This window comes from Tetrao urogallus (genome assembly GCF_951394365.1).
Source record: "Tetrao urogallus genome assembly, chromosome: 1".
Taxonomy (NCBI): Eukaryota; Metazoa; Chordata; class Aves; order Galliformes; family Phasianidae; genus Tetrao; species Tetrao urogallus.
The window spans coordinates 27,451,812-27,579,263 of NC_136813.1; the positions used below are offsets into that span (position 1 = coordinate 27,451,812).

Sequence of the window (127,452 nt, forward strand, 5' to 3'; positions counted from 1 at the left end):
ATCACTCATTTAGATGTCTGTCCAAGACAGCTGAATTCAGTGGCAGAGCAGATCAAGGACACTGCAGCTCCATGCCCCAGGGTTCAGCCAGTAGCAAGGCTGAGCATGTGTTCCCAAGGCACGTGCACAGTACACTCACTGCCAGCCAGGCAGATTAACAAAGAGAGAAGTGCCTTACCAGTTCCATCCCTCATACATACGGCACAAAGGTCTGAAGACTGCCAGTGGTATGCAGACATACATACACATGCACCCAGGTGTCCTTGGACACTACATTCATTTATAACTGATTCCAGATCTCCTGTTTTCCTCAGCTGCTGGCACACAGGCCTAAAAGTCCCAAAGTTTCACAGTCCTACTGCACTGCTGGTACTTGGATCTCTTCTCATTATACACACAGACACAATCAATCTCAACAGTAACTGGTCTGGACCTGTGGTTTACCCAGTAGACCTGTGGTAGCCAACCTGTAGATCCCCTGTCAATCCACTATTTACCCCCAGACCCACAGTCCCTGTGACAGCTAGCTTCCAGATCTTCGATCCTACTTGCAGGCTACATGGGCTTGAAACGCTCTACCAAAGTAAACAGACGTATGCACAAAGAGGATTGAAGTTCCCTAGAGAAATGTAACACAGTCCCACTGCTGGCCTGCAGGCCTATGACATATGAGATATAGGGTTTATATGATAAATACGATTTCAATTTCCACAAGTTTGCATAACTTTGCTTGTAAGGATCTCCTTGCCTTTAACTCTTGTTAAATACCTGCTTTTTGGAAACTTCACCCCTCTTTAACTTGCTATCTCTTCAGGTCTAACAACCTTCCATAAAACCAGTTGTTAAATCTTTTAAACATCTTCTCATCTTCCATCTAGTACCAGAACTTAACAAACTATGGTTGCCTTCCACTCACATTATTTCACTTTCTCATAGGCTGAAGCAGGCCTCCAGTAGTTTCCCCTGGTGCACACAACATCCCCACAAACCACAGCACAGGTATTGGGAGCCCTGCTATTGAGGTGGGAAGCTGGTTTTATTTTGACCTGAAAAGACTTGTAGCTTTCTCATTTCCTGCAGACACACTGTCTAAGAAGAAACACAGCAAAAGGTTTACTGAACTACCTTATTTAGCAACTGAGTGCAGCAAAACGGGTCTCTTCCATTGCTAATCAGAAAAGAAAATCAGGTCCATCAAATATTATTCTGAAGACCAAAGGAAAATGCAGGAATTTGAGTGGAAAAATACCTTAAGAAAGAAATGCAAAGCTTAAACTGCAGAGGAGAATACTGCTATTGGAGAAAAGTAAAACACAATCCTGGTATATACTAACAAGTGTGTTCGCAAGACGAGACAGACATGTATTTCTTTCTACTCGGTGTTGTTGAGTTCTTAATCTGGTACTACACTTAGCAAAGAAGAAAATCAAACTGGAAACAGCCCAGATGAAAGGTAGAAAAGGAGACAGGTATAGAACAACTGTCATGTATGGAAATGCAGAAGTAACTTGATCAGACTTTCATAGGAAGACATCAATAAAAGGAGATAACTTCTACTGTCAGAAATTCATCCTTAATGTCTGCCTTGGATTCCTGTGACTTGGATTTGTCCTCATTGATTCTCAGTCTTTTTCCACTAAATTAAAATGCCACTGAATGCCTATTGTTTTCTCTTTCAAATGAAACTATAAACTATAAAAACCCTTAAACTGTTTTTTAGTAAACTACACAAAACAGAGTAAATAACTCTATAAACTACCTCTTGCAGTATCTCTTATTTCCAAACCACTGACCATCTTCAAGCATGCCATCCCATTTTCAGCTTCTCTATTAAAAAGTATAATAGCATTACATGCAGTGTCCCAGTAGTTATTTTATTAAACTGTTTACTGAAGGCAAATTGCCTTTTAACTTCCATTCACAACTCTCTTTATCCATTTAAAAATGACATTAGCCTTTCTTATGTCCACACTTTCACCAACCTCAATCTTTCACCAATTGATTCAGTTTCTTTGATGTATATCTGCATCCACTGCTTCTAGATTTAAGGACTATAGTGCACTACACCAAAGTTTGTTTCAGTGGGCCAAGATGGTGATCTTTTCCACTGATTCTAAGTGTAACCTTCAGCCTAATAGTGCTTCCTGCAGTTAAATAAAGCATAACTTTTAGAAAAATATCCAATATTCTTCGAAAACATTCACTGAAGAATCAATAAACAGCTCACAGCCTAAGACGAAATTTGACTTAGGGGACAATTACTCTTACCAAAAATACCTGTCTTGCTGTTAATCTGAAAACGAATAACTTGCTACCGCTGCCTGTGAGACCGACGTTATCAGGTATATTACTATATTTACACACAACTGAAATCCAGCAACATTCCCCCCCCCGAAAAGGGTTCAAGAAAACAGATACCAGAGAAATGAACATGGTAACATACAATAAATTGTTTTGTGTTTTACAGCAGTCTGTTTATTGTATATAAAGAGAGAACAAAATTACACAGAATGACGTTATCTTCCTTATTGAAGACAACATCCCCAAGTCTGCTGTCCTCCATCGCACATTCTACACGAATCATTATGCAAAATCACAGAATGGCTTGGGTTGGAAGGGGCCTTAGAGCTCATCCAGTTCCAACCCCCTGCCATGGGCAGGCTTCCACCACCAGCTCAGGCTGCTCAGGGCCCCATCCAACTTGGCCTTGAACAGCTCCAGAGATGGGGCATCCACATCCTCCCTGAACAGCATTTTCCAGTGCCTCACCACCTTCTAAGTAAAAAATCTCTTCTTAACATCTAACCTAAATCTCCCCTCATTTAGCCTAAAGCCATTTCCCCTTATCCTATCACTATCAAGCCATCTCTCTCTCTCCCCCTTATTATCACATATCAGAGTCCCTTAGGTACTTTAACTTAGGTATTTAAACTAGTATCACACATAAACCACAAGCAAGTACTATAGTTACTACACTAAGGAGCTTTGGTTGTTCATGTCTGCTCTCCTGTAGCTGAGACTGGTGCTTGCAGTGACACAAATGAAACCAGTATTTGTCTACGCTATTGTTTCTTGTTCATCATCAGATAGGAGACAGAAAGTCTCAAACTCTTCCAGATTCTGAAATCAAATAATTCAAAACTGTCTGGACTAAGATATGACATCCAACTTCCGAAATCTACCACAAGCAGGAAATAAAGAAGGAAATTCTTAGAAAACTCCATTTCAATAATGGTTTGTTTTTTTTTTCTTTCCATCTGGAAGTGCAATTTCAGTCTATATAAAAAAACAGCATTCCATAATGAGGGGGAATGGCTGTTTCATGAGGGTGCATAGTGACTGGACAATGGGGAATTATTTCAAATTGAGATAGGGAAGGTTTAGGTTAGATTTTAGGAGGAAGTTTTTCACACAGAGGGTAGTGATGCACTGGAACAGGTTGCCCAAGGAGGCTGTGGATGCCCCATCCCTGGAGGCATTCAAGGCCAGGCTGGATGTGGCTCTGGGCAGCCTGGTCTGCTGGTTGGGTGACCCTGCACATGGCAGGGGGTTGAAATGAGATAATCACTGTGGTCCTTTTCAAACCAGACCATTCTATGATTCTATGATAATATAACCCTTCTTATGGTGCTTCCAAACCAGGTTTGTTGACTAAAGAGACTTGGGTACTTACAGTACAATCCTGTAATTTATGAGGAAAACCCTTATACTAAACAGCAGGCATTACCTCTGAAGCAAGATACGACATTCTTTTATAGACTGCTGTTAAGCCACAGAGCAAGCTTTCTCCTCCTGAATACGGCTCCCACGCCCTGCTATCACTGAATACAGCGGCAAAGGTCTCAGAACACACACCACAGCAAGAAGTCAGCAGGTTAAGAGACGTGACCAGCAGGCTATAGATGCTGCGCCTAGGAAGACGCTCGGTGATTGCGATTCGCACTACCCCCCTCAGCGCCGTGCCCGCTCGGTACACCCCATCCTCCTCAAGGCGGCCGCTCCGCCAAAACAGCCGTGCCTTCGCAAGGAAGACGGCTCTCCCGCCGCAGGAGGTGGATCCCTGGGAGGCGCTTGCCCCCTTCCCTCCCTCCTTCCCTCCCCCCTCCGCGGCTGAGGAGGCGCCTGAGCGCGGCGGCATCCTCCCTTGTCTCATCGCGGGGAGGAGGAGCCGCCGCCTGCGGAGAAGGTAAGCGACGGAACGAGGGGCCCGCCACCGCCTCCCCCTCCCCCGGGCGGCGAGTAGAGCAGATCCGCTGGGGAGAGCGGAGGCGCGGCGCTGCGGCCGAGAGGCGTTCGGGAGCGCTACCGGGACTCTAGCGAACGGTGCCGGCCGCCCCGCGGCGGGGGAGGGGACGGAAAGGGAGGGCGCTGCGCGCCTGCGCTTCCCGCCCTGCGCCCGCTGCTGTTGGCTGCGGCCCTGCGGCGGGGCGGGGCGGCGGGCGGCTTGGCGGGAGCTGCGCTGTGGGGGGCGGTCGTGGGGTCCTGCCAGCAGCCCGCTGTTGGAAGATGGGCGGGTCTTGTCAGGCGGGTGTTGTGTCGCACAGTCCGTCGCTTTGTGTTTTCAGTCTATATAAATATATAAATACTCTCAGACAGGAGTGTGCGTGTGGTGCTGGGGAGTTGTGTCCTCAGCGTGAAGTATAAATCACAGAATCCGTTGAGTTGGGAAGGAGCCATAAGGGCTAGCTGGTCCAATTCCTCTGCAACAAACTGGGACACCTCCAGGTCGATCCGGTGCTCAGAGCCCGGTCCAGCCTGACTTTGGGTGTCTGCAAGGATGGGGCATCCACCACCTCTCTGGGCAACCCGTCCACTGCCTCACCACCCTTGCAAAAAACTTCTTCCTTATATCCAGTCTAAATCTCCCTTCTTTTACTTTGAAACCATTTCCCCTTGTCCTGTTACAGCAGGCCCTGTCCGTCTCCTTCCCTCTTCCAGTCCCCCTTTAGATACAGGAAGGCAGCTCAGATCATCTCAGAGCCTTCTCCGTGCTGAACAGCCCCAGCTCCCTCAGCCTGTCCTCATAGGAGAGGTGTTCCATTCCTCGGATCACTTCTGTGGCCCTCCTCTGGACACGCTCCAGCAGGTCCATGTCTCTCCTGTGCTGAGGACTCCACATCTGGAAGCAGTACTCCAGGTGAGGTCTCACAGTGCAGGGCAGAGGGGCAGGATCACTCCCTTGCCCTGCTGGCCACACTGCTTTTGGATGCAGTCCAGGATATGATTGGCTTTCTGGGCTGTGAGGGCACCTTGCTGGCTCATGAAGCAGTATGAAGTTTGCAATATGTTAGGCAAGCTTAGCTCAGTGTTTGATCACAGTCAGTGCAGAAAAAGACAAACGGAAATTAAGACTTTATAGATTAGGGAATCACACTGTGTTTCCTTCTGGAAATGAAAGTTCTAATATTGATAGATAATAAAAAGGGTAAAATTAGCAGAGGGATTTTACTCCTTATTACAGACTGAGTAAGGTCCATAGACAGTTGGTTTTGTGTAGCACTGTGAAACATTTGGGCTGGACTGGTGGTGAAGGATGACATGGTACATAGAGAAACATGGAGAAAATAACAGTCTTGATGCATGTGAGTTAGGAGAGCTAATGCTGTCCAGACATGAGAAATAGATGTGACATTGTGACATGGACACATGTCCTTACAATGAAATGTATGGTACAGGAGGAAGCTGTGTGGATAAGCAAGAATCAAGCTTATCTAGCTTTGATTAAAAAAAATTATAAGAGCTTTTGATGGTTTCTTCTATAGTCTAGAAGAGCTGGATTTGGGTAAGGATAGTGCTTACTGTGTGATACCATCAGGAATTATGTCACAGGTGGAGTTCTTTTTTCAATACAGATGACATATAAGCCCAGTTGTTCTCGCATACATCTGCTGCAAGCTTACTGAGCAGGTACTGCATTGCCTTAGAGTCTCTCTCATTAGGTGTAAAAAATTCTGAGAAGAGCTTTTGGCCTGATGCCACATTTTTAGTTTGATTATAGAAATACAATACAGGGATAAACAAAGATATATTGAAATTCACGATGTTGGAAGGGGCAATCTGAACATTCAAAGGGATTAGTTAGTGAGATATCAGTTGTACAGGAGTCCTGAGGGCCCTGGAAGTAAAGAAAGTATGAAATTGTTTTATGCCAAAGGTAGAATTTATTTGGAAGTAGTATTAAAAAAAAAAAAAAAAAAAGTCTGCTTGATTTTTATATATTTTGAAAAGAATTTTGGGTATAAAGAATAGAAAAGGGATGGATAAACAAAGAAAGCTGCAGGAGATAAAGTGTACTGATGAAGTGAAAATTGCCAGAATTAAGTCTGAGTTAGTTAGAGGCAAGAGTTTTAAAAGCTTCTCTAATCATGTAAGGAAAAACAAGAGTTGAAATAAGACCACTGAGTGAAAAAATTGAGGTAAAACATCCTGAAGATTCTGATGTTGTATGGAGGAAGGTTTGGGGTATACACCCCCCTCCTATCCTACCTGATCTTTTATGCTTGATTCGTGGGAAACTCTCCTGGAGGTGCCTAGAGCTAGAGGGAGAAGAGGGAAGTGTATCTACAGGCATTGATTCATGCTGTGGTAGTGTTAGACATGATCTGGGAAAAAAAAGCCTTTATCTTGGTGACCTTCTTCTGACCTATCTTGTGCTGAAAAACTGTGTTAAATCTAAACAAGCCAGGAATAGAGAAAATGGAGTGGTTGAGTGCAGTGCTTATGGGCTTGTTTAGTTAGTTAGTTTTTGTTTGATTTTGTACCTTGTAGAAGGTACATTTTGTAAATTGAAGTTTAGCTTAAATGGAGCTAGGCAGATCGTTCTTGGACATCCAAGGAAGTGGTCAAAGATTACAACTATGGAAACTGCATTCTTCTTTAACAGCTCAAGGGGAATATGAAGTCCAAAGATCCTCACGAGCTAGACTGATCCATGGATCAGAATTTGGCTGGGTCAGGTAACTGCTGTCTAATAGCAATTCAGGTAGGTTAGATTCCCATAGAGGAGGCATAGTAATGTAAGTGCATTTGTTTGTTGTTTTTCTATAAATGCAAGATGGAAGTTGTGGTTACATAATAAGAGAAAGACCCTTTCCTGACATGCTGTTCCTATGCTTTTCGATCTGTGTTTAGTCAGGTTCCCCCTTGCAGCTGCAATACTACTTAAATCTCAGGCTTGTACACAGTTTATCCTTAGACTTGGTGAGCTGTTAGCATTTCTTACGTTCTTAAACCTTAAACATTTTCTGTACTATGATTTCTTAAGTTTATAAAGATATAATAACCATCTATTCCTTTCACACTTATTGCATTATTTTGAATTAATGCTACTTAATTAATATCTTTAATAAAGATCTTCTAAAACCAACTAATCTGAATACTCTTTTTCCCCTAAAGCTGGTTCTTTGAATTCTCATGTTGGAGAGTCAAAATGAAGAATCAGTGTGTGTCAGTTATACCAAATCAACTGCATAGTAAATTTAATTTTATGTAGTGTTTTAAATGGACAGGAGCTAATCACTGCATCAGTTGTTAATATTTTGTTATGTTTGTATCTACACGGATTACAGGAACTGAAGCGTGTTTGGATTTTGGCTAACAGTTTAGCAAAGAGAAACTGCTTTTTGCATCTGGGATCAGGCATTAAAAAAAGAAATTCTTCAACATCTCAGCTTAGAAACAGATACAGGAATAATATCCTTTTACCCAGAAACTGTCTAAGAAAATGTTTAATTATTTTAATGTCTTCAAGATCTGGAGATAATACTCTTTTTTACTGCAGAAGTATGCATGTGGAAGTGACCCTGGCATTCTTACAGCAGTGTTGAGCACTGAGGGCAGTTTGTGCATTCACTTTGCGAAATCTGAAACACTTGATTGCCTTCAGAAGGTGTTTTTGCACTTGCAGAAATAAGTGAAAACATTTTAAATTAAAAATATGTTTGATTGACAGTTTTAATTAGACTTTTTTAGCTGCTGACCTTGATATATTTTTTTTCTCCTTGTTTTCTAAACCAGCAGATGGATAGCCAAAGCTTTCAGATTTTTATCAGGGTAGCTGGAGGGTTTGTAGAACGAGAAAAAGGAGTTGGAGAATTGTTTCTTCTGCTTTAAACGTTTTTTCTGTGGTAGATAATGATGCATTTCTCCAGTCAGTTCCACTCTTGTTGCTCACTGGTAAACAATACGCCATTCTATATCTGACAGCAGTTCTAAGGGGAAAAAGAGTAATTAGAATAGAGATAGGGGAAATAAATAATGTTAGTAATGGACATCTCTATTATTATTATTATTATTAATTATTATTATTAATCATCTCTATTATTTAAGACTTAGAAAAGTCTTACTGAATTTTATAAAACTCAGATTTTCTTGCAAGTCCAAATCTCCCAGGATTTTTTTTTTTGCAAGTAAGGGGGAGGTGTCCCAGGAATCTGCATAGGATTTTCAAAGCAGTGTTGTCACTTAGAGCAGGAACTTCACATTACACCCATACACTTCTTTTTAATCCATTGGAGAGTTGAAAGCTCATATTTTCTTTCCTACTTCTCATGTGCTTCAAAATGTTTTTCCTTGAAGTATTTAGGCTTTATCAAAGTGGTATTGAACCTGTATTAAAGGACGGTGCTGGATGTGTCAGTATTCTCCCTATGGTCCTTGCTTTTGGCATGTCCATTTTTCCTTTTTATTTATTTCCAGCTTCTTCACTGCTTTCATTTTTGGCAATTAATTTCTTTCTGGTCATGATGATATTACTGAAAAGAAAAAAAAAAGGCCTCTGCAAATAGATTTCAAGTATCCAGCTCCAAAAAACACATTCTGCATGTAGATGGACCTCTGATAAATTCAGTGAGGTATTTTCTGGAGGTTTTTCCCAGCCAACAGGTACAACTGGTTATCGTGCTAAAAAAGAAACGGCGTCTGACAAGGTGTTTTTGGCTAAAGTTTTGTCTCTGTGGAGTGAGACAGTAACACTGTCTTAGGTCATTTTAATTCAAAACTTCTGTAGCAGTTGCCTTGCAAGATCAAGGATGACAATCTGGAAGACTGTCAATATTTCAGTCTTCGAAAGGTTCATGGATTTAGCTTTTAAATTATGTGTACCTTTGCTTTTGAAATTAGTATGCACCCAGAGGAGCTTGCATCAGGAGCTGAGAAGTCACTGTCTGGTGTCAGGAAGCAAGAAGGGAATGAGAGAAGACCATTCTTTAGTTGGAGATAGCAGCTCTTCAACCAACCACTGACTGTTTTTCAGGGTCTGCAGTTTCTTGGTAATGGACAGCGTTGCATCAGTGGAGAGATAAATGAAAAGCTGAGTTCTGTCAGTTTATGCTCAGCGCTGGACAAAGTATTGACATTTCACTGTACATGAAGAAAGATGTTAATTTTGAATGTAGACTCACATCTTTGTGGGAAGGAAATGTAATCTCTTCAGCAGGAGTAGCTGTTGATAATATGACCTCTGTGGAGAAGGACCTGTGGGTCCTGGTGGATGACAGGTTGGCCATGAGCCACCAGTGTGCCCTTGTGGTCAGGAAGGCCAGTGGGATCCTGGGGTGCATTAAAAGGAGTGTGGCCAGCGGGTCAAGGGAAGAGATCCTCCCCGTCTGCACTGGTGCGGCCGCGTCTGGAATACTGTGTGCTCCTCAGTTCAAGGAAGACAGGGGTCTTCTAGACAGAGTGCAACAGAGGGCTACAAAGGTGATTAAGGGCCTGGAGCATCTCCCTTATGAGAAAAGGCTGAGAAACCTGGGACTATTCAACCTAGACGAAGAAGACGGGATCTTATCAGTGCTTATGAATATCTTAAGGACAGGAGTCAAGTGGATGGGGCCCGGTTATTTGTAGTGGTGCCCAGCTGAAAAGGGGGTAATGACCAGTAACTGGAACATAGGAATTTCCATGGAGACACAAGGGAAAAATTCTTCACTTTAAGGGTGATAGGTGAAAGGTGTTCACTGCAACAAGCTTGCCAGAGAGGCTGTGGAGTCACCTTCTGTGCAGATATTCAGAACCCACCTGGATGCTTCCCTGTGCAACCTGCCGTAGGGAACCTGCTTTGGCAGGTGATTGCACTAGATGATCTCCAGAGGTCCCCTCCCCAATTTCTGCTCTGTGATTCTGTGATTATCATTCTGTCCTCTCCTGTGAGATCACTTGGACAGGTTAGCGTAATTTCATGACTGCTCTTGTGTGTGGCTGCTGAGAAATCAAGATCAGAGAAGTTTAGGTCCCTTTCCTAAGGGTGTCAGCAAGTCCTTTTTTGCCTGTGACTTTTCCCTCCTGCTTTTTCCAAAGCCTGTGATTAGAGTTACTGGGGCAAGATACTCCAGACAGACCTTTGGTTCAGCAGATGAGTTTCATAAATGCTCAAATTAAGTGGGAGGAAATGCTAAGTGGAGTTCTGGAAAGAAAAAAAAAAAAAAAAAAAAAAAACCAACCTGTTGGCTTGCCAAGTTCCTAGAGAGAAAATCTGCAGGAATGTTTACATTTGAATGCGTCAGTGAACCTGTATAAACATTTAGTATTAAGTGATCTGGTTAGACTCTTAATGGAACCTGGCTAATAGAAGCAGCATTTATGTTCCTTAACTCAATCTTATCTATACCACAAAGGCATACATAGCTTGTGCCAAGACCATAGTTGGAGCAGATCCAGAGACAGAAAAAGTCTTGACACAGACTGCCAGATTACGCTGTCCAGATTCTTAGATTGTACTTGGATTCCAGATAAGAGATTTGTGAAGTTTAATATAAATATTTTTGTACTGAAACTTTGTGTACTTCCACAAAAAAAATGATGTTTTTTCTTTTAGATCGGCACGTTAGATTTTTGGGGGAAAAGCAGCTAGTGAATATAAAGTTTTAATACATGAGAAGTATATGTTGCTTACCTATTTATTTTCAAAAGTAAGTATTGCTTTTTTTTTTTTTTTTAAGTAATGGGTGATTATTTTAAAGCAAGAATTCTCAGAGATTAAATGAGTATTTTAAAACTTTATAGATAAACAGTCTGAATAACTTGTCTGTAATAGATTGGACTTTGTTTTTCTTCTGTATCTGGAGTCCTCAAATGTGCACAGGTTCTATTCTTTAATCATTGATGAAAGTACTGCTTTTCTTTTGCTTCACTGTTATTTTTTCTGGAGGAAGAATTCCTAAAAGAGTAAGAAAATGTGAATAATCAGTAGGTCCACAAATAAGAATGTTTCTTAGGTAGGCTTAATGATTTAATATTTGTTTTCTTCTTCGCTTTCAGGATCCAGTGGTCTCTGTATAATCTTAAATCACTTACAGGCTTTTACAAAGAACACTTTTGCAGAGGTAGAAATGTGTATGAGAACAAATGAATTTGAATAACTGCATAAACAGACGTTGTCTGGGGTGTCCCATGCACTCCTGTAGGACTGATGGGAAATAAGATGTCTGCGTTTGCAGAATACCTTGAAGAATGGAATTGCAGAGTAGTTTTCTCAGTTACATTTAAAATAAAGCAGCTTTTGCATTTTGAGGCCATGTAGGCGATCTGTGTTGCAAAGTTAACTCAAAATTCTCAGTATGTTTCTGGAACACTGAAAAAGTAGGGGGCTGGAGAACCTTTCATTCAGTAACTGCAGTGTTCCATCCTAAAGCAACCGAATTGAAATATCAGAACTTGAAGAATAATGACCATCAGTTGTGCATCAAATGGCTTGCAGATGAAATGCAGAGATACAGAGCTGTGCTTTCACTTAAATTAGAAAACTAGAAGTTTTATCAAACCTCTTTGAAGTGTGGCAGTCCTATGAAGAGTAGCTGAGTAAAATGATAGCTGCTTGTCCCTTGGATGTCATTCAGCCTGCTGTCAGATGTTTGGTTTTCTGTGGGAGGTAAAGATATTTTTAGAATTGGCTGAATCAGTGTATCTCCAGGAAAATGATGGGTACTGCTTTCTCATTTGTCAAGTGAGAGAAGCTTGCATGGCTTAAGAGCTGTGTGCTCTTTTGTACATTTCTACTGAAAATGGATTTGCACAGCTTTGTGTTGGGAAATGGAGGGCAGTAGGGTTGGCCATCCTCATCAGGGAGGAGACAGCTGATCTGAAGATTTGTTTCCCTTGGTGATGCACATCATAGAAGCCATGCAGGTCACTTACAGAGCTGCCAGTTGCTTCAGAAACAGAATGAATATTCTAGCAATTCTCAGTAAATCTGAAAATGTCCGAATGTTTTTGTGGTGTTGTTTGTTTTTTTTTTTCCCCATACACTGCCTTTCAGAATGAAGATGGAATAAAAATATTTAAAGGGTTATGCCAGAAATGGGAAGTTGTATCCGTGTGCTTTTCCTTTGCTGAAAAAAATGTCTTGGAAAATTACATCAGCAAGGTTTTAAATTCATTTTTACTCCAGTAAAAACACGTTGGAGTATTGTGTCTATTAAAACTTTTTCAATTATGCTACTTGTTTAAAAAAGTTGTCTCCAAGATTTTGGCAAGAACAGAAAAGACAGAAAATTGAGTCACTGACCATCATACAGTTGAAAGTAAAAACAAAACTGTCTGAGCTTCATGATTTTTGTTTTCTCAAAGAAACAAACAAAGAGTTTGGTCTTCATAAGAAATGTGTGTAGATTGCAGCAAAATGATACGGCGATTTTAACTACAATTCTCTCTCTGCAGAGGGACACCAGCACAAATCCATATGGAAGATGAACCTCCTCCTGCTCAAGGAGTCAGTGTCAAGGTCAGAGTGTGAGAATTCGTGCTGAGAATTCCATGCATCTCAACTCAAGAGAAAGAAGCACAGTTTTATTACTAGCTTAGTACATGCCAGTAACTTTCAAGATAAACAGAAAACCAAAACTGTAGGTAGAAAAAGGATACTTGCAGAAGAAATGTTACTTATGTGATCCATAAAATATTAAAATAGATTCATTTAAATCAGTCAATAGATTCACTTTAATCAGTTGGAATTCTTTGGCTTACCAGATTGGTTTAATTTAGTATTAAGTTTCAAAGTTGCGTTCTTCAGCTTAGTGTTTCAGCGACACAGACTTGTAATAATTAATTTTTAGAGCATAATGTGGGAAAACTGCAAATTGAATTGTTGTCTCTTTCTTTGTACACTCTGCCTGTAGAACTTAGGGAAACACGTCATTTAGATTCTGAGCTTCATGATGATGTGTTGATAAGGTGATCTGTATGACAAAACTGAATAACCAGCTTCTAGACTGGTTATTAAATGAAATTATTTGCTATGAGGACATGGGAAAATAAACTGCGATCAAAACTACAGCTTTTCCTTATAGAACGTGGCCAGTCCTCCTTCTCCTTCCTTAGAAGTGTATTTGTTGAAAGATTGACATTCACAGTTAATTTTGAAGATTACTTTAGTTTGAAATGTTTCTATCTATGCTTCTGCATACATTTTCTCATAAGTGACGTTAGTCACAAAAGTGATATCCTTACAACTAACATGGGTGACTCTAAACTAGAATTTATTCACAGCTTTGTTTCAGTCACAGATTTTTTATATATAAATATAGATAAAGATGTGTATTTCCTGTGACAGAGTGTTTTGAAAGTCTGATACTTCCTAGAGGTAAGCAAGTGATGCAGTCCTTACTGTTACATGGTGAGCTGTGTATTGCAGTGATAGGAAAAATCTATTCTTACTCCTTGTCAGAGCTACCAATTACTGCTACTTTTCTTTCACATCCAGAACTTCTTTAATTTTAGTAAAAGAAAATTCGATGAGTGCTCCATGCAAAATTTGCTACTAAAAGTTAATACTGGAACATTTTTCTGATTCATGCTGTGCTAAAGCAGTAGAAATGTTGAGTGAAATTCAGACATTAACTAGTTTCACTGTCTGGAGAGAATTATTTTTCTTCTCCTTTGCTAGCAAGTTGTTGTTTCTCCTTGAATGAAGTGGAGAATGTTCTATTATCTTTTTTTTTTTTTTCATATTATATATCTACCTACAGACACAAATATTGTTAGAAAGTAACTTTTGAAACACGACGGTTCCAGAAGTAAAGGATAAAGGAAAAGGTTTCTTGAGTTTTCTCAACTTTCCATTTTTAATGCATGAAAACAAATGTGTGTCTTTTTCAAAGAGAAGTACATGCTTGGGCAGATCTTTCATGTTTTTGTTTTTGTTTTTTTTTCAACAACAATTTTAGCACACTGTTTTCAGATTTTGGATGTGTACTTTACATCTTAGTATTAGAATCCTGTATTTTGAATCCTCTAATGTAGTAGTCACATTCTATGGATATAGCAAAAATGTGACCACAGCATTTAATGTCTTACATTGTAGTTGTCTTCATGCACACAGATCCTTTCTTTCTAGATCATGATACAGTTTATTTGTTTATTATAATGGTTTTGCTGAGGGTGTTGTTCTGGAATTAAAATACTGTTCTGTGGTTGAGAATGCAGGTAGTGGTGTTTGTCTCAATTTATCCTTTTTGTCATGCAAAAGTATATTTCTCTCTATGTAGCTATTTGATATAATTTGTCTGTAACATCAGGTCTTGGAGGCAACATTATTATCAGCCCTGAAGATGCTGGATGTTGGGAAATGGCCGATTTTTTCCCTTTGTTCACAAGAGGAGCTCAAGTTAATTCGTCAAGCCTGTGTATTTGGCAGTGCTGGTAACGAGGTGCTGTATGTAACTGAAAATGATGAGGTAATTGTCCAAGAGTGTGAAATTTCTGATTTATGTGTCAAGATTTTGTGAAAGCTGGTACTGTTGCATACTGAGAAAAAGTTGCATATTGAATACCTGAACCTTTTCATTAAAACTAAGACGTTTGCAATTAAAGCTGGCCTCTTACCACTTTCAGGGAATAAAGAAAAGATGAAGGTAAAGATTTCTTGGAGGTGCATGAACACAAGTTGGAACATGGGAAATTCCAATGAAATACTAGAATATTTTTATTACCATGTCAGTGGTTACATCTTGGAGAGCTTAATGACCCTGGTGGTGGCCAAGACTCGAAAGGTCATGGCCTTGAGTGAACTGATATATGTAGACCTTTGTTGAGTAAGGGACTAGATGGACTAATTGGCCTCTGGCGGTCTGTTCTCCCCTAAGTTATGATTGTGTGATTCTTTTATAACAGGTTTTTGTGCTTGGCATGAACTGCAGTGGGTGTTTGGGAACCGGAGACGTGCAGAGCACAATTGAGCCAAAGAGATTAGATTCTCTGTGTGGCAAAAAGATTGCCTGTCTGAGTTATGGAAGTGGTCCTCATGTTGTTCTTGCTACAGAAGGTAAAGTATGATGCAAATACTACTTTTTTCAGACTGGTTCACTTCAATTAGTCCACAGTTTCTATTTGAACCTGTTTCATGTATGTTCTGAAATTCATAGTCTCATGTTATTTGCTTTTGCCAGAGTAAAGTCAGTAGATAAAACCTGGAGGGAAATACTGGTTTAGTATAGCACATTTTGCTTTGGTAATTTTGAGGGAACCCTTGGTGAAAATATCAAATAGAGAATCTAGAGATCTGAAGGAGGTCTGTGTCAAATCTAACTCTCCTAGAATAACAGCATAATTGATGTTTAGAAAATGATGATGATAGACAAGATGAATGTAGAACTATTATTCACTGTATCTGGGCTACTGCAATTAGAGAACAACTGATGTAAAACAGATAAGAAAAGTAAATACAATAGCTTCGTGGGTAATAAGACCAGTACACATATATTTAAGTGAATCAGGAGAATTATAATATCTTTAATCCAGAGGTTGTAAGTACTGAGGAAGTACCCAGGGAATGAGCTGCAAAAAGTGACCAGGCTCAGGTTCAAGTTACCTTTAAGCATCACTTTTTTTTTAATTACCAGGCAGACACACAGTTCTGCAGCAGACTGTTGGTCTAACCCAGTCAGACAGAGAATCATAGAACAGCCTGGGTTGAAAAGGACCACAGTGTTTCGTTTCAACCCCTGCTATGTTGAGGGTCGCCAGCCACCAGACCAGGCTGCCCAGAGCCACATCCAGCCTGGCCTTGAATGCCTCCAGGGATGGGGCATCCACATTTCTTGCATTCTTAGTTTTACTACCATATTTCTCAAAATACAGGACGCAAATGATATGTTGATGTAATAAGCAGCAGCATTACATAATTGTTTTTCTTACAAGCATCTTTACTTATATTGCAATAGGATGAAAATTGACTGAGCTTTTAAAAATGGGAAACACAGGGCCAGGGCTTATACAGAAATTTTGATTCATTCTCAGTAACAAAAACATGAACTGAAACAGGCTGTCATTTCATCTTTTGCTCTTCTGTTTTGCTCTATCGATCTCCTTTCTCTTGGCTTTCTGATTTCTTTTATGAAGACTGTGTGGATATTATGGATACTATCATTGTGGATTTGTCTTAAATGCTGTGAGAAGAGCAGTAGTATATCCCTGGGATTAAGAGCCAAAAAGGACATATATATACTTAACTACGTACAGTGTGTTGCTGAATTTCACTTACCAGTTTGTAATTTCATGTTCTGTAGTCTTTGGAAAAGCAGATTTCCTAGGAGCTTCTTATGTTTTTTATTACAGAAGGAGAAGTGTACACATGGGGTCATAATGCTTACAGTCAGTTGGGCAATGGTACAACCAATCATGGTTTGGTTCCCTGTCAAGTCTCTACCAACTTGGTGAACAAGAAAGTCATTGAAGTTGCTTGTGGCTCTCATCACTCTATGGTGTTAACATCTGATGGGGAGGTGAGAAAAGCTAGAGAGTGAATCTTTTTTTTCTCCTAGTGAAATTTGGGTATGGGAGGAACAGGAAAACACACTGCACCTGATGTATTAGTCTTCCTTCTTTCTGTTCACAGAGTGATGTTGCAACAAAAATGTTAAAGAAAAATGGAAAATCTTGGAGTTTTGAATCAGCTTTGAAGTGTATGCAGGACATTGGTTTTTGTGTCACTTCTGTTTATAAAAAGAAATTACCATTTCTTCTATGCTGTATCCTACTGTAGATACTTAATATCACTAAAGCTGATGTCAGTTTAAATCATGACATCAGAAGTAAGAAGTTCTACCCGCTGGAGGAAGAAGTATTTCTGTCGTTTACTTTCAGATGTTATTTGAATCCAGTTAGCCATTGTGTTTTGGGTTCTGGTAAACTAACAGTGAAATCTCTCAGTATGAGTGCAGTTCTTGTGCTACCTCTTATCTTTGGTAGGAGAAACATTAAGGAATGGGATATAAAAAATACTGTGAGTTGCATATTTTTGATGGAAACACTTAAATTATAAACCTGTGTAGCTTCCCGGATCTGTAGAAGAGCACATGAATACAACCTAAATATGTGTTTCTTACACATCTAACAAATCTTTCTCTCTTGAATGTGTACTTAGAGATGTCTGTTATACACCTTTCACTTACGAGAATTCATTTACAACAGGTGTACACGTGGGGTTATAATAACTCAGGCCAGGTTGGATCTGGTTCAACTGCTAATCAGCCAATTCCTCGAAGAGTTACCAGCTGCCTACAAAATAAAGTCGTAGTTAACATAGCCTGTGGTCAGATGTGCTCTATGGCTGTGGTGGAAAATGGAGAGGTAAGAAATATTAAGTGAATTTTCAGACTAAACTTTATTGTATGTACGACAGCAGTGAGGTCATTTAAAACCTCTCTGTAATTTGCTGCCAAGGAGAAAGGAAGTATTTATTTCCAGAGTCCATCTGACTTGCCTGCTTACACTGTTTGTGAAAGTCTTTGTCATGAATCGGCTTGCATATCCTCACAGTGTGCTTAAGCACATCTTCCTATCCATAATGCTTTTCCCATCTTCTTTAGAAAGAAGTTACACAGAGAAATTTTGCCTTATGAGATTGCTCAAAACTGATCAGCTATTACTTAGTATCAGCTACTGAAGTTGGCTTTGACCTGAAGGAATTCAGGGATCAAATTTGAAAATACAGTTCTCAATGGAAAAAAAAAAACAGTGTTTTAAAGGTCAGGAGATTTTTATAAATTTGGGGATCAAATCATAAAAGCTATATATGTGTACTTAATATTTCATGCTAGCTTCATTTTCTCATACATGAAAAGGTAACTTTTTATTACTGATTTATTGATTTTTCCAGTTGGTATTACGTTCTTGCAGAAATGAAGGTGCTGACTGATGTTGTGTCACTGCTGTCTTTAGCAGTTACAGCAAAATTAATTATCTGCTCTGTGCTAGAATCTTATCAGTCAAGAATGTGAGAATAATCAGTGAATGCTATCTTAATATTTAGTCTTTGTATAGACACAGCTAATATGAAGACAAAAATCCAAACCAACAGAAAATGAATTTGATAGCAAATGTTCGTTCCACTGCATCAAGCCCCTCTCATGCCTTTTATCTCCATCTCTGTGAGGATATGAAAGGGATATCGTTTTCCTATTGCTTTAGTTCACTTAAGCTGAAGATTTTGGGCAGCCTAAATGCTCTCCGGATTCATCGCTCTAAGCATTTCAGTTTAGACCTAGGAAGCTATTGGCTGTTTGCATTAGGAATATGCTCAGCCTTTGCTATTTTCCTTTTACAGCATAAAACTGTGAGCAGTCTATTCAAACTGTTGTGTATAGCTTCCAGTTGATACTTGGTTTAATATGTCTTCTCTTGTGTTAGAGGATTTTTGAATGAGAAACTAACTCTTTGAAAAAGGGAAGTATTCCTGCTGAATTTGCTCTGTGCTGGGGAAAAGCCCTGTGAATCACTTGCTTTTCACTGCTATGACTTCTAAAGAGCAGGGTGAAGAGGAAGGATTAGACTTTTGGTGCCCGTACACATAAAAGTATCTACCTAAAAAGTGCATATCCTAAGTTCCCAGGTGTGGGAAGCTGAAATATTGAAGGAAACTGTTGTTGGAAGGGTGAAGTGGTTACATTGTTTTCGAAGGAATGGCAAACAGCTAAAATCCCTGTCTTTGTCTTGTAGGTCTATGTCTGGGGTTACAATGGTAACGGCCAGCTGGGGCTGGGCAGCAGCGGCAATCAGCCAACGCCGTGCCGAATAGCAGCCTTGCAAGGCGTTCGTGTGCAGCGGGTATGTGTGCAGTGCCCTTCTCAAACCCTTTGGGAACAATAAAATAAGCTCAGGGATATTCATAGAATCAGCATAGAATCATACAATGGCTTGTGTTGGAAGACACCCCAAGGATCATCAAGTTCCAGCCTCCCTGCCACAGGGAGGGCCACCAACCTCCAGATTTGGTACCAGGCCGTATTTTTTATGTGAAGGAAGTTCTTTATCTCTTTGTTTAAAATACCATTTATCAGAATAAGAGCATGTGTCTTAGAACGGACCTCTGACAAACTGTGACCCTGGAGAGTTCAGTTGGAATTTTGCCATTAATTTCAGTGAGGTAAGGATTTCACTCAGAGAGGAGTGGGCAATTAGGAACGTTTGGTCATTTCTTTTTTTCTTCCAAAAATCCAATTTTTAATAACTGTTTATTTTAATAACTCTTCTTGTGCTACTCCATTCTTCATTACAGCCCATCTTTTTTTTCTTTCCCCCCTAGGAAAATGGCCACAGTTTAGCTTTTTGTCCTTCTGTTAGACTTAATGTCACTTTTAGAATTGCACTTCAACCACAGTGACTAGTGGGTGTTTGAACTCAGAACAAATCATCCGTGGGTGCTTTTGGTATGTTGGTATGTTTCCATAGCAGGTCTTGAACTTGGGTGGTTCTTACACTCTACCAAAGGACTGAGTTGCCATCAGTGTGACCAGCAATTCTTTTTACCAGTTAGAAATATTTAAAGTGAATGCAGAATGGATACCAAAAGTGTTAAAATGATTTATCCAAAGCAGAGGACTGTCAGGAGAGCAACACATTCTGCTTGACTGGTCTTTTTTTGTAATCCAGTGAGATTTTACAAAACTTTAGTGAATTCTTCATTCTAATAATCACATTTAATCAGATAAGTTATGAAGTTGTTTTTTTACAGTCTATTGAAATGAACATACTTCTGCATTCGTGTCCTGGGATACAGTCTGTAGCTTTGCTGGTAACATTTGCTACTGGAGGATAATATAATAAAGTGAATAACATTTTCTCCTGTATGTGTTCTGCTGCTTTGAGAGTATTGAGTGGTCTGGTATGTTTGCCATAATTCCTATTTTCATCCACTTCATGTGTTTGGTACCCATCAGTACTAAACTGTGGGCTTCCGATCAGCAAATAGCTTTAGCATTAATATCATTTAGATCATATCTCATTATTCATGGATGTCAGTGGACTGCGTGTTCTTACAGTACATCTGCTTTGCAGGCTGTATTATTGTTCATGAGCCAGTTTTGAACAAGGCAAATTGGTTTTAGATGGAGTTTCATCTCTTCTCTCTCCTTCCTGGATGGCTGTTTATTTTATGTGAGCGCTGGTGGTCCTCAGGCCCACATGCAGAGAGTTTCCTTCCAGTGATGTAAATTATCTCCACAGAGGGTCCAATTAGCACCAGAGCTGGCACAGGGAGCTGCTTTTGTGTAGTCAGCAGCCAGAGAGACCTCACATATTTTTACAGTGGTAAGCTGTTCAGGTTGGAGCAATTGCCCATAGGGCAGGGTCAGGGCAAGAGTTGGCCTGTCTTTCTTCAGCATACTGTCTGTTTGCCCTGTAGCTTTCCTTCTTTCCCAGTTCTTGGCTGTTCTTTTTTGTACTCTTGAGATCATATGATTTATTTTTCCTCAGTCACTTTTCTCCTTTGCTTTCCATTTTCATAATCTTACCTCTATTTGTCATTTTTATCGACCGTCTTTATAATGGCTTAGAATCAGTGATATTAATGTATAACATAACATACATCTGTCTGTATTAAATTCCTATCACATAAAAAAGATTTTTCTGTTTATTATTCCTTATAGGTTGCCTGTGGCTGTGCACATACGTTAGTGCTAACAGATGAAGGTCAGATTTATGCCTGGGGAGCCAATTCATATGGCCAGTTAGGTACTGGGAATAAAAGCAACCAGTCTTACCCTACTACAGTTACTGTGGATAAGGACAGGTAATACTTACTTATATTCAAACAGACATTGGTTGGCACACTTTCAAAAGAGCAGCACTAAACTATGGCATTTTTAATCTATTTTTTGCAAGAAATAGCCTATCATTTTTTACACACAGTTCTGTTGCTAAATGCAAACGGATTGAAAGTCTGTCTGACATACAAAATCAGTTCATCAAAATTTGACTTTCACTGGGAGTGCTTGAATCCATCCTATAACCACCCCTAAGAAACAGAATGTTCTGGGCTTTAATGTGCTATTTTTCTGCTGCAGCTCACTCTGTACTTCATAGGTCTTAATTGCAGTTTCTTTTCGGTGGTTTCATTGTTTGAAGTCAAGAATAAAAGCTTTATTGCCTCTGAACAGAAATTGTACTTTAATATGCTACGTTTGACAAAGAATGCACACAAGGAGTGGACATCTGCAATTTGTGTTATATCTGCTGTTAAACCCATTACATAACTCAGGAGAGAGAAAGGGAAGTGTTTCTTCTTGCTCTCTCTGCTTGAAAATTAAGCTTTGATTTTTACAAATGAAATAGTCATTGATGGGTAGTGGGGTAATTCTTTTATTGCTGATTCAAAGCCATGTATTTGTATGGGCTGATGTTTCAGTCTGTTCTGTGCTGCTGAGGTGTTGATTTTGGCCTTCTGTTGTGGATAGTAAGAAAAGTGTGATGACCCTTTAAAGACATCTGTGACTCTTAGTGCAGTGACAAGAGAGAGAACTCCTCTGTGGCAATGAGATGAGACATGGCCTGGTTTTGAACATTGCTATTTGGTTGTGTTTGTGCTTTTGCTTAAAATTAAACTGATTTTTTTTTTTTCTCCAGACACTTTGGCTGCAGTTGAAATGTTACCATATTTTAGTATGGATTTTAATACTGTGTATTGCCTTCCCCTTCTATTTGCCAGAATATATATTCCTGGTGTGAGCGAGGATATTAGCTCGCTAAAGCCTGCAGGATTTGTACATGCAGCCTTAAACAAGTTGTTTCCCAGCTGCTTTCCCCAAGCAGCTGGAAAAACAAGCAAACAGGTGATACAGTTCAGACTGCAAAACAGAGGATTGTGCAATGCTGTACACAGAGGCATTTATGAAATCCTAAATCAACTGTAGGATTACTGAGATAGCCTGCCGTAACTAGAATGCATTTAGAAGCAGCTTTCAGTGCTCTGTTTGGTTTTATCTTTTTCATATTCAAAATGAAAGTCTGTTAAATGTAAGCAGTAAGAATCGCATGAGTAACGACACTTCAGTATTTTAATTAAAAGAAAGCTGTTTAGGTCGTTGGTTTATTGCCATTTCTCAAATACTCCTTCACCACAGCTTAATGCAGCAGCTCACCTCGCTGTGCAGGACCACCAAAGGTGAGCGGAGACTTGGAACTCACCGTGGCTTTGTCTGAGGGAGCCAAGGGGTCAGCAGAGCGTGTGCTGCAGCCTAGTGCTCTGCTGCAGCACTGCTTGTCTTGTCCTACTTGCCTGACTCCCCAAATGCTTTTTCACCAAGGAACTTTCTGAGTGCACGCTGTTTAAAGAAACACCGATGACGGTTTCAATTTTGTTACTTCGCATAGGAAAACGTTCTCGCCATCTGAAGTGCATGTGTGCTTGTCGATGTGTTTTGCACCAGGGAAATGCAGGAAGTATGAGCTTTTTCACTGCGTTTTATTCTTGTGACAGTGACTTGCTTTTGTTCTTTTTCTGCTTGTAAATTTAGAGTTATAGAGATTGCAGCCTGCCACTCTGCTCACACTTCGGCTGCCAAGACGCAGAGCGGCCAGGTGTACATGTGGGGCCAGTGCCGCGGCCAGTCTGTGGTCCTTCCCCACCTCACTCACTTTGCCTGCACTGACGATGTGTTTGCTTGCTTTGCTACCCCTGCTGTTATGTGGCGTCTTCTCTCAGTAGGTGAGCTGAAATATTTTTGGTTTAACGTTAATAAAGTTAATAAAATCAAGTGCATAAAACAGATGTGCCTGCGTTTGAAGCTTAAACTTGTTTTATTGCAAAAACGTTCCAGGAATTCTAAATTGTGAATTTATAAATGTATGGAGTTATAAAAATTGGTAAACCCTAATGGCACTGCAAAATGACTGTCTGTTTTCTTGGTGCAGTTTGCTTCTGTGAGGAGTGCCTTGGTTCTTTATGTATTTTAGGTGCATTTTTTTGTTGGAACGATGGTCTCAGTAGCAAGTTCATACTTCAGCTTTTGTGCAACCACTGAATGTTACTGTGCAATGGCCATGGAGAAGATGCATTTGAATTTAGGAAGACATGCAGAGGCATTAGGAACAGTGAACCTTTCTTCAGTGCCTACGTATGTCTTTTAAATAGATTGCAAAGAATGACAGAGCCAAATTCCCACGTTCAGAGTTGGCCACAAACACTTAGTGTCTCCTAACAAGTGATCATTACCTGACCTTCTAAAAAGGCAAGTTACTGAATCTCAGATACCTGATTATTATTAAGATCACAGAACAATGGAATGGTTTGTGTTGGAAGGAACCTTAAAGCCCATCCAGTTCCTTCCCCCTGCCATGGGCAGTGCCACCCAACAGCTCAGGCTGCCCAGGGCCCCATCCTGCATGGCCTTGAGTGCCTGCAGGGATGGGGAACCCACAGCATCTCTGTACAGCTGTGTCAGGGCCTCACTGCCCTCTGAAGAATGTCTTCCTGATATCTAATAATGTACATACTCTTTCAGTTTAAAACCATTACCCTTTGTCTTTTCACTATACTCTGATAAAGGATCTCTTCCCATTTTCTTATAGGCCCTCTCTAAGTCCTGGGAATGAATGTTCTTTCCTGTGTCTCATATTCCAGCTTGTTCTCAGTGCAGTTCTCCTAGATTTCCTCCCACATTTCCACATTGCGCTTCAGTTTAGTGCAGAGTACTGAGGATAAGAAGTAAAAACTGCCTCTTCCATGTTTCATTCATCCCAGAAAGACAGCTACAAACAAAAGCACCTATTTTCTCTCTGAGAATTTCATAACTTCACCCCATCTTATTTATCTTACCTTGGACTGCAGAACTCATCTGGAGTTGCATATGGATGGACATCTCAGTTGTTATTTGACTTTGAAGATTCATAACTAAATCCTGCAGAATCTTTTGAACTATTACAGTGGAACTTCAGCTTTGTATTGGTCTTTAAAGTCATTGCACTTGCTCAGATAGCAGAGGTCTGGACCCACCTTGTACAGAATAAGACTAACAAAGTGGTTTTACAGTATTGGTATTTTAGAAGGATTTTTTATTATTATTTCATTGTTTTTTTTCCCTCATCCTTTCATCTGTAGTCCAAAGTACTCGTGTCATTATTATGCTAATAACTAGTTATTGGTACATTTTCTTGAACATATTCCTGAGCAATTTCGTTTGTATAGTAGTATCAAAGTGTGTGTGTTGTTTTTTTTAATGCTTGTGATGGAGGTGTTTCCCTTTTCTCAAATGAATGCTGTTTTTATTTAAAGCCTTGCAGGCCTAGCATTGCCAATCCACAAAATCTATATAAGTCAATAATAAGTGTTCTGATCCTAAGAAGGAAATGTTCTCTAGACTAAGAGTGATGTTTGAGGCCTTTAATTTGTTAATGTAATTAAAGAAAATAGTTATTTCAGGCTACCTGATAACAGAGAATCAGTTCAGGATCAGAACTGGAGCCAGTTCAGGAGATGTGGAAGTAGACAATAGGTGGCTTTTCAAAGCTGTTAACTTCACAATGCAAGTGTTGCAGTGTCACAGTGGGATGTAAGTACATTTGTGGCACACAGAAATATACTGATCCAAGAAATGCTGCTAAGACCAAAACTCGAGGGACAGCGCTTTCTGAGTGTCTGCAGCTCTCGTACTGTTGATATTTGCTCTTAGCTGTATTGCAGTGGTCAGTTTTATATGTAGTGGCTTATTTCTGCTTTGAGATAATGTCTCCTCGTTGGAATATTTTAGAAAATCATACTCTGAGTTTTATTGACTTTTTGTGTATCTTATAATAAGCAAGGCCTTATATTTAGAATGATTTATCCACTGACAACTGACAGCATTTCCCATCAGATGCAGTATTACAATTCTGAGACTAGTCATTAATTTTATTATGGTCTTCTACAGATGAGGTAAAGGAGTGAGACTTACTGTTTGTTTCTGAGGCCTTGTTGTTTGGAGCAGGAATCAACTGAGGAAAGCTTCCCTGTATTTGCTTTCCTGGAGGTTCATACTGGATGTGTTTTTATGTTTGGTTGGTTTTTGCTATTATTAATGATAAATTACATTTATTAAGAATGCTAGTAGCTGACAAAACGTCATCATGAGTGTTACCACTCACTATCAATTTCCCTTTTTATCCTAGAGCCCGATGACCATCTAACAGTAGCCCAGTCACTGAAGAAGGAATTTGACAACCCTGAAACTGCAGACCTGAAGTTCCTAGTGGATGGAAAATACATCCATGTTCATAAAGTTCTTCTCAAAATTAGGTGAGGCACAGACTGTATAGTTGAATATACAGTCAGTTGTATAGTGCAGTCCCTTATGCTGAGTCACTGCTGTTTAAAATCTTTACTTTGCACAAACCCTCTTTTCCCTCAGGCTTGAGTTTCGCCAGCTCTCCTTCACTGTTACACAATTTTCTTCACTTCCTTGCTGCTCAGACATTCCAAACACACTGCTTACTGCCAGCCTTTTCCACACTTTTCTGCATCTGACATCTACCCTCCTTTGTACTACCTAAGCAGCCTTGACCCTGATTACTAGTTACCTTTTCCAGATTAAAAAGGCTCAACTTCTTTCTGTTGCCTTCCTAGATATTAATCAGTTTCTCCTGCTGTTTTTGCTTGGCTTCCTCCATTTGGATGCTCTGAGACTTCTGTGTTTATTCTTGCCTTTCTTGCCTTCCACAGGACCCTTCAGCGGTGTCAGCATCTTCCACAGATGCTCTTCAGATTATCTTTTTTCTTCCTTATCTGTCACATTCCTTATCCTACTTGTTTTGTATCTTCTTATCAGAGCATTTGAATTTTAAGCTGGCTTCCCTTTTTGTTTTTAGTGCTTTCTGCAAGTTAACACCACTTTAAAGTGAGATTTGGTGTGCAGATCTACAGAGTAATCACATTGTTAATAACATGCAGAAATTAGTTTTTAGTTGTTGGCACAACTTCTACTAAAATATTCTAGATGCACTGCTTTAGATCTCTCTTGCCAGCTGTTTTTTCCCATCTTTATTGCAATTATTTTTCTCTTTTTGCAATTTTCTTTCACAAAATGCTTTATTATCTCATCCTGTGTGTCGCTGCTTTTGTTCTCCTATCTCTGATCCTGATTCATGCTTGTAATTTCATGTATATTACTGCATTAATTAAATGTCTGTGTTAATTCTTTATATATGTGTATATATATGTGTTTGTTTGTTTTTTTTTTTCTTTTCTGCACCCCTCTTAGTCTTCCAATTACTGACATCACTATTTTCTTCTGTACTAGTTTCATCACGTTGCACCCACACTGCTTATTGCCTACCATCTCTGTTTGGAATGCCTTATTTCCTCTTTGCCAGAGGCACTCCTGGGCTGAGTCACTCCAGGGTACTTTGTGAACTGAAGGATGAGGAGCAGTTGGGTTTGATTTATTTATTTTTAAGGGAGCAGTGTGCACCACCTTTCTCTTCTGACATTTTACTATTATGTGGTACCACTGGGACAGCTGCCCATCCCAAGGTCTGTTCCACAGTGGGATGAAAGCATGCTTGTTACTGCTTAAGAATTTTAGAATAGAAAGCACTAACAGCAGAAGGAAAATACAATTCTGAATTGCATAAAAAGCACTGAAGAAATTAATGTGTTTATACCAAGAAATCACACAGCTAGCGTTTATGGTTGTGTATTTGGTCTATTGGCACTGATTATTTCATCAACATCTTACTGCAGCTCATCTTCCAAGCTTACTGTAACTTGTAACTCTTACTGTAACTGTTCTTCTTTTGTAGGTGTGAACATTTTCGTTCCATACTGAATAATGATGATGAAATTATAGAAATGAGTGAATTTTCTTATCCTGTTTACCGAGCCTTTCTGGAGTACCTGTATACAGACAGCATTAGGCTCCCCCCTGAAGATGCCATAGGTATTTGCCATAAATGGAAACAACTCTGGGTTTCTGTTTCTGAAAAGTTGAATTTGTGCGGTCTGACCGGATGAGGAAAGTAGTGCTGCTAATTTGAGTTCTGTTAGCACTTAAATCTTCAGTTTGGCAGCTGTCAGGAGGAGGGGGTGCTGGAGAGTGACTAATAGGGATACAGTAAGATCAAAAGTTTACATCCAGAAAGGACTCTATTGCTTCTCATCTGAGGAACTGCTTTTTCCTTACGAAGGCACTGATGCCATCGTAATACTTTCCTGTCTCAGTGACTGCAGCATTTTTACCATGAACAAAAAAGGAGTTGCCCTGCACATTAATGTGAGTCCCTGATCGATATCCTGAATGAGGTGTAGTACAGTGAAGAAGGTGACAGAAGGCTTTCATTCTAGTAAAGTGTCCCTTTCTGATGTATCATCCGAGGACCTTGAAAAAAGGATGTTTTATGTGGAGGAAGAAGAGAAAAAGTCTGGTTAATTCAGTTCAGCCTAAAATAATGGGGCAGTTGATTTGTTTGAGTACAAATGAGTACAATTGAGTACAAAAAAAGTGTACATTTTTTGCACCAGGATGGGTAAAGTGTATGAATTTTTGCAGGACTGCTAGATTTGGCAACACTGTATAGAGAGAACAGATTGAAAAAGCTTTGCCAGCAAACAATCAAACAAGGCATTTGTGAAGAGAACGCGATCGCTCTTCTTTCTGCTGCTGTCAAATATGAAGCTCAGGTAGGAAGAATTTCGCTTCAGGCAAACAATTTTTGTCTGAAAAAGTATTTAATATAAACATAACTGCATTTAACTTATAAGTCGTGATTACTTGCAATTGCCCCTGCTGGCTCCCCAGGTATTTGTTTTCCCTCACTTAAGCCATAAAAGCTGCAGCTACTAGTGTTATCTTCCTGCCCATTGGCTTGCAACTGTGAGTCAGGATTCTTAATCTCCTTCCTGTCTCATAATGTAGCACAGGATGGCATGCACATGTCTCACTGCTATTTAATTCTCCACCTTCAGATTTTGCCTGTTCACTTCCTGAAGATCTCCACCCTCTCCTTTTGTCTGCTGCTGCCTTTTACAGGCAGTGGGAAAATTTACCTGGAAAGCCCTTCCCTGTTTGACCTCGTGCTTATATCAGAAATCCATTTTCACCGTGTTGCTTAACTAATTACCTAATTGTTGTTATCCTCTTCTCCATATCCTGTCCTCTGGCCTGCCCTTGGCCCTGGAGTGTTTCTCTAGCACTCGAAATCATGGTATCACAGAATGGCTGTGGGTTGGAAAGGACCTCAAGGATCATGAATCTCCAACCCCCTGCCACAGGCAGGGCCACCAACCTCCCCATTTAGCACTGGACCAGGCTGCCCAGGGCCCCATCCAACCTGGCCTTGAACACCTCCAGGGACGGGGCATCCACAGCCTCTCTGGGCAGCCTGTTCCAGCACCTCACCAGTGGTACCACCAGCACTTTATTTGTAAACAAATGCTTAATGCTCTTAATGCTGTGCTGTGGATATAACAATGTGGTGGGTTTGGTTATGCAAGAAATCCACGTTCTTGTTTTAGACTTGGTATATCAGAGCAGCCTAGTTAGCTCAGGAGTACTGATCTTTCTGAAGAGGCAAAAGGTGAGATAGAAATCCTGGACCTGCTGTTTGTTAGCAGAGGAGGTCTTGTGGAGGATGTAGAAGTTGGAGGCTGGCTGGGGCGAAGTGACTGAGAAACGATAGATTTTTTGATCCTCGTTGAAGCACAGAGGGGAGTCAGCAGAACTGCCACTTTGGACTTCCAGAGGGCAGACTTTGGTCTCTTTTGGACCATGGTTAAGAGAGTCCCTTGGGAGGTTGTTCTGGAGGACATGGGAGCCCAGTAGGGCTGGGAATACTTCGAAAGTAATTTTAAAAGTGCAGGAGCTGACCATCCCCATGTCACAGAAGATGAGCCAACGGGGAATGAGACAGCTTTGGCTGAACAGGGACCTTAGGAACAAAAGGAAAATTTATGGTCTTTGGAAGAGGGGGCAAGCTACTTGTGAGGATTGCAAGTACGTAGGGAGTGTGTGCAGGGAGAAAACTAGAAAGGCCAAAGAGCTGGAACTGAACTTGGCCACTAATGTGAAAGACAACAGTAAATATTTCTGTAAATACATCAGCAGTAAGAGGAAGGCTAGAGAGAATATCTCGTGTTGGATGCAGAGGGAACATAGTGACCAAGGATCGGGATAAGGCTGAGGTACGTAATGCCTTCTGTGCCTCAGTCTTTAATGGTAAGACTGATTGCTCCCTGGGCACACAGCCCCTAGCTCTAGTAGATAGGGATGGGGAACAGAATAGGCCCTGCATAATCCATGAGGAGCTGGTTTTGGACCTGCTCCAAAAGCTGGGTGCTCACAGGTCCATGGAGCTGGATGGATTGTACCCTGGTGTGCTGAAGGAGTTGGTGGATGTGATTGCCAAGCTCTCTCTATCATTTTTTGGCAATCCTGGCTAACTGGGGATGTCCTGGAGAACCGGAGACTGGCAAACGTGATGCCCATCAGACGTGATGCCCATCTTCAGATGATCCTGCTAGCTGCAGAGCTGTCAGTCTCACCTCAGTGCCAGGAAGGTTATGGAATGGATAATCTCAGGAGCCATCATAGATCAATTGAAGGTCAACCGGGTCAGCATGGGTTTGCGAATGATGGATCCTGTTTGATAAACCTGATTTCATTGTGTGACAAGGTGACCTGCTTAGTGGATGAAGGCTAGGTGTGGCCTAGCTGGACATTTGTAAAGCCTTTGACACTGTCCTCACAGCATCCTCACAGAGAAGCTGGCTGCCCACAGTTTGGATGGCCGTATGCTCTGCTGGGTGAAACACTGACTGGAAGGCCGGGCCCAAAGAGTTGTGGTCAGTGGAGTTAAATCCAGTGGGCAGCCAATCTCGAGTGGTGTCCCCACTGCAGATGACACCAAGACCTTGGTGTACTGATGGACAGTTGGCTGAATACGAGCCAGCAGTGTGCCCAGGTGGCCAAGAAGGCCAATGGTATCCTGGCTTGTATCAGGAATGGTGTGGTGAGCAGGACTGTAGTAATCCTGCCCTTGTACTCAGCACTGGTGAGGCCTCACCTCGAGTACTGTGTTCAGTTTTGGGCAATACAGAAAGGACACTGAGGTGCTGGAGCAGGTCCAAAGAAGGGCAACAAGGCTTGTGAAGGGCTTGGAGAACACGGCCTATGAGGAGAGACTGAAGGAACTGGGGTTCTTTAATCTGGGGGAGAGGAAGCTGAGGCAAAAACCTTCTTGCTCTCTTCCAATACCTGAAAGGTGCTCACAGTGAGAGCGGGGCTGGTTTCCTCTCACTGGTGACGGGTGACAGGACGAGGAGAAGTGGCCTCAAGTTGCACCAGGGGAGGTTTAGGTTGGATATCAGGAAAAAAGGATTGTTAAGCAAAGATTGTTAAGCACTGGAATAGGCTGGCCAGGGAGGTGGTTGTGTCTCCACCCCTGGGTGTGTTTAAAATCCGTTTGGATGTGGTGCTCAGGGACATGATTTAGCAGAGGGTTGTTAGAGTTAGGGTAGTATGGTCAGGTTGTGGTTGGACTTGATGATCTTTAAGGTCTTTTCCAACCTGAGCAATTCTATGATTCTTTGATTCTATGATTCTACGGAGCTGATACATGTTTTGGGTTTTTTTTCGTTATATTCATTTTCCTTTTGCTTTTGCTCCATTGTAAGATGCAGGATGGGGTTTAAAGCAGATGCTTACATAAGATGCATTTGGTAGACAGTTCCAGGCACAGGAAGCAAGTGCAAAAAAGGAACTGAAACTGGGATGAAATATTGCTGTATGACAGCAATGTAATAATGTATAAGAGTTGCAAAGAGGAGGCTGGAAGTTTACAATGAGTTTCAGAAAGCAAGCAGGAATAACATCTGATTAGTAGACGATAAGGATACCAGCTGCTGGTAGAGTAATGAGATCAGTCTTAGCCAAGGTATCTAGGCTAATAATCAGTGAACAACTGAGACCAAAGAAGAGGAATTGTGATTTCAGTGTGCTGTGGTGGTGGAAGGCAAAATTGGGCAGGAGAAGAGGGACCAAACGGTTTGGTTCTCTGAAGTGTGGAAGTTTTCATTACGTTCACTCTGGAGATTTTCCTCTTAGAAGCTTTCCACCACTTTCGACCATCTCAAAAGCAGAGGAGGCTTTCACTGAGCTGTGTCAGGTGGAGTAGTTAAAGATCCATGAAAATGTATCCTGAAGTAGGGAAAATAGCCCAAAGTACCAGAGAATTGCAATGGCAGAAGCACAGTAAAAGTGATTGGCTAAATGTCTGTATGTATGCTATTCCCCTCTTCCTTCTGCAATACATTCTGCACAAATAGTGTAATTTTTAAATACAGGCAACACTTGAACACAGTCATCATGCCATGAATTGGTTCACCTGCCTCTAGAGCAGCACGTGCCAACCTCAGGAGTACATCACTGCTCTCCCCCCTTCGTCCACAGCTCAGAAAGGGATTGATCTGCTTCTGAGGAGTGCAGCAAAGACTTCTTCAGTAATAACCTGAAAGGGATAACCTTTGTCTAAGGAGCTGTGAAGTAGGACAGGGCTGCACTACATTAATATGGTAAAAACTGATTTGAGAGCCATCTGTAGCACATCAGCGCTTCAGTAAAAGGCTGTCGTGAGAAGGACTGTGAAAGAGCCCTGATAGTTCAGAAAGAGAAATTAGTTTTGTTTGGTTGATTTTTTTGTTACTGTGTGTGAACCGTGCAGGTGAAAGATAGTAGTGCTGTGTTTATCTACCATTAGCATAGAAAATCAACGGAAGGCTGACTTTTCATCTGTTAGGATCAGAATGTTTTGTCCTGTCCTCGGGAAATGCAAAGATCTGCTGCTACAGATTATTTTTAGGTGTGTTTCTAATGTACGCTGTGGAAACTTTGTGCTTACAGTTTTCATCCTCGCATTCGTGATCTGATGAAACTGATGGAAAAAGGGTTGGTCATTGATATGGTGTCTGGTTATGAACTGATAGATTTGGAAGGGGAGAATGATCATAATTTTGCTGTCAGTCATTCATATTATAAATTAATTCTCTTTCTTTTTAGGACTTGGAAGAGTTTTGCTTCAGATTTTGCATAAACCACTTAACTGTTGTAACACAAACTCAAGGCTTTGCAGAAATGGACCACGATCTCCTGAAAAACTTCATTAGCAAAGCAAGCAGAGTGGGAGCATTTCGAAATTGAGAGCTGACTACCACCAAGCTGAAGAGCACAGCCTCGTTCCTCCTGGGAATACTTCTCCTTTGGAGAGCTTTGAAGAGAGACTCAGTGTCCGTCAGCTTGGGAAATGCCTTGAAGTCTGCTAACATACTGGTCTGAAAAGATGACTACAGCATAGGTGTGTAGGGAGAGCCAGCATTCAGAATTTCAGAACAAAACCTAATGCAGTAACTACTCTTCCCCACTTAAAGTCAAGCAAACTAAGCTGCCATTATCATGGCTATTTTGAGTGTATTATTTTTGTGTAAACAACCTGCAGCTGGATTTTATGGAGCAGTGACATCCTTGCTGCTAAAACCTTCATAGTACACTTCTATCACCAAACTAAGCTAATATGCCATGGTTGGCAGCTTTGTGCCACGTCATCCAGATTAGAGACAAACTTGGTTTCTGAGTACTTGATAAAGTACTATAAATTCTTTAGGATGAGAGGCTTTCTGAGCGGTGGGAGGTTTTGTCTCACCGTCCGCTTATTTGGAGTGTAAATGCCAAAACTGTGAAGGGCTTCAGCTGGATATTAGAATTTGAAGTTGCTGGCCAATATGCCCATTGTTCTGGACAATTAAGAAACCTCTGTTACACCAGAAATGCTCCCTGTGTCAGATGAGAGGAGTTGTGCACTGGCCACGGAGGCGAGTGGGATGGGTGAGGCAGAGTGGGTACTTAATTTCTAACTGACTAACATGAGCTGAGATAAAATCCCACCTTGCGTTACGCGTAGGAAGGGTTGCCCTCTTACAGAAGATGCTGAGCAGTTCCTTGGAATTTTTTCTAACAGGCAGTTGAGAATTAACTCTGAGAAGTGATCTCACAGAGCAGCAGGGGCAGCTGCAATGTTTTACAGCTGCAGTATCTTACAAAACTGGATGGCCAGGTTCAGTGTGCTGGTCTGTGTCACGCCACCTTCACTCAGACTCGTGCCCTGCCAGAGTCCTGTGATGACTTATCCCAATCCTCAAATGCGGTTTCTAAGAACCGAATTCCTTTAAATGAGCTTTTCCTCATTTCTGAAGTGGGAATTACTGTCCTTTGTCATATCAGAATTATTCCTTAAGCGTTCGTATTCCTTGAAGAGAAGGAAGAGGAGAAATAAGTTCTCAGAGAAGAGGAGTGAGGAGATGCTCTCGTCACATTGGTCTCTGCAGTTGTGATAGGATGGGTAAGGTGTGCAGATGGCAAAACTGACTTAGGCGGAAAGCTGGAAGCAGATCATTTTGGGAAAATGCTGTGCTAAATAGTGGCTTGTAGTTTGGGCTTCTCCCTCAAACTGTCACTAGGAGTATATTGTATCATCTACTGCTAACGAGCTTATTTTGCCATCCTGTAGTCATACAGCTTCCTCCAGCAGCACAGACCCATACTTCAGCTGCTGTGTCAGTGTTTTATGCTCAAATAGAACTGGTCAAAACTTTCCAGTACATATTGCCATCTCATCGAAACCACAACTTCCCCGAGGGGAAAATGGTGTGTTGTGGTAATTCTGTGTTGAAAAGGCCTTGCTGCAGGCACAGAGATCAGGCTGTCCTCAGGTGGGGCACAAGTTCACCGTGCTGTAGCCCAACACTAATCGTATCGAGAGAGCAGATAAAAGGCAACACTGTGTGAGCCAGGGCTGGGGAATTCCTGCCCATTTGGTTGAGCCGTGGTGAAGTCTCAGTCCTGTGCACCCCAGGGCCTGAGAACTGCCAGTGTCACCTGCCAGCGTGGCCTTGGCAGCACAGAGAAGCAAGTGACTGTGCTGCAGCCCTGCGCTTGGGGAGCAGCTTGCATGGGCAGATAGTGATAGGACAAGGGGAAAACTAAAAGACGTTAGATGTTAGGAAGTAATTCTTTACTCACAGGGCAGTGAGGCCGTGGCACAGCTGCCCAGAGAAGCTGTGGATGCCCCCATTCCTGAGGCTCTCAAGGCTGTGTAGAATGGGGCCCTGGGCAGCCTGAGCTGCCGGGTGGCACTGCCCATGGCAGGGGGTTGGGGCTTTAAGATCCCTTCCAACCCAGCTGTTGTGTGGTTCTGTGACACTACTGGCTGTAGGCAAGGCTGCAGCTGTGGGTGGGAAGCGTGGCTGCCTGCCACAAGCCTGGACAAACAACAGAGCTCACATTTGTAGCAGCCGGGGAGATCGGGGCGAAAGGGCCGCTGGATGCCAAGGAGAGCCGGAGGCAGCTGGGCAGCACTGCTTTGTGTAGGAAGGGCAAAAGCTCCTCCACCCAGTCATGGTATTTATGGAGCTGGAATTAAGTTCAAAAAATGTTCTCCAAATATTCCCACTGTCAAAATGTTAAGATTCTAACATTTAAGAAAACTTATTTTACTCAACATCTGATCAAACCTGTCCGCTGCTCAGGGCAGAGCCTGGCTCTCTGGAGAGAAATCCCTGGGCAGTGCAGCCGCGTTCCTACTCTGGCTCACATCCATAGGGCAGTTCAACAACCTGAAACCCCCAGATAGAAACTACTGCAGTCAATACAGCGCGCTTTCTTAGTGAGGCATTTTTTGGCTTACCGTAACCAACGGTGCCTTTCTAAAAAAATTATTTCCTTCCTGTGTATGATTTCCCACCTACTGTGCACAGCAAAGCTTGGCTGCAGTTTCACTGTGGCTGACAAAGACGGTCATCTTGAGAGAAAGCATCTCTGCACTGAGCGAAGGCAGCTATGGGTGTAGTATGGCAGTGTTGGCTGTCCCTCACATCATACGTAGCGTTGGTTCGGGATGGGATGGCATTGTATTCATGGACACTTCTATTTATTTATTTGCTAACTTTTGTTTGCATGCACTTTCCTTGGCACTTAATGGTCAGTGTTTAAGAAACATACTGGTGTAAGTGGTTAAACGTGGATGAGTGTGCATAGATGTGATTGAAACCCTCTGGTGGGGGCATTTGGGAAGAAATTCAGGGTGGATTTTGCCATTGCACAGCGGTCTGCAATGAAGTTAAACTGTGGATCCTGCAGGTTAAATACTTAAAGAGTTGGTTCTTGTTTTTTAGGACACCTCAGACAAAAAAGGGGTATTGTTATGTGAGAATGTGGTCAAGCACAATATGTGTCTGGGGCTCAGAGAGGGATCTCTGCTTAAGAAAGGGAAACAGAGAGTGGAATTTGCAAGGAGAAGACACGACAAGAAGCTGATCACCTCAAGGTGAAGTTGCTGAAGAGTCAGCACTGCAGGGCTGTGGGCAGTCCTGGTACCAGGGAGCTGCTGAGTCACTTCCATAGGCTTTCCTTGTACAACAAAGTGCTCAGCTGCCCTGCAGAGCCAGGACTCGCTGGGTACCACCTAACGATGCAGCAGGGCGACAGCCTGAACATACAAATAGGTTCTGATTTCTTGTTTCTTTATAAACTTGCCTGGGTTTAACAAACCATTAATAAAAACAGCATCACATTTGGTTGGCACTTCTTTGTGTCTTTTTCTCTTTCAGAAGAAGGGAAGAAAGTCTGACATAATTTTTGCTCGGATTTGTGAAATGAGTTGACTGTGGTCAGTCGTGAGGGGAAAAAAGAAATAGATTCTGTATCTGGGAGAGATGTTTGTGTTTCAAAGAAAATAGCCGTCCCCAGATAAAGGTGATGTAAGCAAAACAAGGAGCGCGCAAAGCAGAAGGGCTGCAGAATGTCCTGAAGTGCATTTCCCCCTTTTAAATAAATGCCCTAAAAATGATTTAATAATCAATAAAATTACCCCAAACCCATAATAGCCTCTGAAGCAAACGTACAGGACAGTCAGCTCATTCCAGGAGCAGCACCGCCATCTTGAGCCGCCCGCATGGCCGAGCACTGAGCTCTCCTTGGCTCCCATGGAGGGGAGCAGAGCCCGCAAGCCCTTCCCAGGGCTGTCCATTCCTCCACAGCGCTCACAGATGGACTTTGAGCCTTTCCATGAAAGCACACAAAATGCTGTCACGTTTTCCATCCTGTCTCTTCTGCTCCGAACTCTTCTTTTATCCTTGAACCGGGTTCAATAGCCTTCAATAGTGCCATTCCGAAGTCAGGTCTTGCAGTGAGGTGGCTACTTAAGAACGGTAAGATTGCAAACCCTGATTAGAAGGCTGTTAATTGCAGGATGCCTGTCTGCACACGTATCTGCGTACAGCTGATGAAATGTTTGTGGAGGGGCGGGGGCTGGTGAGTTAGCGAGTGCTCTTTGTGCTCTGGGCCTTACGTCATGCCTGTCCTGCAAATAGCACTGCAAGCTCAGCAGGGCCGTCAGGCAGCTACGGGCTCATAAAGCACAGGAAGTGTGTGGGGCTGCCTGCCTGCCTGCAGCCGGACACCTGGCCAGACGGCCATGGCAGCTCATGCTGCTCTCTGACACCCTGGGCTATTCCGAGCAGTTCTCAGAACAAAAGAATCCATCATGAAAAGCGGTGGTGATGTGAACGCTAATGTCTCCGAAGGGCTCAGGCAGCGCTGCAAGGGCTGTGGCGGCGATGCAGGCCATGGAGCAGCAGCACGTGGGCAGAGGTGCTACCAGCGATAACCCTGGAGCAAAAGACCCATCAGGAACGGTTCCAGATTAACTCAGACACAGAATCGTTCAGGTTGGAAAAGACCACCAAGATCACCCAGTCCAACCATCAGCCCATCCCGCCATGCCCACTCACCACGGCCCTCAGTGCCACATCCACATTCTTGAACACCTGCAGGGACGGTGACTCCACCACCTCCCTGGGCAGCCTGTGCCACTGCCTCACCGCTCTTTCTGAGAAGAAATGTTTCCCAGTAACCAACCTGCACCTCTCCTGTCACAACTTGAGGCCATTCCCTCCCCTGATGGAGCTTCTGCTTGTATCAGCTGCAGAATCACGGAGGCAGTGCGACACAGATGGGCAGTCACCATAAAAAGCTGCTTTCTCATCCAATAAAGCTACCAACTAAAGATCTTTTAAAAGCTATTTTATTTCATCTTGAAAGAAGATAAACGGATGAGTTGTATAAAATATTGTCATACATTTGATGTAAAGCCTTCAGTCTGTTGGAACAAACACACAGTGCCACAGTCAAGCACTAGGAGATCTGTTAGGTGTGGGGCTCTGTCATGTGGCGCCTTCAGCGCTCTCACCCGAGGATCACTGAAGAACTTCAGCTGCTGCAAGAGAGCTTGGGACCAGCAAGCCCCAGTGTAACACACATCCTGTCTGTAAAACTCTGTTAAGTGAAAAAATAAACGTAATGTATTCTTAACAGTTCTGTACATTCTTCAGGACGACAGTTGAAGCTGTGCTGAGAATAAAAAAATAACTCAGTTTCATTTTACAATTCGGTGACCAATCATCAGTGTGCCATTAGTGGAGGTTTTTTGTGGCTCCAGGTTCAGCTTTTGGTCAACACCACAACTGGTCTTTAGCAGGCACTACTGTAGGCATTTTAGGTTCACTGCACCATTTCTAAACACCTTCTATGCAGAGAAGTGTTACTGTGTGATGAGCAGCACGCTTTGCTACCCTAACTTCCAATTTAAGCAGCTGCGTGAGCTAGATTTCATTCAAATGGGTCATTAAAAAAGTGGCACCTCATTTACTGTATTTAGTTCTCTAGAAATAAAACATCCTTTTCTCTTAGCTGGCTATTCTGCAGACCTGTTATCACTGCAAGAAAAAACAAAAAAAAATCCACTATCTGAATCCATAACTTATAAATACACTTAAAAACATTTGTTCCCAAGTTGCCTGTGGAGCTCTGCCTTCTGGGTAAGGCGCCGCCTCAGGCACACGGCTCTGTGCTGTGAGGTGCAAGGGAATCCTACAGCGTGAGATCTTTGCCATCGTGTGTGAGGTGTGACGTAGGTTGGGGGTGTTCTACTTTTTGGTTTTTTTAAATGAAGGTTTTGCAAGATGTGAAAGTGCACAACGTGGTACTTTGCATTGGGGAACGCACCTTTTTGCTTCGTGGGATTCAATCTCTGTGAGATTCAGCGGAATTGAAGCTGGGCCCTCTGAACTGCGTGGGGTGAGAGCTGGGGAAGTGCAGAACGGGACGTTCCTGAGGTACAGCACAGCTCACTGCTTTCAGTAGTAGCGCTAACACCATGTGCTCACTGCTTCCTGCCTCTGCAGGGAGACCCTGACCCTCCACTGCTGCTGTGCAGCTTAAGTTAATGGGAATTGGACGTGTTAATTACACACAGAGACAGAAATCCTTGCGGTATCTGACCCCTAATTTTCAGTATCTGCAAATAATGCTTTGAGATCCGACATTAAAATGAAATCTAAGAAGTAAAATTAGTGCACTTCAGATCCCTAGCTAACATTTTGTCTTGAGACAGAAAAAATTCAATCCAGGTAGACTGAACTGGCTTCAATCCTTAACGCTGCAATAGCAAACTAAGACACTTTCCAAGCTGGTTTTTAAAATCCTCCGAAAATATATAAATTAAATTCAGTGGCTTACATCGCATACGTGCTACATCGTAAGGCAAAGTATCATGAAAAACCTTGAAAGAAATAAAGAAGTCCAAAGGTTTTCAACTATCGGTTTGAGATAAAAGCGACTGAAAAAGCAACTCAGTGAATGAAGGCAGTAAAGCAAAAGCTGGGAGGGCCTGCAGCAGCCCCTGGTCCTGAGGAGATTCTCACTTTTCTTCATTGGCTGAGGTATCGTTTCCATCGTTCAGTTTCTGCTTCTGCATTCTTGTTCGAGTGGATGCTAGCAAGAAAAATGAATGAAGTTAAATGCTTCCTTCAAAAGTATTTTGGACGGGATTATTTCTTGCAAAATCGGTCATGACCCAAGAAATAACAGAAGCGTGCTCTTCCAAATGAAACAAATCCTGCACTTTTCAATAAATGCGTAATTGTGTTATTTCAAGCAATTCTTGCTTAATTTCACGCACCTGAAGGAATTCACCCACGCACTGAAGCTCTCCTTGCAACTGTGCCCTCCCTTTTGGCTTTCACCCTTCAGACAAGCAATGGGAAGCTTCACGCAGGGCTGCGCTGTGCTGCTCCAGTCCCCATGGGCTGAGCAGTGCCACATCCCAGAGCACTGCAAATCATTTAATTCCCTTTCAAGAATTCTGATATTAAGGATGAACATGTTGTGCTCATTTTCTAGCACTTCTATGCCACTGTGCCATTTAACAGCACCGAAGAGGCTTTGGAGGATTTTCATTTAATCATCTGCATTTCAGTGGAGCAAGTACAAAAATTAAGCACTGAAATGATAGCAGTGTTCTTGTCTCAATTGACACAAACTGTTTTATGCGAGGTACTTGCTGCTGAGGAATTACCAGAAGAATATACTCACTCATTTCTGCAAGCTTTTGTTGGAACTTGGACTCCTGGGGCAGGTGTTTGCTGCAGACAGGAAGCATTTGATTAAAGGGAAGTTAAAAACAAAAAAAACCCACCCACATAAATCAGGGTTAGTTCATTTCATTGCTGTTGCCTCATCTTATAAAGATACAAACTGTATTATCCTCCACAGTAAACTCAAGAGATGTTTTATTTCTCATACGTCTAAAAAAATATTTTTAAAGATTGTCTAAAGACAACAGCACAATCTACCCTCAGCACAAATACCTGCGTGTGAGGCACTGAATACATCCCTGCTTTTAACACCCGATGTCCAATGAAGTATTTTGCTACCGTCCCTCATTTAATGTATCTATAGAAGTTCAGAAATAAACAGAACCATAGAATGGCCTGGGTTGAAAAGGACCACAATGCTCATCCAGTTTCAACCCCCTGCTATGTGCAGGGTCACCAACCACCAGACCAGGCTGCCCAGAGCCACATCCAGCCTGGCCTTGAATGCCTCCAGGGATGGGGCATCCACAGCCTCCTTGGGCAACCTGTTCCAGTGCGTCACCACCCTTGAGCAGAAGTTAGGATGCGTTCTGGAGGCCCCATGAACCAAGCCTAAGCAGTTCAGCAGAAAGCCACCATCTCCTACCCTCCATCTGCCTCATCTTGCCCTTCTATATCGAAGCGCAGCCTCTTCAGTGGCTTAGGGGCATCGCTGGGCTCTGCGCTGCGCTTTACGTGGCTCTCGCTGTTGCACACCATCTGGTTTATTTTTTGAAACTTTTCAGAAGTCTGAAATCACGAGAAAATAGTGAAAAAGTTGATCAATAAGTCTTGAAACTAAACTTCCCCAAACTTCCCCAATCATCCACTAAAACGTTAGTAGCTCCGTGAGTCTGCAGCCTAAGAATTCTAACCGTAGAATTACAGAATGGTTTGGGTTGGAAGGGACCTTTAAGATCATGTAGTTCCAACCCCCTGCTGTAGGCAGGGACACCTCCCTCCTGACCAGGTTACTCAAAGCTCCATACAGCCTGGCCTTGAATGCTTCCAGGGAGGAACCTCCTTCCACAACAACTAAAATACAATGCTATCCTTTTTAAAAGCTGAGTCTGAATGTTTGAAAGAAGTGAACGGAACAGCCCTGTAATCTCTGTGCTTACAAATTCCATAAAATGACTACATTAAATGAGAGCCATGAGCCAGCTCTGTGGCTGCCAGCAGGCGACCCCCTGGCTCTAACACCATGAATTCAAGAGCAGACAATCAGAACTGTAAAACTCACCCCAAACGTTTCACCAATCGACACCAGGATTCTGCCGAAGGAAGAAAACAAGCATTTCAGCTGCCCTCCACAGAGAAGCACCCATTAATTTGCACAGACTTTCTTAAGGCATTAATGAAGCTCTCTAACAGTGCAAACTCAAACTGTGCTTTGCTGCATTCAGATTACCCACATTTCCATTAGGACCGGTGAGAGCCTAATTGTCAAATCCACCATCCTACACTGATAAATGAGAAGCTGTGGCTTGGAAGAATGAAAGGTCCACAAAACCCAGCCCTTATCAAAAGGAAATGCTGAGTACCTGATCATCAGCCCTTAATCATTACTTGTAGATGTTTGCTAATCAAACCCATACAAGACCTCAACCTAAAACGTGTGATAGCATAGCCTAGTTGGAAAAGCCCTCTACAGATTTGCACAGGCTTTTCAATACTGAGATGGAAATGCTGTTTACAGATGATATGACTCCTTTGCTGTCATTCTCTGCTAAGAGCCAGTGACCCACAGTTTGAATCACAGAATGGCCCAGGTTGGAAGAGACCTCAAGGATCATGATTCTCCAACCCCCTGCCACATGCAGGGCCACCAACCTCCACATTTAATACCAGACCAGGCTGCCCAGGGCCCCATCCAACCTGGCCTTGACACCTCCATGGATGGGGCATCCACAACCTCTCTGGGCAGCCTGTGCCAGCACCTCACCACTCTCTCTGTAACGGGCTTCCCCTGATAGCCAACCTAAATCTCCCTTCCTTTAGTTTAAAACCATTCCCCCTTGTCCTGTCACTACCTGCCATGTACCTATCCTATCTCCCCATCACAGTGAGATGTTTGTAACCAACGTACCTGGACCTCGGAGTCATCTTTGTGGGAGACTGAAACCCATCAGAGAATTTGTAAGGGCTCTTCAAGGGTGAGATGTAGATGTTATTGCCTGCAGGGACACGCCGAGGAGAATTGGAAAACTGGTAGGGGCTGCGAGGAATGTGTGGGATAGGTGACAGCGTAGGAGGCTATAAAATAATAACAGTATCAGAAGGTTTTATCATCTGTAAATTCCTATTCTGTTAAATAAGCAGTTCTGGATACAACTAACACCTTACCCTGTTGGAGGCATACTGTAGGATGTTTGTCTTCAGTTTCTGCATGAACACTAAGTTGTAGAAGACTATAATGGAGTCGTACTGCTCTTCCCTGATAAGAACACGTTTGAAAGTCTGCACAGTGAGAAATAAAAATTCTTTCGTTTGTAAGCACCTTAATGAACTTTTTCATGTTAGAATCAAGCCTGTAACTATAACAGGCCTCTCTATATATGACCTGTTTGACATACGACCGTATTTTTTACTTAAGACAGCTGAAATAAGTCATCTGTCAACTCCCCCTCAATGTTCCAGGAAAGTTAAGTGGTTCTTAAAGGAATTTAAGTTGCTTTTGAAAAATCCTATCAGTACTACACTTGAATTTCTCGTCTAGTATCCAAATAGAATCATCAACTGTTACTTGCTATCTTTTATTAAAAGGGCAGAAGGAAATTTGCTTTCTGGAAACTAACAAACTAATGGTGCAAGATATTTACTATTTTGCAAGATGCTTACAGAGATACTCAGTACTAGAGCTGATTTTCTACTCTGCAGGGCAAATATGTAGAATCATAGAATGGCCTGGGTCAAAAAGGACCACAATGATCATCTGGTTCCAACCCCCTGCTATGTGCAGGGTCACCAACCAGCAGACCAGGCTGCCCAGAGCCACATCCAGCCTGGCCTTGAATGCCTCCAGGGATGGGGCATCCACAGCCTCCTTGGGCAACCTGTTCCAGTGAACCCTCAGAACCCTCTGAGTGAAAAACTTCCTCCTAATATCCAACCTAAATCTCCCCTGTCTCAGTTTAAAACCATTCCCCCTTGTCCTATCACAATCCACCCTCATAAACAGCTGTTCACCCTCCTGTTTATGTGCTCCCTTCAAGTACTGGAAGGCCACAATGAGGTCTCTCCAGAATATAACGAAGCTCAGTTCATAATGAACATTCCTATCCTTGTGTGTAGCTTGTTTTGTGGGTTGGTTTCTTTTAGACAAAGAAGCAAGCAAGTAATTCATAACAATTTTATGGAGGGACAATATTACATTTCCATACCTCTTGGTTTGTATTGGGCAGCTCTTTGTATGCAGAAACTATTGTTTTAAATCTAAGATCCACATTCTTTACTTTGCATATGCCATACATGGAACACATCATGATCTATCAATAAAACAGGAAAAGACAACAGGAAATGAACAAAATAAGATGGCTTTTCATTTCAAGTTTAGAAATCCTTTTTTCTCTGCTAGTTGATGCTCTCATGCTTTTAAAACAGAAAGAAACTCCAGCATTGTGAAGCTTTGCTACTGAGTTTTAATCCATATTTTGTGATCTGTCATTAGGAAACAAAAGCAAAAGCTCAGTTTGTAAGCTGTTAGTGGTTGTGCTCTCTAAGCCAGCATTCAGTTCAACTTCATAAGCATCCAGATAATATCTCACCTACTTTTTCTTTCATTTCTGTAAGGTGATCAGCTAACTAGAGCTGATAATAACTTCTGAAACTCATTTTGCTTACTGCAACTTCAGGCTACAATAAAAAAGGTGATTCAGCCAAACATCTTCCAAAGGAAAATCAGTATTTTCTTACACAAATTAGCAGTCTCTGTTCATTATTTTGAAAATAGCTATAAATGGTATTTTGGATATTTGCTAGTAAAAAAAAAAAATCTAACAAGCAAACCTGAGCTGATTAAAAAGACACTTAACTAAATTAATTTCTGCTTCGAGTCATCAACAGAGAAAAAAACCTCAGATTATAATTTTTGACATCTTAAGAATGTGTAAGGAACATTCCTGCTCAGGAAAGCCTTTTCCAACCTTCTATTTTACTGTTTAAAAACGTTACCTGGTCCAAGTGCCTGTCTCTCATCAGCTCATACTCATTTTGCAGTGTGTGCTGGAAGAGGGTCCAGATCAACGGCTCCAGGTCAGGATGTTCAGAGAGAAGCCGAAAGAACAGGGTGTGCAAGCGAAGGTAGGCCAGGCGAAACACTTGAGAAACAGAAGAAAACAGGAGGAATACAAAATAAGAGGAACGTGATGGAGAATGGGCAGCAATTAAGTGTTTCCCAAGTCCTACCACAAGGGCTACAGCCCATGAAATGAAGTAGCCAGGTTCAAAACGAATGGAAAGGACTCGATACAGCAGGTAGTGGGCATCTGGAAGTCTACACTGCAGATGTACTGTACACATCCATGCTAAACATGTATTGTCTATGTTGATTGAAAGTCTTGACAAACATTTGGAAAATCAGTCTATTAGATTTATTAAACAGACATACTGCAGAAGGCTCAGGAATACTCTGAGCTGAAAAAAGTCGAAGCTTGGGAAAGCATTCAGGGGAATCACCAGATATGCTTGCCCAGCTCTTAAGCTGCCCACGACACCTATTTGTGGTCAACACTGGAAAAAGATGATAGAAGAACCCTTCATTAGAGCCAATATGGTCATTCTTTTAGTTGAAATTTAATATGCCTAGTGGATGAGAGAAAGATTGTGGATGAAGTCTACCTAGACTTAGTAGAGCCTTTGGTTGTGTCTCCCACACTGTTCTCCTAGAGAAACTGGGGACTCATGGCTTGGACAGGCAAACTCTTACATGGTAAAAAACTGGCTGGATGGCCAGGCCCAGAGAGTGCTGCCCAGGGAGGTGGTGGAATCACTGACCCTGCAGGTGTGAAGACCTGTGTGGATGTGGCACTGAGGGACATGGTCAGTGGGCATGGTGGGGATGGGCTGATGGTTGGACTAGATGACCTTAGAGGTCATTTCCAACCTTAATCTGTCTATGATTCCATGTAGAGTGCATGTATTAACCTTCTGGTAACTTTTTATTCTTTCTTTCAGTGGCAGTTAAGAGTCTGTACCGTGTTTGCTACATAGCTGCTATAACCTATTCAGTAATGCTGAGACCTGAAAAGGGCAAATAACAAGAAGAAATTTTGCAACTCCAGTATGTGCAGCAGCAACAAACCTTTTTTGTAGAACAGAGAGAGGGAGGTAGATTTCTGTGGCTTCTGTGTTTGTGAGGTCGCAGATGGCTGAGCATCTGGATTAGAAGTACCGCTTTGAGGGTGTCCAGATGCTTTCTTCTTAGGAGATCTCACAGGAGAAAGATACCTGGGGATTTAACTTCTGTTAAGCACTTCATCATCACAGAATAAAGGAACAATTTTACATGAATAATATTGGAACAAACTCTCCCCTCTCCGTCAGCAAGGGAAACAAATTGGTACTGTAACCTGTTATTCACATATTATAAATTAACAATTCAAATTATTGAATGAACTGATTAAATACTCATCTGTATTCTTTCCTTCTACAGCTCAAAACAGCAAGAGAAATGTGTTAGTGACAGCACACAATGGAGTTGCTCCTTTCTCTCCTCCTTCCCTTCTCTTCTCAAAACTCACACCCTTCCACTCGCTTTAGCTTCAACTAACACCCAGCCAAGAACATTTTTCTGTTAAGAGGATTTATTTATTCCTAGGCAAGGAAGAAAACAGTTTGCAAATACAAGTTTGATGGGGCTTGGATTTAAATATTGAGGGAGATATCCACTATGAGGGACGTGGTTTAGTGGGAGCTATTGGGAATAGGTGAACGGTTGGACTGGATGTTCTTTTAGGTCTTTTCCAACCTTGGTGATTCTGTGATTCTATACATTTCACTAGACATCAAGCATGTACATCACTTACAGATCTGCTGCAGTGTGGTTATGTTGGAGAGGCAGATTTAGGGTGGAAGTGGGCTCAGGCTGATCGGTCTGACCTTCTCGTTCTTTTGACTGCTTGATAAGATCAAACAGAGGTGAATCCTAGAAAAAAAAATCCCAGTAAGAGTACATTACACTGAGAAAAGCCAGCCACACGAGACAGACATTGTTCCTTCTCTAAAAAATAACATCCAAAATATGCTGCTCAACAGGAGCTTAATGCTTTGAAATACTTCAGAATACGCAACTCGTCAGAATATCAATCAATTGTAACTATTAAAACACACCAAACTTCTTCTATAGCAGTCTATTAGGTACAGTCTGAGGCATTCTAGAGTCTCTTACTATTTCCTATTACATAGCCACTCCTAAAGAGAAAAGCACACGGTACATCAAGTATGATTACAAAAGGTCATGATCCTAAAAACACGTGGGTGCCTGAAAGGCTCTAGTGAAAGAAAGGCACCATTTCTGCTGCAGTACCTCCCCAACATTTCACATGTAATAGATAACATATAAACACATTCATAACTCATCTGCCTGCAGTGGGAGTCATTCAAACTTCTGCAATATCATTTCTGGATGTGATCGTCCCAGAGCTTCCTCTGGCAACTGCTGTGCTAACTCCACATGCATTCAGTCTCTGCCCTTTTACCCGACTGAGACCTTAAAAGTACAGTGACCTGATCCTACTTTGGTAGGTTACTGTCCCTGTATTCAATGGATGCTGATGGAGAGACACGGAAACAGCAGTCTGATATTATAAGATATGTTCAATATTCTTATTTTTTTTTGCCCCCCCTCCAAGAGTCCACACTTTTTAACTTTAAAGTCAATTATTTGGACATTAGGCAAGGCAGCTGGAATAAGCCTGAACCTACTAAGAGCTCAAGGTAGGAAGCAACGAAGAGAGGATTTAAGTGGAATGAGGATGGATCTGGCTGATGTCACATTAGTACTACTGCTGACATTAGTAATAAATAGTAGCCCTGCAGAAACAGTGTCTCAGGCTTTTGTTGTTTGTGTGTCACATATGCAGTAGAATTCTGCTGAGACATCAAGATTGCAAGGGAAAATACTTTGGCACCACAGTTATCATTAATTCTGAAAACATCAGGTTGCTGCCTCCTGTTTGTTGCATCTTCTTGAAACATGACTCTCATCCTTGTGGATAATGTTCCTTTGCAAGAAAGCAGCATGAGAAATCCAGAAGCAACAGAAGAACAGCTTATAAAAAGCAGCTGCCTTCTCAGAGTGGAAAGCAGTATTCCTACAGACAGGGAACAAACAGGGGCACAACCAGAAATGCAGCATTTACCTCCTAACAGTCCCCTAAAAGCCACAAAGTCGATCAGCTCAACACTTCCTGCTGCATAAAGCATCATTTTGCTGTCCAAGCTCTGTTCAGTTCTACAGATTCACGTGTTACTAATACTAAAATATGACAGCACAAATGACAAATCTTTACGTACAATAACAGCCAGGTATGCGGCATGCAGTCACTTGGCTGAAGGTCATAAGAAAACATCTAGCAAAATCAGGCCAGTTTTATTAGGATTAAAACCAGCAGTAAGACCCTGTTAATGAAGTCTTCGCTGTAGAAAAAAAAAAAGAGCCTTTTGCTTCTGAAATGTATCAACTATCAAGTCAGATCAATACGATGAGAGTGACTTGAGATTCACAACTTTTCCTACTGTGTAATTTATAAGTTATGCTTTTGGGCAATACTGAAGCTGTTCCATTCATAACAGAACAAAACAGAAGTTACTGACTCATAACCACAGAGTTATTTCTCCATCATTTCTCAACCCGACCTTGGACTGGTTTGCATCATCTTTCCTTGTATTTAGGAGTGCACGTGCTTCTCACTTGTTTCTTTCAGTGCTGCTCTTGCTGGAAGTGCACAGACATAACCTTCTCCACTTCTCATTCTTCTGGCCACTGTGTTTCTTCCTTTTTATTATTCCCACCAGGACGTCACTATGGGACCCGAGTTTTCTTTCCAAGAGCTGTCACTAATTCACGGTGAAAATATCTCATTCCTCAACTAAGAGTAAATCTCACCTCATTTGATCCACATTTTAATTATTAATAACCGGAAAAGAATTGTTTCCTAAAAAGCATTATTAAAAGGAAATGGAATTGATGGAGGGCGAGGGAGGGACAGGTGAAGAAATGGAAGCAGAAGTTGCAGCTTTTGAAGCTGACACTTCCGGTTCCAGGCCCTCCTGCTCCAACTGTCACCGCACGGAGTGCGATTTCATTACAGATAATCACAGGATATCCCAAATTGGAAGGGACTCATAAGGATCATCAAGTCCAACTCTTGGCTCCATGCAGCACCACGCAACATCCAAAAAACTGTGTCAGAGAGCGTTGTCCAAACACTCCTTGAACTCCAGCATTAAACTCTCTGATAACAAGATAGTGAGAAAGGACACAGCAGCTTGCTACCTATGAAAGGGATCTGCCTACTTTTACATCATTTTCCCTGCTCCTTTCCCCCTATTTGCTAGCGTTGACATTAATTCAGCCTCTGCACAGGGCAACACGATGCACCAAAATGGCAGAAAGTCAACAGAAAACGCAAAACATCATTTTGGCTTAAATCAGCTCTGCAGAGAATTGAGCCAAGAGACCCTGAAGAAGCATTAAGGTCAGGGCAGCAACCACACAAAGGTTGGGAGCAAGTAGGAAAGAGAAGAAAACAGCAAGTATGGAACTTCTGCATTTACTCACAACAACCCATTAGATTAGCTGATTTTTCACCTTGGATTTTACTCTACAAGAATTTATGAGATGTCCTACTTTCCATCAGTTCGATGAAGTACAATAAGCAAGAAAATATACACTGCATTGCAAAATCTACTTAGAGCAGCAAGACACAGCAAGTCCAATATGCCTTTTCTGTCTCCCCAGAATTCTCATTAAGCCAGTGGTTAACAGTGTATGATCATAAATAAGTGGCTGTCACATCCTAGTTGGTTCCCAGCAACGGCTGGACATCTTAAAACAATGACTCAGTGGGAGACCTATGGCAAAACTTGGTTTCTTGAAAAGCCTGCAAAAAACTGTGTCAGTGATGGGGTTTGCACATCTATTTTTTTTCACTTGGTGAAAAGGAAGGTGAGCATCGCGATAATCACAATTTCCATGGTAAAACCATACGTGCTCTTCTCCCAGAGAGAAAAACCACTGTTATTTGCAGCTTTCCAAATGCAGAGCCACAAAGATCAAATGAAAAGCAGATACTGTTGAAAGATGTTGAAACACACAGAGGTGAGTTTCTGCAAATGCATCTACCCTCCGCCACACAACATTCATCAGCTGCTGATGGGTTTAATTGTAACCTTGACTTCTTCCTTTACATTTAAACATGAAAGTTCTTCTGTAACTTGCAGTGATTTTTCAAGGAAATGTATTAACCAGAGTTTATTGGTGCAAATTCTGATTGGCTTTGGTTACACAATTTGGTATTCAAGATTCTACATCTTGCTTGAACCAATGAAGTGGAATGTCAACAAGCAGACAATTTACCAGTCCTCTGAGTAAGTCACAAAAGAACTTTAACCCCCAGGTCCAGCTTTATCTTGCTGAAATGTTTATCAGTAACTTCTTTTTAAAGTGACATTATTCACACTATCTAGTACAAATTTTGTATTGCTTTCTAAAGCTTTTAAGCAACACATCAGGTCAACAGGTCACCTCCAATGCATTCTTTTCACATGAAAGGGGTTTTGCACAGTTTTTACTTCAATGCCAAGCAAGTGATTCATAATACTAGATGCACTCACAGAATAAATTTTACTGATAAAATGAAATGCTGCTTTTAATTTGAATCTGCCATGCAACAGCTAGCCAAGGTCCACTTCAAGAGATGCAAAAAGGGAGGAAGGACGTGAGAGCTAAAATTTCTCACAGTCAAATAGGCATTGGCAGTAGAATCAGTAACAAGACAGAAATGTGACTTGTTCCCCTCTAACCATAACTCTGCAAAACCAAACTGGGCATTACTGAGTCACCAGCCCTGGAGGTGTTCAAGGAACGTTTGGATTTTGTGTTGAGGGACATGGCTTAGTGAGAGCTTTGGTGATGGGCGGATGGTTGGAGTGGGTGATCCTGTGGGTCTTTTCCAACCTTGGTGATTCTGTGGTGCCATGGAGGGCAGATTAGGGAGTGATGATACCTGCACTGCAAACACCTGCAGTCATTTTGCTCCAGCCTGCAAACTCCTTTTATGGATAAAACAGGTTGAATTTCTTGTTGGCTAATCTTTATTTGGCTATGATGAAATGACAGGACACACGGATGCTTCCCACTTTTGTCGTCTTTACATTAGCTCTGTCCCACCTCTATGTTTAATTGGACTTTGGTTTTCATGAGAAGATTAAACAAATGACCTATGGCCTTAAATACAGAGCACCACTGCCCTTTTGGGTTGGGGTGTATTCCACTGACTATAAAGGAAGTCCCAGAGCAACTTTCCTCTCAGGCAGTATTAATTGACAGTTTATAATATTTTAGAATCTGCTTTTGTTTTTGTTCTTGTTTTCTACTGCTTTACACTTCTGTTCCTTATGGTAATTTTCTAATTGTTTTTAATTTCCAATTATTTGTCCACCATAAATTTTAATACCACGTTTATCATTGCACCGTGTGTCTCAATGCCTAGTAACATTGTTTTGTAACAATTAACACCATCACAAATTACTGAGTCGATCAATGCAATACATCACATTAACAAACACGTTTCTTCATACTATGATAAAAGGTGGATGCGATTTTGCAAGGCGAAACAAAGCCAATTTAGAATTGACAGCTTTGGAATGGAAGCACAAAGACTGTATGGGAACTATCAATTTCCATTTCTCTTGTCCAGGACAGAATTACACGCTTGGAAAGCAGACTCTTGTTTGCAGTTGTATTTCAGAAACATTACACAAGAAATGGCATTGAGAATTCTGAATTAGGTTGGGACTGTCACAGCAAAATATACTTCGCAGTCTTAAGGTATTTGCCATGAAATACAAGACTATGGACAATGTTTTTGTTTTACTTATATGTACATATCTCCTACTAAATGAGTTGTGTTAACTAAATTATCATTCTATTAGGACTTTTGTTCATTAAAACAAACACTGACGTTAACAATTACAGTGCTAATCATAGAATCATAGAATGGAGTGGGTTGAAAAGGACCACAATGATCATCTAGTTTCAAGCCCCCTGCTGTATGTAGGGTTGCCAACCACCAGACCAGGCTGCCCTGATATTAACTTCAAAAAATGTAACATCTGCGTCCATTTCTTGACCTGCCTAATAGTCTAACTCATATAAGAATATTGTCCAATCTGCTTTTAACTCCTTAGAGCACTTGTTTATTTAATGCAAGAGGCTCTCCTAGTGATCTTTGGTATTTAAAAAACAGCATAATGTTGGTTTACAGAACGTAATGCTGTCATCAAGCCTTGTGATAATCTCCTTTTATCTCAACGTGTAATGGGCAGAGGAAGAAAAAAAGAAAAAGGTACAGAAAAACCAACTAGTTGTGGCATCTGAAAGGCTTTCCTCCTCACACAAAAGGTTTGGAAAGTCATAAACTACCAAGGAAGTGACAAGCACATACTGATGACATTTAAAATCATGTAAACTCCAATGATTTGAAGTCCTTGACAGCAAGCACACGAACAGCAGATCTGAATGGACATCCTCACTCCAAATTTATTAGGAATTTTCAAGTCCAGTTCTCTCACATTTCAGCTTCTTATAAAACAAGAAACAGTTACCGCACCAAAAAAAGAGCAATTATTTTGTGGCCTGACATTTAGAACTCTTCATAGCTGATTTAGAGAACCTGCTTTAGGTAGTCTCAAGTACATATACAAATGTATCAGTATGAAATCAAGCAACTCTAATGGGGGAAACAGCAGTTTCCTAAAAAAAAAGAGATATCTGAAGGCTTAGTGAGAAATGAGTTCAAATGTCTTCAGTTAACAGCAGGCACATCAGGTCCTAAGAGCCAGGCTATGCATTTTAAACTAGTGTTGCTTTAAGTAAGGCTGTAAACCCATTATCTTTACAGCTTCTCTTTACAGTTTCTCTCCACTCCCAAGACTGCTCTTCATCAGGTGGTTCTGTATTAACCAACCCCCTGTGTTTCACGTGGTCGCTCAGCATAAGATCCTGGACCATCTCACTACAAGATAGAAGAATCATAGAATATTTGAGGTTGGAATGATCTTAAAGCCCATTCAGTTCCAACCCCTGACCACAATCAGAACTGCCACCCAGCAGCTCAGGCTGCCCAGGGCCCCATCCAATCTGGCCTTGAATGCCTCCAGGGATGGGGCATCCACAGCCTCCCTGGGCAGCTGTGCCAGGGCCTCACCATCCTCTAAGCAAATAATTTTTTCCTAACATATAGCCTAAATTTCCTTTTTTTTTTTTTTTTTTTTTTTTTTTTTCCAGTTTAAAGCCATTTCCCCTTGTTCTATCACTATCAGACTGTGTAAAAAGTGGCCTCCCGTCTGCTTAAAAGCTCCCTTCAGGCACTGGAAGGTGTTCCACAATGAGGCAACTGACACATCTATAACCCAATCACCAGTTGAATACTGAAGAGAAAAACGAACCACGGGCTTTAAGGCCATTCCCATTTGCTGTGACAATGAAACCACCTTTTGGAAGAACTGCTTCAGAAGGAGTTTTGAAGACCAGCCTACAAGCACAGGACTACATTTTCACTCAGCTCTTTCTTTGTTTAAACTACTCAGGATGACCTTGGGAAGGCTACATGGCTTGCAGTAGGCTCCCACATGTGTTTCTTCAGCAGCTTTTCTGCTTAACGTTCACACAACTTCAACCACTATTTAGTTTAAAACACGGCTCTCTGAGTAACTAAGGGGTTAATATTCAGCACATTAAAGCCTTCACTACACAACTGCTTTAAGTCAGCATAAGCCAGTATTGCACTGAAAGACACAGTCTCAAACCGCAGAACTGTGCTTTTTTCTGTTCTGCTGATTTTCTTCTTTCTTCTAGGTGAGGGTTACTTGTTTTGCTTAAACCCACTTGGCAGGGGAGGCCTCAGGCTTAGTTTTACAGTCTGGGCAGCTTCCCTACGTATAGCACTTTATGGAAATGCCAGCACACTAGGTCAAATAGAGACAAACGAGCAGCTGTAGGATGACGTGAGCCAGCATCTTTCAGTGGCAGCACCAGCACCAAGAACTGGAGGACAGTGCAAAGAGATCTTGTGATTTTCAATGACTGGACGATAAAGTAGCCATAGTACTTGATGACAAAAACAAAACCAAAGAGAAAAATGACCTTACGTTGACAATCCATAGGGCTCTGAAGTCACTGTTATTTCAAGGCGAGATATTTAGAGCCAATGTGAGTAATGCTGAAAATGCCAACTCATGGCTCAGAAGTCCAAGTATAAAGAATTATTAGCAAAGTACTAAAATAGAATTATCATTATGCCTGTACTGTAACCACAGCATAGCAAAAAAAGTCATCAAACTAAATTAGCAGGCAACAAAACAGAAAGCCAAAAGCAACTGTTCTTTTTGCATACAGCCTGAGAGTACAGCCATGGAAGCAGCCAGCACAAAACACTGCAAACATACAAAACACCTTGCTTCAAAAGACAACCATACACAAAGGTCTACAAAGCACTATAGAATACAACAAAATCCTTGCCATGTGTTTTTTCTGAACATTATCTACGAAAATTACATTGTAGGCTAGTTTTTCCCCAGAGGAACTGCCACACGCCTCTTCCAGATAGATCTTTGGTCTGAACTGGCAGTGCTGCTAGAGAAACAACCTTATCTGAAGTTATTAGCATGTTTATTACCTTGCTCCCAGTTGTAACCGGGCTTCAGTATGAGTCATCTGTGACACATTTAACTTGCCAAGGTTTTTAAGCAGAAGCCAAAGGTCTCAAAGACAAAGGGAACTCGAACCGGTGTTTTCTCTCTCAGCACAAGAAATTGTGCACAGTATGTGAACTAAAACCCTCTTGATGAGAGCCATTGGACTGTCGGAAATGGTGATGCATCAGTCAGCAACAAAATGTCCTGCCAAAAATCTTGAGGTTGAGAACTGTATCAACAACCTTAAACTGTGAAAACATTATAGAGCGCGAAGACTTTGTCAGCAAAGCAAGATGAGATGCATTAAAGGACCAAAAGTATTAAGAACAATACTTCTGTAATTATTCTCATACATGAAAAATCACTGCACTCAGGAGCAAAATAGCACTTAAGCACTTACTTTCTTCAGAAGAAAATTTGGGTCACTAAATCCCCACTTTGGTAAAGACGATGAATTTCTATAATTGCTGAGGTAACAACCGAGCAGATTGTTACAGCACTGTATCACACTAACCCCCTCTTTCTAGCTGTTTCTATTCTAATTGACTTACGCAGTCGCTGTTCCCAGAACCACAAACCAAGAGTTCCAGGAATTATTTTTCCCAAGTACAAGCATAGACACGACACTGCTCACACATCTCTCATCTTCTACCTGGCAAAACACTCCAACGTGATTACAAAGCAGCATTAAATGTGGACGAAAACAAGCAAGCATAATGACATGCTGATGAAAACAAGCGACTTTGCCTGCCCCATATCAGACAGGAAGCAAGCCTGTAACCTCTTCATTTTATTGCACTCTCTGTGCTGGAATGCAGATCATGGTGCACCAGCTCAGCCCCGGCGTGATCCATTGCAAGAATTCATAGCACTGAAACCTCTGACTTCAAATGGCAACACGTATCTCATGAGAACCCATTTCATGTAAGTATCCTTCAGGTACCAACAATGTGGCGTCTCTAAGATTTTTGTTTTAAGCCAACAATTCAGTTTCAAGTCTCATTTTCTTCCCAGTTTCTCATTAGCTGGACAAATGTAGGCATAATATATTACCAACAAATCTCTTAATCCAGTTGAAGCAGTAAGCATGCCAGGAAACTCTGCACACAGCCCTTTTTAAAAAAGCACAACACTATCTTTTAACACAGCCAAGGATTTGCTGAGTTTCCAATTGGACAAAATCAGATACAACAAAAATCTGTCGAGAACAAGGACTGCTACCATGAGTTGCAAATACTGAAAGAACAATCCTCTAGAAAAGGAGCATGAGCTGGGACAAGACACATTAAGAAGCTGCAGTAAGAGCAGAACAATGTATGATACTGAAAAGTAAAAATTACTGCGACTTGCAATATGATTTGTATAGTTTAAAGTAGGAAATGAGGCAAAGAAATTGGGATTTCCAAAAGCAGTGTGATATCCATGATATGACATGGATGGAGCTGAACATGGTGAGGGATGTGAAAGATAACAAGAAAGGGTTCTAAGGGCTGGAGCACCTCTCCTATGAAGAAAGGTTGGGGAAACTGAGATTGTTTAGTTTGGAGAGGACAAGGCTCTGGAGAGACCTCACTGTGGCCTTCCAGTAGTTGAAGGGAGCATATAAACAGGAGGGGGAACGGCTGCTTACATAAGTGGACAGTGATAGGACAAGGGGGAATGGTTTTAAACTGAGACGGGAGGTTCAGGTTAGATATTAGGAGGAAGTTTTTCACACAGAGGGTGGTGACGCACTGGAACAGGTTGCCCAAGGAGGCTGTGGATGCCCCATCCCTGGAGGCATTCAAGGCCAGGCTGGATGTGGCTCTGGGCAGCCTGGTCTGCTGGTTGGCAACCCTGCACATAGCAGGGGGTTGAAACTGGATGAGCATTGTGGTCCTTTTCAACCCAGGCCATCCTATGATTCTATGGCATGATTCGACCATCACTGTTTTGCTTCACATTGAAATACTACAACACAAGCAAAAATACCATTGTATAAAACATATTTAACGATCACTTTAGGAAAATATTTCCACCTGAAAAAAAAATACACATAAAAATGAAAGAAAAAAATAGATTTGTAGCAAAACATTCTTACAGTAAAGCACACCAACATTTTGGGCGTAAACCCATCCCTTATGATGAGTTTTGATTTTAGTCTGAACCTTCACTTTTGTGATCACCATTACAGGCAAAGGAATAGGCAAAGCTCAGCTATCTCAGCCCACAGCCCATCAGCTGTTGGAGCACAATGACAAAGCAAACCAGATGCCTCCAGATGAACGCTTCTGCCTTGGAAGCAATTGGGTAACCATCAGATAAGATGCAATACTGTAAAGACAGAGAGCAGTGCACGGGAGGTCAGGTTAAGAAAATGAAAGGAATTCTTGGTTGGACTTACTGACTTTTAAGGGTCCTTCCAAACCCAAAGTATTCTAGGATTGATTGGTCTTCATTAAAAACACATTCCTTCTAATCTGAGCATAAGAAATTCAGTTTTGGCAGTATGACACAGAACAGTAGAAAAATCAAAAAGAACAGTAGAAAACTCAAACTTGTCAATAATTTGTCTAGAGAAAAACCTAGAAGACCCTTTCTTTTTTTTTTTTTTTTTTTAAATGTTACACTCATTTCACACTTTTTAGCTATTTTACAAACCTGGTATTTTATTATTTACCAAGTATTTTTCCTGCTGCTTTCTCTGTAAGTTTTACTGCTAATGCTGTTAAGCTAATTCTACTATTACGAAGCTTGCTGGCCTCCTTGCCACCCAGGCTTCCCTCTAGTTGTTTCACTTCTCCTCTTGCTCATGAGGACAATTTCACCAACCCATGGCATTGGCTGACTAAGAGCTATAAATCTGTACATCCATAACAGAAACAATCTTAAAGTTTGTTTATCTACACTAGCTTTTCATACATTTGAGACAGAAAAATGTACCCAAACACAAGTATTACCAACAAATGATGGGAGTCCAAAGAATCCACAAAGTTATCGAAAGATCTTCAGAAACACGAAAGAAACCTTATTAAAATGCAAAATACACCTGCTTTGATATACTTGTAACATAGTAAGATGCAGCTGAACAGGAAAGGAAGGGCAAAAATCATAAAAAGGGGAAAAAAATGTGATAAAATCTATATGTGAAATCCAAGAGAGTGCACCTATGTAGTAAACTGGTCACTAGGATGTCAGTAACACATACAAGAAGCTCAATCCAACATTTGCCAAATGTAACCCAGGTTATTTTTCAGCAAATAAGGTAAGACAAGATACTCAGTGCCTTTCCTCGTGGCCACACATCAACACTTGTTTCTGAAGACTCATCAGGCTCTGAAAAAACAGGTTGACTGGTGGCAGAACATCTCCCCCTCAGCTATTTAGAAAGGAAATGATGCAGAAAATTACTGATTTATAGTGCTTGAAACACTTCCTTTCTAATTCGCACCATAAAGGGCAAACCTTGAATGGTGTTGCAGTATATACAAGGGCCAAAGATACAATGTTTGATTCCTCCATATCACGTGATGCAATTGTTAATTATTACTTCATATAAAATGAATGTTTTTTAATTCATTTCAGCAGTTTGATGGATGGTACAAAGAAGGGTTGGAGGAAACTGCATGCTGCCATTCTGAATCATTTGAATAACAAATAACAGATATGTAGACAACTGCAGCAGTCAGGTGACAGTATCACACAGTCAATCTTCTCATTTCTTAGCTTCTTTGAGGCAGTTAAAAAATAATATACAGTGTTGGGTTTTTTTTTTTCTTAGTTCTTTGAATTACAGGAACTGCCATGTAAAGATAAGTGACTTTAGCAGAAACATGTCAGCGGACAGAAGTGCCTGAGCACTGAAATGCTGTGACAAAAGCAAGTTAGATCAAGAGATAAGCCCTGCTGATGCCTATGAAGCACAATAGCCTGCACTTAAAACACTCTGATTTGCATAACTTTGCAGGGACTGAGGGCAGCAATATTAATCACAATCAGACTTTAAAATCAACTTTTACAAAAGGGCGAAGCTAGCATATTTTTTTCTGACATGTCAATAGCAGATTTCCCATTTCACAGCTGAACAGCCCTGGAGGCATTCAAGGCCAGGCTGGATGTGGCTCTGGGCAGCCTGGTCTGCTGGTTGGCGACCCTGCACATAGCAGGGGGGATGAAACTGGATGAGCATTGTGCTCCTTTTCAACCCAGGCCATTCTATGATTCTATGATAATAAACATCTTGCTGCTTCCACAAGAAAAATGTCACATTATTCAGTAACAACATGCTTTTTTTTTTTTTTTTTTTTTTTTTTTTAATACATATATTCAAGCTTTCTGAATTTTTTTATTGTCAGAAATTCTCAGTCGTTTATAAATGGAGCAAAAACCCAAAGTTTCAACGTTTCTGATGAAATCACTGCATTTTACAATTCCTATTTTGAGAAAATTGAAGTGCTCTGCTTCAAGTTTTACTTCCTGAAATTTCAGGAAAATGAAATTAGCTTCTAAAGATTACTTTTTTTATTTTTAATTATTTTTATTATTATTATTTGGAAAGCCCTTTGGGAAGAAACTTCATTGAAATCAACTCCCACAGCAAGCTTATACCTTCGAAATACATTTTCCAACAAAAAGCACCTCAGCAGCCTTACAGAAGTCCCCCAGAATATTTCCCTCTAGTTCTCCAACTCCAGAATGCATAAAGATTGCTCGTTATACAGTGACGCAATCCCAAGTCTGTTGAATTTTACAGCTTCTCTTTATTATTTTGCACTTGAAAGACAAACCGTAACTGCAGCTTCACCACTTCTCCTTATCCCACCTTTCACATACTTCCCATTTGCAACCATAAACATGCAGTTCAACACTGAAGCTCTGTGTGTTCCAGCTGTGCAGACGTGGAATACAACTCACCTCTCCCAGGCCAAAGGACATGAAGGATTCACCTTTTTAAATATATACGTATATATAGATTTTAAAAACTTTGCTATGAAAATGAACTCAGAGAGGATTACCTTAAATTTCCATGAATTTAGAAAGTGATAGCTCTAATCTCTGTTGTATTCAAATAAGGAAAAGCTTTCTCCTTCAAAAAAAAAAAATCAGGAATGAAATGAATACTTAAAAATACAAGTCAACCCCCAGATTTCAACATGCTTCTGGTAAGGAAATGAAGCATTTTTACACCAACTCACTCTCAGCCATGTATATACATATGTTATATAAAGTTGTTCTGTGCATTCCGGTGTTGTTCTCTCTCTCTCAAAGGAAGACAGACAAATAGCACGTGGAAACAGCTGTCAAATGTAAAGGAATGACTTTCTTTGGGATGCAGTTTTACTCTGCTGCTATAGCCTTTATTCTATAGTAAATGCCTTTATTCTATAGTAAATGCCAGTATTTCTGCTTTTGGTTACTGCCATATCTGTTATGGGCAGCTTCGCTGTCATTAGTGCAAACATAAATGTAACAATCTAAAACAAGTATAGAAACCAAAGCATATGTGAACATATTACAGGCCAAGATGCACCCACAGGGGCGTGAGAACAGCAGGCAGAAGCCTTACATGGAAATGGCTGTTTAAGGAAATCTCCTACGAGGCACCTCAATTCAGATGCAATAATCAATTAGCACTTGTCCTGCAAAGTAGATTTCTGTAGATTTTGAACTTAAATATCTAACCATCTCCTTTTTTATCACCCACTGTGCATTTTCTGCAGCTATCTAAAGCACGTGCATCAGTGATTTAGCCATAGCAAAAGCAGCAGACAGATGTTACTGCTAACTTCCAGTGAACTACGTGGGTGCAAATGAAGGAATTCTTGAAGTCAGACACACAACTGACAGCCTCAATCTGAATTTCTCTTTCTGCACCCAACTTCTCTGTCTTTCTGTTTTAACTGCACGCTATACAAGGTACCTGTGGCGTGTTTGTTTGTGGTTTTCTAACTATCTAGGTTGGTTGACGTGAGTCAGTAGATCTTAACACGACAAGGAAAATGGAAACTGATGCCAGTACTGAAGACTGTCAGCTCAAAGCATCCGCCACAGTGAAATAAGAAAACATGCAGAATCTTCAATGCCAACTGTTAGGCTGTCATCCTGCATCACATCTCTATTGATCTCAAACAGCAAAGCACAGCATGTTACTGCTCATACTTATGGCCCTTAGTGAAATAATTCATCAAGCATATACGGTTCTATTTTATTAGTAGTATCACTACTTCAAACCATTTACATTAAGATAAATTATAGGCTGCAACATCAGAAATGGAGAACTCACTCTTGAGCTTAGCAGACACTTCTAAGCCTCACGTGGCCAACACTACATTGATCTCACGTCAAATGTGAACACAAACAGGATTTGAAAGCCTTGAAGTTGAACATCCACCCACAACACTCACTGTGAAATTTCACAGTTGGACTAAATCAGCATTGCATGCACTGCTATGTCCCTAACGGCCCCTGAGCATCTGCACCTTGAGCTCTGTCCTCTGCTTTAAGATTGTAAGCACAGCCACTACTACAGCCATTATGTGTTTGTTGGGATTTGTTTAAAACCAAATCATTTTCTTCATCCAACAGACTGCATGTGTACGTAAATCATGAGGGGAAAAACAGGACTGAAGGGAAGGCAGGATGATTACCTTGAGCAACAGCTCACATTTAAGCATATGTAATACAAACCATACCCTTCCCTGTTTGATGCAAAGAAACATGAAAACCTAATGGGCTCAAGATGTACACAGTTAAAAAAATATCCGTAGACACAGGTAGGAACTCTGTGGTCTTCACTAAATAACAGGTACCAATGCACTCACTCTTATCCCTTGTCCCCATATCAACCAATGTTTTTTTTTTTTCTTTCAAAACTTATATGACTGGTAACTACTGATAATTTTTGAAGCTTTCAAGACTACTGCTTTTACCACAGAACAGCAGGATCTGTGTAGACAGAAATTAATTTTTTCCATCTCTATCAGTGCACTGCCAAATCATCACAGATAGCAGCTGAAAAGTATCACAAAACCCAGAAAAGGGAGCAACTGGAATGCATGACAGCATATGCTGCCAGCCACCAGCTGGATCTCACTATGACCTTTGCAGTCTTTGACGTTAGCACTGATATGACCACGGAAATTATGTATTTGCTAGGATTAGTTTTAAACTAAGTAATTTTCCTCATTCAGTAGCCCATGTTCATAACCTAGAAGTACATGGGGGAACCTAAACCATACCACATGGATGGCTCACTGGAAAATACAGAGGAAGGCTTCTGATGTCAGTGCTCAGTGGAGAGCACCGAGGCCAGGGGGAGAGACTCCAGCCTCCCTCTTTTGACAGGGCCACCCAAACATCTATCTTCCAGAACAGCTTAACTCTTCCAGAAAGGCTACTAATCAATATTCACATGATCAACCTATTTCTGTCATGAAAGATGTCTTATCATTCAAGATTAAGAACCCTGAAGAAGCTTATCTGATGGAAAAAAAATCGCTTCTCCTTTTTAAAATTATGCTGCTTTGGTTGGCTTGGATTGTCCAACTCCATTATTTCCAAGATTTCAGCAGAAAATTAAAAAAAAAAAAAAAAAAGTGGTGAGAAGCCCTGTGTCCTTCCTCTGAAGTTCTGACATTTGTGTTCTTAATTTCATAGAATCACAGAATCACAGAATGGCCTGGGTTGAAAAGGACCACAATGATCATCTGGTTCCAACCCCTGCTATGTGCAGGGTCACCAACCAGCAGACCAGGCTGCCCAGAGCCACATCCAGCCTGGCCTTGAATGCCTCCAGGGATGGGGCATCCACAACCTCCTTGGGCAACCTGTTCCAGTGCGTCACCCCCCCCTCGTGTGAAAAACTTCCTCCTGATATCTAACCTGAACCTCCCCTGTCTCAGCTATTTCTAATTTCTAGGTACAACCTGATTGACACACTGGAAAAGTAATTGCCCAAATTGGTCCACACAACGAAAAAAATGAATTTGTGTTTTGGCACAGCAGTTTCAGAAAGCTGGGATGGAAGGAAAGAGCCACTGTAGGGACAAAGTCAGCTGAAGTATTTGTAAGACTGTTTAGCAGTAGTAACGACATGCTACATAATCATTTACAGTGATCTTATGATGCAGAATTTAAAGAGGTTTATTTGCTGACTGACACTTTTAGAAAGTAATAGTTCTTCACGTTAATCAAGTCCAAGATCTGCTTTTTTGGCAGCACTTTTCCCCAGACAAGCATTTTCATGTCAGGATTTATCTCAGCTTAATTAGTTTACCAGTTTGAACAACTCTTACGAAAGTTTTTTTCCAACTTCTTATATTCTCATTTTCTGAAGGAAACCGAAGTAATTCCATGGTTGGTCTTTTTTGTTTTTTTTTTTATATATAAATAAAAAAAGCTCTATGAATACACATAAATCTTAGAGAATGACTATGGTAAATTTTTTCAATAGCTTCATAATGCTGTCCTGTATAGGAATGAGAATAGGAATGCGGTTGTGGGCTTCGTGTGGTCTCTGACAAGCAGAGGTTAAAATCCTCTCATATAAAGGCAGAGGCTTTACTTTGTTAAAGTTGCAAGAGCCTGCAAGTACTTGATGTGGTGGCTGCAAGTAATTTGGCATGGAAGTGAAATGTATCTTAAAGACCTATGTGGATAAATAGCACTTATCTTCACAGGGAACCAGCCCACTTCAGTTCTGGGAACAGAAGAATGGGAAGAGATGTTGAGCACAAGCTTTGACTAAAGACCTAAAAAAATAACAAGTAATTACCTTAGAAACGAAACAAATTATAGCCTTCTTTCTCTAAGTTCTGTCTGTCCCCATTTCATCCTGTATGTTTGGAATGGCTTCCAAAATAATTACTGAAGTGCCTTCAATCTCCTTCTCACAATGCCTCGTCTTCTCTTAATTATGCCACCTGAGTTTTTAGTTCTTTTGTGAAAAAGCCACATTTCTACACCTGCATTATTTTGAATATGAATTTTCTGCCACTGAAGATTCTGCAAATTTCTACCTGTTTCACTTAAACTCTGAATTTCTAATGCTATGATTTAGAAAGAACAAACTTAAGTAGAGCCTGAATATACCAGTCTTAAAGAAAGCCAGTTTATTTATTTTTATATATCCAAATTTGAGAGAAATCTCAGATCTAGTAAATATTTCAATCACGTTTGCTGAATGGTTGGATAAATTTCTTCTTTTAATTAAAAACGTTTTTAAAAATGCAAACAATTCAGGTATTTCATTCTTATTAAGGCATCTCTCTTCCTACTCAACATTTAAGAAACTAGTTTCATCCTATTCCCACCCATTCCAAATAATATTGCAAAGACTGCTCACTAATCCTAATGGAAACATTTTCCTTCCCTCTGAATCACGTCAGTGCACTTTTTAGCTTTTCATATTTGTGATCCTTTACTTTTTAGCTCATTTGTTTAAAACCACTCAGTTGAAAGCTTACAGCTTGAAAAGATTTAATGTTACCTAACCATCAACTAACCTACTGTCCTATTAGCTCTGCTTCTACGATGGAACTCTGATGTCCAATGTATTTTGAAGGACAATTCCATACCATCTCTTCACAGGTGAATACACTACAGTGCACCTGAAGAAGTATTCCTCTATTAATTTATAAAGCACAGCTCCAAACATCATCTTGAGCTGTGTCTGGATACCCATTTAAAACTGCCTGCTCACAATGTCAATGCCCCAACAGCTGTAGAACATCTACACATACCATTCAGCCTCAGAAAAATACCAGACCACACAGCAGAAGCAGCATTTTTTATCACCTTTCAGAGTTTCCTTTCTTGCCAAGGAGATTCATTCAATTAGATACGTAACAGAAATGGCAATTTTGTTCTTTATGCAAAGTAATTTCTCCCTTCAAGCATGTCTATGTAGAGGGGGAAGAGGCTTAAATTGGCATTCTGTAACCCAGAGACACAGCTGCTGTTTGTATCTACAAACAGTAAAAATTGAGCTGGAAGGGAGGAGTAAGTAAATGATGCTTTTCTTACCTGCTGTTGCTGCATTTATTAGACAAAAGTGCGGGGCACCATTTTAAATGCACCAGATAACAAGTGATATATCAACAACATACAAATATTTTATCCAGCTATTGCTTGCTCCCTCCTGACATCTTCATAATTAAGTTCTTAAGGAAGGAAGATTTAGATTGGATGTCAGGGGGAAGTTCTTTACTATAAGAGTGGTGAGGTGCCGGCACAGGCTGCCCAGAGAGGTTGTGGATGCCCTGTTCATCCCTGGAAGTGTTCAAGGCCAGGCTGGATGGGGCCCTGGCCTAGTATTAAATGTGGAGGTTGGTGGCCCTGCATGTGGCACAGGGGTTGGAAATCCATGAGTTCTTGAAGTCCTTTCCAACCCAGGCCATTCTGTGATTCTGTGATTCTTAAAAAAAGAATTACTTGGAGCATCAAAATAATTCTAGAATGTAAGAAAAAAACTTCTGCTAGGATTTCCGTGAGTTGCACATAAAATGCAAACCAAGAACCTTTATGCAAATATTTATCAGTCATCTTAGTGGCCTCAAACACTGCTATAACTGTTCATGTGTATTTATAATGCAAATGACCAATCTGCATATCCCTCTATGCCATTTACATACTTCTAGGTAAGTCTTATGTTAATTAAGGTAACTGGAACTCTCAGATGACAAAGCTCTTCTCACTGTTAGACACTGCATACTCCTATCAGTGCTACTACAAGAATTATTTCCAAGCTTGCAGTTCTGTGCTTGAAATTAACCTTATATTTTCAGCTAACATCCAAACTGCTCACCAGAATCCAAAGAGTGCCAAGAATAAGCTCTAAGCTGTAGACATATATTTTCTGAAATAAAACATTCTAGCAGTATCTTGTATGACATACTTCAGGACCTAGTTCTGCACTTTTTCTCATCACTGTAGGAAATTCTTCCCTGAATCCTGCTCCTTTTATGCAAAATGAAAATGAAACAAGAAGAGAAAAAGTCAAGTTAGTAGCACTTTAAAGATTCTTAGTAAGTCTCTCAAGAATTTCCTCTGTAAATTAGAGTATAAACTTCAGGTAGACCTGTAAGTCTTACTGAGGACTACATTATGCTAATGGATACTGCAATGCCTGAACACAGTCCCAACAGCATTCTGAGTTCCATTGCAAAGGAGAACTTTCAGCTTGGAGAGAAAAGCAGCAAAATATACTTGTTTGCCTCTTAGTTACTTAAAAGTGATATTAATCAACTTATGCTCATTTCCCTCTCAAATTATATATGGAGAGTTCAAGGCTGGGCAGGGCTTCGAGCAACCTGCTCCAGTGGGAAGTGTCCTGCCTACAGCAGGGGAGTTAGAATTAGATGATCTTAAAGGTCCCTGCCAGCCCAAACCATCCTATGATTCTATATAAGCTTTGACACAGCGTTTTGTAGTAAAAATATGCTCTCTGTACTCTTCATTCAAATACTAGGTATAAAGGACACTGCAAAAAGCAGGGAGGAGATTTTTTTACAGCTGAAGTGGTCCAAAGAAACTGCTCATTCATACATGGACATCAAACAACTATAGAAAGAAGTGTTTCAGAATACACCACCCCACAGTCTTAGAGCTCAACAGAAAGTGGCATTTTCAATCTAAGATTTCCACATTAATTGCACATATTTTTAAGAACAAAGAACTAAATCAATCCTTCAAGCTTGACCCTTCAAGCCTGACTTGGATAGAGACACCAACAAAACATCTATATTTGCACCCAAAACACTGCCTCTACATGAAGACAAGGAGTGGGGGGAAAAGGCCTCCAGCAACTTTAATTTAAACAAAAGGAGAGAAATTGTTTCCTCTTTTTGCAAGCGGGGAAGGAACTGTTGTGCTTCCCATAAAGGAAATTCAAACAATTCTAAAGAGAAGAGAGAAGCATTTCAGATGTGCAGGAACGAAGAACTCTTATTTTGTTCTGAGCTTCCTTTTTTTCCTTTTTAAGCAATTACACAAATTATTTTAACTACAAGAACGTAAGAAACTCACAAACACTTCACCAAATACTTCAGCTTTTGTTACTTTTTTATCCTTTAAACAATATTTGAAAGATTTTTGGCATCTATGTATTAGAACATACTTGGGGAAACAAAAACTAATCCAGAAAACTGGTTAGTCAGTCCAAATGTCCACTTTTGGTGGAAAATATTTAAGTTTTCATTTAACTTTTACTTGCTATTGGTATGTGCAGTTTCATTTGCATCAAGCTAGCACATTTCCTGATATGTAGGAGTCTTTTACTGGCAAAACTATAAGTCATCCAGTATTAGTCTCGCTATATAACAATTATCTGTTCACCAGAAACCATGGAACACTCATTTTAAGACTTGTCTGCTACACTTGGGTTTTGCTGTTGTTGTTTTGTTTGTTTGCTTTTAAGGAAAAAGGCAATTTTCAGTGTGCTTGTGTAGGTTGCTCTGAAAGTAATGCTTCTTATCTATTTCCATGGAAACGACAACAGATACAAAAAGTACAGTTACATTTTGATAGAGCAAATTCTCAGCTCCAAAATAATCTTTCTCAACATAGTCACCACCATGAGCTATGCCTTTTCGTCAGCGATGAATAAGTGCCTGCAGGCCGTGCTCATGAAAATCTGCTCCAGTGGAAGTGACCCACAGCTGGAACGTACCAGCCCACTGCCTCGCTGTGCTCACATCCACTGACTGGTCTCCAGAAGTGTTCAGTGAGCACTCCAATGGAGTCGGTGGGTGCCATTTTGTCCACATGGTAGACATTCTAGCCATTATAATCATCCCAATCTCACAAAGGGTTCAGTATCCAAGGATTTCCAGCTTTTTTAACAATTCAGATGGCCTCACGTTGCAAAGAAGTAGTGAACTAGCTCTTACACAGACAGAGGGAACAGTATCACAGAACACTTTACCAAGACTGGAAGAAAATATCTTTGACACAACTAGAAACAGACTTCCTGGCTCCCCATCTCAATCATTAAAAATCCCTTCCTGTACATGCACACACACACTCAAACAGGAACTGTAGTAAATAGACTAAAAGCACTTCAGAAGTCATCATTACCTATGAAAATGAATAAATAACACTTGGGGCAAAAAACAAAACAAAACAAAACAAAAAATCCTGCTATGGTTTCTTTTCAGTGCAACAAATAGCACTAGTTCTTTTGCATGAGCTTGCTGGACTGAAGTGGGAACAAATGACTGCTGTCTTGCAGATATGTCTCTACAAGTAGAACGTTTGTTTCTTTACATTATAATAGAGCTGCATGCAGTGTTGCACACATCTCTGACAAACTGTTTAGCAGAGTGTACTACAGTGCTTCTAAATTCATTATAGTGTTATTAGTGTTGAAGCTGCTTTTCCTCTAAAATAAGTTGGAACATTTATTACAAGCAACAACGCGATACACAAGTTCAGAACTCACAACTGCCTGCAGTTTCTGCATTATTCCAGCACCGAGGACCTGAAAAACACTAGAGGAACATGCAACGCTGGTCAGAAAATCCAGAAGTTTGGAAAGCCTTCAAACAGTTGTTTTAATTTCAGTGAAACATTTCTTTGCAACTCAACCTGGACTTCTAAAGTTAAGGGTTCCTGCTCTATGCCCTATCTGAGAGCGAACTCAGTTCTAGGACATCTGGGGGCACAAAGATGCACCAGTTGAAACAGCATAGGGTCCTACCGGCTGCTTTACTTGCAAATTGCTAGGATTACAAGGATTCTTCCTTCTGCTCAGTGCTAGAACAGATCCACCATATAAATTCAACATCACTCAAGGGTGCAAAGAGTGCTCTCTCAGCTTGGATATCTGTACTCTGGTAAGGAGAGCTAAGGGACATCCAACTGAAGAAGCTTACAAAATCCTCACTGCTGAAGTGAGAGATGATTTCTAGCATTATATCAACTCTTGGCTTCAAGAAGCCCACGCTCACTCTCCTGTCATTCCCTCTCCTGTTGATGGAAAAGGAGCCTTTGTTCACCTACCACTAGCAACAGAGGATAAGCTTAAGACATTCCTGCCTTTGGAAAAGCAGGCAGACTCAAATACGCATCTCCCTTCAGCAGCAGCATCATTTCCTTTGCAGGAAAAAACTCCTGGCCCCCAGGGTCCACCCTGCAGCTGTTTCCTCCTGCCTGCCCCCACCTCCCCACCCCAAAGGAAGGTTTGCCGGCAGCAGAGGTGTGGTGTGTAAGGAAGGTCATTACCATGTGAAATCTTACTCCTGAGACCCAATGCAGGATGCATAAGAAAGAAAAAAAAAAAAAAAAAAAAAAAAAAGCTAAAAAGTCCCCTTTAGCCCTAAGAGGCTGTCAGGAAACAACATTTAACCACGCATTACAACTGCTTTTGCAAGGGAAAGCCAGGAAAGGCAACTTTATGTTAAGCTACAAATTCAGGGAAATAAACAAGACTGCCACACTCACCTTTTCACTACTCTGCTTTACAGTTATGAATTTCAGAAATATTTAAATATATTTATATATGTGTTTCTAGTGATTATGGCCCACTGAAGGAAACCACTTGACTTCACCTCCAAATCAAGGTGAGTGGGTTTCACAGAAGCAAAACTGAAATGAAGTAAGCCAAACTCCTTTTTTTCTAACATGTTTCTGAATTTTGTTTGGGATATCCTACATTAAGAAACCACATCAAAACCCTGTGCTGAAATTACTTACTCTCCTTTACAAAAGACTGGACAATTTCTGCCTAGCAGAGCTTTGCTTATGCACACTGATTAAAATCATGTTCAAAGAGCCACACCACCCAGCTAGATATGAAGAGGTTTCTTGTTTGAAGACTTTGAAACATACTGGGTTTGATGCCAGAAGTCAGTGAGTCTGTCTGTCTGTCCATGCTGATGCTAAATAAACAAATCTATCTAAATGGAGATGCATCTCCTACCTGCCTTCCCTGGAGGCACAAGAGCTGCTTTAAAAAAAAAAAAAAAAAAAAAAAAAAAGTATTACTTAACAATTTAATTGGTTACAACATGCTTTCATTTCATTAATCGGTGACTAATGGGAATATTTTGGGCACAAGTGATAAGTGCCCCATTATATTATCAAAACCAACTGCACAGTACTGTATTTGAAACATGCTTTGTGAAAAGCACCATCTTACTGATTAGGAGTAATTTGGGATACGAGCTAAAATTTCCCATGTGAGGAATCAAGTTAATTCAGCTGAATTAAAGGACAAGAGGGAACAGCCTCAAGTTGAACCAGGGCAGGTTGAGGTTAGATATTAGGAAGAGTTTCTTCTTGGAAAGAGCAGGGAAGTGGTGGAGTCACCATCCTTCTCTGCAGGTGTTCCAGATCCGTGTGGATGTGGCACTGAGGAACGTAGTTATTGGGCATGGTGGGATGGGTTGATGGTTGGACATGATGATTTTAGCCACCTTTTCCAATCCTAATGGTTTGGTAGGTTTCCTAGCACAGGTTACAGTGTCTCACTGCCCTCAGCTGGGGGGATGTCCCAGGGTCACTCCAGGTCTGCCACGCCTGTGCCTCACCCTGTGTAAATCATGAGGTGAAAGTAATTATATATCAGTGTTACTTTTTCCCTCACGAAGAACATATTGGTGTATCAGGGGAATCAACACCGAGCACCTCAGCTGATTTGGTGTGATTAACGTGTTATCTATCACAAGCAAACATGTCTTTCCAAGGGCGTAAGCTTAGCTTCAGCTGCACATGTAACAGGAAACCCCAACGAGGAAACAGGTTAACCTTTAGGCGCGAGAGCCGCTCAGACACACGCCTCCTCGCAGCGGGGCGAGCCGGCAGCCCCAGCGCGGACACTGACCGCCCAGCAGCCGTACCACCACGGACCCCGGGCTGGCAGAGACCAGCGTGGCCTCTCCTCCCCGTGATGTCACGCTACGGATGGGGCGAGCTCTGCCTGCCCCCTCCCCTCCTTTCCTCCCTCCCTCCCCGCCTCCCGCAGGAGCCGACACGCCGCGGCGCCGCCCTGCCCTCGCAGCCGCTCTGCCTCCCGCCCGCGGCGGGGTGAGCGCTCCGCCGGGCTGCAGAGCTCGTTGGGCAGAGAGGGCTGCGGGAAAAGACATGGAAGCTCTCACGCTTCGCCGAGCCCGGGAAACGGCTCTCTGAAACCCACGTCGTGCCCGGTTACTTCCACTTGGACGACATGAGCTGCAGCTCAGAATAAGGCGGAAAGTTCTTCACCGAACCGAGGGAGGAAAGATGGAAGTAAGCAAGGCTGGCGCTTACCTGGTCTGCCGCAAACAACGTGCTGCATGATTACAACGGCGGTGGGAAGAGAGGAGCGAGCTCCTGGAGATGAACCCCACCACGCACAGTGCTTCTCTGAAGCTCTGAGGAGGAGCAGAAGCACATCTGCAACAGCGCTGGAAGTTTTTAAACGTTGCCCTGAAAACACCGGAGAAAGCTGCGCATCACAGCAACTGAGGCTTGTATTTCTGATATACCATTATAATGGTAAGCTCTAACTGCTCCACTGAGGACTCCTTTAAATACACTTTATATGGCTGTGTCTTTAGCATGGTATTTGTTCTCGGCCTCATAGCCAACTGCGTTGCTATCTACATTTTCACTTTTACATTGAAAGTGCGGAACGAGACCACGACGTACATGCTGAATTTGGCAATATCGGATCTGCTGTTCGTGTTTACCTTGCCCTTCAGGATTTATTACTTCGTGGTAAGGAACTGGCCCTTCGGAGACGTCCTGTGCAAGATCTCCGTCACGCTATTCTACACCAACATGTACGGAAGCATTCTGTTCCTGACCTGCATCAGCGTGGATCGCTTCCTAGCGATAGTGCACCCTTTTCGCTCTAAGACTCTTCGCACCAAAAGGAACGCCAGGATTGTGTGTGTGGCGGTGTGGATCACGGTGCTGGCAGGAAGCACGCCGGCCAGCTTCTTCCAGTCCACAAACCGCCAAAACAACACAGAACAAAGAACGTGCTTTGAAAACTTCCCTGAGTCCACCTGGAAGACCTACCTGTCCAGGATCGTTATCTTCATTGAAATCGTGGGGTTTTTCATTCCCCTCATCTTGAACGTCACCTGTTCTACCATGGTCTTACGGACTCTGAACAAACCGCTTACATTAAGTCGGAATAAATTAAGCAAGAAAAAGGTACTCAAAATGATTTTTGTCCACTTGGTGATATTCTGCTTCTGTTTTGTGCCTTATAACATTACCTTGATACTTTACTCTCTGATGAGAACGCAGACGTGGATTAATTGCTCGGTGGTGACTGCGGTCAGGACTATGTACCCTGTCACCCTATGCATCGCCGTGTCAAACTGCTGTTTTGATCCTATAGTGTATTATTTCACCTCAGACACAATCCAAAACTCGATCAAAAACAACAGGTTCACCAGAACACGCGATAACAGGTTCTCTGAAATGCCACTGTCAGAAAACTTTCTGCAACACAGCTTTCAGACCATAAAAATGAAAATATTTGACAGTGACTCTCCAAGATAAACTGTATTAGGAGACTGTTGGGACTAAACTGGAATTAGAAGCCTGCACGTTTCTTCAGCTGTGAAAATATATTCTGGTCTGTAAACGTTACTTCTTCACATTAGAAAATGTTTATGGTAAGACTGTAAAAGTGTTAACAGTACACAGAGAAAGTATTTTATGAATTTCTATCAGATGTCTGTTTTGACTCATTTTTATGTTTAAAAAAAAACAAACAACCTTTTGGTTTCAGCCTCGGTTACGAAAGTCCAAAGGCTGGTTTGTCAAGTCAGAGAAATGGAAAATATTGTTTTTTCCAAAAATTAAAACTGCTTTTTTAAAATAATCGCATCAATTCCCAAGTTACTGAAGACAGGGGGGCGAAACTGATTGGCTTACACTACAGACTCCAGTTACTGATCATATTGGTCGTGTAAGTTCAGCTGGCATGCCTGCTTCTGAATGTCCTCTTTCCCTCTCCCTCCCTTGCTCCTAACCCCTTTTTCTCCCTGCAGCTTCCTCCCTCATTATGCCTGTGAGGAGCTTCAATCGCCGTGCTACGAGATTTTAATTTCTCCCATACCAGCCCTTCACTTTCCTTAAGCAGTAAATTATGGACCCGCTGCTGTTCCCATAAAAACAGTAGGTATCTTCCCCTCCACTAACATCCCTTTTCTCCACAGCTACAAACCACTCTTTTTCCCTCATTATCCTAATTAACATGCCCACTTTAACCCCAATAACAGTTATTCTCAACAGATCCAGCTTCATACTACTGTTTCTGTTTCAAAACTAGAAAGAAAGACTGTTCTGTTTCTTTCACTTATCTGATAGAAATACTCTTCCTCCACAAGCCTTGTCCTCATAAAGAAATTAAATCTTCAGGTAGTTTAGGGCTTCTGGAAACATGTCAGAAAAACTGGTTTTTCTTCTCGTCTCTGTCTCAGATGTCTGTGCAATTATAACTACAGGAACCTCTGATGACTGAAGCGAGTGCTTTAGGTACAATACAACCTTATTAAACTCTTCTGTGAAAAGTTCTTCAAGTTTTAAGCAAAATAACATCCTCCAAGTAAGGTAATTCAATCTCTTAGGGGTTTGTTACTAGAAAAAATATGACCTTTGGTAACTAAAAGTAAGTATATGCATCAGCCAAAATATTTCAAGAAATTATTTAGTTTCTCAAAGCAACTCAAGCACAGTACTGTTCAGAATGAACTTTTCTCAATCTCTGTCTGAGAAAACTTTGATTTTTACCATTTTAGCATTTAAAATCTCAAATGCTATTCTCCTGCAAACGTTACAGAGCATAAAAATGAATTACTTGAGGCTGTGCACCAGCAATATTAATCAAGACGCTTTGAAAAGTCAAAGCCAATGTAAAGAGAGAAGTCTATTTATAATGTTACAAACAGCAGTGTGTACACAGGAGTGTTTTAAAATGTCCTGCTACATACATTTCCTGGCTATTAAAACATTGTGTACATTTTCCTCAAAATTAATTTAACATCCCTGTAACATTCAATAAATACTTAAAAGGTAGAAGTAAGTGTTGGGTTTTCCTCCCCAGGGACAATGGAGTGAAAAAGCAAATTAAATTACGTTGTTGATTTAGGGCAGTCAGTTGCAACACAGCTACAGTACTACTAAATGCACAGACACATACTCTAATTGAGGCACTTTTCAGGGCAGTATCCGAAACTCAGTGCCTCAGTGCAGGCCAAAATGCATACTGGACTATCACAGTACATTATACATATACTTTATCTGGAGTGCTTTTGCATGATTATCGTAAGTAAGTTGTACACTGAATTTCTAATTCAGCAGTATTGATAACTTGTAGTATGAGTACCTCAAGTTTTCCAGTTGTAGTCATTCTCCACGTCTGGTGAAAGGAAAATTCAAGTACTATGAGCTAAATTACAGAGATAAGCGTATAAATCTAGACTAACAGTTGGAGATGGGCAATGCTCTTTGTTGGGAAATCTTAATCTCCTGATTTATCTTCTGGAAAAAAAATGAGAGAGAATGAGAATTCTCTCTCATGAGAAAAAACACTGCGAGTAGAAAACTTCTATGTTTCTTAGATAAGAAGTCACTGAGAAGCCCAAAGTTCAGAAATCAGATACACATCCCTAATGTCTTGAAGAGCCTGTTTAGTACTAGGAATGATTGGAAAAACAAACAAACAAATAAACAAACTTGGCTACTGGCATTTGTAGTCAGTCACGTTCTTCATGTAGAAGAGGAACATCTGAAATTTAGAGTATCTGTTACTTGAGAAATTCCTGATCTGACCAATGCAGAAGACAGGGAGCAAACCTGTATTCCCCCCAGAAAAGCTGATATAAGACCATGCTCCCAGCTGGTCAGGATTGAATGCAGCTCTCCTCCTTTTCCAGTTCTGTAGGAAGATTATTCTAGAGAGCAGTGCATAGAGCAACATTCCATGGGTACTTTCCTGAACAGCTGCACCCCTTCGGTCTAATCCTGCCTTTGATATCAACTCTGCTGGTAGGAGCTCGTGCCAAAATTTAAATCTAGATGAGGAGTTAATCTCCTAAGTCATGCCAAGGTATCCCAATCAAAAATGGCTTACACTGACAGAGCTCCCGAGTATCTGATATCACACTGCATGCAGCACTTCCTAAAAGTGCTGTATTCTTACTGGAACGGTTTCACAGCAGGGTTTCAGAGTCCATTTTTAGGACCACATCATGCAGATCTGTTCTTTGTATTTTAGTTTTCCCATATACAGAGTGCAGATAGCGCCCACTTCCCATGAAAATAAAAGCAATTAAAGTTCAGTCAACTCTTTTTTCGATCTAAGACAAAAGAGGCAGCAGTTGCTAACTAGACAATAAACCATCTGTTCACAAGGGGAAAAAATATCAAAAATAACATTTAGCATGTTGTTACTTCAGCAACAAAATATTTTCCATTTAAAACTTGTTATATTATTTTGGATTTCAACTTTAGCCAAATTTAACATCCGCAGCATTCTGCAGCAAAGGGTTTGTGTTAAGTATGTGTGGTGAGAAACCATTCTGCAGCAGGTTTGTGTTGGGTGTTGTGGGTAACAAAGCAAAACAAAATCACCACCTTCTGATTTAAATTCATTGCTTTCAGTACTACCTCCTCATTTCTTTTGGAAAAGGCAAGGAGCATTTGACTGCCAGACAGCCTTTCTGTATCACACCTGATCATTATATACTCCTGTATCACGTATAACAAACAGCAACTGATTTTTCAGTTGCAACTGCAAACAGCATTCTAACCAGAGATGAGATTTTAGGAATTACATTAAGCACTCTGGTAAAGTTACAGTGAAGCCAGAGGTATTTTCAGAAATCCCACCTGACCATGGTAAATCCTGGCATTATTTATTCTTCCAAGTTCATTTTTCAGTTTTGTCAATGATGAGCAGCGCCTTCATACTTTTCCAACAGCAAATATATCATAAGATTCTGAAACCTGGGCAGACTTGTAAGTCCTGACAATTTCCTTTAAGCATCACTGACAAAACGCAGAATACATTTCAAAGCTAATGCAAAATTTAAATTTAAAAAATATATATATTCAAATCAAATGCCTGGCCTGTATTTTTTTATCTGGTTATCAGTGCTGAAAACATTAAGTATAAAAACAATTGACAATCACTGAATGAGTGTGCTTTCAGAACACAACAGAGCTAATTAAAGATGGATGTAAACCTAGAAAGCCATGCCAACAGTGTAACACTTCTGCAAGAAGTTGTATGGAGAAGTTTGCTCTTGTCTTCCAATTCTGCTTTGGCACTGAAGTGCTCTGCAGCCTTTTGCATTTATCATCTCCCTCCATCTCCTGCTTCCTTCCACAACTGCTTACAAAATAAGCTCAGTCTTTCCTTCAAGAAAACTGAACTTATCACAAAACATATAAATAGATAGCATCTGTTTTTCTATAAAACTTATCATTTTGTTGGACAACTAAAGTTCAGGGCTGAGACTTAAAACCCTTTTCTCTATTAAGCGAGCAGTCTTCCTGCTCCAGTTAGAACAAAACTAGAAGAATTATTAAGAATTCTTTGTTCAAATATGAAAAAGCGAAGCACGAGGAATAACAAAGGAAAGCCTTCAGCAAAAAGTTCCCAGCTTTATATAAAGAGGCAGTTCTTGACAAGAATAACTTCCCACACACGCAGCTCTAAGATGTGCCCTACCCTCATCTTTTTCAAACAGCCAGTTGATGCCTTGAAGAAAAAAACATCTGAAAGACACCATTAACAGGAGGCACCAGGAATTAATGCCATTATCTTGGGAATAATATCAAGTCTGCTTCACATGAAAACAACTGCAGCTAGACCCACTCTTTTGCTTTTCAGATGTGTTTTGCTAAAAATGCTTCTTTATGAAAGGATACATATCATTATTTGAAGTCTTCCTCCTGTAAGCTATGCCACATTAGATCTACTGATTCTCTGTCCTGGCAGGATATTTATAAAAGCAACTATTGATGTAATAAGAAACTGTGGAAAAAAAAAAAAAAACCAACCAAAAACCAAAAAGCCCTCCTGCTTGCTAAGGAGTGGGCTAATTCACCATTCACCACAGCACCGAGAACTACACTTGACTGAAGTTACAACCATTTATAATAAAAAACTTTGGTGTTATTATCAAGTAATGAAGAAAGTACTTGTAGCACCGCAGGTGTCTCTTAATAGAGGAATTAGGCGCAAAACACAATAAATTGAGAGTAATGTATAGATAAATCTGCATTTTCAGCCTAAGTAAAATTATCTGTAAGAAAACCAAATTCAGCAGCTTTTTACTGGCTTGTTTACACAAGTTTCTTTCACATGTCAAAAGTGCTATCTACCACATGCTCATAGCCTGTTTCACAAGCTTCTGTGTGTTAAGTGCATTAAAAAAATACCCTATCAACTGAGAAAACAAACAAACAAATGAAGTTTGTTCTGTCTAGATAAAATCTGCAAGTTCCTTTGGGCTACTCAAAGCTGGTCTGCAAGGAAGAACTAGCAGAGACAGATCACAGAATCACAGAATGGCCTGGGTTGGAAGGGACCTCAGGGATCATGAATCTCCAACCCCCTGCCACAGGCAGGGCCACCAACCTCCACATTTAATACCAGACCAGGCTGCCCAGGGCCCCATCCAACCTGGCCTTGAACACCTCCAGGGACGGGGCATCCACAACCTCTCTGGGCAGCCTGTGCCAGCACCTCACCACTCTCATAGTAAAGAAATGTACCATGGAAACAGCATGTCAAACTGGGTGGGCAGGGTGACAGCAGGTCGGGGACTTCCCTGAGCCAAGTTCAGACAAGATATGGTTTTAACTGAGCCTGAAGTCTCTGTATAGGGATTGAACCATAGAGGTCCAGATGTTATCTCTAAAGCACAACTGAACCACAGGCCTCTGGCAGCTTGTCTCAGCCAGTGTGACCAGCAAACTCCATCTGACCAAAAAGCTTCAACAAAACACAGGCAAATCACCTTCCTGGAAGACTGGGACTGTGAACACTATGCATGCTCAACAGGTGTAAGCAGAGTGGGATCCTCATCACAGATAAAGACTTTGTATTATTGGAAAATTACTGTAAGGTGCACACAATGATACAGATGCATAACAAATACCAGATATTTACACAGCATAAAAGAGGTAAGCACCTGTTTGGCCTACAAAAAAACAACAAACAGAACACACCATATGTGTATGCAATAACTCAGAGAAAATACAAGTGGAAAGAAAAAACCTCTTTCTAATGATGTGTGGTATGGTGGTAATTTGAGTTTGGCAAGAGAGTATCAGCCCTTTGAGAGCTTGAAAACTGAGCATAAAGCTGGAGAAAAACGCATTCACATGTGTTATTTGGTACCTACTTTGCTTACTAATGAAAACAAAAACTATCTTCCATGGAAAAGTGAACTATGGAATGGCTCAAATAACTCAGAAATAAGGACAGAAAGAACAATGTAAGCTTCTGATAACTAAAGAGGACTGTGACTCACATAAAAACATGCAAGCCAAGAAAATCTGTATTCTACCAAATGACAAAACATTTACAAAATTACAAAGATTGAGAGCATAAGCCTACCCAAGTTGGGAGCAGCAGGGATGCAGCTGCAGAATTTAATCCGTATATTGTTTACTTTTGCATTCTATGTGACAGTACCATTAAATTTCCCCCAATTCCACCAGAGTTTACAAAATTAAACAACTGTAAGCATTGCTCTGAATTTTATATTTTTCCTTGTGGGCAACCTTTGAAAATCTCAACAAAGTCACAGAATTTCAGGGGTTGGAAGGGACCTCAAGAGATCGAGTCCAACCCCCCTGCTAAAGCAGGTACCCTAGAATAGGTCACACAGGTAGGCATCCAGATGGATGTGCAAGTCACTGCAGTGCAGACACTGCAGTGCTGCAGAATGAATTCATACTACCTGAAGTTCATACTGCCTAGAAACAGAGTAGAACTGAAAATTGGAGTCCTACAGGCATGGTATGGTCACCAAAACACTAAACAGTACAGAAACTGAAAAGCAATGATTCCCAGAAAGTTATTTCACTTTTTCTGGTTAAAACATTACTAGTAATCGGGACAACCTTAAGGGGGAAAAAAAAAAAAACAACACAAAAACAAAACCACTAAAAAGCATGGTATGATGCTAACCAAGTCTTACTTCTGTGGCTAAAACTGCATAGGGATCAGAACAGTCAGAGCAGGGCATCTGCATATTGCAATCAACCTACCTGCAAGCTGCACCGTGCACAAAACCCAGCTTGCTATTGCAGCTTAGTTGAGTCACACTGTCACCTAGCCCCTGCTTCTGCAACCACAAGGTTACGGTCTGCAGGTCGTTTACTTGCACACGGTTTTCATAAAGGGAAACCACAGGCATCAATGCGAAATGCAGCCCCAGTAGCCACCTCTACCCTTTAAAGCAGTAGATGAAGCAGAGAAAAACTGAAATCTATATTCAAGAACAAGCATTCAAACTTCAGAGAATGAGAACACTGCATAGCTGCTATGTCTTAGGTAATCCCTTTGGCCATGTTTGTACTTGAATCTAAATTGCATCTTAAGGGTTGGGCTGCCTTGGTTTTACTGCAACAGATAAATCCAATAATATGGTTCTAGCATAACCAACACTTCACGACCCTAGTGAGCACTTCATACCCTTTTTAAGTGCCTGCCAAGGATTGAGCATGTTACCAATATGGACAAATACAGGAAATGCAAGACCTCAGCTTTAGGTGTTCTGGTTTCTATTCCAGTAGCCTAGAGGATTTAGCTGGATGGGAACACCCAAGCATGAATAACAGCTTGAGTCATCCTCACGATACATAGGAGTGGCAAAACAGATTTTCAAAGTGATGGTGCAGACACTGGAGTGAAGATTACCATTCAGCAGTCTTCCTGGTTTTTCAGTCTGCCTTCAGCTGTTAAGGCAGGTTTCAAGCCTCTAAAAGCACAGTATTGTTTCTATAAAAGACAATTCTTTAGATAGCTAGGAAGGTGAGAAAAATCATTTTTATATATGCATAGGTATATTACACAGTTGATTTTATATATTTGCTTAAGCTAAAAAAAGCACATAATAATATGGCATATACACACAGAAAAAGCAGCCATCTCACTTCTAAGAATGTACCCAGTATCATAAAGGCAGGAATTTAAAAACTAGAGTTTTGTTTGAACCCTGCAATCCAGCTTTTCTAGCCTCATTTGTCACAACTGAAGTGTCAGAGCTAATTTTTCACCTTAAAAATAAAAATAAGTACTATGATTCCTTAGTACTATCATGCTAACCAGCAGTGATGTCTGATGTGATATATGTGATCACACACACTTCTGGAACACACGCATGATGCAACAAGTATATTTAGTTTGTACAGACAGGAAACCTCAAATCAACTCTCAGTTCCTTCTTTAAGGTTAAAGTTGCAGTCTCCTAACATAACTCCCAGGAGCATGACAAGCATGTGGGATGGCGTCACTTGGTGGCACTTAGCACAGTTTTTGATCTTTAAGAAAAACCCTCAAAGATTCAAAGTTAGAAATCACTGTCTGTATCAGCATCCACAGTGAGACGGGGTATTTTGGGTACCAAAAATCCATAAGCTCACAGCAAATCGTTCCTGTGGACATTACCAATCTGATGCCTGCTATTCATTAGGTGCCTTACCTTTACACACCAGTACAGCTCCCTAAGTAAATCACCTCCTGCCAGTGAGGAGCTATCATTCTGGATAAGCCAAGCATTTTTGTGCCTACAGCACCAACCAGATATTCCCACATCTAAAGTCTTTGAAAGGTAAAATGTAGTAGACATGAGAAAGAGTATGTCTGACATAGATTGGATTTGCTGAAAAAAAGGCCAAGTGCTGTGCAGGAACACGTACAGTTCTTGGAACCTGAAGGAGATACAATGTGAGAATGCGTGACTCAGAGCTGGCGCTGAGGTCACTTGTGTGGTTGAATCCACGACTACCTTTGTAGTCGCTCACATAACGAGCCAGGGCCTGTACAAAGGCCTTGAGGGCAAGCAGCAAAGCACAGCTTTCACCCACACAGTTGAAGCTTCCTCATCCATTAATCCGTACCAGCAGTAGAAAATAGTCTGTGATCTGCATCATGCCCTGCACCTTGCCTGGGCATTGTCCAGAAGAGTGCTGACAAAGCCAGAAGGAGCCAGGGAACAAGTCACCAGAAGAATACTGCAGATGGCTGCCAGGCAGTGCTCAAAACTGAACCACAGCCTCTTTCAGGCTGTTCGTATAGATGCAGCCTCAAACTCCCTCCCTCACCATTCAGCCTTGCTTGGCTGCCCATCAGAAAGGTTTTAAGGTCAGTCCACTAATCCAACAGCATGTTATTCATCCAATAACCTCTCATCCAAATTGTTGACGGTATTGGCCACTCCTATTTCTCCTTCCAATTTTAATAGGAACGACTTAAGATACATACGTCAAAGAGAGGACTTCTTAACTGCATGTAGACATCTACCTTCAGAGGCAGAGGTATAAGACTTCAGACAAACCTAACAGAAAAGACTGCTAAGAAGGTTCCATGCCCTCCGGATAATTAGCTAACCTCCATTTTTAGATGTTCAGTTCCTCCTTACAAGGAGCACGGAAATCTCACTGGAAACTGTATGCTGCATCTAAGAAACCAAGTGCTGGAGTATGGGGAGCACCACAATAACCCCGTCCTTGCAGAATCAAAGACTAGGGGCTGCATAGTTAAGCTTATCCTCTACTAAATACTAATGGGTACTTAACCTGTATCTCCTTGCAGCTTCATCTTAACCTGGATTTGTCTAACAGTGTTTAAATAAATCTTAGACATGCTTGTTTAATGTTTGTCTCTGTACTGCATGATCAAAGTAGCTCTGCTGTTATTCCAGCTCAGGGAGTGTGTCATATTTATGACACAAATATATTCTCTGGGAATATGCTGTTTTCTTCAGGAAGGTAATTCTTCCACAATGAGCTGCATAATTTAAAGCCAACAGTAGTCTTTGCTGTGGGATGAGGCAGCTGAATACAAACATTAACTACATATTTAGTTGACAAATAGATATTGCAAACACTGAATTATGTTAAATCTGTGATACGTGACAGAACAGCACTGCAAATGTCGTTGCAAATGCTGGCCAATAGAAACCACAGAGTAGGTGCAGATGGAGGAGAAGCATTATGGAGCACAGCATAGCTGCCAAGCCTTGAGCTAGCACTGCACTGTGCTCCAGCCCTGGTTCAAGCCCAGATGGGATTGGCAGCACACCACCAAGTTCACTATCCTACTTCAGATTATATTCTAACTCTTAAGATGAATAACCTGGTAGAGAAACCTTTAAAGAGGTCTATGGTGTCACCACTTGTAGTGCAGTGCACTGCTTCAGTTCATCTGTCTCACACACAAAAAAGAAAGCCTAGCACTCAAAATGAGACTGAGAATTAACTCCATTTAGCCCAGCTCACAAGGCTTCCCCATTCCTTCTGGGCTGCTGTGGGGCTGCAGGGGGCAACACAGTAGGTAACCTTTTAAAAACACAGTCCTCCAAGGAATACCCTTTGGACTCCTCGTGCTTATGTAGATGCACTGAAGTATGACTTCAAGTATGCCAAATATGATATAAAACATGTATGCTGTCCTCTTCACCTGCTGTAACTGTGGAAAGGCATTTACGAAAGCACAGTCCTCAAGCAGAGGTACCAACAGCATGAAAGCAGCAAAATGCATTGCCTGGCCCTCCCTGTTCATGGCTGAGAGGCCAGGAAACACAACCAGATGGATTTGTAGGAACGGATCACAAAGACTCTACAGGTGTTGACTTTCTGTTATAATTCAGCAAAAAAAAAAAACAACAGCTAAGTCATAGAATCAGAGAATCATAGAATGGCCTGGGTTGAAAAGGACCACGCTGATCATCCAGTTTCAACCCTCTGCTACGTGCAGGGTCACCAACCAGCAGACCAGGCTGCCCAGAGCCACATCCAGCCTGGCCTTGAATGCCTCCAGGGATGGGGCATCCACAACCTCCTTGGGCAACCTGTTCCAGTGAGTCACCACCCTCCGTGTGAAAAACTTCCCTCTAATATCTAACCTAAACCTCCCCTGTCTCAGTTTGAAACCATTCCCCCTTGTCCTATGGCTATCCACCCTCATGAACAGCCATTCCCCCTCCTGTTTATATGCTCCCTTCAAGTACTGGAAGGCCACGGTGAGGTCTGCCCGGAGCCTTCTCTTCTCATGCTGTCCCAAGAAACAAATGCATTTTAGATGGGCCAGATGTTTTGCTCTTAACATGGACTGTGGAGGTTGATAGATTTTGTGTCTGATTTACTGGCACTGAAAGCCTGTTCTTTCCTGGTTCTTCGGAATTCACTGCAGCAAGCAGCAACACTCATGTCAAACACACAGTGGAGCAGCTAACAGGGCTTTCTCTAAGGGAAACTCAAAGATCCAGGAATGCATTCATATGGCCTTAATCTGAGATATTCAAACAATTCCTTTTATAAACTGGCCACAAGAAGAGATCAGTTTGACAGAAAAGGCTGAATGTGAGCTCCCAGGCTGGCTCCATCTCATGCGAAACAGACAAACCATTCCAAGGTTTAAAATGTACTTATATCAATAAGATAAAAATGAATCAAGGGGTACAGACACCTTTATTTTTGAATCTAAAGTAATTTTAGTTCCTTTAAATAAAGTTACCAAATGTAAGTAGTGCCCTAAATATTTTAATGAGATGAGGCACAAATGCTCTACAGTTAAATATACAGATATTTTGGTATACTTTATGAATAAAAAAATATGTAGCAAATTGGTCTGCATATAATCTGCATCTGTAAGCATCACAATCTCATTTGTGAATAATTTTTAATGGAATAAAAGGGGCTTCTAACTTTAGGGTTCAATTAAGATTTAAAGAAAATAAAATACTTTCCCTACCACTTAGTGTCAACATTTGCCCCTTTTCAAAATTAAGTATTACTGAGAAGACTTTTCCATATTTTTGCACTATTGGGGTGGGGTTTTTTTGGTAGTTGTTTTTATGATTTCTTTTTTCCTAAAAAGAAAGGAAATGTTTGATCTCTTTTCTGATGGAGAGACAACTAAATCAACTAGCAGTGCAAAAAGCAGTAACGTATTCACGAAGACTAGCAAAGAAGCAAAATATTATCTTCAAATACAATCTTTCACTTTCACTGGATATTGCTTCCAAAGTCAGATAAAGGTAGATGAACTCTTAAGAGCTTTTCTTCAGAGAAATTATGCAAAGCATTTTTCCTCATGAAAACTCTCCAACAAGTAAAGCTCCAATAAATTCAGCTATTCTCTCTTCAATTTCCCCGTCCCTTCAGATCTCACATTATAGTCTTCCAAAAGCAGTCAGCTTTTGGAAAGCAGAAAAACTGGATAAACACAGACAATACACTTGACTTCCCAAGAGCAGACAAACGTCCTAATGAACAATTCTGCCTGTAAGGGAAGGTAAGAACTAGACCAAAATACAGGGGGCTTTTTTGTTTGTTTGTTTTGTGTAAGTTCCACATGCTTACTTCAGAGTATAACACCTCCTCAAGAAAATATATATTCTCTAGGAATATTAGAAAACATTAATCCTCTTAAGATTCCTTCATGTTTACATTATCAGGCAATTTGATTAGAATTAAACCTAAGCAATCACTTGTAAGATGTGCATTATAACTAAGCATAAGTTACCTAGCCACTCTCCTACTTTATAGTATCTGGAGGTAAGAGACATTTACGAAGTACGTCTCAACTTACATACTATTTCTGGAGGAAATTACTAATTAAGATTATACTTTTTTCATCTTGCACAACAGTATACGGAGATATCATCCAGGGAACACACCACAGGAATACAATAAATCACCACTCATTCACTAGCTGAATCTTTTGAGGAAATCCAAAACCTTTAGCAGACTTCTGCCATTGAAAAATGTCCTCCTTTTGATTAGGTGCAGACCCTTGGGCCCTGCCGCTGTCACACAGCAGAGCTCAGCGCTGCCCTCCGCTCCCTGTGAGGAGCTGCAGCCGCCATCAGGCCGCCCCTCAGCTCCTCTGCTCTGGGCTCAGCACACCAAGGGACCTCAGCAGCCCCTCAAACCTCTCGCCCTCCAGACCCCTCCTCATCTTTATAGCCCTCCTTTGGATTCTAACAGTTCTATGCTGTTCTTACATGACGGGGTCCAAACTGCACCTGAGTAGTCTAAACCTGAATGTTAATTAACCAGCTAGCCTTAACAACATAGCAACTGGCAGTTACGTAGGTTATTTGCTGTAATAGTCAATATGTGAGGCAACGATGGATATTCCGTACTAGAAAAAATCCTGAAGTTTGTTTGTAGCCTTATGATGTACACTGCAATTACCCAAAACACAGCAAGATATTAGCACTACCAGCATTTCACTACTCCTCTCCTGAACTACCATTACATCGGTCAGAGAATAAAGGAATGGTTTGGATTGGAAGGGATGTTAAAGATCATCTAGTCCAACCCTTCCCTGTCATGGAACATCTTTCATCTTCAGGTTGCTTATGCACGTGTAGACTGGTTAATACTTGCAACCTTTCCCTTATGGGCAGCTATAACACCTAACAGGATTCAAATACATCAACTTTTTTTTTGTACTCTTTGTATGTAGCACTAGCATACTTGAAGTATTCTTTAAGTTACATTCACAATTTCAGTTCACTGTAAACTACAAAACACCTGCAAGAATTAAGATATTTATTCAAATGCTTTACATAATGGATGAGGAAGACAGGGATGGACAGCAATGCTGAAGGAAACCTTCTATGAGGAGGCCACAGAAGCCAACACAGAGTCACAGGGTACCTGTACAGTCCTGTTGCAGCAAGCACATAACTGCTTGTCAGAGCCAGCTACCCTCCATTTTTGAGAGCCCTGCTGTGCCCTCTAGTGATGAGCCTGCCAGTAACAAAGAGGAGAGTACAGACTGCACACTTCTTTTTACCCCCTCCTCTATTGTCAACAAATTCTTAGCTCTGTTTTAAGTAGTGGCCAAGCGTTATACGAGAATGTAACAAAGTAAGTGCTTCTACAATTTTATAGATACCTACTAGCAGCCACTGAAATAAGCTGTATAAGCCACTCCAAGACAGCACTAAACACCTCAGGCAACTCAAGACAACAGATTAAATACTGAAAATACTGTGTTATGGATTCTCCAGTCTGAAAGACCAAATCTGAATCAGATTATCTGCATGCTGTGCTTGAATTACTGAGTAGAAATTGGTAGATAAAAGCCTTGCTGCTTATGATAAAGCTGACATCAATGCATGAGGTGTCAGAAGCCAATTTCTGCTTGTGGAGAGTAAAACTTCAGTATTTGTATCTCTGGTTTTATCCTCCAAGCACTAAAATTCTCAAATAAGTATTCTTTAAACATTTTGAGCAAAGTTCCTCATTTACCCTGCTACTGTAAGCTCTGGTGCAAGGTTCTCAATCTTCAAGAGCTTTCAGGCAGTCTTTTTCAAAAAAAAACAACTGTGCATTCAGCAGTGGAGAAGCACAGCATTTCACCAAGAGTTCAAACATGTGAAAGCAGAGGGGAAAAAAAAAAAAAAAAGTGTGGGGCAACAGTTACAGGACTGCATCAGAAATGCTGGGGCACATAAGTGACACAATAACGAGCACAGAGCCAGATGCACAAGTCTTAGTCCAGTAATGAAAAGGTCTCCTTCCTGACAGAGTATTCAAGAAGGTGCCTCACTCATGTCCACTGACTGCTGGTAAGGGAAATCAAATGAAACAGGCTGTTTAGCATAGCAGGTTGACCAGATTCACCTTGAAGCATGGCAATTGCTTCCATGTAACAAAGAGGCCAGTGTGGTTTCCCTAACTAAAAGCCTGAGCTCACAATGCTGCTCTTGTGGCTCAGACTCAACAATGCTGTTCCTGGAATCCAGTACAACCCCACAGACTGGTAAAGTATCACCAGTACTAGAAAACTTGAAGCTCAAATTATGCATTAACCAAAATCATACACAAACTTGGTTCACAGTTAGAATACCATATTAGTTATGCCATATTGTGTTCTTTGAATTTCCCAGATCTACAAGCTATCAGATGGGTTCTTAAATGGTCACTTCGTGTCGTTCTGCCAGTCTTTATAGTCTCCTGTTTTGTAGCATTTATAGCATTTTTGGTACATAAGTAAGACACAGTATAAAGAAACAGCAGTTGATTTACCGAGATTCAGCCTAAAACACAAAAACCAACCTACCAGAATGCTTTTAATGGCATTCAAAAACATTAAAGGAATTTAACTGCAAGTTACAATGAGAATCAGTATTTTAAGTACTATTAACAATCATATCAGATGCACAGAATTAATGCCTTCCTGTCAAGTGGACTAAAAACTGGATAAAGTTATAAGAGCGTAGAATGTATGCTCCTATGTAGAATGGTGCCTTGTCTACTGGCACCAAAATACTGTTTATGGGCATTATTACCCTTAATATCCATGTCAGAATAATGAAAGACGCTGGCATGAAATTCAGCAGTGCTAAGCTGCTCTACGATACAGCCTTCTGCTCTGATACAGCCTTTTCTTCCCAAAACCTGAAGACATGCTAAAACTGATCTTCTTTAGCTCTTGTAATTTACTTTGCTAGAAGCACATCTCACCAACACTAAAACTTCTTTCATATATCTAGGTGTATTTTTTTTCCTAGATTTGCATGTCATACAAGGACAAATAGTGCTTTAAAACATTACTTACAGATTGCCAAGCAAGAGATTCCATAATGCGATGTTCGCAGCGTTCCAGATGCTTTATCATGTCCCTTGTTAGGCTCGGCTCCACTTTAATGAAACTTTCAATCACCTTGTAGAAGTCAAAAGCTTTTAAATCAAATACATTGAGAATCCACGGGAAAGACAAGTCTGTTTCAGCACTGGTACCATCACTTTGTGAAGCAGTTCCTGCAAGGAAAGCAGATTACAATTATTAAGAGCATTGCATTCTTTCACTTCTCACGTTTTCCTTGTTCGCTCCTTAGCACTTTGGATTCAACTTACTGCCATATGTAGCCATGACAATTTCGAGAGCACACGCCAGAAGAGATGTGTGGAAGATGTTATCATTCAGAAGTTTGCTAAAGGGAAAAGGAAATCGTTAATACTTATCCCAACAATAAAATGACAGGTAATAAGAATCAGTTGTTGGCACATACCTAAAATTGTGCACTGAGAGGCGCTCTTCTTCCTGAGATATATAAATCAAGCTTTGATTATTTTCAGTATTCAAAAAGGCAATGCCAGTACAAAGCTATCAGTGCTAAACTTACCGACTTCAGCATAGACTCCATTACTCTGTAATATAGCCGTACTCCAAGCTGGTATCTCTATCAGAAAGGAGGGAAAAAAGAAAAAAAAAAATTTAAAAATCAAAAATACTATGTTTGTTGGTTTGGTTTTTTGTTTTTACTTGTTTGGGTTTGTTTGTTTGTTTGGAAGAGCTACAATAGAGAACTTTGTTCTCCTCAGCTCCAATTGCCAGTAGTACCAGAGATACCTCAAAAACTTTGTGACTACTTCAACTATGAGAAGATCAATTAACCAAGGGTTTATGTCAAGTCATGGCTAACAGGATAAAAAGTGATGCTGATACACAAGAGAACGTAGAGTACAAACATGTTGGAATTGCTTTCCAGAAGAATGCTTGTAGAAAGCACAGCTGGCCTACTGATCTTATAAGGCAGTAAATGTAAAGAATACTGTAGATTTCTAGGTTAACATTACTTTAATGAATGGCAGTACGCCTTCCATTGCATGTATTTTGCCCATCAATTTTCCCATTCTTCACCAAACTATTTCCAGCATACCTCTTCCCCATCCAATCTTATATATTAAGAACTACTTGTTAAATGCTATCTTCACAGAGCATTAGAAGAGAAGCATATCCATTCCTCAACTTGAAAGGATTAGTATTTTTCATTATTAATCTTCGCTGAAGACAAGGCAGTGAGTAAGGTCACACATTAGCTAGCACCAACAGAGTTCAAATGAGTAACAACCAAAATGCTACTTACCTGTGAACCAATCTCAGCACATCCCTGTCCAACTGCTTCAGCAAATTTCTTTTTGAAGATGTGGCCAAGACTTTCCACTCTTTTCAGGATACTGTCTTCAGGGTTCACTGTGCAATTCTAGTCAAGTACAGAAAAGACGAGAGGGAAAGGAAAGGCAAGGAAAGTGTTTTATTTCCAAAGCACTTCAATGATTTAATCAAATTAATCTTGCTAGACCTTGTAGCATCTCTCTTAGTTACCTCATCAGCATAAATCAGAGCAGAGTATTTAAGATATTATATATAATATTAAATATATATATATATACATATACACACATAATATAGGGTATATAATATATATATAGTTAGCAGTTTTCAATAAACTGCAACTTAATATCTTGCAAGTAATTAGCTAACTCAACTTACAAGTAGTACCAAGTATGTTACTGTCTTTCAAGTTAAAAGTATCTTTAAATCTCTGACTGGGAACATGAGAGATCTTGTATGGATATATCCTCCTCCTCCTCTTTCTGTATGTCCTCTTTGTATTTCCCTGTTTCTCCATCCAATACATACATAAGCCTTAATATTTAGTGCAGAAACAAAAAGATTTAAGGATCTACGAGTTTCCAGTGCACATCAGTTAAGATACAAATGTCTTCAAAAATAAAAGTAATTAAACAATCCTAATTAAAATGTACTTGTTCAGAAATGTTTGTAATAAAGGAGTTGCCAAAACGTGCCAGATCTCTGTGCATAAGTTTTAAATGACTGGTAATTTTTCACAAGTTTCTTCAAGTCACTTACATTGAAATATGCAATGAGAGTATCTGATGGTTTATCAGTTGCCGAGTTCAAAATCATCATCAATTGCTGAATAGTATTCATTGCAGCTCTGAAAAATACAAAAAAAAAAATCCATCAATAATACAAAAGATTGGTGAATGAAGATGACTTTTGTTACAAGTCTTAAGTTCATAAGTGCAGTAAGAAAGAAGTGTTAAAACATAGCTCTTGCTATCTATTCATGAGACAACACAGTCTTTTTAAAGCAATGTTGCTTCATTTAAAAAAAAAAACAACACAACTTATAGAGGTAGAGCTGCAGATGTTCCCATTGGATACGGCATGAGAATATTAGCAGTCCTCTCCCTCCACAGATCTGAACCAAAAGTCATGTAAAAACAAAACCAAACAAAATTGTTAACTTCAGTCCTTTTTGCTTCCAACAGGAAGGCAGTAATTTGCTGAAATACTAATTCTGACCTACCTGCAGATACAGAAGGTAGAAAGATCATAAATAGAAAATGTTCCTAGCTTGTAAAGCATTACGGATGGGGAAAAGGATATGTACATTAAATCAGCTTCTCAGTGTTCCTGAGAAATGCAAATATCTCCTTACAAAGTAGAACAATTTCTTTACAGGCTAAATGAAGAGTGGACCAAATATACATACTATATTTTATGAAATAGGATGCACTGAAGTATTGGATGACACCTACATGTATTATTTTCATTTCTTACTACAGCTTTCTTGCTAAAACCAGATTCAAAAATACAAGCAATATCCACTGATTTATATCCAACGGATTAACTAGAAGTTTAGACCAGAAGCTAACTTTGTAAAGCTAAGCCAAGTAACAAAAGTAACAACAGTATTTTAGAGAAGCTATAGTTTAAAAAATAAAAACATACTTAGGACAAATGCATAAGATCTTTGTTTATTCCATATTAAGTTCTGTTAGGGTGAACGCATCTCTCTGAAGGAGGCATTTTTCACTCTTCTCTAAAACTGAAATCCCAATGACAAACGCTTCTCATAACTTTCTGAAGGATCATTATTCTAAGATAAGAAAGCAGAGTCTCTTCTCAAACAGTCCACGTTATTCAGATGACTGAAATACAGATATGTGGGAAAATACGAACAACAAAGATTTTCCAATATGGGACACTAAGATATGTGCTTGAGCAGCACTCAAACAGTCCACATTTCCAGCTTTTGGGGATATAATGGATTGTTCTGTCTTTGCTATTCACACAACTACAGGGAACCAATCATGTATCCATTACCACAAAACCTGAATTCAAGCTCTGTATTAAGCAGTATCATTAAGTTTCTCCTCTTTTTGAGAGATTATAATAATGATTTTTCTTCCTCTAAAAAAAGTGTTTGATTCTTTCAGTGGTTTCATTACTTTCTGATTAATTTATTATTTTAAATCTCAGCACTGTTTAGCCTCAGTTTTTGACTGATGTGAGCCAAACACAGTGAACATAGAAAAAACATTCAGTTATTACGACTATAGTAGCTCAAAGATGCATTACTCCTTAACCTATTGCTGAAACACAGAAGTGTAAAAACACCTCTACCAAAGCTCTAGAAATGACAAGTATAAGGATGATTAAAAAAATTAGAATGAAATCACGCAATCCATCCTCCTGATGCATTGAACCAATACTTACACCCATTGGTTTCATTCTAATACAAGGAAGAACTTCTTTACTGTCAGAGTGATGCAGCACTGGAGTGCACTGCCCTTAGAGTCGTGGAGTGTCCTTCCCTGGAGATATTTAAGACCCATCTGGATGCCTCCTCGTGTGACCTCCTGTAGGGAACCTTCATTGGCAAGAGGTTGGACCCTATGAAATCTAGAGGTCCTTTCCAACCCCTGCAATTCTGTGATTTGCTCTACTGATTTTTTACATAAAAGACAAGACACAAATCCACTGAAGAAAATGATTATGTTCTCACAAAATTCAGGAGGCCTAAAAGCAGGTCCTAGATGTCTAGTTCCAGAAAATCCAGAAAAAGGATGTTATGAGAAGACAAAGTAATAAATATGGCTCTTTCATTGTAACTTTAATTAGATCAATTTACAACAGTGGATAGCCATAGGACAAGGGGAAATGGCTTTAAACTGAGACAGGGGAGGTTTAGGTTAGATATTAGGAGGAAGTTTTTCACTCAGAGGGTGGTGATGCACTGGAACAGGTTGCCCAAGGAGGTTGTGGATGCCCCATCCCTGGAGGCATTCAAGGCCAGGCTGGATGTGGCTCTGGGCAGCCTGGTCTGCTGGTTGGCGACCCTGCGCATAGCAGAGGAGTTGAAACTTAATGATCAGCGTGGTCCTTTTCAACCCAGGCCATTCTGTGATTCTATGATTTATAGACTTCCTATTCTACACTGGTGATCAAAGGCTTACTGCCATCTAGTGACAGACCCAAGCTTTATGAAAAACAGGTTGCTACAGCCACAGTTACTGCTGATTAACAAGCCTCCACTTGGACTGTCTTAAGTAGCAGCATTTTTGGAATACATGAAGAAGTCTGGCTAAAGAGAATATGAATGAGTACCATATGCAGCCCTGGGCACCACAACATAAAAAGAACATAAAACTATTGGAAGGTGTTCAAAGGAGGGCTACAAAGATGGTTTGCTCAGCCCAGAGCAGAGGAGCTGAGGGAAGGCCCGATGGAGGCTGCAGCTCCTTGCAGGGAGTGGAGGGGCAGCACTGAGCTCTGCTGTGTGTGACAGCAACAGGCCTGAGGGAACAGCATGGGCTGGGGACAGGGTCTGCACCAGAGGGTGGTGGGAATGGAACAGCCTGCCCAGGGCAGGGGACAAGGAGCTGCTGAAGATTGTGAAGTGTTTGGACAGCACTCTCAGACATCAGGTCTGATTATTGAGTGATGCTGTGTGAAGTCAGGGGTTGGACTCAGAGATCCTCATGGGTCCCTTCCTACTCAGGTGATTCTGTGATCAGAATTTGTTAGCACATTTCAAATTCTGACTGTGGAAACTTGCTACTGCTGGACTTTAACAAAGATTTCCATGTTAAGAACTCAACACCATGACAGATGTTTGGCTAATAGAGGTTTTTGTTTAAGCAAGTATAACCAAATACATTAGTAACAAGCTACTTGTGAAAAATAGCCTTTGTTGTCAATGATCTTCTTGTTTAACAATTCAATTTAGACAATATTTAGCAGATTTTGCATAAACGTAGGGTCCATTCTTTCAAAAAGCACATTTACACTGTTAAAAGTTTATTGTTTTCTTTAAAAACAAAGCAAAAGTATTTTAGGTAATTTGAGAATAAGATAAATTAAAATACTATGTTTACTTACGACTTTCATCTCTACAAAATGCTAGAGTGCAAGGCATTTATACAGCAAGCACGGAAAACGAACTTCACTGTCACATTTTACTAAAGCTGACACCTCTGGAACAACTGCTTCTACAAACATTTCCATGTTCATCCCCACAGCACACAACACTGCAATGGTGCAGCTGACTAGTTCTCGAGCACCAGGAATTTCTAAGCACTCACTATTGCGCAGCATCATACTAATTTGCCAACAAGTGGCTTGGCACAGGGGAAAAATGATACATGCAAGTCTCCTCCTCTTTGGCTAACTGAACTCAAGCTTAGAAGTGATCCTCCCTCTCTACTCTGCCCTGATGAATGAAGCCACTTTTAGAATACTGGGTGCAGCTCTGGGCTCCCTACTTCAAAAAAAGACGGGAATCTCCTAGAATGAGTCCAGCACAGGGCCACAAAGATGACAAAGGGCCTGCAGCATCTCCCACGTGAGGAAAGGCTGAGTAACCTGGATCTGTTCAACCTGGGGAAAAGACGACTGAGGGGAGATGTGATTTATGTTTACAAATACCTAAAGGGAGGCGGGAAGCAAATGGATGAGGGCAGGCTCTTCTAAGAAGTGTGTAGTGATAGGATGAGGAGCAATGGCTTGAAACTTGTACACAGGAAGTTCCACACTAACATGCAGAAGAACTTGTTCATGGTAAGGGTGATGGAGTACTGGAACAGGCTGCCCAGAGAGGTTGCAGAGTCTCCTTCTATGGAGATATTCAATCTGGATGCCTACTTATGTGACTGATTGTAGGGAACCTGCTTTAACAGGGGAGTTGGACTCAATCTCTTGAGGTCCCATCCAACTCCTACAGTTCTGTGATTCTTGCAGTTCTTCTGTACTGGACTGCAATCGATACCATGTATCTGCTATATCTGTTCACCAACAGACCAGAATATGTCAGTACTCAGAAATGTTCATCTTCCCAAATACAAAAGGTAAGAACACTAGAAAGAAAAGACCATGGGAGAAGAAACGCACGTGCATACAAAGTTTAGTATAGGGAAACAAAGCCACGAAGATCTAGAGCTAGAATGAAGATGGAAAAGGATGAGAATATCACTTTATAGAAGTACTAGCTTGAAAGTATAAACTTTCATTCTCATATTAACAAATATAGTGAACTATTTTACACATACCACATGCTACAGTTCAGTAAAAAACTATTTTCCAACAACTTAACCAGGAACTGAAGACTCTAGGCATCCCTAAGTACGTGCTCACTACTCTCTAGTAAGCAGAACTAGGTTCTGTCTTATACAAACAAACAAAAACCACCTACACTCGGGGTATTTCAAGTTAGGATACAAACACAACACAGCTCAAGTGAAAAATTCATACCGAACAGGAGTCTGTGGAAGTACATGATTAACCTCCTCATCTGGATTATTTTTTCCTGGTGTTCTTTCCAGCTGTGAGCTATGGAAATGGAAAATAAGCTTATGAAGCATTAAAGTAACACAGGAATGTCTTCTGCAAAAAGCTTATTGATCAACACAAAAAAAGGCTCTGAAACATTTTTGAAGATCTAGAATAATGTAATTTATATTGCTAAGGAGATCTCTTTGAATAAGATGTTGGACTAGATGACCTCCAGAGTTTCCTTCCAACTTTATTCTTTTCTAGAATTTTATTTGTAACAATTTAATTTAAATGTGGAGCTAATACAGGACATTTCCTCCAATGAGGAAAGGCTGAGGGACCTGGGAATACTCATCCTGGAGGAGACTCGGGGAAATCTTAATGACCATAAATCCCTGAGGGAGGGTGCCAAGAGACCAAAGCCAGGCTCTGTCAGTAGCACCCAGTGCCAAAACCAGGGGCCATGGGCATGAATGGGAACACAGGAGGTTCTCTTTGAACACCAGGGGCACTTCTGTGCTGTGCAGGTGACACAGCATTGGCACAGTCCGACAGAGGTTGTGGAGTCTTGGATATCTTCCAGAGCTGCCAGGACATGGCCCTGGGCATCTGCTCTGGCTGTCCCTGCTGGCCCTATGATCCTCAGACATTTTCTAGTTCTATATTACATACAGCTTCATTTTTATCCAGTTTTAAATTAATATGTTTTTCTAGCATAGATAAAGTCACACACTTACACAATGAGCAAACATCACATGAAGTTACAGAAATGTTACATTATCAGCAACCACTGATATTTTACAGCAGGACTAAGAAAATTCAGATACATCTGTATCACTCAGCAGCACCAGGGAACATGTCCAGGCATCAGCACTCAACTGTTTATTCTGTTAAATTGTCAGTGGCAGACTTATGTTCAATGAAAGCTGCTATTCCCAAACAATTTCTGTGTACGAAGTCAGAAGTCAGAGTGGACTCAGGAGCATTCCCAGCAGGCTGCTTACATGCGTCACCGGCCAGTTTTAGGAAAGAGTTTGACAGAAAGGACCCAGCTGGCCCCAGAGCCATAACACATTCTTGGACACAACAACTAGCATGTAGCCTCTTTCTCTTTGTGATTCCTCAGCTGCCACTGGACTACAGAGGCTTGCCCAAGAACTGAAGTACAATTTTCATATCGCTTGCTTTCTGATTATTTAATGTAATGTAAAGCAAGGATAGTGATGCCAAAAATATCTTAGCTGAACTACAAACATAAAATATCAACAGGGTACAAAGATCACTTGAGAGCACAGAAGGAAGAAAAAAATATCCATGAATCCACACCTTCTACTAAAATACAGAAGCAGTAGGTGAAAATATTACCATGTTATAACATCAGGCTGTAGAGTTTCATCACGATCCAGAAATAATCTTGCATCAATATCTTTGTTTTTGAGATAAAGCTCATCATACTGTTTTGAGAGAACGTCAACCTTGAAAAATATTTCAAAAAAACATTTAATAGGAACAAATTTACTGAATAATATAATCTACTCCTACCTCATTAATACAAGTGAATATTGCTGAAACTCAGAGTAACCTTGGAACCCTCAAAGTCACTTTTCATACAAACAGCTGAAGCACACCCAGAGGAAAAATCATTGTTCCCATGCACAAACAAAGATAGCCTTTTGTAAGAGAGAACAATCCAAGATCATAAGACATCTGAAGATACATAGCTCTTCATACTGTAAACAAGCTAAAAATATCTGGAGTAGAAGATGTAGACTTGCAAATCAAACTAATGTTTCCAAGCTTTTAAGTCTTTCCTTCCAGAAAAAAAAAGTGTCTCCAAGGACAGGAAATGTAAAACGAGTGTCCTTTGAACAGCTGCTAGACAATCCACTAGGCCCCCATCACTGCTGGTTTGGAGATGAAAGCAGAGATCCAAAATCAAGTCATCTTGTTCTAAGTGTAAAAAGAGTTTTCTCATTACATGTTAATATTTGTATTGATGTTGTTCTTAAGCGACATACTTAAGTGACATAAGTTATATAAAACCAAAACATTATCCTACATCCTTCTTTTTTAAAATTATTATTCTTTTTAAAGCATCTTAGCCAATCAGATCCCACATTGGTATGACTTCATTTTGCAAGAAAAGTTTGTGAGGTTATTTTCTCAGTGACTAACACTAACTGAAAGTACAGAATTTTTAACTGGGGCCTGATACCACCTTTCCACTTCAAGTCTGATTGCAGGAGCAATCAGTCAACTCCATTATCTGTTCCCTAAACCCTTAAACACACTACATGGTGCTGCACTTTATCATGTTCCAGCTACAGAGACAGGCAAGAGTGCATAAGAAACAAAATGAGTCACGCAGCAGCCCCAAGCTAAAACAAGCTTCAGGCATCTCCTCCACAGCTTTGCTCCTCATCCCTTCTTTCATCTCTGCCAAGCAAATTTGCACCAAATCAATTTCATGATTGGAAGTTTGATGTTATTGATATATTTAGATTCCCATCACCTTTAATTTTTTCATTAGGAAAAATTTATTATCTTATCATTACCTTCCTAATGGCTTATGTGTTCCTTTTGTTAAGTATTTCGCTATTCTATTAACTTTCACTGAATCACAGAATTGTAGGGGTTGGAAGGGACCTCTAGAGATCATCGAGACCAACCCCCCTGCCAACTTTATATACTTCAGATTCTTTCTGCAAAAAACTGCAAAAAACAACTGCTCCTATACCAAATTGCTGCATGGTGCTAACTGGAGAGAAATCTTCAGTCAAGAATACAAGTTCTCCATTCATTCATTCATTAATTCATTAGTTTGTAAAGTTTGACCATCAAGCATGCAGTGAAGACAACTGAAATACTAACAGCAAGTGCCAAAAGCTTTTTTTGTTTTGGAAACAACATTGAACTTTATTAGAACCTCAGTGGGTTTTTGTTGTTTTTAATGAAAAACATCTCATGTTATTAGCAATTGTACCAAGTAACTCAGCTATTACTGACACGGACTGGCTACCTCTGTGAAATATATCTGCATCTTCCTATTTGGTTTTACAACATCCATCAGACACTTAAGTGGCAGCAGAAAGATTTGTGATACGGGACATCTTTTCAAATATCATTTTGTAGAATCTTCTATCAGCAGTCTTAGACAACTGTTTTGGTACTATGCTAAGTCGTGCAGCACTGATTGGCTAATAAGCTTTATAATGATCCTTGCCTGGTAGTTCATACAGGGCTTCCAAGCTATGCCTACCCACATACAAAAGCTCATCTGACAGCTGATCTAGATGTTGATATGTTGACATGATATTGCACTGACCCTAAAAAAGATTAAGGCATTTAGTGGGTCTTGTATTTTGTTTCCCACTCAAGATACTGTGAAACTGAACAAAAGATGCACCTGGCATACCTGCTGTCACAGCTGCCTATTCTCACATCACCACAGCAACATGAGGCACAGCTTAACCCACTCCTTAAAGAATAATGCACGTAATTACTTTACAAGAGGTTATCTACTAAAGCTTACTCTTGCATACAATTGTACAGAGGTAGGTCAAACGCATCTGTAGACTGACTTTAGAGATTTGACACTGTAATGGTTCTAACCTAGATTAATGGCCTCAGCAAGATCATGGATATTCAAATCTTATGCCATGCTTTGCTTTGAGCAAAACCACTAGCTTGATCTCAGGAAATTCATTTAGTAGATTCAAGTGTAAAAATTACAAGTAATCCATGAATCCTGGAACCCCTGGTTAAGTTACACTCCTGAAAAACAATGCATTTTTGCCAAATGATTTCAGAAGAGCCTATTAGAACTTCATTTAACGTATAAAGCAAACCTTAAGCAAGCTGGCATCAAGTCAAGCACTGTTGTTAAACTATCTTAAATTACTCCAATTACCTCTGGTAATCCATTTGAGGCTACAACACCAAGAGAATTCAAGAAAGGAATAAAGCTTGTGAAATACACATTTTTTACCTAAAAATAAGAAAAAGAACAACATTAGAAATGCATAGAGGCAGCCATGCATATCCTGCTTTCATGTTTCAAAATCAGTCAACTAACTGAGACTCTGTTTTAAGAAAATAAAAATAAAATTGCCTATGTACCCCAAACTTAGTTAAATCATAGCATGGTTTGGGTTGGAAGGGACCTTTAAGACCATCTAGTTCCAACCCTGCTATAGGTAGGGACACCTCCCAGTAAACCAGGTTGCTCAAAGCCCCATCCAGCCTGGCCTTGAATGCTTCCAGGGAGGAAGCAGCCTCTCTGGGCAACCTGTTCCAGTGTCTCATCACCCTCACAGTAAAGAATTTCTTCCTATTTAGAGAGGGTAGTCTAAATCTACCCTCTTCCAGTTTAAAGCCATTTCCCCTTGTCCTGTCACTATATGCTTTTATAAGAAGTCCCCCCCAGCTTTCCTGTAGACCCTTTTCAGGTACTGGAAGGCCTTAATAAAGGTCCCCCTGGAGCCTTCTCTGCTCTAGGCTGAAAAGCCCCAGCTCTCAGACTGTCCTCATAATGGAGGTGCTCCAGCCCTCTCTGATCATCCTTGTGACCTTCCTCTGGACCCACTCCAAATGTAAGCATTTAGCATATTATCCTCTGCAGGAACTAAACTGGGAAAGAATTAGCCTTTCCAGCCTCTTTCTTCTACTCATCTGCTCAGATATTCAGAAATAAGTCATTTTCACACAGAAATAGATTTCTCAGCAGAGAAAAAGGAGAATGAGGCCTTCAAGATCCCATGTAGAAATAGTGCATTATCTGCAGTCATTTTCTTATTGTGAGATGCAGCTGTGAACCCCCATCAGAGCAGGCCTGCATCCACATACTGGATGTTGGATCAGTATGAACCTTCATACAACATTTTTCACAGTTAACCTTAGCAGGGAAACTCATCACCCATACCATACCAAAGGACTTAATCTTTTCAGCCTACCTACTAGAGAACTGTACAATGGCACAGTACCTTCACTACTTGAGAACTTGAGAACTTGAAGAACTTGAACTTGAGAGAATAATTAGTAAACACAGGCAGTCTTTTAAAACCGAAATGCTTAAATAAGCTCATATCCCAGCGAGGGTTTAGCAGCAAGATCCAACATATATTAAAACGTAGGCATTACCTCATCTAAATTACAATCATGCTCTTTACAAAGGATTTCAATAACTTTTGTATCTGTATCAGTTTGCTTTGAAGCGCGTGCATTCCTGTTCTGACCTCTTCGTGGGGTTCGAGTTGAACCATTAACAGTCCGTGCAGTCACAGCAGACTCTGGAAAAACAGGCAGGACCATTACAAGTTTACAGTCATCTTAAGGAAAAAATCAAACTAAAACACTTTGGAGATTTAAATATTTATGACTTCTCAGGCAGTCTTAAATTTTTCTCTTCCCTCTCTCTTTAGTGGGTAAGCAACCTCCATTACAAACATTCCTACAAAAAAAAAAAAAACAACAACAAAAACTAGTTTTTCAACTCCTGCATCAATATTTAGACATTTTGATTTTAAAAGTATTCAATGCCATTTAATAGCATTTGTTGTAAGCAGCTTTGAATAAGCAGCTGTTCTGCGAAGCTAGGCAAGCCTTGTGCTTTCAGAGATGGGTAATTATTTCTTGTGTTTTTACAGAAGTGGGGAACAACGAGCTGAAAAAGTGACTTAATGCTTCTAAAGGTTGATGAAGTCAAGCAGAACTCAAGTGCTGGTGGAAACATGAGGGAGTTCTTCATTTCTCCAAATACCCCAGCCAAACAAGTACAGAAAACAAATTCCACCTTGAAGATAGCAAAAACCCTTACTTAAATGCAGTAAAAATGTTGCATTTTCACAGGATCACAGAATGGCCTGGGTTGAAAAGGACCACAATGCTCATCCAGTTTCAACCCCCTGCTATGTGCAGGGTTGCCAACCAGCAGACCAGGCTGCCCAGAGCCACATCCAGCCTGGCCTTGAATGCCTCCAGGGATGGGGCATCCACAGCCTCCTTGGGCAACCTGTTCCAGTGCAAATGGCCTCAATATCATCAGCTTGAAATATCCAAATTATATTAACATATGTTAACACAATTACCTGCTTCAAAATTTATACTCTTTACGAGCGAGCTGTTCTCAACTGTAACTACATTTGCATTTGACAACTGTTCCATGAGAAATTCTGACAAATGACAGTGCTCTGGTGGATGCATCTTAATCCCCACACTCTTAACATCACAAAGCTTGACACCGTTTAGCATAATGCGAAGCCTCTTAAATAATGGTGTTACTTGCTAAATGAACGAAGCACTTTGTGACAGTTTGAACAATACCTGTGCCTATTACACAACACAAGTGAGAAATTTTAACACTTTACAGTGTAACACTTCACAGCGATACAATACACACAGCCTGTTTTTTAAATAATGAGGTGCCAGTCTTCACATTTTCCCTATGGATATTTAGCTGTAAAACAAGAGAAGAGCAGGACGATTCAGGCTATAAATTCCAATATCTCATTCAAATCCAACACCAGGCAAACCCAGCATTCAATTAAAAATTGTTTTCTACTTACTAGGGTTGCAAATATTTTAGAATATCAAATCCACAGCTTGTAGAAGTTATTCAACAAAAAAAAAAAAAAAAACAAAAACAAAAACAGATTTCTGTTGCTCCAAGTGAAAAGTAAACGCTTGCTTTCTCTGACTTTTGATTGGTATTTCCCATGCTTCATGTACAAAAGTTGGATGTACAACAGTTTTTGTTGAACGGGAGTTCTACAGCTAAGATCCATTACACATTTTCATAAAATGAGGAAGAAACAGGTTCTAATAGAAAGTGAATGCAGTAAAAAAAAATTATCTACTTTTTGCTCTACCATTTTGAGCTACAACTGCAGTAATTTTTTCTAATCCATCACGCATTTCTTTTTTAGCATCTGTGTAGTCCAGTACCTTGCACACTTCAGCTGTCATCATATTGCTATGAATCACTGAAATAAGAACCATAGCAGCATTTTCTCTTTACGTAATTCAAAGCAAGCTTTCTAATAGCACTCAATCCTCATAGTCCACTCAGAACATAAATTATTTTACTAAGCCAAGACTACTCACAAACTTCTGAACAACTCAAATGGAAAGGGGACATAGCAAACAGACAGCAGAACTGAAATATTATTACACTGCCACCTTAAAATAACTTAATTCAAATCCATTATCATCTAAATTGAATTAGAATATTAAAAAAGAATCAATTTTAATATGCTTTGGCAGTTTTATATCAACTGCGAATGTTAGCAAGACTCCAATGGAAATTCAACCCATTTATTTTCTACATTGATGTAATAAACAAAAAACTCAAAACCTTACTGTATGGTTCCTTGAGCATAGCAGGAGGTGACAGTTTGATAAAATAATCTAAGACGCACAGCAACAACTGGAAAGAAATCACTAGGTCATCTTCCATTTGCAACACTTTACCTGCAAACGTTTAAGAAGTTGAAGATGATGTGAGATACTCAACTTTTAAACCATTATCTGAAAAAATTAAGATTTACAAGTTTATTTAATAAAATACGCTATGATTAGTAATGAAAACATCCTGCAAGATGTCAACGTTCTTTGAAGCTCTCAGTAGTCCTTCCTGATTCATTTTTCATTTTATACAGTGGAGTAGCTGTGTAGACCTCTATCTACACTATCCTCACTTTTTATGACCTTAAAGCTTTGCTTTTTTGAATATTTAGCAGCTTTCACATAAATAAGCTCCTAATATACAGTAAAGAGAAATTCAAAACACCCTGACTGTACTTTCAGGCCTTCCATTGTGTAGGGAGTTGTTTGTCAATTATAAAGACATTAGCATGAAGAATACTTTAAGAACTCCATTATTGCAGCTGTTCCCAGTGTACAACTCGTGTGCCAGAGAAGATCTACAGAGCCATTTCAAGACTTCTTACATTTCCATAAAAAGTTTGAAAAGCCAAGAGCAATTCAGAACAGCTACAGACCACTACTTGTGTTCTAATTTGAATTAACAAGCACCACCCAGGCTCTCCAGGGACTTAAATATACTTGTTGGTCCACTTCAGTCTGTCTTATGATTCTCAGTGAAATGACAGGGTAGAAAAACTTTATGGCTTCTGGATTATGCCTATGCTTGGAGAAGTCCAGTTAAAAAGATCCACTCTCTCTGCTATTGAAATTGGCTTAGAAAATTAGCTGAGAAAAACGGACCTGGAGCAGGAAGCAGTTAAGACATGATGCACTCCTTATCACAGGAACAGTACAAGAAAGGACTTCCTGTATTACCAAAGCCAAATTTCATCACTCAGCTTCAACTGAGACTTCAGCCTCTTTATGGAAGAATCACAGTGTTTGAAGAACTTAATTTCTGAGACTTAGTCTAAAAAGATCTGCCAGTCTTTTCAGGTAGTCAGCCATATACTAATACAGGCAAACTATAGAGCATATCTCAACTGCAGAACAGCAGTGTTCCAAGTAAAATACTCATTGAAATATTTATAGAAGATATTTATACAATGGCAGCATTACCAGCTAAAAGAATAGCTAATCTGCATAGAAAGAAATATGACTGACTAATTAGAAAAGCCATGCAGTCAGAAAATGCTGGATCTATACAATGGGTATTTGTACAAATGATGCTATTTCCCACACAGTACATGCAAAACAAACTCAGTTCAACAATATTCATTTAAATACATGGTTTTTAATCAAAACTCACCTTTTGCCAGCAAAAAAGTAATCCAGTAATTTTTTAGGACTAATACAGAACTGAGTTCAGCAGAAATCCTGTAAGTTGACACATAAAGATTCCACATTAAGAGCTCTGTAAAATAAAGCTATAATTTTCTACAAACATGCTTCAGTCTGTGGAGCAATTTCAACAGTATGTGATGTTCCCCATATAGTTACACTTATTACTTATTTCATTCCATTCCCTACATAATTAAGACTACACATATAAGAAAATATTAAGTCCTTTGTAAAGCCATTCAAGTATCAGGCAACATCTGCATCATCCTTGGAAAAGAAAGTGAATGTGGATTATTCACTTCAGTGTTAGCAGCAGTTTTTCCTCTCGTGCCCTTGACTAACGCCCTATTCTCAAGCCACAGAATGAATTCAGTCTCATTAGGGAGTTGCTAAGGCATCTGTTCATCCATGCATTTGTTGCTATGATTAAGCAGCTCCCTCTCCAAATGCTTGTTTCCACCACGCTGAGACACCCACCACTGGGTGGCGATCCTTCATGCAGGAAGTGATCAAATACATCCACATCACTTCTGCAGCTTTCATCATCTCAGTACAGAAAGGACACTGAGGTGCTGGAGCAGGTCCAAAGAAGGGCAACAAGGCTGGGGAAGGGCTTGGAGAACATGTCCTACAAGGAGAGACTGAAGGAACTGGGGTTCTTCAGGAAAAGGAGGCTGAGGGGAGACCTTATTGCTCTCTTCCAATATCTGAATGGTGATTGCACTGAGAGGGGGGTTGATCTCTTCCCACTGATGACAGGACAAAGCGTAATGGCCTTAAGTTGTACCAGGGGAGGTTTAGGTTGGATACCAGGAAAAAATTCTACACAGAAAGGGCTGTTAAGCACTGGAATAGGCTGCCCAGGGAGGTGGTTGAGTCACCATCTCCGGATGTTTTTAAAAACCATTTGGATGTGGTGCTCAGGGACATGATTTAGCAGAGGGTTGTTAGGGTACTATGGTCAGGTTGTGGCTGGACTTGATGACCTTTAAGGTCTTTTCCAACCTGAACCATTCTATGGTTCTATCTCACTGAAATCCAGAGCCCTCACTAAATCTAAATTAAACACCGCATACTATAATTTTACATCAATTTTAATGAGTTAGAAGACAAAATACTGATATCTTATCTTGACAAATACAATTTGGAAAGTCAAACTTACTCACTACTGGGTTGTTCCAGATAAATAAGGCCACAAGTCCTAGAAAATAAAAATTTTGCTTTATTTTTAAGCGCCTCTATGAAAGGAAACTATATAATATCTTTTACTTCAATGCAGTAAGAAAATACCAAAAACATTAGAGAATTTTATATATATTTTTTTTTTTTAATTGTGACTCTTAGAGAAAACATTAACAGGCCCAACCAAAGCTCTTCCAGAGCTGAAGTAATAACATTATTGCAAAAAGAACTTAAGTCCAAGCTTGAACAGCAGAACAATTTTAATTTGGTGTAATAACATTTGTTACTATTTTATTCCAGAAAGAATGGATGTGTGTACATTGTTACTCAGCTTGTAAAACTCAGTAAAGCATGTGCCACAGCTGTGCACACAGCTCTGTATAAAGGCAAAGGCATTTTAAAACCTTAACTTTTACCAGTGTCACTGCAAGCCTTGTGACAGTTGATGTTTCTTTCCTATCATTATAAATACATCATTTCCAAAAAAAATGAAACTTTGTTCAAAAACAAAATATGAACAGAACATGAATTTCAAATCCTTCTCATTAAAATACTCTTAACTGCAATTCAACTGCAGCAGTGTAAAAGCAACAGGAAAACAAGGGCATTTTTAAACACAAGGGTTTTTAATGCTAGGTTCAGACTCTGTATGTGTAAGTTTGACTATATTTTAACATGCCTGCATAGTTTGCCTCTCGATGCCTTCCCTCAGGGATGCACTGGACAAAAAGAAGTTTTGAAAAAATAAACTAGTTCTCATTTGTTTATTCACTGTTTCAAGAGTGAGAGGAGGGACAGAAAAACAAGACATGCCCATGTTAATAAGCAATGATGCTTTTATAGCTTAGGAAAGACTTGCAATGGGTAAAAACTAAATATTTACAACTTGCATGGAACTGAACAGTTTTAAGCCAAATATGAACTCTACAAAAATACTGTGATATTACCAAGTTAATACTAATAGCCTTGGAAAAGCATAATTTAAATCACATCTGTGAATTGTTTCTACATTCTAGTGACCCTCTCATTTAGGGTACATTTGAGAGCCTCTTCATGGTCAAGGAGAGAAAACTATGACTTTTAGCTCAAACTCATGCAAGTGAAAAATACTACACTATTTTTGAAATAATGGGACCCACAATGCAAGTATTTTTTTTTAATGATGCTTCATCAATGTTTAATATTAAACAGTTTTTCACTGGTATGCACAATATAGAATTTCATGGACAAGACAAACTGCTTCAGAGCATACCAGATCTTGCCAACATGCATCCTATGCTACCAGGCAGTAGCCTGTTAGAGGAACATAGATAGACTTTTTATCATCTCTGACTTCAGATCAAAGCACAGAGCAGCTACTCATCAACTTGGATTAACAGGATCCCAAAAGAAGTTCCACCTGAGAATCTCCTGATTTTTAAATGATACACACAAAACTCTTTGCAGGTTGACATAAGCAAACTCAATTTACCCCCATTTAAAGGAAAAAAAATCATCCCTCAATTTTGACTGTACGGTCAACCAAACCACTTAGGAAGGTTTGCCTTGATTACAGAGTTGTATCTGCAGCACCCATAGACTGGAATAAACTGTCTTCAGCTCCAGATCTGGGTGTATAATCAATAGATATCAAGATGTTATAATCACAATATAATCAAGAGAGTTAGGCAAAATAGACAACGATCACAAAAAGAGAATAGGTGGAAGAGCTTACCCTTCGGCTGAGCTCACCAGAAGACACCAAGAGAGGTGATCTCCAGAAGAGATCCTTCCCCTCTGCTAGCCAGCTCTTAAATAGGTCTAGCCTGGCTCCACCCCTTCTGGCAGCACAGGTGAATTGCCTTCAGCTGTGCTCCTCTGGCTGACTCATGGCTCGCCTCAGGTGATTAATCAGAGGTTCAGGCCGTGACTCAGCAGTTCCCATACACTGGGAGACAGAAAATCTTATTTATTCTCACCCACTCTTTTTTTTTTTCTTCCTTTCCAAAGCTCTTCAGAAAGAATTCTAAGGAATTGGAGGGTAGGGTGTGGCAAAAATGGAAAGTCCATTAAATAAGAAATATTAGATCACAAAACAATCGTCCTTATACTTGTAAAAAGCAAACATTCATCATGCTGTTCTTACTTCTGTTTATACTACAACAATGGGAATGTTCAACAAAGCATTGGAACAGTTAGGGAACAGAATATAAGATGTGTTTATTCAGCACATGTAAACAGTTCCATTTAGCTGATCTGTAAAAGCAAGCAATTGAAATGGGCACTTCTCACACAATTTGAAAAATACAAAACTCTAAGCACTGATACACCAAGAATTCATCATTTTGAAATGAAGAAATGTACACTACCTTTCAAACTTGTGATACAGTGCAAGTAAGACATCGTATTTCTTTTTCAGCCTCGATACAGTGCTATCAACTTTAGTGCTTACAGTATCCATGTTAACATCCACCTCTTTGAGAAACTGAAAAAATGTGCACACACTGAAAAACAAAGATGGTAGATTAACATCACTCTGAAAATGACTATTCTGATATAGCTCCACTGAAAAAAAATCACCATAAAACATCACTTTACTTCACCAGATTTCAATGTATTTTACTAACATTAGCAGTGATTGAAAACCTGAAATACCCAACAGTGACACCTTGACTCCTATCCTGACTAAGAGTTCTAAATTTAGAATGTTTGTACTAGCCTAAGAACATGAGCCATAGCTCCATCCGTACTAAAGACAGACTCAGGAATTAAAATAGCAATAAATGCATTGAATTACATGGAATTTCATGTCTTACAATGAGTATTTGGGGGGTGGGGGTAAGGATGCTGCTGCTTGTTGGAAATATTACTGCACAGTTTACTTTCCCAGTAAACATGTAATACTATGGCCATCAAGAAAGCTTTCTACTCATAATTAAAATGAGCAGATAGATAAAAATTAAGATGGAGGGAGCTATCACATGTTTTGATCCTGTATAAAAATACTGTATTATGAGTGGGGTTTAGTTTCTTTGTTTTCATAAAGAAAAGGAGTTTGTTTAGAAATTCTTTCACCACAGAATACAGCAAACATTCACATCTATTTAAGTGGCTCCACAGGGCGAGATGACCGCCATAAATCTCTGCCAGATTGCCCTTACAAGTGCTGAAAAGCCCAGGGCTAGCAAGCAATTGAGTATTGCTAAAATCAAAGTCATCAGAGTAACAGCTTATTTTTTGAAGCCCCAAGGGAAGAAGCCTCCTTCAGACTGCAGAATACATTGGTTGGGTGAGTGCATCCTGTGCTCGAGTGGAACACGCTGAACATCACTGCACAAATGCAATTACATTTCATGGAAGCAGAAGCAGTTGTAAGTCAGTCAAGACTGAAGAGAGTAAGTCAAAACACAAGACTTGACCACTGTGATGGGACACTACATGAGGTAAAAGAGGCGTGGGGAAGCCTATCCCCAACTGATGATGGCAACCAGTGAATATTCTGTTCCAAGCCTGGAATTACTGTTGCGATGTGCTCCGAGTCCTTCCTCACTGACATCCTCAGTACTGTGTGTGAAGGAAATGGAAATTTTAACCCCTTGTTGCAAGATATCCAGCCCCTGCTGTAGCTCTTCCATTTGTACAACATGGTTTGTAGATGTGAAGGCTTCCCCCCCATCAGGAAAAAAAAAAATCTCTTGCAAGTTGATCCCTTGGCTATCATGAAGGCAAGGAACACAATTATAATCGGTACAAGTTGCCCATCTCCCACATACTTATGGAATGGCTCCAGGCACATTAAGACCACAGAAATGTACAAAGCTGCTAACAAATGCCAGGACACAATAATGCCTGAAAAGGCTCTGCTCATGGATGTGGCCCACATGCATGGCATGGTATTTAGGCAGGCAGCACCAGAATCCTGTTCCTTTAATATACCTGACGTAAGGGCACACCTGTCACTGTTACCATCCAAATTTACATTAAAAAAATAAAAAAGTACTTTAAGCCTCATTTCTCGTGAGCACGGTAAATATAAAAATATAATAGCAGCAATTTCCTAGAAAAGTACAATATTTAAACTGGCATTCAAGTTTTTGAAAATGAGCAGCATATTAGCAAACAATTTGAACCCTTTTTTCCATGAGCTAAGTGTTTGTAAAGAGTCTTATAGAAAATCTTTCTTTTCCTATATCAAATGTTAAGTAATTTATACAAAGTTGCTGAAAACTTTAGATTTAACAAGAACAAGAATTAAAGTTGTGAAACAATCATAAACCAATCTCATTTGAAGCAAACACTGTTGTTCCCTCAATTAAAACATGACAGCAAGACTCCTAGTTTAATGAAATACTCAGTAATGCCCATAAGTAACCTTCATTTTAAAATCAATGAGCCTGATACACACAAAAATTCACACAGATGGAAATATAAATTCACACAGAAAGACTCACCTTGTGCTTAAACTTTTCAGCAGCTCTGTAAAAGTGAATGTCATTTCATCCAGATCAATTGCTACAATAAAGATGCAGACTCCCCATGTCTCCTTCTTCTTTTTGTTATAAGCCTTTCAGAAAAAAGAGAAAATGAGTTTTATTTTTATTATGTCATACGAGTGGGTGGTATATAGAGAACATTAATTTGTTCACAGTAGATTAGAAATGACAAATCAAGAGACCTTCAAGCAGACATTCATCCATGATAACCAATTACTGGGTAACTGAAACTGGTACAAGTTGTACACTGCAGATGACAGATCAAGTGTTTCAAATCTTCCCAGGGAGTAATGAATTTTACCTGTACAATTCAGTAAGGCTGAAAAATAGCAGCTTTAGTTTCATTGAAATGGTTTCTGCTTTGCATACTTTCCTGCACCCACCCCAACTCTTTTTTTGAAAGCAAAATGCATACACAAAAATTACAAGAAAATTAAAAAATTGAAAATGGTAACTGTTTCCTATTCAGGATTACTTCAGGGAAGCCAACATCTCTCTCCCTGAACAGATCTTACCATTCAGTTGCTTCTACGCTATTATAGACACAAACTAATTTTGACCATAACAAGACACAGGAGATTAAGGAATGAGGAAAGATGGATTTGTTCCTTCCTAGAAAGAAAGCAGTCATAAGAAAAAGAAAGAAAATCGTTAGGGGGACTAAGAAATAAATACTCAAGAGCTTTATCCTACAACTAGATCTAAATAGCACAGCTGAACCACAAATGCATGCAGTAAACCGTGGCAGTAGCAAAGACCATCAAGGTTAAGTGGAGCCCAGAGGGAGCCAAAACACCAAACTCATGCTCTTCGACACTGCTCAATTTTAGCTCTCTCCCTGCCCTATCTTTTTTCCTTCCCCAGTCACCTTGACTAGCTGTCTACCAGACAATACTACGACAATTCACAGGAGCTCATTCAAGAAGATACTTTCAAAAGGCAGCAGCAATCAGGTCATACCAGATCTGGGTTCCTCCATCTTACGTGATCTTCCAAAACCACCCCCAGAAAGGCTCTGCACTCTCCACATCTTCGCTGGAGGTATCACCTACCCCAGGTTCTGCCAACAAACCATAACCGAGCTCCTGTGACCTCTCGGCCACTTTTAAAACTTACCCTTACTCAGCCATGAGGCCACGAGGTGACAGAGGAAACTACAGGCAAAGCACTAGCATGGTTGCCCCACTGCTTTCTTCTAAAGAGGACTAAACCCTGAACAGTCCCAATACCAGTGAGTCCACACAACTCAGCCTGTAAATAAGGAATCTGGCCCTCTTTGGAAGCCAATAGCTTGCCATGCCAATAAACGATACAAGGACAATTTCACTGACACTGCTAATAAGTCTTTTACAACTGCTCTGCTGCTTTTTTGAGATCAGTGATCATAAGTCAGTGAAGAGAGGCTGGGGCCTCCTGCATAGAGTGAAAAGCCTTATTTGTTTGTACGTTAAGTTAGATAAAAAGTTACAGTCTTAGAATGAGAGAATACACCAAGTCAGTGGGGGCCTGCAAGGATCAAGTCCAACCCCTGGCTCCACACAGCACCACCCAACACTCAAACATTGAGCATTACCCAAATGCTCCTTGAAGTCCAGCAGCTCATGGCCATCCCTACTGCTCTCTGGTTCAGACCCTGTCCCCAACCCCCAGCTGCCCTCCCCTGACGCAGCCCCACGCCGCTGCCATTCCCTCATGCCCTGTCGCTGTCACACAGCAGAGCTCAGCGCTGCCCTCCGCTCCCTGTGAGGAGCTGCAGCCGCCATCGGGCCGCCCCTCAGCTCCTCTGCTCTGGGTTGAACACACCAGGATACCTCAGCTGCTCTTCATATATCTTGCCCTCCAAACCCTTCTGCGTCTTTGTAGCCCTCCTTTGGAGGCTCTTAATAATTCTGTATCCTTATGACATCATGGAGCCCAAACTTCACCTGTGCCTGACATAGTCTAGACCTGATCGCTGATTAACCAGCCACCTTCAATAATGTGACAGCTATTTTAGCTACTTTCCTATTAGAGTTTTTCTATTAATCATGGAAACTTGTACAGTATATATTTTGAAACAAGCTCCTAACAGACTGAGAAGAATCCAACATCAAATAGTCATTGTAATTATTTTTATTGGAAGCCCTCCTCTTTTGGATATTTTGTGTATACTGTACACCACCAGCAACCTGCACAAGAGATAAAAACACTGCTGTTGAGGGGATTTTGCAGAGAACAGCTTTGCTAAGAAACACATTCCCACAGCATCAGACAGCTCCAGCACTCCTTTGCTAATAAGTGCCATGAGATACCAAAGCATAAGAACAAAAAAATGATCTGTAGCATTGGGACATTCTGCATTAACATCTCTTATGAGCTGGAAAAAAAAAAAAAAAAGTCTTGAATATTCAGGTTAACTAGTTAACTCCTAGAGATGACTATTCCCTTTCTGAGAGCAATACTGCTGCTGGAGTCAGTTCACAATGTCTTATCAGCAAGTGCAAACACAGCCTACATCATCATATAAAAGCATGTCTTGTTGGGCAAAGCCATAGTGCTATTTTTCCTAGTTTGTTGCCTACCCAAACAAGGTCAGCTCATTTGGAAGGCTTAACTCCACACAGGGATGATGAATGCCTCAATGTTATAGCAACTGTTTACTTGGTAGAAGCAAGATGTGGTTTTGTAAGAAGTTTTAAACTAATCCAGACAGTATTGGTTTGATGAGAGCAACTCATTCTTTTGACCAATAAAGAAGTTGGCAGCCTCAGAAGCAGTCTTTGAATCATATACAAACCATCACAGCAAATCAAACTCTAGCTATCAGAACTATTCCCATATCCACTGCTGATATTACAGACTGCTTTGGGCATCTTATTCTCAATCAGACATGCTAAATTATTTTTGGCCTAACACAAAAATTACATGGAACATAAGATAGGCAAGGTTGAGGGAACTGGGACTGCTTAGATTGAAGAACAGAAGGCTCCAGAGAGACTTCATTGTGGCCTTCCAGTACTTGAAGGGAACATATAAACAGGAGGGGAAAAGGCTGTTTACAACAGTGGATAGCAATAGGACAAGGGGGGATGGTTTCAAACTGAGACAGGGGAGGTTTAGGTTAGATATTAGGAGGAAGTTCTTTACACAGAGGGTGGTGACGCACTGGAACAGGTTGCCCAAGGAGGCTGTGGATGCCCCATCCCTGGAGGCATTCAAGGCCAGGCTGGATGTGGCTCTGAGCAGCCTGGTCTGCTGGTTGGCGACCCTGCACATAGCAGGGGGGGTTGAAACTTGATGATCACTGTGGTCCTTTTCAACCCAGGCCATTCTGTGATAAACTAACAAATCATTATACATGTATGTTTTGCTACTAGCAAAGAGCAGGTGTGAGCAGCATCTGAGTGTGTTATCCTCTTAACATCAGCAGTGAGGAAAACCTGGAATACAAAGAAGAACACTGGGCTACATGTAAATACCATGAAGGTAGGAGAGGAGGAACAAGGTAAGAAGAGTCCTTCCTAGTAAACCTGACTGCAGAGTGCTCTCCTTTTCATATTCCTCCCCTGCTTGGCTTGCAGATATTTTTCAACTAATTTCCTATACAAACTAGATAAAACCGGCTGCAGAACAAAAATCAGCAGCATCTCTCAGATCAAACACTTTGTTGATACCATACCCTCAGAGGAACCAACCCTATGACACAAATAAATGTTTGGTTTACAGTTAAAGCCAGACAACCCACCCCAGATAGACTTGAATGCATGGAAACATATACGAGACAAATTCACAGCCAGAAACTCATTTCTTAGTATTTTTTGTTTGTTTGTTTTTTTAATTGACCACAGTCTGATTTAAATTCTTTGTTAGTACAGACTACAGAAAATGGGCAGGACAGTGACTCAGCAGTTGTTCTTGGCAGCCAGTCAACCCCAATAAAGTGACTTCCAGTAACTTTATTTCAGCCTATCATAAATGAAAACCTATCAATCAGTATCTCCAAGATTATTCAGTACTCAATAGTTGTAATTAAACCCTTATTTCAAGTTTCGCTTATTTGCTTTTCAGAGGAAATCACGCTTTAACTTTGGGCAATACGGGTCTGTTCTCATTCTGGAGTTACTATTACTACTTCTTTATCTATTTTCAGCAGATCACCAGTTGCCTAAAATCTAGTGAGAACAACCTGGAACAGTCATTGACTTGAAATGCTCAAATTGAATTACTGTGCACCGGGGTCCTTCGTGCTTTGCTTTCCAGATGTTACTGCAAAATTACTGACGGCACTAATGGAAATAACTTCAGTTCTCTACCTCAAGGGGCCCTCCAGATAAAAAGAGACAGTAAGAGGAAGTCCCGGTTCCAGTTCATACGATAAGGCTTGGCAGAATTATCAACGTCTCCAACAACACTTTTCATGACCGAGTGATCCAGGAAAAAGACTTGAAGAGGTGCTGGGTAAAACAAGGTCATGAGAAACACACAAACACAGGCAGGTACTTTAACTAAATGGAAAGTAGGATGTCACACCAGAATTTCACTTTTGAAGAGGAAGCTATTTAACTTATTAGCTTACCAAAATCTCAGCCACTACATTTTAATACAGACACGAACTAAATGGCAAGAGGAAGACTCACAGGTATGTTTACGATTACCCACTGTCTAGACCTTAAAAGTTCTATGTAAAGAAAAGAGCCTCCAATTTACAGCAGCAATGGTTTTAATCTTCCTACAGAAAAACATTTGGAATGGACAATTACTATTAGTTCTTAACAGATTAAATCAAACATATTAGCTACAAGTAACGGAAGTCCATGGAAGTTACTGAATCAATGAAAACAATTCTTCTGATTGGAGGGCTCCCCATTTTGTGGGCTGGGGATACTTGACCCACTGACAAACTCTTATGCACATTTAGAGGAAACTTGTTATGTTTTAAAACTCACTATTTCGTTCTTCTGTTTGGATTGCAGTTCACCTTAATGTTCTCTCTGTTAAGAGAACAATTCAACTCTTGAGTGAGTCAAGTATGCTGCAGCATCCATATAGCAGTCACCAGGTGGAGAGAGTTTCAGAATGCAAGATGAGCAATCAGAATCAAGAGAAGTGACAGAAACTCCTTTCAGATGCTAGACTTACTGAAACTGAGAAGACAATAACACATTCATAAAGAAAGGTTGAGGGAACTGGAGTTGTTTAGCTTGGAGAAGAGAAGGCTCCAGGGAGACCTCATTGCACCCTTCCAATATTTGATGGGAGCATATAAACAGGAGGGGAAAGGGCTGTTTACAACAGTGGATAGCAATAGGACAAGGGGGAATGGTTCTAAACTGAGACAGGGGAGGTTTAGGTTAGATATCAGGAGGAAGTTTTTCACTCACAGGGTGGTGATGCACTGGAACAGGTTGCCCAAGGAGGCTGTGGATGCCCCATCCCTGGAGGCATTCAAGGCCAGGCTGGATGTGGCTCTGGGCAGCCTGGTCTGTTGGTTGGCAACCCTGCACATAGCAGGGGGGGGTTGAAACTTGATGTTCACTGTGGTCCTTTTCAACCCAGGCCATTCTGTGATACTTATGTTTGTTGATTACAAAATAACTATCGCTGACCTGAATTTAAACATGAGAACAGTTTAGATCAGTACTTGTGGAAGAGATTCATGGGCATGGAAGGTTAAACTATAGAAGACTAAGTATGGTGATTATAGGTCCTTTCTCAGAGGGTTTGGTTTTTTTTTTCTTAGTAAAGTTAGATAAACAATCAATAAAAGCAACTCAGGAATTCATGAGTACAAAGAGCTGACAGCAGCAGGATAGGCCATGTTTCGCAAGCAGTACCATGAGGAACAGCAAACGACAAAGCAAAGCTTCTACCCAGGCACCACATACTGCAACAAGATGGGCTGAAACACAGCAGACTCCATGCTTCAAAGTCCTCTCCAATAAACAGACCAATAAGTAATTCCAATATACCTATTTACTCCACCTAGAGGCTCAGAGGCACTACTGCTTCTTAATACAGATCTAGGAACAGGTACAAACAATTGGAGCACAAAGGTTCCCATTCAAGAAGCCAATTTCCCAAGTCAACAACTGTCAGGGTATAAGACTTTTGAAATGAAGACTGTAAAAACAACTCTAAAACAACTGTTTTGTTTACTTAAGTAACTTAGTTTGGTAGACAAGATTCCAAGCCTTTCAGTGACATTAGCACAGAACTTCTGTATACACACACTACTCTGTTTACATGAAACATGCACTGGGGCCCACCAGATATAGAAAGAATTTAAAGCAAAGTCATATTTCTAGTCACGTATCACATATCTTCTTTCACACCATACATCAGCAGTGCTGCATCTCAGGAATCAACGTTTGGGATTCTGCCTCAGAGGTTTTGAATTACAGTTTTGCTGTAAAACAGTGCAGTTAAACTCAGGTTGTCACAGCTTTAATGTTCCCCACTGAAGAAGAAAAACACCACCACATTTAACAGAGTTTTGAACAGCTTCTCTCCATAGGTTTAGAATTTTAAGCTACAAGCTGTTCTCATTTTCCAGAAATACAGGCTATAGGAGAGAGAGGGCAATACTTCCTCCTGCTGCACACCTCTCACCAGCGTTCAGCTGTTCAAGGATTCAAGACTCAGCTGCGATACAGAGCAGCTGCATAACCTTGACTCAAACTGCTGAGGAAACAAAGAAGCTGAGAGCTGTATGAAAAGCTGCAGTGTGGACATGTCAAGGTGAGAAAGGTAAAATTACAGACAGAAGATCGTTAGCAGCTCAGATTCAAAAGGGAAAAAAAAAAAGAAAAGCACAACATGAAAAGGTGTTAACACCTTAAAGGAAAAAACCAGCAAGTCAGTTTTGGTGGCATTGGAGGATGATGGCACAGAGGATTCATTTCAGAGAGCAGCAGATACCAGCCTTTTTCATACTGGCTGATGCCTGCCTGGCCAGGCACCCTCACATATCTTACTGGACAAGCACACCCAGGCTTATAAGTCACTGCATTCTAGCTATCTTTTGTATGCACTTGCCAAAATATTAACAATAAGCTTTGTTTGTAATAACAATCTCTTAGCACACAGCTCCATGTACTCGAAGTGACAACCAATACTAGTTATTTTAAGTTTATAATCATTCATCAATCAAGGATATATCAGGTGTTCAGATCAGCCCAAGCCCATTTTTGCACTCTTGGAGTGCAAACATTTTTTTTGCACATATTTACACACACGGAGTGCCCATCCAGTTATACAGCATCTCATGTCAGGGCCACACTGCTTCTTCATTAGACCTTCAAGTTGCCCCTCCATGTCCTCAGAGGCTTGGCAGGCACAACTTTGAGATCAGACATGAAAAACAAGGCCAGCCTAACAGGTAAAGGGTTCAGGTTTGTATGCTCTGTACCAAGATGAGAGCTAGGATCACTGGGTGCTAGCTCTAATTCCACTCCATCTGATGACTTAATCTGCCTCAAATCCAACAAGCATTTAGGTAGGCATTTTTCTCAGTTTGTGTCCTGCTATTTCCCTTGCCACCCAAGAAAGAAAGAAGCTAAATAAGCAGCTTCTTCTGTCTGAGTTCTGAACTGAGAGGTTGGTACTGCCCAAAAATGTGCACAGCAGATGCTCTCAGAGCAACCACCAGGATAGCTGTTCACATCCTTATCTCTAGCACAGGGGAGAAAGCAGCACACATTTAAATAGAGCCTCATCCTGAGTGCTCACCAGCTATTGCAGAAAGTCATGGTGCAAAGACATGGTAACAGCCTGACTTGGGAAGAGAAGCAGCAATTAGCCAGGCAGTTAATCTGCTGGATTTCAGACTCAAATGAAGCCTGCATTAATCTCAACTACAAGCATCAATTCCAGCAGCTGTTGGAAGCCCTTGGCAGCTTCCTCATCCCAACACCTTGTTGGTCTGTCAGAAAGTTTGATGAAAATGGCCAGGATTGGGCTAAAATATAGCACAGGCCTTTTCCTACACACTGAGATGCTCTTGGATAGGCTTTATTGCATCGCAGTGCAATAAGTATCAGTGCACTTAATGATGAAGGCCTAGCCATTGCCCCATCCTGAACAGAGAAATAAAGATGTAGAAAGGGAGGATTTCCAGTGCTCTGTATCTTACCTGTCCACTTTTAAGTCCTGATCAGCGAAATGAAATCTTCACCCACAAGTGAAATTCACAGAACTACACCGAAACCTGTCTCAGTTTTCACTCGTTAGGGCTGACTGCTTCCTGTTTCAGTTCATACACAGAAGCTTGACTTTGCTTTCAAGTAAACACTCCCTGGGGAACCCTACAGCCAGTGCCCATCTGATACCAAGCAGCACACGGCTTCCCTCACACTGCCACTGCAGCACTGACAAGCACAAACCCATCAAGAGCTGAGGGAGGTTTGAACACTGCAATTGGTGCTATATCAGCAGCACATCAGCTCCAGGCACAGGGATGCCAACCCACACCAGATCCTGAGTTATGAACAGTTCCCCAGTGGGCTATGTTCAATCTCACCCAGGTCAGCATCACTATTTGATTGTGCTGCAGCTACTCTCCAAGCCAGCAGTGATACAGTGAGGGGAAAAAAAAAGGTCAGGAGGGCACGTAACACCTTAATCTATTTATGTGCACCCAGTGATTAACTTGGAATGGAATTATCTCCCCCTGTACTCAGCTCTAGTGAGGCCACACCTCAAGTACTGTGCTCAGTTTTGGGTCCCTCACTAAAAGAAAGATATTGAGGCCCTGGAACGTGTTCAAAGGAGGGCAGCAAAGCTGGTGAGGGGTCTGGAGCACAGGGCTTATGAGGAACAGCTGAAGGAGCTAGGATTGTTCAGCCTGGAGGAGGCTCAGGGGAGACCTCATTGCTCTCTATAACCACCTGAAGGGATGTTGTAGTGAGCTGGGGGTCAGCTTCTTCTCTCGTGTAACTAGAGATAGAACTAGAGAGAATGGCTTCAAGCTGTGCCAGGGAAGATTTAGGCTGGATGTTAGGAAATACTACTTCTCTGAAAGAGTGGTCAGGCACTGAATGGGCTGCCCAGGGTGGTGGTGGAGTCACCGACCCTAGAGGTGCTCAAGGAACGTTTGGATTTTGTGTTGAGGGACATTTTTTAGTGAGAACTGTTGGTGATGGGTGGATGGTTGGACAGGATGATCCTGTAGGTCTTCCCCAACCTTGTTGTTTCTGCGATTCTGGGATCTCAGCTCCAAGATCACCATCATGTAAGGAGGAACATTTAACGAGAACATCACCATTTTTTGCAGACCCCTTCCACAGCCTCTCACAAGAGTAGGTGATGGACGTCTGCACACAGACACACGGATAAAGTGTGACCTGCATAAAGATGCCCACAGCCTGCTGCATTTACAGATCAAAGGGACATCAGGAGACTCCCCAGTCCAACCCCGTGCCAAAGCAGGTTCCCTACTGCGGCTCACACGGGAAGGCAGCCAGACGGGTCTCAAACATCTCCAAAGAAGGAGACCCCGCAGCCGGCCTGTGCAGCCCGATGCAGCGCTGTGTCACTTCGCCGTCACCCCAAGCAGTTCCCGGTGCCGCCGGGCAACGCTCCGAGCGGACCGCAGCCCCCCCACACTCACCGGAGCCCCGTCGGCGGCCGCCAAGCTCTCGTACGTCCTCCAGGCCTTCTCTCTCACGCTGTCCGACGCCTTCAGCGCATCACAGAGAGCCACGAACTCCGCTTCTCCCACTTCCAGCCTACAAAAGCATTGCGGAACACGCTGGCACCGTGCGCTTCGCGGCCGGGTTTGCGATACATCCCGGAGGACGCGGCGCGGCCGCTGCGTTGCGCTTACCGGGTGCCGCCGGGCGGTGAGGCGGTGCCGGCGCCGCCCTCGGGGCTGGTGCGCTGGCTCCGGGCGGCGCCCGCCCTGCGAAGGGGCTTGGGCGGCATGGCGACCGTCGGGCCCCCGCCGTACAAACGGCCACCGAGGGGCTCCGCTTCGTTTCGCTCCCCTCCCTTCCCCGGCGCCCGAACCGCGGGAAACTCGCGTCAACGCCCGCACCCTGCGTCACTTCCGGGCCGGCCGCCGCTCCCCACCACGCCCCGCTACAAGGCGCCGAACTCAGAAGGAGGGCGCAGGGCGCGGATGCCTTTTGACCAATGAGGGCGCTCGCTTCTACCGCGCTAACCAATAGGAGGCGGCTCCGCTTTAGGCGGCACGGCGACCGGCCGAGGGCTGTGGCTCGCGGCGCTGTGAGGTGGTGGGCGGGCGGAATGACGGCGGTGCCTCAGCTGGAGCGGTTTTCTCTTTCTGTGGCTCCCTGCTGCGCTCGGGGCAGCTGCTGCTGTGAAAGGCTTAATTCAAATCAGAATCACAAAATCGTTTGAGTTGTAAGGGACCCCGAAAGGCCATCCGGTCCAGCTCACCTGCAATGAGCAGGGACACCTACAGCTCCATCAGCTACTCAGAGCCCCGTCCAGCCTGACACTGGGCGTATGCAGGAATGGGACATCCACCACCTCTCTGGGCAACCTGTGCCACTGCCTCACCACCCTTACTGTAAAAAACTTCTTCCTTCTATCCAGTGTAAATGTCCCCTCTTTTAGTTTGAAGCCATTTCCCTCTGTCCTGTCACAGCAGACCCTGCCCTTCTTTCTTTTGCTCCCCTTTAGACACTGAAAGGCTGCTCTCAGGTCACCTCACAGCCTTCTCTTCTCCATGCTGAACAGCCCCAGCTCTCTCAGCCTGTCTTCATAGGAGAGGATTTCCATCCCTTGGATCACTTTTGTGGCCCTCCTCTGGATGCACTCCAGCAGGTCCATGTCTCTCCTGTGCTGAGGACTCCACATCTGGATGCAGTACTCCAGGTGAGGTCTCACAGTGCAAAGCAGAGGGGCAGGATCACCCTGCTGGCCACACTGCATTTGAGGCAGCTCAGAATACAGTTGGCTTTTTGGACTGTGTGGCATATTGCTGGCTCACATCCAGTTTACCATCCACCAGTACCCCCAGGTTATTTTGGCATTGCTGTGCTCTATCCCCACACATCTCAGCTTGTATTGATAGTGGGAGTTGCCACAACCCAGATGCAAGATACTTGGCTTTGTTGAACCTCATGAGGTTCTCCTGGGCCCACTGCTCAAGCCTGCCTAGGTCTCTCTGAATGACAAATCATCCCTCAGTGTATTAGGCACACCACACAGCTGGATGTCATCCACAAACTTGCTGAGTGCGCACTTGAACCCGTTGTCAATATCATTTATGAAGATATTAAAGAGCATAGTATTGTAGCATAATCCCAGTCTCTGGGCCATGCAAGCCTGCTGCAAACCAGTTTTCTCTAACACCAACCCTTACTGGTACTGGAGAGGACCTTAGCCCAGTCTGAAATGGAACTGAGCACTCAAAATGAGGTAAATGCTGAGGATGTACTAAGGGAAGGAGTGAAATACCTGTCTGCCTGAGCTGCAGCATGACCTACCAATGGTCAAAAGAGGCTGCTTCAGCTCATAGAATAGAATCATAGAATGGCTTGGAAGAGACCCCAAGGATCATCAGGTTCCAACCCCCTGCCACAGGCAGGGCCACCAACCTCTAGATCTGGTACTAGATCAGGCTGCCCAGGGCCCCATCCAACCTGGTCTTCAACACCTCCAGGGATGGAGCATCCACAGCCTCTCTTAGCAGCACCTCACCACCCTCTCAGTAAAGAGCTTCCGCCAATATTTAATCTAAATCTCCCTTCCTTTATTTTAAAACCATTCCCTCTTGTCCTATCACTGTCTACCCTTTTATAAAAGTTGATTCCCCTTTTGTTTATAATCCTCTTTTAAATACCAGAGGGCTGCAATGAGGTTTCCTCACAGCCTTCTCTTCTCCTGGCTGAACAAGCCCAGCTCCCTCAGCCTGTCAGAACTATGTAGTCACAAAGTGTGCTCGTTACTTGAGTTGATTCTTCTTCAAATTCTTCTTGAAATTCATTCTTCTTGAAATTTCTCTTCAAAGTCTTGGGTAGTATTCTCTTCTGTCTGAGATCACATATCTGCACTTCAGAGGCAGATCACTTCTGCAGATTAGCATACTTCCTTCCCTTTTTTTCTTCTTGAGGTGGCAACTTGCAAGTAAAAGAAGAATCTTTATGCATAGGGACTCTTGCTACACACACACACATTTATCATTCATTTGTAAAGCAATTAGTTTTGGGAGATTGATGTCAAATGTCTGGATTTATAATAAAGCATAAGCACAGCAGTAGTTACACAACAGCCCACAGTGGCAGACCTACCAGCTTGGAAAAGCAAGCAAGACCCCTGTCCCACTGATGAGTGCATTGCCCTCTCCTCACAACTGGTGTTAAGAGCACAGAGGAGCTCAAACCGAGAGCAAAGCATCTCAGAAAACTTGGTCACGACCCTCCCAGCTGTCAACAAGAAGGAACACACCCTCCTGGGTGGTTCACTCACAGCTGCTTCAGCTGCTTTTAGAGCCAGGCCCTGGATCACCCTAATGATAAACAAAGAATTTGTGTTGCTCTCGTAACTCCCTGTGTATTAACGCTTAGGGAATACCGTAGCCTATTCAACAGTTGACAACCAGTGTCTGTGTAAATACCACTTTTCTAACTTTAGTGTGCCAAGCCTGAGCTCAGGTCAAACCGTATGCAGCTTTTCATCAAACAAGGAACTCAAAGCTCAGAAATAACTAAAAAATACCCTTATTACTTCACATTACAGCTTACGGAGAACCAGAGGGAGAAGAGAGGCAGCAGATTAACAGAGCTACGGTAACCTCTAATCCACCCCTCAGATACAGCAACTACACCTAGAATGGAGGAAGATCTAATGGGTGTGTATGTACTCAATAAGAAGACGCAGACGTAAAGCTATATGTAAATTGCTGCTTTTCTTTTTTTGCTTCCTTAGATGTTTAAATATTTTAGTCCTGTATTTCAAAACCTTCCCTTTTAAGTGTAGCTTTTTGCTTTTGGAGTAAAATGACAAAGGTAAGAAGAACGGAGTATTAATTATTTTTTCTCATCAGATTGGACAATAACTTGGTTCTAAACATCTTGTTCTAACAGCTTTTAAATTGCAGGTCACACACAGGCAGCAGTTTGTGCAATGTTCCCCACTTAGGCAGGCCTGACTCATTGCTCCCAGCTGCTGAACAACCTGAAGTAATTTTGCTATTTGAATTTTTTTTCGTTTAAAAGTGTTGCTATAGTTTCACAGTAATTGCCAAAGGGAAAGTCTTGCTTCCATTACAAATGAAGCCAAGCCTTTTTATGGTGGCTCTGACTGCTCAGATAAGGTAGAAGTTTGCTCCTTTTTGTAGTTTTTGTACAACTGATATATTTGTGATGGAGTGACCTGACTTAACTGTACCTCACGGCCTACAAAGTCTTCCTGCTTATTGTCTGCTTTAGGGCAGACCTCTAACACCTGAGTTATGAGTCTAATGAAACCATTTCTTCTGCTGATGCATGAAATAAATGTATTTACTGAAGCCACTGAGCTTCTTGACATCAGTCCAAGTGCCAAGTATTGACAAATTATTTGCTTGAACACAGGTCATAGACTGTAAAATTCAGAGACCCAGTACAAGTACCAGTGATTACGTACCTGCCAGCTCCCTGTGGGTGTCCTGGTTTCAGCTGGGATGGAGCTGATTTTTCTTTCATAATGTCTGATATGATGCTATATTTTGGAGCTGCTCTCTAGCCCTGCATGCTGCAGGCCTGAAGCAATGCTTTTTTGGAGCAGCCATGCAGAGCATCCATGAATTTAAATGACAGTCCTGTGTCAAGAGTGCCTCAAGGACACCAAGGGTTTGAGTCACCTCTAGCCGGGCCAGCAGAAGCCCCACTGGTAACACTGCCTTGCAGTTACACTGGTTTGCAATCTATGGAAACGTCTGGCTTGTAGCTACTGATGTTCAGGAGTTTATGCCTCCTTTTACAGTAACATGGTGATGTTGAAGTTAAACTGTTACCTTAGGAAATGCTGGCAAGGGTAAGGGGAGAAAGAGTGGGCATTTCTGAGACTCAGAACATGCTTGTTTACACTGCACCTAGCCTGGCCCCGATATCATTGTATCCTAAATAAATACTTGATTAAAAATACGAAGGATAAAAATGAATATTTCTGCACTGATATATAATCCATTGGGACCATAACGAACTTCAACCCAATTATCTCTAAATGGAGAGGTATTTGTTAGCTGTTGGCTTCTCTAACAGTTCAAAGCTCCCTCTAGACACATTACTCACAAAAATATTTTCACTCTGCATTTACACACATCCATGACTGTGCTCTTCTCCGTGTGGTGCCAGAGTCCCAGATACTACAGTGAAGAGTCAAAGGGAGGAAATCCGTAACAATTAAGTGTTCAACCCAATTGCCAGTGGAATGTCTCAGGCAAAGCTTGGATGTGTACATGCTCACACCCACTGCCCATGACTGCTTCAGAGATCTGAAAGGAACTGGTGCCTTCGAGGGCTGGGTGGAGAGTGTCTGTGGCACCTAAATGCAAACACACAAGCCAGATCTTGCACGGATACCTTCAGTTCTCTCCCTTGGAGATTCATTTACAGAGATTTTGTACTGATCAAGCATTTTGACCTGAGTTTGATTTGTTTCTTCTCCCCTCTTTTTACTCAGATAATTGTATGTATCTATTTATAAGAAAACCATCTCTGGATGTGTAAGGACTTTATGTATTGCACATTCTAAGTGAAAACTGCAACCCGGGTTGTGTCTACTTTACAGATCTGTGCTAATATTGAGGATCAGGGTACTAAAAAGTAAAATCCCTCAGTGATGCAATTTATTCAAAGAAGCCTTAGAGCAAGTGCACCTACATCAGAAAAACTAATTGATCCTGGTTTTCCTTGCTTGTGGAAATGTCATTATCTTAGTACAAAACAGACCCTTGCATGCACAGCTGCATCACACTGTTTTGTTACACAGGTACACCTATATTGGACTCTATGTGCCAACATGCAGGTAAAGTGCTGCTAACCCCAGGCACATCCTGTCCCTGGGACACGTCGGGCATCCTGTACTGCTTCTGGAGTACAGCTCATCCTGATTGGTACTGATAATTAAATACAAATAAAGGTCAGCTGGCAAACAAACCACAACCCTATTGTAGTTTGCAGCCACGCAGCCCTATTCATGTCCCCGTCCCGATCCCTCCCTTCCCATCCTGCTCAGTCCCAGCTTCTGCTTCCTCTCTCTGTGAGAAAGTGTGCTTTGGCATGGGGAACACCCTGTCTGCAGCAAGGATGTTTCTTGTGCTTCCTCTTCCAAGACTTCCAAAGCTCACAGAAGGCACCCTGCTAGAAGTAGTGTCTCAGGGCTCAGTTTCAACCAACAGCTGAAAATTAGTGGCCACAGCCTATATAGTCAACAGACAAGGGCATTTCTCTGAATTAAATCTACCTGTAATCTTTTTGTTTAAAATGAGCCTAAGATAACTACATTCTTCATGAAGTTAAGCACCCTAATTGGGTAAGAGTGTTTGTGTAAAGTATTCCAGCAAACCTTTTAGCACAACAGCTTTATGGACTCTAATGTTTTTCCCCCATAACAGTGAAGCATCCTCTTACCACCAGAGCAAACAATGCCAGTAAGAGGACAGCCCTACTGTTGTTCCTAACCACATGAACTGCTCACACAGCCATGGCAGACTGGCGTCCTCCCACCCAACTTGTAGCAACAAAAGCTCATCTTTCAGAGAACACAGCTCTCAGATACATGTCATTACAAACCTCCGTTGACTTCCATAGTAGTGATTCAGCTGGAAACTATTTTTGAACAAATGAATCCTGCCCTTGCTTTTTGTCTGTGCATGTGCACATATCACTGCTTCAGGTAAGCCCACAGCATCTCATTCCATCCAATCCAACCAATCTCGTGTTTTCTGTCATTCAGACCTTCAAGTCTTTCTTGATACCAAAACCTGCCCCTGGGCCTCTTCACTTCAACAAGAGAACGAAGGAAGAGTTGGAGCTTCTTCTGCATTTTGCAAGCCCAGGTCATGCACACCACCAGGAAACAATTACCTTGTATGCACCAACACCTATTGAGCATCAGAGGCTGCATGGCACACATTCAAGGGCACACAGCCTTCTGCATGAAGTAAGTAGTGGCACTTCTTTGATTTTGCTCCTTTGATGACAACCTGTGTTCCAGCACCCTTCCTCTCCCTCTCCCTATCTCTCCCTCTCCTCTCCTCCCCTCCCCAGTTCCTATAGGTGTTTGTTTGTTTGTTTTTCCCCACAGATTTGTGTCTCATCCTCCATTGACTTTTTCTAGGAGGACAGAAGTCCCAACAGGTTCTTTTCCTGGACACAAAGTATTAGGACATGCGGAAATGGTTTCAAAATAAAAGAGAGGACATTTACACTGGATATAAGGAAGAAGTTTTTTACAGTAAGGGTGGTGAGGCAGTGGCACAGGTTGCCCAGAAAGTTGGTGGATGCCCCATCCCCGCAGACACTCAAGGTCAGGCTGGACGGGGCTCTGAGCAGCTGATGGAGCTGTAGGTGTTCCTGTTCATTGCAAGGGACTTGCACCAGATGACCTTTAAAAGGTCCCTTCCATCTCGAACAATTCTATGACTCCATGATTTTAGGTCTCCTGGTCCACAGTGCCTGCTACTGAATAAGATGTGAGCACCTGCTGGGAGCTTTCTCTTTTCCAGCCAAGTTTCTCTCCATCGAAGCTGTCAAACTACTGATAGAAATTAAAGCCCCTCCACCAGCCAGCAGGCCCAGAAGCTGTTAGAGACACAGGCATGCAGCACGATCACATGAACCTTCCATCCGTAAGAACAAAGCTATTTCTCCAACCATTGCCTTCAGCAGCCTGGCTCGATGGTATCTACATCAGAAGAGATCACAAAGTTTCTTACTGAGTTTTATGTTGAAATCAAGGGCAGTGCTTACTGAAAAATAACAAACTTCATGTTTAACTCATGAAAAATAGGAACTGTTTCCTGACATATATTTGACCTTTATGCGAACACACAATTTCAACATCCTGAATGTCTGCAGCTGAAATTTTCCCAGTGGATTTTCCAGCTTGCTTAGACCTATACCAAAGTGCAGCTACAGAAATGTAATTTGCACATAAACATCCAGCCTACATCTATGCGAGTTTCTAGTTGATGTTGTGCGTGACTGCCATACCCCATCAAGAATAAGCTCACTTTTCAGAATGTAGCAATTACACTTTCAAATTTTTATGTGGTACACCTATATCAAGACTGAACAAGCCAAACAAACAAGGAAAAATGAGTATTTAAGAAACTTCCTTTAGGCAAATCGCTTTATCTCAAGCCAAACATTCACAATAGGAGGAAACTGGAAGATAATGTGTTTACAATTGTATAATAGCTCCAAAACCAGACAGACATTCTCCCACCATATTAATAAAAGATCCTTTAAAAATGAAAAATAAGAATGGTTCAAAGCCTGTTGGCTAAATCCACGTAAGACCAAAGATTTGGACACACACCATGCATATTATTTTGAATTAGCAAATGCTCTATTAAACATTTTAACTTTCCTGATAAATCAATACTCAAAATGGTTGGAAGGACGGGTTAGTGCCCTTATGATGAAACTTAGAAGTGGATTTTTGGAGAGAATTTCCAGGCCTGTTTTTGAACGCTACTCTATTTTGAATTCTCCTGTAATTTTTACAGCAACTAGCTTCAAAACAATAGTTAATATCATACATTTTAACCTGCACTCTTCCCCATAAATGCTGTCATACAAAGATCCCAATCACATAAAGAAAATTAAACTCATTTTAGTAGTTTAAGTGCAAATGGCAGAGGTGGGTGTCATCTCAGACAAAGGATTTGAATGTTGGGTGGTTCTTTGCGGAGCCACTCAATGATCCTGGTGGGTCTCTTCCAACTTAGGATGTTCTATGGTTCTATGACACTCAATGCCTTCTTGTTGGACTTTACTGTTAACATCCACATCCAGGAACTGTATGCTCCCACAATGGAACAGTGAAGTCTGGAATAAGGAAGCCTTAACTTTGGTGGAGGAAGATCAGGCTATGGAGCATTCAAACTGAACTTACATAGGTTTGTGAGACCTGGTGGGATGCACCCGTTAAGTGCTGAGGGGCTTGATGACATTGTGAGGCAACTCTTGATAATCCCTGAAAGATCAGTGATAGAGCAAGTTCCCCGGAATATGGAAGAAAGCAAATGTTGCTACTATATTAAAAGTCACGAAGGAGGTTCCAGTAGTTACAGGCTCACCTCAATTTCTGGGAAGCTGATGGTGGAAATTCCCCTGGAAGCCATTTCTGAACATAAGCAGGTTAAGAGCACTGATTTACAAATGAGGAAATCACGACTGACCAACCTGATTGCCTTCAGCAACAAAATGCTTGGTGGATGAAGGGAGAGCAGTGGATGCTGTTTATGCTGATTTCATCAAGGCTTTCAGTGTTCAAAGCAATAAAGTACAGACTAAACAGAAAGTAAGGTGGACTGTCAACTGGCTGAGCAACCTGCCCAGAGATTCGTAATCAGTGGCATAAAGTCTGCTTGCAGGGCAGTTCCTAGTGGTGCGCTCCAGGGGTTCAGTACTGAGGCCAGTACCATTTTGTGTTGTGACTACTGGCCTGGACAAAGGGACAGAATGCACTACCAGCAAGTTTGCAGATGATACAAACCTGGGAAGGGTGCCTGACAGTCCAGATGGGTACGGTGCCAGCCAGAGGAACAGAAAGGCTGGAGAACTGGGCTAAAGAGGAATATCATTAAACTCAACAAAGGAAGCACAAAGCCCTGCCCAGCACACGCTGAGGGTTACCCAACTGGAAAGCAGCTCTGCACAGAAGGACCTGGGGTGTCCTGGTGGACACCAAATTGACCGTAAGACCACCAGTCAGTTTAGGGAGGTGATTATTCCCTTCTGCTCAGCACCAGTTGGCACATCTAAAGTGCTGAGTCCGGTTCTGGGCTCCCCAGTACACAAAGACATTAAAATCCTAGAGTACATCCAACAAAAGCCCATAAGGATGGATTCAAACATTCAACATGAGAGAGAAACGGGAGAGCTGGGACTCTTCCTTGGAGTCCACCAGCTTGGATAATGCTCAGGGGTTCTCATCCACCTGTTTAAATGCCTGATCATAAAATCATAGAACGGCCTGGGTTGAAAAGGACCACGATGAACATCCAGTTTCAACCCTCCTGACACAGGCAGGATTGCAGACCACTAGATCCACTCTACATATCTGCACAGGATTGAGTAGAGTTGTGAGCTGGCTGCTTTAGTAATCTGTGCTTTATGTTGGTAATGCACAAGGCAGGAATTCAGCACGCTTCTACAACAAACATTCCTGGCTCTCAGCTGAGTCAGCCTGATTCACAGCACACTCAAGACTATGTACATAATTTAAGAAATACAACAGGAATTTTGGATAAAAAGAAGTGTTAATTTTAACACTGATCTTAACCTCAGTCTCCTCCTTTCCTCCTTTAAAAAGCAGTAATAGCAAAAGAAAATACAAGGCTTTTAGACAAACAGGTTTATAAGATTTATTTTCCATTGCACATACATGGATTATATACAAGTTAGTAACATAAGTTACTTCTTAATCTTCTAAAAGATTGTTACAGCAAACACTCGCCATTTTAAAACATCAAGTCAGAAATCAAATCTAAAAAGGTAAATATGACAATATTTTAAAAACGAAACAAATTGCACTTAGTTAGGGAGTCAAATACAGATTTGTCTATATGCTGTAACAAACTATATAGCAGGTAATATTACAGTTAGAAGTAGCTCTTGCAGTCCATTTGTACATTAACAATTCTTTTCAATTTTACTTAAAAACTGGTGGATAATTCAAAGATTTCCTCTTCCTCCGAGTATTCAAGATTC

The 127,452-nt window shown here is 41.2% G+C and overlaps 3 protein-coding genes across 4 annotated transcripts; 2 read left to right on the forward strand and 1 right to left on the reverse strand.

The window, feature by feature from the left end:
• Positions 1-10,869: 10,869 nt before the first annotated feature.
• On the forward strand, positions 10,870-32,372 carry LOC306947146 (RCC1 and BTB domain-containing protein 2; the record flags this gene model as incomplete). Of its 2 annotated transcripts, XM_079536371.1 has the most annotated exons (13): positions 10,870-10,907; positions 12,655-12,839; positions 14,511-14,669; positions 15,106-15,256; positions 16,549-16,715; positions 17,404-17,562; positions 18,931-19,038; positions 20,859-21,001; positions 22,725-22,915; positions 25,354-25,480; positions 26,983-27,119; positions 27,729-27,859; positions 32,232-32,372. In XM_079536371.1, exons 3-13 carry the CDS (start codon positions 14,544-14,546, stop codon positions 32,370-32,372), a joined length of 1,581 nt encoding a protein of 526 aa, XP_079392497.1. In that variant the 5' UTR covers positions 10,870-10,907; positions 12,655-12,839; positions 14,511-14,543. The 2 variants fall into 2 exon arrangements, with proteins under 2 accessions (XP_079392497.1, XP_079392498.1); XM_079536372.1 differs by lacking the exon at positions 10,870-10,907 and having other exon boundaries at positions 12,659-12,718.
• Positions 32,373-38,982: 6,610 nt separating this feature from the next.
• RB1 (RB transcriptional corepressor 1) lies at positions 38,983-117,481 on the reverse strand (the record flags this gene model as incomplete). Its single annotated transcript, XM_079547091.1, has 27 exons — positions 38,983-39,056; positions 39,657-39,706; positions 40,305-40,447; positions 40,941-40,971; positions 41,787-41,953; positions 42,044-42,157; positions 43,081-43,185; positions 43,871-44,016; positions 45,000-45,145; positions 45,724-45,842; positions 86,355-86,557; positions 86,654-86,730; positions 86,809-86,840; positions 86,923-86,979; positions 87,667-87,783; positions 88,455-88,542; positions 93,144-93,221; positions 94,530-94,639; positions 97,075-97,152; positions 98,304-98,452; positions 100,521-100,631; positions 101,896-101,963; positions 103,090-103,128; positions 105,458-105,592; positions 107,540-107,652; positions 117,168-117,285; positions 117,384-117,481. 27 exons carry the CDS (start codon positions 117,479-117,481, stop codon positions 38,983-38,985), a joined length of 2,766 nt encoding a protein of 921 aa, XP_079403217.1.
• Positions 70,067-71,089, forward strand: LPAR6 (lysophosphatidic acid receptor 6; the record flags this gene model as incomplete). Its single annotated transcript, XM_079544490.1, has 1 exon — positions 70,067-71,089. One exon carries the CDS (start codon positions 70,067-70,069, stop codon positions 71,087-71,089), a length of 1,023 nt encoding a protein of 340 aa, XP_079400616.1.
• Positions 117,482-127,452: the final 9,971 nt, after the last annotated feature.